This window comes from Epinephelus lanceolatus, chromosome 4 (genome assembly GCF_041903045.1).
Source record: "Epinephelus lanceolatus isolate andai-2023 chromosome 4, ASM4190304v1, whole genome shotgun sequence".
In the NCBI taxonomy this organism is placed as follows: domain Eukaryota; kingdom Metazoa; phylum Chordata; class Actinopteri; order Perciformes; family Serranidae; genus Epinephelus; species Epinephelus lanceolatus.
The window spans coordinates 10902715-11023131 of NC_135737.1; the positions used below are offsets into that span (position 1 = coordinate 10902715).

The 120417-nt window shown below is 41.2% G+C and overlaps 4 protein-coding genes across 9 annotated transcripts in view; all 4 read left to right on the top strand.

Annotated features, from left to right (window-relative positions):
• The window catches only part of pld3 (phospholipase D family member 3), an 11321-nt gene extending 4657 nt beyond the window's left edge, over window positions 1-6664 (top strand). For both annotated transcript variants that reach the window (XM_033630364.2, XM_078166898.1), the window contains exons 7-12: window positions 70-197; window positions 1115-1312; window positions 2601-2740; window positions 4743-4908; window positions 5060-5159; window positions 5318-6664. In XM_033630364.2, the coding sequence (XP_033486255.2) occupies window positions 70-197; window positions 1115-1312; window positions 2601-2740; window positions 4743-4908; window positions 5060-5159; window positions 5318-5505 (920 nt within the window). In that variant the 3' untranslated portion in view covers window positions 5506-6664. The remainder of the gene's footprint in view (window positions 1-69; window positions 198-1114; window positions 1313-2600; window positions 2741-4742; window positions 4909-5059; window positions 5160-5317) is intronic.
• Window positions 6665-7842: 1178 nt separating this feature from the next.
• Window positions 7843-16780, top strand: LOC144462814 (uncharacterized). The gene is made up of 5 exons (XM_078167483.1): window positions 7843-7920; window positions 8613-8921; window positions 9379-9429; window positions 13248-13293; window positions 16306-16780. Exons 1-5 carry the CDS (start codon window positions 7843-7845, stop codon window positions 16350-16352), a joined length of 531 nt encoding a protein of 176 aa, XP_078023609.1. The 3' UTR covers window positions 16353-16780.
• Window positions 16781-33951: 17171 nt separating this feature from the next.
• On the top strand, window positions 33952-77221 carry prx (periaxin). 5 transcript variants are annotated; one of them, XM_078166895.1, is made up of 10 exons: window positions 33952-34090; window positions 47253-47308; window positions 49839-49946; window positions 52724-52849; window positions 54201-54360; window positions 58079-58272; window positions 58483-58724; window positions 59008-71216; window positions 71319-74183; window positions 74902-77221. In XM_078166895.1, the coding sequence occupies exons 4-10, from the start codon at window positions 52820-52822 to the stop codon at window positions 75186-75188; spliced, it is 15987 nt and encodes a 5328-aa protein (XP_078023021.1). In that variant the 5' UTR covers window positions 33952-34090; window positions 47253-47308; window positions 49839-49946; window positions 52724-52819; the 3' UTR covers window positions 75189-77221. The 5 variants fall into 5 exon arrangements, with proteins under 5 accessions (XP_078023021.1, XP_078023023.1, XP_078023020.1 ...); XM_078166897.1 differs by having other exon boundaries at window positions 59008-69200; XM_078166894.1 differs by having other exon boundaries at window positions 59008-68135; window positions 68238-74183.
• Window positions 77222-81182: 3961 nt separating this feature from the next.
• LOC117260038 (uncharacterized) lies at window positions 81183-104146 on the top strand. Its single transcript, XM_033631906.2, has 6 exons — window positions 81183-81485; window positions 82221-85474; window positions 91449-91648; window positions 96430-96551; window positions 98942-99056; window positions 103861-104146. Exons 2-6 carry the CDS (start codon window positions 82777-82779, stop codon window positions 103990-103992), a joined length of 3267 nt encoding a protein of 1088 aa, XP_033487797.2. The 5' UTR covers window positions 81183-81485; window positions 82221-82776; the 3' UTR covers window positions 103993-104146.
• The last annotated feature ends 16271 nt before the right edge of the window (window positions 104147-120417 follow it).

Consider the following 120417-nt stretch of genomic DNA (forward strand, 5'->3'; position numbering starts at 1 on the left):
TTTTGTAGCTTTCATGTAATAATTAGTACTTGGTGTGTGTGTGTGTGTGTGTGTGTGTGTGTGTTTCAGGAGCTAATATCAGGACAGTTAACATGAGAGAGCTCACCTCAGGCGTCCTCCACACAAAGTTCTGGGTTGTGGACAAGAAACACATTTACATTGGTAGTGCCAACATGGACTGGAGGTCCCTCACACAGGTACACACAGACACACACACATAACATTCACTCACAAATATCAGTCAGTATTTCCTTATCGTGTATGTGTCAAGTAGAATTTCTTATATGATTTACCAGAATATTTTCATTACTTTGTGGACAGTATCAGTGTTTTGCACTGTAATCATGGGAGGAAGTGAGTATTCCAGTCTGATGAAGGACCCTGGGCAATATCTGTGAAATTGGATGAAGGAATTTGTTTCTTCTGCTTTTAAGAGGAAGTTCTTGTGTTGGCTCAACCCTTGGTCACATGCCATGGTGAAAGAATAGTTTAGATTTGCTTTAAAACTGTGATGGTTTCAAGCCACATCTTAATTTTAGCTTTGCTAATCAGATATTTAGTATTCATTTTGCTGAGTTGTCAGTGCTATAAAGATCCTGTTCTTAGGAGATTGCACCAACATCCCACAGGTTTGTGTTTGTCTGAGACCAACATAGAGACATTTCTTTCCTGTAGAATTTAAGATCTCAGTAATTACCATTTATTCCAAGATTAGTGTAGAAACGTATGGAAAATATTGTCCTGATGTAATACACTAATTCTGTAGTTTTAGACATCTGTCACCTCTTACATTCTGACTGGTTTGAGCAAAGAAAAATAATTTGCACACTGATGTGATCAGTAGTCATTAGAGGCATTAAATTACAATCTTAAAAAGAAGTTAAAGAGTTGTTGCCTGTTCAAACGATGGAAAAGGGAATTGAACTCTTTCGGAGTCATGCAGTATCCTAGTGAGAGCAAAATGTACAAAATAGTTTTTTTCCACGTTGCTTCTGCTGTTTTTTGTTTTTGTTTTTGTTTTGTTTTTCCATTTATTGCCACAGTTTTAAAATCTAGAACCTGTAAAATGTGTGATTGAGTTGATGTAAGTTGATATTCTGCTGTTTGACTGTAGGTGAAGGAGCTGGGTGCAGTGGTCTACAACTGCAGCTGCTTGGCTGCAGACTTGGGTAAGATCTTTGAAGCCTATTGGTTCCTGGGGGAGAGTCAGTCAATCCCATCACCTTGGCCCACCAGCTTTTCCACCCTCTACAACAAGGACACACCCCTCCAGCTTCCACTCAACAACACGCCGTCCAACGTCTACCTGTCGGTGAGATATATATACAGGGAGAGTTTGTTTGTTTTTGTTTTTTCAGTATGTTAATTGGAAAAACCTTGTCTGTTTGTAATGCTGCTTCTTAAAGGAACAGTGTGTAAGATTGGAGAGATTTAGAGGCATCTAGTGGTGAGGACTGCAGATTACAACCAGCTGAAACTTCTCCCAATTGTAAGTCCTTGAGTGTTCATTGTTCAGCAGGTTTTTACTGGGAGCCAAATTATCCGCAGAGGTCTCCTTCTCTCCAAATCAAAAGAAAAAGTTGTTTCTTTGACACTGTTTGGCACGCTACAGACAGGCCACTCGCCCAGTGCCTGCTAGGTGTGCTCCCCTTTTTTCTAATCCAGATGTTCAGGAGGTTTTTACTGTGAGTCAGATTATCTGCAGATCATTCCCCCTCCAGAACAAACGGACTTGATGATTTAACCCAGTGAAAATACTGAATAAAGTTTCAAGTTACGAATCAGTGTTTCTTTGACACTGTTTGGCATTTTCAAATGGGCCATAAGCCTAGCCCCTGTGTGTGCTCACCTTTTTTTCTCTGATAACTTGAGATCCAGTTGTTTAGGAGGTTTTTAATGGGAGCTGAATTGTCCACAAAGGATTCCTCCTCTCCAAAATAAGCAGACCAGTTGCTTTATACTGGTAAATACACAGAATAAAGAAGTTTCACTTAAAAAAAAAAAATCTGTTTTTCCTGATGCTGCTTCTAACTACAGTGGCTGACACAAAAACATGAATGGGCCGATCTAGAGCCAATGTTTGGTTTGTCTGTTCTGGGCTACTGTAGAAACATGGCAGTGCAACATGGCAATCTCTATAGGCGAGGACTTGCTCCCTGTGTAGATATAAACAGCTCATTCTAAGATAACAGAAACACAATTCTTATTTTTAGGTGATTGTACACTGAAGAAAACACATTTATTATGTTTTATTCCATTTCTGCCAATACATCCCTCAAAATCCTACACACTGGACCTTTAAAACTGAAACTCAACTCTTTTGACTCACTTATTTGAGTGGTGAGTTGACAGTAACCCCTGAAATGTATTACAGACCATTTCCTTTAATAACAATGTCTATGAACAAAAGTCTTTCTGTACCCAAGTTTGAAACCAAAAATACCCCACAGCCCAGTGCTGTTCTTCTACCCTAAATGTACTTATAATGACCACTGGTCCTTCGTGGTTTATCATTTGGTTCGGCTCCCATACTGTTTCAAATGTTGCTAAAATGAACAAGTAATTTACGAGATGTCTTCTCTCTCCTCGCTCTCTCTCAGAGTTCCCCTCCGTCTTTCTGTGCAGCCGGCAGGACTCCAGACCTTCAATCCATCCTCAGTGTGATGGAGGATGCCCAGAGCTTCATCTACATCGCTGTCATGAACTACCTACCCACCATGGAATTCTCACATCCTAAAAGGTACAGCTGTCTTGTGAATCAGAACCACGGTGAGGATAGTTTTTAGAAGAGTCAGAGTTACATTTTGCTGTGAAATCTTGTACAGATGTCTGTGGTATCTGGATGATGCTAACATTGGCATTTAGCGTCCTGCCACCATTCAGCTTTTATGATTCATGTATGAATGAGTGTAAACACATGCAGAAATCTGGAACAAAAAGTCATGATTTAAAATGTTATTACGCTACAATTTATCAAAACTGTATCTAACATGTGGAATTTTTAAGCCAGTTGCAGCTATAGACACCGCTAACTACTACTGAACTACTAAAAGCGCTATCCTCTTCGATTTTTGGTTGCACATTGTTTGAAGCATTTCCTTTGAGCCGTAAATCAAGCCTTTATTTTCCTGGAAGATTGTACCCAGTGGCAGACAGAGTTACATATTGAAAGTGAAGCTTATAGGGAACCAGTCTAAACTCCAATGGCGTCTCTTTTTCATAGCCATTACATTGTGCAATCAACATTTATTTCATAATGATAAGTTAAAGCAGAAAACGTTCCACTGTTTCCTCTTAAAGGGAAATTTCAGTTTATTTCAACCCGTCTCCTATCGTCCTAAATTTGTTTCAAGTGACTAGTGACATAGAAATAATAGTTAGCATGTTAGCCATTAGCCTAGATACAGCTGTAGCATCAGACCTGTTAAAACGTAAGTGAACGGGCATCCTTTCAGTGCAAAGTTAGTCCACTAAACAAGCTTTTTCTCCACAAAGACCGCCTCATATCGTTAGGATAAATGTCAGAGAACATATAGAAAACGACATGTAAACGTGTTGTCTTACCTTACCGGTGTGCTGCCATGTTTGTTTACCATTTAGCTAAGGCTGCAACTGGTCCCATTCCTTGCAACAGAGGCATTCCTCTTCTGTGGGCACTGGGGCACAGCATTCACAGGTAACGTTACACCACCAATCTCCAGAGCTACGCAGCCTTGCAGCAGCCATTCCTCCTCTCTCGTCCTCTACCTGTTGCGCCTCTCTCTCTCTCCTCCGTTCTTCAGTTTCACAAAGCTCTTCGTCAGTGTATTCTGGCTCAAAAAAAATAAGGGCGGCCATCAAACTCTGCAAAATCAAATTCCTCCTCCACAAAGTCGAAGTCTGGCAAAAAGTCAGCCATTATTCTATAAATCTTTCATAAAATAAATGAATGAACTTTTCAGGCTACTGTCCGGTTCTGCCTTCCAGCTGTTGCTGCTTGTTCTCGTGAGATTTCAGGCACGGTATGAGATCGCTGCCTGTTCTCGCGATATTTCGGCCGCGCTTTGGGAAGCAGAGGTAAATGGTAAACACACCGTAAGGTAAGACAGCAACTCTGAAGACCACCTAAATGTGGAATGTTAGTATATAGGCTTTCCACATCGAGAGTCGATGGCCGCCCTTATTTATTTGAGCCAGAATACACTGACGAAGAGCTTTGTGAAACTGAAGAACGGAGGAGGAGAGAGAGAGAGGCACAACAGGTAGAGGACAAGAGAGGAGGAATGGCTGCTGCAAGGCTGCGTAGCTCTGGAGATTGGTGGTGTAACGTTACCTGTGAATGCTGTGCCCCAGTGCCCACAGAAGAGGAATGCCTCTGTTGCAAGGAATGGGACCGGTTGCAGCCTTAGCTAAATGGTAAACAAACATGGCAGCACACTGGTAAGGTAAGACAACACGTTTACATGTCGTTTTCTATATGTTCTCTGACATTTATCCTAACGATACGAGGCGGTCTTTGTGGAGAAAAAGCTTGTTTAGTGGACTAACTTTGCACTTGAAAGGATGCCCGTTCACTTACGTTTTAACAGGTCTGACGCTACGGCTGTATCTAGGCTAACGGCTAACATGCTAACTATTATTTCTATGTCACTAGTGACTTGAAACAAATTTAGGACGATAGGAGACGGGTTGAAATAAACCAAAATTTCCCTTTAAATTTGACGTCTCATGTATTAATGCTTTTTGCATGGCGCCCTCTGCAGGTACTGGGCAGACATCGACACCCAGCTGAGGCGAGTCGGGTACGAGAAGCGGGTCAAAGTGCGCCTGCTGATCAGCTGCTGGGCTAGCACCCAGCCAGTTATGTTTCCCTTCCTGAAATCTCTGGCCTCAGTTTATGACCCCAAGAGCAAACTGGACATTCAGGTGGTACGTACAGCTTCTGTATCTATTTATAATAAAAAAAACAAAGACCTGGTCATGGTCATGTGCCATTGAGAAAGGAGGTTGTACATATTAAAATGATGCATATTGCATAGTAAAAACAATAACCTGATGACCTCTTGTTTTCTTTATGCAGAGGCTGTTTGTGGTGCCTGCCAGCCCCAAACAGAAGGACATTCCCTTTGCCAGAGTCAACCACAACAAATACATGGTGACTGACAAGATAGCCTACATAGGTAAAGCTGTGTACACACTGCATGGTTATATAATAATATAATATATAATAACCACATCTGATTGTACACCTTAAGATGTGTCACCTGTCTAATCAGCAGCATCTCCAAGAAAAAGTGAAAAATGGGCTAAAATATAGTCTGTGTTTTTCTCACCTCAGGTACATCCAACTGGTCAGGTGACTACTTCGTAAGCACAGCCGGCTCAGCATTGGTTATCAACCAGACTGCATCACAGTCATCGGAGCAAACTGTCCAATCACAGCTGAAGGCTGTGTTTGAGAGGGACTGGGACTCTGCCTACAGCACTCCTCTTACCCAGCACTCAAACCTCAAAGACTTTTGTTAGTTTCACCAGCCAATATTAGAAATACCATCTCAGTATGGACACATATTACAGTGCTGTAGTTTCACTGTTATTTTAGAATTTAAACTTTCAGGCATTTTGCACAAGCCAGCTATCACAGTGAACACGGAAACTCTTGAGCTGAAAAATCAGCCACAGACGACCCCTCAGCAGAGCAGAGTTTCCCTGTTTGCTAAGGTCCAAAGGTACTTGATCTCCAGTGAACCTGGACTATCACAGCTTTAGTGCCAAACTCCTATTTGACCGGAGTAATGTGCCATGACACCAGTAAATGGCCCAGTTCTGTCAGTCTTAACACTTTCAAGGGTTGTGCAAGAGTGCCTCTGTTATTTTAAGGCAAGAAGTACTTTGAATCTCTTTGCTGAGTCTATCAAGGCTGGTCTGGGATTCAAACTACACATGTGGACAATAAGCCAGATCCAATGTGAGTTACCTCGCATCGTACCAGAATGTACTGTGACATATGGTCAACATTGACAAACCATGAACAGGAAGTTCAAATCTCCAACAGACTTGGAGAATCAAACTAGAATTAATCATGGTTTCCGTCATGTAGCAGAAGGGGGCATGTCTATTTCAGGATGAGGCACAATTATGTTTTCAGCTGGCTCCCATATTCACCATGTTACAGGATCTATTTATTGATCACTCTCTAGTTTTAAAGATTAATCACAATGCATTAACTTTTTTAAACAACAGTCTCAGTGGGAGTTTTTTTAATCCCAGCTCACCTCAGGGAGTAAAGTCTTTTCTAAATTGATTGTTCTATTTGCTGCAATAATTAACATCCAACTGGTGTGCTGTGTTTGTACTGTAAATAAGATGCAGGCTTTTTAAATTCTACTCTCAGTCTTCAGGATTGTTTTTAAAATAAATTAATTTTGAGACAGCAGTGTATACAGTAGATTGAAAGTTATCAGCAGCAGTAGTTAAGGGTGAACTAATTTAATTTCCACTGTGTGGAGTGATTGAAACTACCAATTAATGAAGAGGTGGTTGTTATGGCAACTGTCCAAAGAGATGTGTTTACTTGTAGCAACATGCTTATAAGAAAGCTCAGGGGCAGTTATTGTATACGCATCCTTATCTTCCTCCTCTTTATAAAGAAATTACTCTCAATAAATGTATTTGAATCAACCCAGTTCCAGGCTGTTAAACATTCTTTGTGTGCGTCCTGATACACACGTATTCTGTTATTTTTCAAAGTGCCTGTTCGAGGCCATGCGAAATATGAATTTTTTAAATGACACAATGGACTTCATACCACTTTTCTTTGTTAGCTAAATGCTTCTGCATAACTTGATAAACTGCTAGATCAGAGCCTTGGACATCCTCACATGGTGGTATGATGTTAAAAAGATGGTTCAATTCACTGGATGCTCTCCTCCCTTTGTAAATAGACAAATTCTGAACATTTGGTTCTTGGAAGAAATAGAATATTTGCACACCTGACATGTGACAGTGCACTGGCGGGCAGCAGACATTCATCTGTCAAATCTCTATGTTTAAGTCATGCTATGTTTCAGATTGAACGACTTATTAAAGTCAAAGAGCTGCAGGATCAAAGCCAGGGTTTTAGAAATACTGAGGCCATGACTCCAAACTCCAAACTGTTTTTGATTAATCACAAATTCAACACATTCGCATACTTCAAAAGTACATTTTATCTCCCTGCATGATTGTCTAAGTGCTGCTTCTAATCAGTCAACACAATGTGAGAAATGTAGTTTACTAAATTCAACAAGAATACTGAGGTCATGGTCCTTAAACTTCCAAATCCCATCATGACAGATCCTTTAAAAAAGAACTGACTTTGACCCAAGGATGGTGCATGGTAACCATTCCAAGTGTCTAGTTTGGGGACCTCAGAATTACATCTCTGCTCTTTGCAGACGATGTGGTTCTGTTTGCCTCATTAGATACTGACTTACAGCACACACTAGGGCGATTCACAACAAAGAATCAAAATGGTCAGGATGAGAGTCAGTACCTACAAGTCTGAGGCCATGGTTTTTAGTCGGAAAAAAAGTGGTTTGCCCCCTCTGGCTATGAAGAGAGTTACTGCCCAAAGTGAAGGAGTTCAAATATCTTGGGGTCTTGTTCACAAGTGAGGGTAAAATGAAGCATGAGATGGACAGGCGATTTGGTGTGGTGTGAGCAGTGATGCAGGCGTTGCACTGGAATGTCATTTTGAAGAGGGCGCTGAGCCAGAAGGCAAAGCTGTCGATTTACACATCCATCTACGTTCCGACCTTCAGCTATGATCACGAGGTTTGGGTAGTGACTGAAAGAATAAGATTGCAGATACAAGTGGCCGAAATGAGTTTCCTCCATAGGGTTACTGGGGTTGGCCTTAAAGATAGGGGGAGAAGCTCAGACATCCTGAGGGAGCTCAGAGTAGAGCCCCTGCTCCTTCCTGTTTAAAGCAGCCAGTTGAGGTGGTTCAGGCATCTGGGCATCTCTCGTCAGAGGTTTTCCAAGCACATCCAACTGGTAGGAAGACCCAGGGTAGACCCAGAACATGCTGGAGAGATTATATCTCTGGCCTGAGAACACATGAGGATCTTTAATTTTGTCAAGATAAAAGTCCTCCGCAACTTCAATGTTTTTACTGGGGGGAGACAAATGCACATTATAACTTTTGAGGGGCATCCCTCCTGAAATCTGCACCTATGACGCTGTAGTATTCAGTATAATATCTGTACAGAGAAACATCACTTAAGTTCAGCTGCAGTTCTGAGCTAGCAGCAACAATTAAAGAGCTCTGGTTCACCCACTGAATGGAAATCAAAATGATGATGTGACCTTTCAAGTTGTCTGTCAGTAAGAGCTTCTTCACCTGAAGTTTATCTAATGATGAGTCAAGAACTGAGGCCAACAGATAAATATAAGACCGACAGTGAAATGTAAGCAGAGAAGAGCCATCATCAGGGATACTTAATTGAATATGCTGCATATAACCAGTATTATTCTTATGGCAATAACCGGGGCAGCTGCACTGCCCTCTGGCCGCCTGCTGTGATTGTTTCACAGTACAATAGACGTGCTGGGCCTTTCTGTCTCCATACATTCCTTTAATCCTTCATCAGCGTGCAGCAGCGCGGAGGAGGAGCGTTAACGGTGCCGGCCGGGACCGGTCAGCAGGGCGGACATGGCGGCACACAGCTCTGTGTATCACTGCTAGACTGGAAAGGCTTTTAGTTAGCATTTACAGTAAATATGATTTGATAAAAGTATGTCACAAGGAGTCATGGACGAGCGATGTTTGTTTTTATTACTTCCTGCGCGGAGATGCTGCTGGCGTTTTGGTGCGCAAAGCTGTGACTCTGTCTGTGGGTGAGGCTGCAAACTTTCCAGGCAGAGCTCCAAACCAGGGCGGCTATTTCACGGGAATTGAGGTATGAGGATACAAGACAAAACCCATTTCAAGTCCTAAACAGATTTATTGATTTGTTTTTCCTTATAAGAACATTGGTTTCTGCGACTTTGCGTCTTTGTCCAACTGCATACTTACTGCTTATTGTGGATTAACGCACCAAGCCCTACTACCATATAGGGTGGGTGTGTAACTTACAGCTGACCTTGCACCCATCCAACTCGAGTAGACTATTATTAGACATACAGCATATGGCTCGGGATGAGAGACATATAGGTGCCCGGGGCGCACGTGTTGCATCAAGTTGCATCAAGTTAGTTGAAAATCAAGTTCCTGTCTCAGTCTGATACAGTCGTCCTGTAGCCTGCTGCCTTAGCATAAGGAGAAAATGCAAAGTAGTTAGTCACAGCTTGTTACTGTGACAGGATCGGTCATTATTGTTCAGTTGTTGGTCATCTCTCAAACTGCTGTCTCCACAGTTTCAGCGCCTCCGCCCAGATAGAGCCCTGCTGGTGTCCTCAGTGTCCGCTGTAAGGTAGCCTACATTACACCTTCATGTTGCAGCTTTAGACTGTACACTTTGATTGTATGTTGACTTTTACATTGCTGTATAAATTTGTTTGTTCACCCTCCTCTCTGTGCTCAGATTCATACATTTATGACATGACATCTTTAAAGGGTTTAAAAGAAATTTTGAGTTTCGAAGATCAACTAACTCTGCTAAAGTCAAATTAGATTTTTAACTTTATTCTTAGTTACCTGTTATAGCCTACTCTAAAAAATATTCACTGGTTCAACATATTTGTAGTTTTAGTCATTTAGTTTCGTACAACCAACATGATTAGCTTTGAACTCAAACACCTTAAGCTGAACCAAATTAATATTTCTACAAAAGTTGTGTTGATATTTAGTAGTCAAACTATTTTATGCAAGATATTCTACCTTATTTATTTTAATCCATCCTTCTAAAAAAATGTATTTTTTGACCAACTATGTAAAATAAGCTGTCAACTGACTAAAATGCATTAATGAAACAGATTTTTTTATGCTGAAGAATTTATTTATTCTAAGCACTATCCACTGACCTCACAAATCTTTTTTGGAGTGTATCCTTAAAGTAGGCAACAGTAGGCCAAATCCACCATTTTGTCAGGGTTAACTGACACATCTCAATTTTTAAAAGAAAGATATCTGATTTAAGAATTCAGTGTACAGTTTTTCACATATAATGAAACTTTTGGAATAATAATGATTATTATAACCATCATCATCATCATCATCATAATAATACCTTTATTTATAAAGCAATTTTCAAGAAAGTTACAAAGTGCTTTACATACAATTAGAGACAGAGATAAGACAATAGACAGATAGTCAATGAAATATTACAAAAACACAACAAAAGATCATAAACAAAAGTCAATTAAAAAAGTAGGTCTAAAATAGTCAGTTTTTAAAGTGAATTAAAAGAAGACAATGCTTTTCTAAAGTCCTCTGGCAGGTCATTCCACAACTGAAAAGACTTAGTCACCTTAAGTTTTAAGGGTTGACTAAGGAATGGCCAGTAACTTTTTTAATTCTACTCTAAGATGGACCGGGTGCCAAAGAAGTGATTTTAAAATCAGTGTGATGTGTTGTCTCCTGTTGTGCCTAGGTATGAGTCTGACTGCAGTATTTTGAATCAGCTCAAAATAAAGCAATTTCACACTGAGTGCAACTGAGTAAATCCACACAGTGCCATTTAAGGGAACATTTTAAGAATGGGAATTTGAGCCTGTAGAATAATTATTGCAATATTGCAGTTTAGCCATAAACTGATGGTAACATCTGATTATTGTATCATGTCATGTTTATGTTTTCCATTATATGCAAATTAGTTTCACTGTGCACTTTTGTCTCAATAAGTCAGAATTAATAAACCAATATACCAATCAATCACACTTTTTTTAATCTCCCACGCATTTTAAATAAGTCAGTTACAAGCCCCGCAAAATCAGACTGTGCAAACTTTGATTCTGTTTAATTTATAGGTCTAAGTGACACAGAAATAAACCCAACAGAAAGACATATGCCTCCACCATCCACCACTTGAATCATTCCCAGTGGGAGGTTATTTGGCGTGTGTCGTGTTGCAGTGGCAGATTTCTAACACTTGTGTGCAGTATTTGTGCAGCTTTAAACTAACAGTCTCTTCTGACTGTCATTCAGTGTTAAAGCTTTGCTCTTGCCCCACTTCAGTGTTGCTCAGGTGCTCAACAACAATTTGAATAGAAATTAGAGTCCACTGGAATCAGGCTCAAACTGAAATGGGACCAGTTTCTCCGTACAGGCTCTTGTGTATTACTAAATTCTGTCCTGTAATAGATTACATTTTTTACTGAATCACAGTCCGTAACCAGTGTTTGGGCAAAACTTTAGCTCAGTCCAGTTGTGGTCCACTGGATCTGGCTGTTTATGGGTGTGTCTAAATGAGAGAATAAAACACACCCAGTCTCTGCTGACTGCAGACCAGACTGAGACGTGCTGTTTGATGAATATGCGCCTGACCCAGAGCGAGCTGTGATGTTGTTACCCAAATATACAGAATCTATGATAAGACTGTGGTACATCCCTTATATGTCACACTCTCTCTTCATTCTTCTGTCTCCAACTCTCATAACTTCTCATAACCCAGTTTTCAGCATTTTTTAGTGTGAGGAACGGCCAAAACTAACAAGGATAGTTGGCTGCCAAGTGCTGTCCCTCACAAACATATAGCTAAATGAGGACACACACACACACACACACACACACACACACACACACACACACACGTCCTCTGAGGTATCTCCAACATGTCACTTCCCAGTATGTTAACTATTCAGTGTCACCAGGGGCCGCAGAACGCGGCAGAGCCCAACCCTGGAGGTTATTTCTGTCTTGTAGTTAACCATGCAGCCCCCACCTGTCCACTGACCCATGTGTGTGTGTGTGTGTGTGTGTGTGTGTGTGTGTGTGGTGGGAGGGGCAGGTTGTGGGTTTATACCCAAGCCTCATTGAACCTGGCAGCATTTGATTTGGATCCTTTTCCAAAAACAAAAATAATAATAATTAGTAGTGTTCAGAAGCAGACTTTAGCGTGATTTAGATGACACTTGCAGGGCAAATATTAAATGTTTGTTTTGCCAGCAATCAGAAATGGCCAAAAATATGTTGAAATTGGTGTGGCCTGTAACAAGAGATTTGTTTTGAATTAGGAGTCAAGGAAAAAATAAGAGATATGATTCATTTACTCCATGAGCAACAAAATGAAGTGGCCACATAGTGGCGCTGTTGGATCCACTTTCAAAGTGACTTGTTTTTTTGGGCCACTGTAAAACTTTCCACAAAGTTTCTATTTAGTAGGTTTTTAGAAATCATTCTATCTAATAGTAATAAATAATTAGACTAAGACTATTAGCTAATAATAAAGTGAGACAATAACTGTGCAAAACATAATGATACAGTTTTAACAGTGATTCTTGAAGCACTATCATGGAAACCATAAACACTTGTGGCCAATGTACTTACCATGTGGACCATACTGAATGCACCCTCTCTGCTTCACCCGATTATGTAACTTGATAACACACCTCGAGCAAAACCATGAACACTGGTCTCTTGTCAGTTGTCTCTTCACTGTGACACATGTAAAAACACTTTAAGATAATGAGTTCACTTACAAATCAGAGCTCGAGCCAATAGGCCACAGGTAAACATCTGGACAACAGTGGAAGCCAATTTTGGACAGAGAGAGATGTGGATGATGTCCTGTGGCTACAGCCACAAAAAAGGGGAGATTTAGCAAGGCGAATATTTTAGTTTTCTTGTGCTCCACTTTTTTTGAGCAGTGTTGGAACATTTTGAAAAAAAAGTTTTGCTAAATAACCCCCATAGTTTCAAAGATAGTGCTTCAGCAATTAGATAAAAACTGCAAGGAATACTGATAGTTCTTTCTTTCTTTCTATAGAAAGAATAAGAAAAACAAACACATGTATTGATGTGATATTAGTGCTCACTGTTCAACAAAACCAAAAGAATACTTCTTCTCTGTTGCCGAGACACTGAAGTAACATTTAGTTTATTCATATCTGCACTTATCACTGCAGCATCAAGCTGCACCACGCAGCTAATGCTGTAATGGAAAGAGTCTCTGCTGCCAGGGGACGACTTCAGTGTGTGTGTGTGTGTGTGTGTGTGTGTGTGTGTGTGTGTGTGTGCTCGTGTGTGCTCGTGTGTCGCCCTGCGGACCACCCAGTAAAATTTACCAGGTTACTAAGCAGTGTTGTAACAGATCATATCTTTTGTGTTTGTGTTACTCTTCTTGCAGATGTTTCAGCTCCACAACGCAGGAAGGACCAAAGTACCTACAGCAGGTACTGTGTGTGTGTGTGTGTGTGTGTGTGGGTGTGTGTGTGTGCGTGCGTGTGAGACAGAAGAAAAGTAGAACTTGCAGTGAAGAAACATTCATACACTAAGTATTCAGTGGCAGTGTTTTGATGGAATGTTGCTCTTCCTCGGATCAAAATGTTTTCTGCTTGTGTAATCAAGTGAATCTGTGAAGACATGAAGTTGATTTCCACAGTGATGAAAAAAAGATAGAGGGAGGAAAACATGATGAAATAGTTTCAAAAACAAAGTAAGTGGAAATGCAATCAGTGAACAAGCAACAAAACAAGCAGCTTATTGAAATATCACACTTCAACGCAAAGCAAACAAACAATCAGGATGAAGGAACTCAGAAAGTGTTTGATAATAACAAAAGAGGTAAGGTGCAAAATAACAGAGCATTAAATAAAAGAAAACATAATGAAGCAGGGGAATTTACAGGGAAGGCTTCAAACAGTAATTTTGCTGCCTTTGTCTATAAGATTGTTTCTTTTGTGGTCTTCTTGAAAGAAAGAAAATCTGACTTTCAATAATACAATGACTCAGTCTTTCATTAGAAAATTGAACAAGAGGTGAATGTGGTAATGAACAAGATGGTGTTGGGATGTATAGCTGTGTGTCAGTGTGTTGAGGGGGTGAAAACATTTGCACTTTAATTACCATAGTGTCCTCCCAGTGGACAGATGTGGTGACGAGGGTGCAGACAGTAAATGGTGGAGTCCCGTTCATTAACATTGCTGGTTCCAATCATACCTACCTGATGTCTGCGGGGCTCCACTACATTGCCAGAACTGGTTGAATGTTACGTTACAATGGATGGATGATGTGTGACTTTGCTACAACTACAAGGCAAACTTTAGTCATATCGTTTTAGGTTTTATATTGTGTAGCTGTAGTAATGAGAAAACAGTTTGGTTTGACAGGTTATGTAAATGTCTTAATGGCTCATTGATGAATCCAGGACACTTTATTGATAGCTTATTATTATCATGACAGGGTGATTAAAAAGTGAGCAAGTCCTTTATTAAAGACCACAAATTTCTCACCTTAAGTCATCAGACCCGGAGTTATAAATAGCTTTAATCATTAAAAAGGGTTTTTTCATAACAATCCATCAGTTGACAATAATTAAAAAAAAGTGTTTTTAACAAGTCATAGAAATGTAAGTAATGCTACTACTAATATTCAAAGTAATTATACGATTAATTTAAATAAAGTTGTCCCATGAAGGGAGAGGTGTTACATATACATAGAATATTAATCTGCAGGTGTTTATGTTTGATGTTAGTGTTGGACTTTGGTATGAATGCCCTGCAGCCTTTGCATAAAAAAAAGACAGCGTAAGTGAACACTTCACCCACAAAATGTCCATTTGTAAATCAGTTAGACATGCTTTGTTACCTTGAATTTATGGAGAGAACTTTGTTTTTCTCACATAGTACCTCCACGGAAAATGGCAAACATATTGATTTATTGACTGGTTCCTTGGTTTAACAACTGGTTCCATTGGTTTAACAACAGCAAAACTATCTCAGAACATCTGTTCTCAAACTCTCACACAAATTATGCAGTATAATCCAAGTCTCATTAATCTAGTCATATGCTCAGTACTTCCCAAATACATACATTTTTACTAAAAAACCTTTAGTAATGGAGTTTGGCTTTGAAGAGAGCATAGATAAGCTTCAGTACAGTTTTAGATAGTAACGTTTTTGCAACAAAAAAAAAATGTGTTTGGGAAGTACTGAGCATATGACTGAGACATGAGACTTTGAATATACTGCGCAACTTTTGTTGTTATTTAACAGCAACAAATCAATATGTTCGCCATTTTCCACAGAGGCATGCAAGAAAAGTTGTCTTCATAAATTCAAGGTAACATGATATGATTTAATGATAAACAAATGGTCACTTTGTGGGTGAAGTATTTCTTTAATGCCAAAGAGCATACAGTTTACAGTTAAGTCTTTAAAGCATTTAACACTTTTTTAGAATGAATAAAGCCTTTAGGAACTTAACGTTTACAGTCTACCTTCTTGGAAAGGTTAGGGTTTTGTTGTAGTTTGTTTCCTGTTCTGTTTTGCAGGTCACACTCCTCATGTATCATGTCTTGTTTTACTTCCTACTTTTGTCTGTTTCCTGCCTTTTTTTACATTCCGTATCAGTCTCATTAGTCCCTCAGAGTTTTCCCTGCTCACCTGTCTTTTATTGTCTGCTCCACCCCAGAGTCACCTATCGCCAATCTTTGTGTTTCCCTCCTTTTGCCAGTGCCCGTCTACTCCAGCTGTGTCTTGTTCTTGTGATTCGTTGTCTGTTTATACATACCTGTGTGTTTCCCTTTGTTCCTTGTCAGTTTGTGGTCTCTGTATCTCAGTGTTTGCAGCTCTTGTTTCATTCCTCACATTTTCCAGCCAGCCAGTTCTGTTTTCCTTGTTCTGTTGTAACCTGAGTTTAGTAAATTAATAATAATAATAATAATAAATTAATACTTAATTTCTTCAAGTTTCTGTTGCCTTGTTGTTGCTACTGCACTTATATTCACCTGCCTGCAAAACCTTGACAGTGACACATGTTTTGAAAGTTGAAGTCATTCTCACATCTGAGGTAAATGTGATCCTGCAACAGTTTAAGGTACAAACCTGTATCAGTCTGGGTGATTTAAACAAAACTTGTAAATGTCATGAACTGATCTGGCACAAACAGTGACAGAAGTGAATAAACTGCAGTCTGAAAGAGGAATAAGAGAGTAGACAGGAAGTTTTTGGTTAAGGTACTCTAAAGTTGTCTCTAATTATGTATGTCCTGTGACTTGAGGACTATTAGAAAGTCTTGTTTCTCATTATGGTGAATGTGAGGATAAATGTTGTCTGTATGTGTGAGGTAGAAAGACTGTCTGCCTGTCCAGGTTTGACCGTAAAATAACTCTGTAAACTGTCACCATGATACTGTTTGTTTTAGTATTGATATTAACTGAAGGGCTCTCCATCTTCTTCCCACAGGCATGATCAGCACCAGACGAACACCACAGCAGCCAGAGATGAACTAACTGCACATTAAACTGGATTCACTGCAATGTTTAGTGGAAGATTTTGTAGATACAGTATCAAGATAGAGCAGGCTCCTTCAAGTTTATATTGTGGGTTTCCATTATGATCTTTAAACTTTTGATAATTTAGCACTCTTTAAAGACAAATTATCACAAGCAATTGAATTATCAAAGAAATTAATTAATTGCTTGAGTCCTATTGTAATTTTGTATCATTTTCTGTATAATTTAGCACGTTGGCTCAACACTATTTGGACAACTGTTTTAGAAATAGTGGACGCACAACGTTCCAAAACAATCCAAGTATAAGCTGTAACTGTCTTGATGTCTCATGTTGTTTTCCTCCTGAGCTGTTCAGGTTCTACAGCAGGACTTAAAACCTGACTTCACCAATGAAGGAAATAAAACCTACTGTTTCTAAGTGTTCATCCCTTCGTGACTCTGAATGTTATCACCCAGTTTAGATCATTTCTCAATTCTTACATGTGACTAGATCAATTTGATAGGCCAGTAATGGCTCTAAAGGGCTGACGCCAACCTGTTCACTCCAGTGTGACTCATATTAGGTCTTTAATTCCTGCAAGATAATTTTCTGAAGCACCAAAAAGAATTGCCAAAACTTGTTTTCCAAGATGGCCTCTCTAAGAACGCCTCTTCATAAAACCTGCCACAAATCCCACATGGTGATGATGGCAAAATCACAGTGTAAAAATATTCTTTTTGCTTAAGTAAAAGACATATTAACATTTAGTTCCAGAAAACCTTGTGTGATGAAGAAAAGGTAAGAAAGAAACAAATTTAAAAAAGTGGTACGGATAGAAGGAGGGAGCAAAAGAGAGAAGGAAGAAGCAAAAAAGGAAGTAGCAAGACCAAAGGCCTCTGCACACCCAGTCCATATTTTTCATATGCGCATGTTTCTTCCATCATCCGATAAATTTGCAGAACAAGACAAAATGTAAAGACACATTTCCTCCCTTGCATCTCTCCAACAGAGGTACTGTACCTCTTGTGACTATTGTCACTTCACCGTGGCTAACTGAAGGGGCTGAGCTGTCCTCCCTTTCTGTCTCCATGCTGTCTCTCTGTCTGCATGTGGTCCTCATCCTCTATTACATCCTCTTCTTTGTCAGCTAAGTTGTGAAATTATTCTGTGCACCCTGTTTCTCCCTCTTGTTGCAGATGTATGTTTTTTGCAGGCTATGCCATATTTTCTTCACTGCTTCAGATGCAAAAAAAAACAACGCAGAAAATCGAACCGGTTCTGTTAACCATGTTCGCCATCTTAGTCTAGCATGTTAGCATGCTAACATTTGCAAATTGGCAGTAAACATAAAGAACAGCTGAGGCTGAAGGGAATGTCATCAGTAGTTCAGTAGGTATTGAGTCATCAACCAAAGTATTGGACAAATTGACATTTTGACCTGATGATGGTGCTAGAGTCAAGGGATGACCTAAGCTAATTTATCCTGTGGGGGACATGAATGTGTGTGCCAGATTTCACAGAACTCCATTCAATAGTTGTTGACATTTCAATCACAACCACAAATGTGAACCACCTGCTAGTGCTGAAGGAAAAGTAAGATGATCACCAAACTCAGAGGGATTCATCCTCTAGGGACCATGAATTTAAAAAAAAATTATGGCAATCCATAGCTATTGAGATATTTGAGTTTGGATCAGTTGTGAAAACACAGACAGACCAACATTTACATCCCTAGAGCCATGCATGGCTGTAGAGGAAAGGCACCCAGAGATGTGTCCAAACAACAACAACCTGTCGGTGTCTTTCATAAATGTGCTCTGGTTTGTTTGCTCCCCCTCTGGTGGCCTTTCTGACAGCAGCAGTTGTGTCTTCAGAGAAATGACAATTCATGGCTCGAAACAAATTATACATCTGTCTGAACGGTGGGAAAGTAAGAGGAGTGCTGTGGACTACATTTTTAAGCTTGAACGTCTGAGCTGTGAGTGGGCATCAGGAGAAGAAAACCTGTGTGATCCTTCTGAGTCACTTTCTGTTAAACCCACAGGATTCTCAGGGCTTTAGCTGTGTGTGAAGTGAGTGTATGTATCTGCGTGGGTGTGTGTGTGAGCATGTGTGTGTGTGTGTGTGTGTGTGTGTTTGAGAGAGCACGCACACTGACTCTATCCTCGATGACTCAGCTCTCAACTACTCTGCACTTTGTAGGGATTAACTGAAGCATGTGGCAGACAAACACAGCTTCTAATGAGTACAGAAACTACATTTATCACCTTGAGAAGCATCACACCTTCTCTCTGTTAGACTCTGTGGGGTAGAAATCACAAATTTGTTAGATTAGATAGAGGTCAACCTTTTTCAAAAGTAATTCTCACTCTTTAAAAATAATTAAGGGCACAAGATAAATTCAGATTTTGGTGCTTTAAAAGCGAAGGGAAGGCATTTGAATAATTTAGAAAATGAATGTTGTTACAAACTTTTGGAGATATTGAATGATTTTCTTTGACAACAGGTTGGCAGCACTGAATATGGCAGTGTGTCTGTCAGTCCAACTCTGGTCTTGTGAAATATCTCAACAACTATTGGATTGTGGGTGGGATTAAATTTGGTCTCCCGCAGATGAATCCAAACAAAATTTGAGACAATCCTCCAAAGAAAAATGAGAGCATCTGTCGTTTCGGCAAATGCTCCAAAATGTCATCTGTTCAGATTTAAGTGACAAAGCCCTCTAGCAGCCGTAGGAATTATGACTCTCGTCCACTGGGAGCAAAGAAAGAAGAAGCGTAACATTATTATAGAGCACCAAAGTCCACAGAGGGAGGAGGTCAGAGCGGATGGTTTGTTTTTGAAACAGTGATTTGAAACAGTTCAAAAGACAATGTCAAAAGATGGTATTCTGTCAGTAGTGGCAGAAAATATTCAGGTGTTGGACAAGCGATGAATTTAGGCATTTAATTAGGAGGACTTTTTACATGTGCAACAGTTTAGTTCATGACAGCATATCAATTTATGTCCAATGCTGATTCTCAGAGCCATGAAGGAGGTAATGTGCCTTCTATGTCCCATTCTGCCTCCAGCCACATTCCCACTTCCACAAATCTGCCGTTTTCCTCCTGTCCACCCAGCCTGTTCTCATTTCCAGATCATCAAATATCAACACTTTGTCAAGCCCCTCTGTGTGTGATACTGATGCTGAAGGCACCCTTTGATGTCTTTAAGAGACACACCAAACTTTAAAGAACTCTATGAAAATCAATCCACAGCAATATTTGATGCTCAGAACAGCTGACATTAAAAAAAAAAAAGCAAAAGTCCATGTAGGGTGGTGGATGGGTCAAATGAAGTCAGACCTTCACCGAGGACACCACTGTTTGTGTACGGGTGGCACCAAAAGTCAGTGCTGTTTTACATTGTATAATTGACATTCATCTGTCACATACTGACGTCGGCCACGTATTCACATTACGTACTTACTTTAACCCAAATGTTTTTTCTAAACCTAACCAAGTAGTTTTGTAGCCTAAACTTAACTGTGACCATTTGACAACTTTAAACACTTGTTGTAATGAGTTTCACCCAGGAGACAGCTGTGTGTCACATGCAGATGTTAAAGGGTGCATCTCATAGAGACACCAAAGAGTGCCGTCAGTGTCTGTACCACAGACCGAAGGAACAAGAAAGTGTCAGTGTTTGATGACCTGGGATGAGAATGCATTGGGCCACCAAATGTCTCCAACTCCTTCGTCCACCTGATCATCTGTTTCCACTTTCCCTCATCAGCCTGACAATATAAATGGCCCATTTCCACTCGTTCCAAAGCCTAGTTTGTTTTTTGCTTTGGTTGAGGGAAAGAACGCGTCATGGTCATAACTTAAAAAACATTAATTGTAGATCATCTGAACCCTAACTTTAGTTTCTTGCATAACAGTTGGATGCACCTAATGTCCATCACAATCTCCACACCCTTTGCCTAACTGGACTTAAAATGTGTTTTGCACAGTTGTCCAAATGAATGAACAAGCAGCTCAAGGGTCAGTAGCCTGATAAACTTCACCTGCAAAATATACAAACAGCTTGGTCTTTGCGTGAAATGCAACTGTGCAACACATTTAATGTAGAAATGAATCTGATCATACAGGTAACAAATGACTCCCTGGTTCTTGAACCCTTGAGCTCATGATGTAGCATCAACATGACATATCCTTTAACAGGATGAGCCAGGCTGTGTGACCAAGCTGCAGCTGGAGAGAAGAGGGTTCCGGCTGAGGACTATTCTTCCTCTGATTAGACAGAGGCAGAGGGAAGGACTGTGACATAAGCAGGAGACAGGACAGAGGATGGAGACAGAATTAATGACTTGGCCTAGAAACAGTATTGGACTAACAGGCTCCAAAGATGGGCAGCTGTCACAGACAAACCCACAGCTTCATGTGCCTCGCAAGAGCGACATCATCACCATCAGCTTCACAGGTCAAATTATCGCTTCTATTGTGGTGAGAGATGGTCGCCATGGAAGCACACAAAGGTCCTGTCACTTTTCACCATAAAAAAACAGCAAACATGACATTAACATCTTCGTTTGTTGGCTTTACAAAGGCCTCAGTGGGTGGCCTGCACTCCACTCAGTGTGGCACAAATGATTTCCCAAGTTCCAACCTTTAATGTCTTTTGACATGTTAAAAAAAATGTGTGAAATAAATCAGAATAGAATAAAATTACTATGAATTTGCAGCAACTTGCTTGTTGTTGTTTTTTTGTTGTTTTTTTTTATTTGTTTTGTTCCTGGGCAGCACGGTGGTGTTGCCTCACAGTTCCTGGTTCAAACCCAGAAGGAAGCCCTTCTGTGCGGAGTTTGCAAGTTCTGCCAGTATCAGCGTGGGTTTTCTCCGGGTACTACGGCTTCCTCCCACAGTCCAAAGACATGCAGGTTAATTGGTGACTCTAAATTGTCCGTAGGTGTGAATGTAAGCGTGAATGGTTGTCTGTCTCTATGTGTTAACCCTGCGATAGTCTGGCAACCTGTCCAGGGTGTAACCCACCTCTCGCCCAGGCTCCAGCCGCCCTGCGACCCTCAAGAGGATAAGCGGTTACGAAAATGGATGGATGGATTTTTTTTTTCTTCCTGTGAATGACCTCTACGAACAAAGATATAGCATCTGAACCTCTCTGAAAAACTTGCAGCTGATTGGCTGGTGGGGCCGCCCACCTCACCAATTATCATCCCAGCGTGATACTTCAAGTATCATAGACTTGTATTTCCCAAAGCCAACTAAAGCATGGTATGTTTTAAACTCTAATTAGGAAAAGTCAACAACACAAGCCAGCTGGATGCCTTTATGTAAAATAAGATAATAAGAAGAAAAATGAATTGTTTCAACAACATTTCCAGTATTTGAAGAGTAGATTGTGTCAGTGTTTTAAAGTGTTAGTGTTACACTGGTTGCAGGATAACACTGTTTATATTCTATATTTTTCTTTTTGTCATAAAATCCCATGAAAACACCAAAAGGTACATTATTATCTATTATCTGTGTCTCCAAAGCCTGATACATCTTATTACTCTTTGCAGTAGAGCTCCATTACAATCCAGAACTTTATTTTGACTCAGTGCCACACTGTCCTGCTGCCAGTGCTGGAGCACTGGAAAAAATATTCCCAAACAAATGCACCATTGACTATCAACTCACTGCTCTGCAGAGGAGCACATTAGATTCATACTCTTTACACAGCTAAGCCCTTTTGGTCTTAAAGATGAACTGAATTTGTCATGTTTCTTTTCATTTGTTTTGTAACGTGATGAATGCTGTACTTGTACCTTTTGTATTTTATCTTTGTAACTTTAAGAGACATCTGTTTATTTGTTCCTGATGTGACTGTGGTGCACAGGTTATGGCACTTTGACACTGACTATAACAACTCCCACCTTTGGATTCATTAACCAGTGGACTGGAAATTCTGTTCAACCAATTATCCAATGAGAATTGCTCACCTGTTCTACATTGACTGTATGTGTTTGCCTTTTGTCTTCCTCCATTTTTGACTCCGATGAAGGCACAGTAGTGTTGAAATGTTGCTGTCCTTGAGCTGAGAGCTACCTGATGGTTGTCTGCTGCTGGGAGATGGAACCCCGATTCCATTGGCACTATTTACTCCTGTTTGTTTGTTTTTTTGTGCTCTACAGCAGGGACCTACGGACTTAAGGCTGAGAGCCACAGACAGTGAAGGGAAGTTATATGTAGTATTGAGGGACAGAGTAACTGTTGTTTTTTCCCTTTTCATGAGAGTTGAAAAAATATATTCACGGTAGCCTAATTATTAAATTAGTTTTCTGATCTTTTCTGTGATGAACTGCCATAGACAGAGGTTGTGTTGCCCCAATCGAGGTGTGTTGGCTGTGGTTGTGTCTGACTGGTATCCAGTGTCCAGCCCCTCTAAGCCCAGTAACAAGGCCCTGCTGGGCCACAGCTAAAGCCTCCAGCACCACAAACAATGGAGCAGGGCTTTACAGAGGGCTGGAGCAAACTGCTGACTGTCCACTAGTGCTAATACACCCCTATTCTGTCCTGTCTCGCTGCTGTCGCCTCTCCCTCATACACACTCACACATACATACCCAGTGTCTATCTCTCACTCTATGGTGGTTTGCAGAAGAAAAAGAAAGTTCAGTGGTCCATATGTTGATATCCACACACTGATGAGACAGTCCCTCTCTTCTTCTGTCTTTCTGTCTCTCTCTCTCTCTGTTGACAACCCCTCCTCCCTGTGCTCTCCATCCCTCCATCCATCCATCCATCCATCCATCCCTCTCTCTCCCAATCCTGGGACCCCTCCACCCTTTCTCTCTCTCTCTTGCTTTCTTTCTGTTTGTGATTCACACTGACAGTGTAGCTTGGTCTCCTGTGGGCCCAAACAGTCAAATCGATCCCTGGATCGCCTTCGACACCCACCTGCCTCCCCCAGCTCTCCTAGCCCCACAGCCTGTGTGTGGGCTGCTCCATCGCTGTGTTTCCTCCATCGGCTTTCTGCTGTGGACCATGTGTGAGTGTCTGCGTGGAATATTCAGAGTCACCTGGACGCCTTCCTCCAATGCAGGTCAGGATGAATAACTGCCTTACTCTCATGTATGGAGCAACACAATCTCCATGGAAGTACCACAACATTTTTGTAAAACAACAATAGCACATTTTTAGTGGATACAAAAAAAACAGTCATATAATGATTAAATGATTATATATATGACAAAAACATTTCCATTTTCTCATACTTTTCACATAGAAAGATTATCTGCTGTGGTGGTTGAGTTTTGAGAGCTACTAAATTTAAGCAAAACTTTGGTAAGATTTATGTAGTTTAAACTGTTCGTCAATCTGATCATGTATGGATTAGTGTGGGATCATCCACCATCATCCACCTTGATCACAACACCTTTTCTTTTCACTATTTCAGCCTCAAACTCCTGTTGCATTGTTTTTGTTGTTGTTTTTGTTTCTGATCATGGCTCATTCATCTGATTTGTTTGTGTGGTGGGAAAATACTATTTCCCATATGTTTACTTATTTCAGAATATGCTCACTGCTAAAAGTTTGACTGGATTTGTTTGGAAGTAGAGTAGCTTTCACATACAAGGTCTTTAGCTGATAATACCTGGAGTGGCCTAACAATGAGCAAGCAGGTGGAAACTCAAGGACATGAGGAGAGATGTGTCACATGTTGCTTTACTCTTGGTACAAGCCATACCTACTGCATTGAGTGGCTGCTCTTATGATACCATTGCTTTGAGGTTTGATGATCAGTTACTGAAGCTTAATCTCTTATGAGACATTATAAACACAGAACAATTTTAGCCTTGTCTGATGTTCATTTGGTGATGCCCACCTCGTACAACTTTCCCTTTTTTTTCCTTCTTTTTTGGATTGGGGTGGACCAGATGGACATTTGATCATTTTTTTGTCCGCGTATATGTTCAGTGAAATCAAAGTCTGATGAGAGGTTTGGTGTCATCTTGACTACTAGCAGCTACGCTAGGTAGCTACAGTCACTTGCAAATGTGTCCTGCTCAGCTCAGTCGCCAGAAGAAAATAGTGACTTTGTACATTTCTGCAAACCACGAATACGTTGCATTTGCACATTTCATTCATATTATATCAATGTTTCTAAAGTAACATAGTAGGCTATATGAGCTGACTTAGTCATTGGGAGTTGGAGGGGATGTTGGGCCATATAACACCTATGCAAAATGCCTGCCAGGCTGCAGAGCATTGTTTCAGACCAACAAACAACAAAACTGGAAGTGATTTAGAAAATCATTGCTGTTTTTCCAGAGGTTTTTTTCAGCACCAAACTAAGTGTTTTGTAGTGACTTGTTGGTGTGTTTCCAATAGCTTTGTAGGGCCTCATGTAGTCTCGCTCACCAGACCTTTCTCAAGAAAAGAAAGACTCTCACTTTAAAAAGCAGCCCCTGCTGCTTGTATTTCTTTCAACCAATCACAATCGTTCTGGGCGGTGCCACAGCAACGGTGTGCTTGCAAAAATATTGCTGGGGGGAAACAGGTTTTGGTGTAACACGCCCACAAAAATATTGCCTACAGGACGCGAACCATGGCAGAAAAATGGCTACATCCCCGCAAGATCAAACACCGCAAAAGTTAGTAAAGGACGTGTTGAAAATGGTTGAAAACTGCTACAAACTGGAGGTGGTAGTGCGGGACTTCAGCGGGTGGCTCGTTCCGCCCAATGAGAGGCTGATCTATGCAGCGAACTTCCGCCCACTCAGACTAGGCCTCATGCAAGGCTATTCAAGAGAAGGCTGAGACACAGGGTCAAACATGGGGGGATTGCACATGCGCAGTGTAACTTGAGCTGCGATGCTGGAGGGTGACAGCAGGGGCGCTAGATAAAAAGCGCAGGAGTGCGCTTGGTGTGGTCTGCTTGGACTTTTGGACGGCGGCTGCCTGAAGTTGTCCGAATTGCATCCCTGTCATTCTCACCCACAACGCAGGCCACCAGCGACAGTCCAATAATAAGCTGTGAAAATGACATGCATGCACATCCCCTTTATTCCGCGGTCTCACGCCATCTACTGAGCCTTTGAGGAAGTGCAGACCAGATTTTACTGTGCATGTGCAAATCCCCCCATGTTTGACCCCGTGTCTCAGCCTTCTCTTGAATAGCCTTGGCCTCATGCAGGAAGCAATATATTAACAAATTTTCCATTATTTTTGTTTGTATCAACAATTAGTTATTATTTTGCTAGTATTCATCGATATGTGGGATTCACCAATGTTTTTTTATTTTTGCTTTTCTGTTAGGTGAGAGAAATGTGGTCCAAAGTTTAAGTTTTTGGATTTAATTTGTCAGTAAGTTGCTAACTTTGTCTGCTGTTTGACACTGGGCACGTAGGGTAGCCTACAATCAGTTTGTCTTAGTTTGTTTTGTGAAAGTGGCTGCCTATAGTTGTATATGGAGGGGTTAATAAGTCTAGATGTAGCAATGAAATCAAAATACAGAACTAAAAGAAGCTAAAGGCTGCAGAGTTTGTTCTTAATTAGACCATTAAACTTTTATACTTTTTGCACCAAAATGAACACATCAGGGGTCACGTTAACCGGATATTCTCGGTCATTGACCGGTTTTTTACAACAATGACCGGAAAATCTGAAGGCCGTCGGTCATTTTGACCGGTTGCAATTACAACCCCTGTCCACTTGGCGACGGAGTGCACAGTACTGCAGAGAAAAAGTCATTCATCTGCTTCATGTAGCGTTGTTGACATAACGCCCTGGACACACCGGACGCAGAACTGAAGCGCAGCGCCCAGCAGCGGAGGCAGTTTTCAGTCAGCGCCCATGTTATCCTATCTGACTGTCCACACAGGCCGCTGAGCAGAGCGGAGCGCCCGCGGAGGCTCGCGCACTGCAGCGCTTCAGTTCGGCGTCTGATCTATTTTCACGCGAGCCGCGAGCGCTTCTGTCAAGCTGGATAGAGCGGATCGTACCAAACAGGAAGTCGGACACAGAAAAGACGAGAGAATCCGGCCAATTTTCAAAATAAAATAACAACAGCACGCACTGAGGAACGTGAGGAGAAAATACCGTGTTTATAATTTAAAATACCACAACAGTGCATAACCAAACACATTTTTCAATACCATAATCACTTCATTACAATTTTAATTTTGTGTCACCGAGCCTACAGACATAACTACATAACGCCCTGGACACACCGGACGCGTTAGTGACGCGTTAGTGCCGCGTTAGTGCCGTCCGGTGTGTCCAGGGCGAAGCCTAATGGCACGGGTGTGTGGATGTCTGTTCATCTTTTCGTTCATGTCCTTATGAGTGCACACTTTCTAACTTGCTTGTTGGATTTATTAAAAACGAACGAATGAAAACTAAATGTCTTTTAATATCTTTATTATCATTTAAAAACGAAAAATAAAATGACCGGTAAAAATAGATTATGACCGGATTTTTATGACCCTGTCGGTCAAAATGACTGGCGACGAAAAAGTCTAGCGCACCGTCTGCAACACATGTATGCAGATTTCTAAATGCAGGAAAACTCACTATAAATAAGAGAGAAACTGCTTTCCCACTGCCAGTAGACAAGAGCAATGTGCAGGGCTCTTCAGCAGATGAGTATGCCTTTCTTTGCTTTTCTGGTGTGTCACAGTTGATGCACACACAGGCAGGAAAAGTGGTTGGTAAACAGCAGAAAGCAGTATGAAGGCCAGTGAAAATGTTATGTGGTTACCTCTTTTTCATATCTCTTACTTACTCAGTCTCTCTCTTAAACTTGGTGCAGACAGTTTTGAGTGATGTTCAAGCGCTGCTTGAATGCAAATGGACGATATTGTGTGGCGGTGCATCACTGCATCATGCTCATAAAGGTGCTGAAATTTGCACATCCAGGTGTTGTATTTTCATTAGTGCCAATAGGAGTTGATCATAGTTGGAGTCGATAAATACCCGTGACTACTGCAGAGTCATTTGACCCATGAGTGAATGCGTATAACCTTTCCCATTAAATACAAAAGCCAGATGTTGGTGGGGTTTGGTGGGTTTTTTGTCCAGTGGGAGAGGGGTCTTATTTATAGATTAAATATTAATATTCAGATAACATCCCTGAACCCTTTTCTTTAGTGTTAGACAAGTCAGGAGATGAGGACTCTTAGCAAAACATTCAATCATAGTTGATGATCTCATTTTTCTTTGGGCAGCGGTAATAACTGCTATTTAATGTGAAATGTTCATACTTTGTTCTTAATTCACTCCCTCTCAACTGAAAATGTACTTCCAGAAACTATGGCAGACACTTGAAGCTTGACAGAGGAGAAATCTACAAGTTGTGCTGATAAATCTGTTCTTTGTTACAGCCTCTCTATTTTAATATTTTGTAAGAAATTGTACACTGAACCACAGGTATCAAAATGAACCATAGGTGTATGCTGTAGCATTGGGGGAAGTGAATTCTTCACATTCATAGCTATTAATACCCAGATATCAGGTCAGCACACGGAAAGGTCGTTCAGCTGCAGGTCAAAGAGAAGCCAAGGGAGGAAGTGAGCATTGTGTCACCGAAAACTGTTTTTAGTTACTGTTTAGTTTATCTGTTCCAGCTGATGAGTTTGAGCTCAACAGAGACAATCTCCTTCCTGTGCGTGTGTGTGAGTGTATCTGTGTGTGTGCCCGTATGCTTATTAAACATCCAGTGTGTAGGATTTAGGGGGATGTATTGGCAGATATGGAATATAATATATTAATATGTTTTCTTCTGTGTATAAACACCTGTTTTTGTTAACTTAGAATGAGCCGCTTATATCTACACATGGAGCAGGTCCTTGTCCATGGAGTCTGCCATGTTGCACTGGCATGTTTCTACAGTAGCCCAGAATGGACAAACCAAACACTGGCTCTAGATAGGGCCATTCACATGTTCGAGTCAGCTACCATCGTTAGCATCCCCTCCATGATGAGCCAAACAGAGCCGGAAAAATGCTGATTTGTAACATGAAACTACTTTATTCAGTGTTTTTACCTGGTTTTAATCCCCTGGTCTGTTTTGGAGAGGAGGAGAATTCTGCAGATACTTCAGTTCCTGTTAAAAACCTCCTGAACAAAGACCACTGAAGGAATCCTAACCGGGAGTTCATGCTTGGCACATGGGAGAAACGTCAGCTGGTTGCAATCTGCAATCCTTATCACTAGATGCCACTAAATCCTACACACTGCTCCTTTAAGATGTGCTCGTTGGATGATCGAATGGCTTTGGAAACCCACTACCCCCACACTTATGTATCATTTTTGTACCTTTCCGATGCCTCACAATGTGCTTGGTCAGTTGTGCAGAGGTAATAAAGGAGCTGATATTTGTCACACTTCTAGTGTGAACAACCAGTGTAAAACCACGAAAGATGTCTGAAAATGTGCATTGTTATCCTCATATCTTGTCTCCCCTCTCTCTACACGACGGCCAGTTTTCACTCCGTCTTCCAGAGTGACCGTTCAGAACGACTATGAACTCTATGAACTATCAGCATCATTATCCTGCTGATGCGATGGTTGCTTACCACTGGCAAGAAGACAAACTGAGTTCAGACTCTAAGACCAGGCATGTTTTTCATCGTAACACACACACACACACACACACACACACACACACAAACACACGCACACACGCTCACACAAGCTGCTCCAGTTTCTTGGCCCATTTAAGCGCTGACGAGGGCATAGCTGTGGTCTGGTGGGACCTCATGCCCCATGCCAACTGAGCTGCCCATCCACCCTCACCCCTCCTCACCCATCGACACGCCCCACTCCTTCCTCACCACTCCTCAGTCCTCTTGTTGCTCTCCCCTGTTTGTCTCATCTGACCAGCCTCACTCTCACCTATTCATTCACAGATCCCTGTTTGTCTGCCAAGCATATCATATGAGCAAGCTTTTGCTTCTGTCACAGCTATCTTTGCAGCAGAGCCTCAGTTTTAACTGATGATGATACTTCTTGTTCTGTAACTCTTCAGTTCAAAGGACAACATGAAAACCACTGTAAGCAATGAGTTGCCACAACAGTGATATGCATACAGATCCCTTCCCCTCTGTCTCTGTCTCTCTATCTCTGTCACCCTCCATCCCTCCCCTGTCCAGCTCAGCCCTTGTTTCAGGGTCCCAGGCCTCCCTAATATCTAAATCCTGACTTTGTGTGAGAGCTGGAGTGCAACAATGACCATGTTAGCTGACACAGTGCTGGCTGCCTGATCTGCGCTGACAGCATCTTCCCCCTACCACCCCATCTCTGCATGGCTCACTGGCAACAGACACATCCGTCGCTCAACTGTAGCATTGTGGGCTGGGTACAGGGCTGGATAGTGCTTCACTGGGTCCATGGGGGGAGTGTTGGGTTGGGTGGTAGGGGCAGTAGTCCACAGTTTACTGTGTATATAAAGCCCTGGAGTCTGGATGGAGGCTTGGCCAGGTTGTAGTTTGGTGAAGCTATGATGATGGGAATTATGTGATTACATCAAACTTCATGATCTAATAAGAATGACAAAGTTGGAGGTTGTCCAGCACTAACAGAAAGAAAACAAAGGAATGAGGGAGATATCAGTGAAATGCAGTTTGTACACAGCCACAGTCAGAGAAGATGCAGGATATGTGCAAACCCCTTAACAGGTTTGCAGGAGCAATATTTTAAATTGCATAAACTTTGTTGACTTTATAAAATTTATATTTGTGATTTTTATTCCTATCAGTGACATCAGATTGCCTCCTTTGTCTGAATAGCACATGGAAATGAAATGAGGATTGAAATTCTGTGTTACTGCACCTTTAGAAAAAATGAAACCAATCAGAATTAGGATGTTGTGATGTTACGATCACAACAATTAATGCAAATTCAATCAATCCCCATGAATACTGTATGGCCTTGCAATTTTGTCCAATCACTGCAACTTCCTGGGAGTTTCACCAGTCATGCCAGTCCCCTGCATAATGTCACCAAACTTAATTTCTTTCTGGTTGTGAAGATGCAGACATATGCAACACAAATGTGTTATATTTACCAGCAAAAATTACTGCTAAAAACTGTGCAAGGCAATTCCCTGATGTTTGCATGAAAATGGAGATTAACTGTTTTGGACTGTGTTCACTGTTGTGGTTAAACACAAAAGACATCGACTAAAAAAATACTTTTCTCTAACACACATCCAGAGAATGGCTGAAATGTGTAGACAAGAGACAAGACAACCATGACAAATGCTGTTGCATCCAGATCTATTGTATGTGCTAAAAGAATCAAGGTGTGATTTAATATGTATGGTTAGCGGTAACGTTATAGGGGTTTGTTTTTTGGGTTTTTTTTTTTTTTTTTTGCAATTCCGCCTTGCTCCTGCGATTTGTATCACATTTTTTTCAGAAAAGCTGCTGTGCAATCAGACTCTTTTGGCAGCAACAATCCCAAAACAGCCTGTGAAATACAGGAGTAACTGATTAGCCACTAATTCAGCAGTCTTCATCACTATGTAATATTGACATTTTTCCCACTGTTAACAGTCATGTAGGGGTAAAACCTTCAGGCAGCTCTGCTTGATACAGTTGTGTTTGGGATTCACTTGACAATGTAAGTAAAACTCCTTTTATCCAGCTGAATTATTTCCACTGGAGTGAACACCTCTCCACGTCATTTCACCTCAGTGAGCATGAAATTGTGTCCGTCTCACTTTGTACGCATTAGTGCCACCTTGAATTTTTTTCCCTGGGTGGCAGGTGCTGAATATGAGCTGAGATACAGTGTGAGCTTAGCACCTGTGGCTAAAGCCCTCGTGTTGTCCAGCATACACCATGCCAAAGTGTCCTTGAGCAAGATATTGAACCCCACCCAGTTCACTGGGTCCCCTCACTGTGGAGGAAAAGAGTTTAGCTGCAGGGATCAACAAACGCTACGTTGTGTTAGTAGTTCCACTTTCTCACATTCCCTTATCCTCAGCCCTTGGTATTACTTTAACAGCTAATGTCACACAAAGGCCACTGGGAAAGCAGGCGGGGCATTCAAATGCAACACACGTGCAGCCGAACCTATCGTGGATTGACTGCCAGTTGCAGGGTTAGCAATATATTGTTTTTTACAAATCATTAGGAATACCCAGACTTATTTTAATTAGGCAAAGGCATCTTCTGTGAATAACTGCAATATGACACCACTTGGTTATTAACTACATCAGTTTCTGATTTAAAGATGTGTGTTTGTGATCTGTATTCTGATATTCATGACTATTATTGCTACAGGGTTATGATATCTTGCAAAACAGCAGTGTTTACATGCATTAAAAGATCATGTTGGGAATAAAGAAATCACATAAGCTGAACTGGACAACAATCTAAGTAAATATTTACTGCATTTTTTTTTTTTTATAAAATATCAAGTTATCAGTGAGATTTTCTCAGGAAACCAATCTGCCAATTAGGGAACCTATACAGATGTAAGTCTACCTACACAGACCTATGACAAATATTTCAAAAAGTGAAACGGAAACGCATTTCAGATAGTAAATTTATTTAGTTTCATTTATTATTTTATTCTTTTCATTTTCAATTTATTAATCTTCTCCTTCTTCGGAGGTTTGCATAACTGCCACCTCACCATAGATGTATTTTCTTGCATCAAATGCATAGCTGCAATGCATTGTGGGCAATATACACCTCTGGAGTGACCATTGTTGCTGACTCGTCCCCTTAGCCCTCTGAGCATCGATCTCACCAAGTTCACTTCAGTTTTCCAGACAAATGGAGCGACATTTATGATGGCGGCAGGGATTTCCCCGAGGGCAAGTGCCGAGGGGAAGTTGACGAGGGCGTGTTGAACAACTAATGAAATGCAGCAAAAATATCATAAAACCTTTCCCTAGGCTTCAACTGCAAAATGTCAGTAAAAAGAGACACATTACGACTACAACGAGATTCAGATTTACTATAAGGAGATGCAAAAACTTTATCAAGAGATGTGGAACAAGTAGAAAGACAAAATTATCAAAAAGAGATGCAAAATAACTATAAAAACAGGCAAAATGTCCATGGGGAGCAAGATGACTACAAAGAGACACAAACTCACTACAAAACAATACAAAATAATCACGACACACATCAATTTGTAGTCATTTAGTGTCTCTTTCAGTCTGGGTGTCTTGATCCTGTGTGAGAGGGGTGGTACATGTCCCTGCCCAGCGCTTTGGCTTGCTGGGCTTCTCATACTGACCTCAGCTTTGCAGCCAGTTAGTTCACAGCAAATCATCTGTAAGTACAGCAAGGCAAACAAATATAGACATGCACAAATAAACAGACAGATAAGCACTGACACGCTGAAATGCAGACAGGAATACATAGAGACAAGCAGACAAATACAAACACACAAACTTCTCAGCACACAACAGCGCTCCCCTGAAAGGAAGTGTCACACTTTCTCTAAAATGAGATCCAAGGCCTGCTGTTCCTATTTTAAACCATTTGGGATAAAAATAACTTCCCAACAACATCACTTGTTGGAAAGTTCATCCAGGCATCTAAAGACAGTTGGGATTTTATTAGAGCCTGTCTTCTGGTTTATTTTGGCTTCCAGGTTTGAAGTTGGAGTGCTCAGCTGGGACATTGAGATCTAAACCACAGACAAACAGCTTGCTGGGAAAAAAAAACCCCTATGTCTCTAATGTAACAAATCAGCTAGTTTTTTATCCAACAATCCTTCATCCCCATAAACAGAGTACATCACATTTTTGGAAGCTGTCCCATTGGTCAGTTTGCATATTAAGTGATCAGAACTTAATGGCAGATCAATCACTCTGGCCCTCTCATATATGCAACCTCAGCAGTATACAGATAAGGAGGAGCATTATCCAAAGTAGAAAGACTGACCTTTGGACTTTTATTTTATAGCCTGTAGTCTATGTTTTAAAATTGATATATCATTAACTACAATGTTCATCACTATATCACTTTAAATTCCTCCTCGGAATAGGGAATGCAGTCCCTGTAGTTATTTCCCTTGTACTTGTGCTGATCTCTTGCAAAAGAAAGACAGAAAAAACATTGCCTCAAATAATTCAAAGTCAATGTAGCAATTTGTTTTAGAGCTGCAAAAGTTTTGCTTTTTATCATTTTAGAGATAATTCAGATACCCACAAGCACAGCTCTTTTTTGTGCCTGAATTGTCAAACTGACCATCTCCTCTGGACACAGCTAATGATGAATTTCTTAAAACAAGTTTGCTGGTGTTTGTGTGGAGACATGCTGCAGTCATCTGAGCAGCAGAAAGAGAAACAGTCAGTACTCTCACTATTCAGACAGACAGTCTACTATGTCACAAACTTTGTTATCTTCTTCTCCTCCCTCCTTCCCGTGGTTGTGCAGCCCCGCCCCTTGCTGCCCTAATACGGGGGCATCTCTCTGCCCTCTGGCCAATCAGGAGGCTGGATGCGTCCCTCCTAGAGATGCCATGGGCCTGGGCCAGGCCTGAGGTTTCAGTGAGGGGAGCAACAGGCTGGCTGGTGACAAGGGGCAAAGGCTTGAGAAATAGAGAGAGGGGGAAAAGATTAAAAATACCAACAACAACACGACCAAGTGAAGAAGGGCAGCTGAGGACAGCAGGAAGTCAATGTTAGATAAAGGGAGTCATAGGGAGATAAGGAAAGAGAGCGAGGCTGAGATTAAAGATCTGCAGGTGGAAGTCTGTCACCTTTGAACCACTGGAGGAGGCACGCTGAGGCTGAGAATTAAGGTAGGCTGGATGGATGTGGTTTAATAAAGTCTCTGTGCTGATGATACAGTGCAGTCCGCTGATAGCTGAGGGCTCTCTGTTGTTGCTCTGTGCAAAGAGGAAAGCAGGTGTTAGAAGTCATGGTTGAAGGGGACTGATAACTCACTGTCTGGAGTAGAAGCAGTATAAATGCATCTTCAATAGCCATGCCTTTGTTGCTCTGGGTCTGTACTCTGTGTCTGTATAATTTAGTTTTAAATCAGCCCCAGGACTTGTTTAGTTCTCTAAAATATTGCTTCAACATTTGGCAGCTCAGGAGCAGCTGAGAGCTACACAGAATGGTTTATTTAGCAGTCTGCAGACTCCACATTGCTCACTTCAGGGAGCATAACAATAGCGCGCTGTTTAAATGCAAAGACAGTTTTAGTAAGACAGCTGCCGCTTGTGTTTATTCCAACATGCCAGTTGCTGGTTACAAACACTTGAGCATTCACTGAGGTTTATGGTAACTATTTGCAGTGCGGCATGTCACTATGACTCCAAGTTTATAAGAGTGTTTTGTAATATGACCTGGGTCAAATAACACTTTCAAATTATTCGTAGGATTTATTTAACCTTTAGGTGTGGCAGATGGGTGGGGACCCAAACACTGGGAGTACCACAACATTTCGAAAAAGGAACCTTAATTCTAATTTACTGTAATAATAGAGCGCTCCAGTCAAAAATAAGTTCAAATGGCCTCATGCAGAGCAGAGCTGACAGAGCTGCTGGTGGCGGTCATTTCAAATAGCCCCTGTCTGAATGTTACACACCAACGACAGCTGCAGTGTGAAGGTCATAAGATCTGTTTGCCCCCCAGGTCCAGCTCCACCAGCCTGGTATGCCTGTTGGCCCAAAGTGGGTACAGAGACTGCTGAGGCCAAAACACACCCTTTCTGTGATGGAGGACCACAAACACATTTGTGGCACTGGGTGACATAATGCATGCACTGGGCAATTTTTGGGCCACAGATATTGGTGGTAAAAGGGCAATTTTTACTGTCCAGCAGCTATTAAACAAGGGCGGTGCTGGCCAGGTGTTTTTCTTGCCTTCATTGCCGAAGTATATTCTCATTTAGAACCTTGAAACAGAAAACTCCACTAGTTTAGAAGGTCAAGTTTTCTATTTTCTGATGATTTATTGTTTTCAGACAACTTTTTAGAGTCCATCTGTATCAAGGAGACAATATAGACAGATTCATTTTACTTTTCTTAAAGTACTAAGCCTAAATTCAATATTAAGTTAAATCTTTTGCAATGTCAGCTAAGCAGTAGTGAAATTCCACACATGACAGCAATAGCGGTGACAGTTGAAATGCGAGCAGTGAGCTACACAGTCAAGATGGCAACAAAATGGGATAAATACTACGAAGCTGAGCAGTGATAGGCTATACAATTCTGGCTTAAAGGGACAGTTCACCTCCAAATCACAATTTCTTTTCCTCTTACCTGTCATGCTGTTTAACAATCTACATTGTTTTGGAGTGAGTTGCCAAATGTTGAAGATATTGGCTGTAGAGATGTCTGCCTTGTCTCCAATATAATGGAACTAAGTGGCACTCAGCTTGTGGTGCTCAAAGCACCACAGAAAAAAAAATTGAAAATCTCAGCAGCAATGTTTCTTTCCATAAATCATGACCTGGTTATTTAGGATAATCCACAGACCTTGTTGTGAGCAGTTTCATGTAAGAACTACTTTTTCTCTCATGGACCAGAGACTCGTGCTTGTGACAGCTCAAAATGGCTTGTTCAGTTAAATGGGAAACAAGGCAGACATCTCTAAGGCCGATATCGCCAACACTCGACAACTCACAATAAACATAGATTGATAAGTAGCACTACAGGTAAGAGGAAAAATATGCATTTATTTTTATTTATATTTTTTGCTGCTTAATTGTAATGTACAAATGTTTGGCTCCGGATTTTAGGGTTGTATTTTTAGAGAGAATGTTTTGTGGTTGAAAGCTGATATTCCAGCATGTTTTGATACGTTTATCCATATGGTAGTTAGAGTTGTTGATGTCTCCGATCCTAGTGATGGCGGCTGCCAAACTTCTCTTTACTCCAGCTTGTTTAAAAGGAGGCCAGTAACTGAACTCTCCTCTATATCTGTCGGTACACACTGTTACAGGGATCACAGGTCTGAGTCTGATGCTTCAAATAAAGTCTTATGTGTCAAACACTTGTGGACAATGCAAGAAATCATTATCTGTTATTCTGAGGTAACGTGTTGCTGGAAGATGTACAAAAGCAGCAGGTATGATTTGTGTGTGTATCCATGAGGCTAGAGTAACTGACGTCAGAACTGAAATGATGGATGATGATAGCAGCTTCCTGGCGACAGACTTTGGGTGGTGGTGGTTGCGGTTGTGGGTGGGGTTAATTTTAGCCCAGGAAGTAGGGTCAAGAGTTGATTGGGCAGTTCAGGAGAGAGACCTCATGAGGAAACACTGCTTGACGTACAGACAAGGGTGAACTTCCCTCGGTGTATACACAGAGCCGAGAGGACTTATCAGGAAGGAAGACTCATGGAAACAAGTAACTCAAGAGCACGAATCAGTTCATATTTGAGCTATAATTTATTTTTGAAACTGAGAAATACAGTGGATAATCTGTGGCAGATTTTTATCCTTAAATGACTGCAGGGTGTCTCTCACCATGTGCTAAGTGTACCTTATCTCTGTTTCCTGTTTACATGAAGGCATTTCCTGTCCAGAGGCTTTCGCCAGCGGGTGTGTCTTGTTTTGTCCATCTTGTGTTTCAGATGATCAGCAGACATGCTGGGATCTATCTCACTAATCTTGAACAGTTTGGACATTATGCTGTTAGGTGGATGCTTTTATCTAAAGCGGTTCACAGCAGTAATGCTTCCTAAATTTTCAGCTGGTATGGCTTGAGTGTGAGATAGAGCTGTGGCAGGATCAGTGCCCTGCTGTAGCCACTGAACTCTACAAGCTTCAAGCACAACATCACAACAAAAACTGATAAACTATCTATTTTAAGGATCTTTTGGCAGCCGCACTGCCTAAATATGATAAACAGACCTTTTGAAAATGTTCTTAAATTCATCATTGATGATGGATCTGCAATTGCTTTGCTAACAGCAGCTAAATCAGAAACATGATATCATGTTGTTATTGGCTCTTGTGAGTGATTATTACTTCAGAAATCTCAAACTAAACTTTTCTCCTGTGTGGTTCCTCAGCAGTGGAACGAGTTACCTAACTCAACTGTGTTAGCAGAATCCCTCGCTGTGTTCACAAATCGCTTGAAGACCTACATCTTCCAGGAGTAGTTTCTTATTACACTCTTCTTTCTCTCAAAAAAAGAAAAGAAAAGTGTCCTTTGCTTTGCACTTATGTGTAACTGCATGCACCTGCAGCATTGTGTAAGTGTTGAACATGAGTGCTTCTCCTTGATCCAGTGGCTTGGATTGTACCTCATTTGTATATTGCTTTGTAAATGTCTTGTCCTAATCACAATGACCTTAGTCTGCTGTGCAGTAGTTTTGCCTGAAAATGACACAATGCTATAGACCCTCATAAAGCATAATATTACTCAATGATAAAATGATTAAATGTCACTTACATCACATGCTAATGACAGACTGCAGCTCATAGACACAACAACAAATGGAAACAGGAAATTTAGTTTGAGATGCCCTCAGTGTAGGAAAATTCCATTTAAACAGGTACTCCAGTGACTTAATACTTAACCTCCATAAAGTTGTTGGGTGCACAAGAAACATATTAAGCACAAAATGGGCAAAATTGAAGCAGCTCCACCTGAGACATCCTGACTTTTGAGCCTCTAGTTTGGGTCAAACTCCAAAAACACTTTATTAAATCTTACATTTCAAAAACAGAAAGCATCTTTTCATTGTCCAGCAAACACACACATCTTTCAAACTTCACCTTAAGAGTGTAATGTTAGGGGCATGTAAGACTTTCCATTAAAACATTCAAGACATGTGATAATGACATGATGATTACTGGACGGTACTTGATTCGTCGCTGTAAAATCAAAGAAAATCAGTGACAGACTTGCTTGTACTCTACTCATGTACACGTCTCCAGTATATGTCCTTTATTCCACTTTCATTTACAGTTTGACTCTTTGATGTCCCTTCACTTTTCAGATTCTTTTTTTGTCACATTTTGACTTTATTCTGCTGATGGAGAATTTTCACTGTTTCTTCTCCTTCCCTGTCATCTCTAATGCCCCATGCTGTCCCATGTGTTCATCTTACATCATCATATCTTATCCAATCATCTTTGTGCCCATATTCCTTAAACCAGTGGTTCTCAAACTGTAGGATGCACCCAACCCCCTTGGGAGTCCATAGAGCCACTGCAGGTGGGGCCTGTATGACCAGCGGAAAAATATGTAGTAAAACAAAGTTGAATAAGGGTTAGGATTAATAATAATAAACATGATTTATGTAGAGAAAACTAACAAGTGTCATGACAGAGACATGACATCAAAAGTTTTAGATTGAATTGATGGTTGCTCTTCTTTTAAGATCATCATGGTGATGTCATTATGTCTGTCATACAGACAGTAAATATTGTCATCCATTTCCAGCCAGTCTTTTCTTATTGTTTTTAGACTCTATGTATTTTTGACTCCATAAATGTCAGTTCATGTACACGTATTGTGCTCCATACAATACACCAGCAGATACAATTCTGGGAAAGTAGAGAAAAAAAGATTAACAATAAATAAATTTAGAAACGGCAATATACTGCTGCTTTATTCACGCATGTGTGGCCCGCCTCCGCAACATCTTCACTGTTCCTGCTCTCAAAATAAACTAATGCTGCTGATTTCTAAATTTCAGTGTTATTTTTAAGAACTGATGTTATTTGTTAAGATATTGGCAGTCAGTCTGGTGTCTGAAATAGAAGCAGTTTCCCTCCTCTAGTCTTGTGATTGTCCTAAAATTAGATCCAATAAGATTTTTGTTATGTACTCAGGCTGCCACCAATTGTGAAAAAGTGTTGCGGTATTTCCTCTGTGTGTGTACTCTTATGTAAGTACGTGAGGAGAAATCCTATTTTTATCGATAGCTGGCCTCAGCTGATAATACCTCAGTCCACAAATAAATCACAAACCTACATCCTCAGCTGTCTCTCATGTGCTGCATCACCGTCGCAGTGTGTTGTGTCAAAGAAATGTTATCAACTTTATTCAAGGGCAGATGGGTGGTTGTTTTCTTTGAGCGGACACCTGATGCTGGATTCCTGCCATGACTGAGCCAACTATAACATCATTAACTTGTCTATCTCTAGTAGGCTTAGAGGAGCCTCTGAACAGGATTAGAGAAGCAGGTTAAGTGTCATCAGGCTGCTGCTGTAAGTCAGAGCAGGACAGTGCAGGATAACAAAAACTATTCAGCTCACATCATACCATCACATTCCCTGGAGCGGTCTGAGGGGTCGCAGCTCTCAGCCGTGCTTTTGACTGTCACCACCTGAAAAACCACATTTGTTTGGACTCTTAGATTCAACTAAGGTTATAATATGAAGTTGCACGTGTTACTCTCTCTCTCTAGTCTGTTTTACTCACACCTGTCCCTTGCAAAAAAAAAAAAAAAAAGATAGGTAGGAACTAAAACTACTCTTTGGCTAAGGGCAAGTGCGGATTATGATGAGGCCCCTGAGCACAGATATGCAAAGGGTCCTACCACCTCTCTTACATAGGAGCACACAGATGGTTTTGTGTCTCTTTATAGTCATTCTGTGTCTTCTTGTAGTTGTTTTGTGTTTTTATGTCGTCCTTTGTCTTCCTTTGAGATAACTTTCCGTCTAATTTAGGTCATTTTGTGTCTCTTTTGGTCATTTTGTGTTTCCTTGTGGTTGTTTTGTGTCTCTTTGTAGTCTATCCCTGGTCAGTACATATTCATCTGACTGACATTCTGCAGGTGAAGGCCAGGGGGCCCCTGACACTTTGGGCCCAATAGGCCTGTGCCCAGTATGCCCAGTAATAGGAGTGGCCAAACAAGACTTGCCCAAGATTTAAAAGAAAGACTGGTAATGAGCCAAAGGAGAGCTGGTGAACTGCTCATGCCACCTGGCTAAAAGGCACAATACGTGGATGCATTTGTATAGGTGGTTGCAGCTATTACGAATTTGTGCCAGTTTCTGTGAGGTGACTTAACCCACCAGTGGGCACGCTTGAAGGCATGGAAGGTATAAACATCGTGGGTGGATGGTTGGTGGTGTCCATAAAGTTAGAGCAGACACCTAGCAAGGCATTTAGCTCCAGATGGCTGGACTGGTCCTTCTCACTAAGAGAGAAATGTTGCAGCCATGAAGCATCTTCCTGTGAATATATACATATACTTGTTCCAGCACATTTTCATTAAAAATCACAGAATGATGGCATGAAAATCAGACACAGAAAGTAAAAAGGCCATTACTCATTTTGTCGTGGCTAAGCCTTATGCACAAACCCTGTGTTGCGAGGTTGAAAGGTGCTGTCAGACCGTGTTTAAGCTGTCTTTTCCACTCTATGGCCTCACTAACAAACCCGCCCGCATTATCAAATCTGCGCACGACAACTTAATCCAGCTCCTGTTAGACAGACTGCAGAGTGGATGACGGAACCAACAAGCTCTTCAGCTTTCTGGTTCTCTGATCTTCAAATTCAGAGTCCATCGTGAGAGCCGTGAGAACTGAGGCTCTATAGCAGCATCAGTAGCTGCCTCATTGGATCATATCAGCAGGCTGCCCTGAATCTTAGCCACTATATTATTAGAATGTCAAACTTATTTCAGCAATTGGACAGATGATTATTCATTTTAATGTATGAATATAATCTCTAGAAAACAATCTGACGTTTAATTAGTTTCTCTAGGAGTGTGGAGCAACCTTGCTTTCCCTTGTTTGTGTTTTTTTGGATTTAGCTTCCTGGATATTTTTTGTGGCTCTTGTCATTTGACTAATCTGTTGCTTTTTGTGCATGGTACAAAGCACTTTGATCAGATTTGCAGCCAGAGTGTGTGTGCATCGATGCAGTCTGCGGATGTGACTGTCAAATGCAAACACCCAGACTGGATGTGCGAGCATATGTGTCTTTCATGCTGAGCTGTGCCACTGCAATAATACAAACAACTTCACAGCCTCAGCAAGCACTTGTTTACTTGTTAGTCTTTCATTTATTTTTCCTTTGGGATGTAGTCTGCTTTTTATACGCCTTTCTTTTATGGCATAGCTATGTTGGTAAGCCCTCTGATGGCTGATGCTTTGAACAGCTTAGACTAACACAAGCCCTCTTTGGCTAAGTTGAGTCAGACACATGGAAGAGGGGTGTGATCAATAGTAGTAAATACTGGGACAGAGATATATGTATCTGCTCTTTCAAATAGAGTTAAAGTGCCAGTTGTCTAAGCAAAGATGTATTAAAGGAGCAGTGTGTGTGGGATTTCGTGGCAGCAGTGAGGATTACAGAATGCAACAACCTAAAATTTCAGAATAAAGCAGTTTCACTTTACAAATCAGTGTTTCTCCAATGCTGTATGGCTCATCACAGACGGACCGCTAGCCCAGCACATGCTAATGTGTGTTCATGTGTTGTTGTTGTTTTTTTTTTTTTGTTTTTTTTTTGATAACTGAAGATCCAGATGTCCATGGAGGTTTTTACAGAGAGTTGAATTATCCACAGAGGTCTCTTCCGCTTTAAAACCCATGGACCGGGTGATTTAAACCGGTAAAAATACTGAATAAAAGAGTTTAAAAAAAATGACGCTGTTCTGCTCATTGCAGTGGGGCTGCCAACTACTGAGGCCGACCCAAAAATGTGAAAAAGCAAATGGCCCTACCTGTTTCGTTTATTCATTCTGGGTTACTGTAGAAACATGATGGTGCAACATGGTGGACTCTGTGGATGAGGACCCACTCCCAATGTAGATAGAAAATGGCTTCTTATTTTCTGGTAACTCTACATTAAAGAAAACATAGTTCCTGCCCACACGTCTGGCCCATTTATTATCTCTCCACATTTTCTATTGTAAATCTTTCTGTTTTATATGTCTTTACTTTTGCGCTGCTTTTAGTGTCGTGTACCACATCCCAAGACATACTCCTTGTGTGTGCAAACCTACTTAACATAAAAGATTTCTGATTCTGGCAGCTGTGATACATTCAGCAGTTGTTTATGAATTTTGGATTTTGGCTCCTCCCACTTCGCTGCTCTGTACCTACATATGCAGACGGGTGAGGATCCAAACTCACGGGGTCAGTGATCAGGCGTGTGGAGGCCTGCAGATGTGTGAGTCTGATCTATAATAAGACTGGGCTGTGAGGCATTTCAAATCTTCACCTCCTCCTCCTCCTCCTCCTCCTCCTCCTCTGCCATCCCTTCATTCCTCCCCTCCGTCCAGGGTGTGCCACCTCCTCCACCTGCTGCTGTCTATCTCTCTGTCAGTCACACAGGGCTGCAGTTTAAAGTTGCTGTCAGGTGCACAAGTCTAACTGTTGCTGATAATCATATATTTACTTAAAATGAAATATTATGACCACAGTTTATAAACTCAGAGTTCAGGAAACTTTCCATTTTGATTAAAAAACATGTTTTTAACTAAAAAATTACCACTTTGATAACCAACAAGATTGCCTTTTGCAGACACAAAATTTACAGATGACATTAGTGTCATCCTGCATATTACTGTCACTGTTGTGTCTGTTGTGTGGTTATAAAACACAGCAGGGATGACTGCGCATTTGGGCTCTGGCTGCCACTTTCAGACCATTAGTACGACAGTGTTGACACTGCTGCACCTGATACAATACCAGTCACTCAGTGCAAAAATAATAGCTTGAAAGCCTGGATCTCAACACGTCGTGCTGAACATCTCTGTTTGACATGTGTGTGAGCAGTATGTGTGCTAGTCAAACACAATTTGTCAGGTAGGATATCTAAACTATGTAAGATTTAGTGTTTAAAATGAGATGAAATAATCACACTTTTCTTAAAATGCAACACATCTGATTTTTATTCACATAGCACATAGACCATTAGCCATAGCATTTTTGAAGATGTTTGATTATAAACTGATAAAGGAAGAGTAACAACATATAGCTCTGAATCTGATCAGTATCCAAAAGTACATGGTTATTGCATAGCATTTTTTCGAACAATAACATCAAATAAGAAAATAATCACAGTCTCAACGTGGGGCCCACTATGTTATGTGCTATTATATGTCATTATCCCTGTCGGAGCAGCAGAGTCAGTGATCAACCTGGGCCTCAGGGAGGGTTTGATATCTCCGTTCTCGTCACTTACTGTAAGAGTGTATCACTTTATGTGTCAAGGGTCTATCTCTCCAAAACTTGTTCTACTCTGTGAATGTCTGTCCCTGCCCCACTGTGACTGATACACTGATGGCTTGGCAGCAGTGAATGTTTGTTATGTGTTCCTGTGACCCTGCTGGATACCTGATACCTCCAACCCACCCAAACAGGCACGACATCCATGCTGGCACTCTTCATGTCCAAACACACACACACGCACAAATTTAAACACACAGATGGGCTTTCTCCCTTTGCATAGACACAGATACACACACACACAGTTAAGCTCGGGCTGCTATAAAAGCGATCACATGAAGGCAGGACAGTGAGGAATGAGATTGCTGGGGGCCACAGTGATTCCCAAGCTAGCAAAGATAAAGTGACCAGGGAGGAGCTTCTACACATTCAGCAAACTCTTCAGTTAAATCAATCAATTCTTTATGTAATGAAATATACTGCTACAGTCTAGGCTCTACCCAGTTTCTACTGTTTAAGTAGCAGCCAACCAGGTTACTGCAGATATAACTCTCAAAGTTGGTATTTAATTCGCACCACATCAGTTTCACACAGCTCCATGCTCAGAGGAGCACCAGAGGAGCTTTTGATCTTTAATACACCACAACTATTCAAGCATTCTTCCAAGGTCTGTGAATTACACATTGTTGTTTTTCCATTGGTGCTACAAAAACAACTTAATTGGTTCCTGCTGGCATCATTTTTACTTTTATAGCTCACGTCATCTCTTAGTGGTGAGTGGTGGATGAATATCAAATGTGTTTGAAACCAGCCTGGTAACCCTGTGTCTGTGTGGACATCAAAATCAGGCCAGCAGTCTTGTCTTGGTCTAGGCCACTTAACTGTATTTGACTGCACCAATTATATCCCCACTTGCCTTGTATCAGTGTAAAATTACTCATTTTGTTAAAGGATTTGCCAACAACATGACTATTTGTATATCAATGAGTCATGCCATGTTACCTTGAATCCATGAAGAAAACGTTTTCTCGCATTCCTCGATGGAAAACAGCAAACGTATTGATTTTCGTTTTGTGTTGGCCACCGTAATCAGAAGCCAATCTGCTGTGGGCAGCTGCAAAATCACTGATTCATAACGTGAATTTTTTTTTACCAGTTTTAATCACCTGGTCCATTTGTTTTTTGGAAGAGACCTCTGCAGATAATAGTGTCCCGGGGGAAAATCTCCTGAGCAATGAATACTGAAGGAATTCTAGCTGGGTTTCAGCTGGTTGCAATCTGCACCCTTTTTGCCTTTTTGGGTTCTTCGTTCACTGTGGCAGCATGTGAGAAAAACAAAGTTTTCTTCACAAATTCAAAGTTACAAGGCATGACTAACTGATATACAACTGGTCATTTTGTGGGTGAAGTATTCCTTTAATATGACTGTTATACAGTGGTTACTAATGCATTCACATTGTCTGAAAAGTTAAGAAAGAAAAGTTAAAACTACGATAAGATATTTCAGTGCCACAGTAAATCAACTGACTGTGACTCCTGTAACTTACAGTATGTTTTAAGACAGTAAGAAACTTAACTTGAACATCTCTGCAGTAGCTTCCTGGATATCTCACTTTGCTGTCTCACTTTTACTGATACAGTTCACTATTTGTCTCCTGGCATCACTTTACCCAAATGACTCATATTTAGTTTCAAGACATGGTGGACTGGTTAATGCTGCTGCTGAAGTTGTTACCTTTGGAATTTTCTACTGGTTTGCGATCTCAGTACCTAAATATCCTCTGTATATAAACCAATGCTGCTCCTTCTCCTACTTCTTCCCCTTCCATCATTATTTCAGAGAACTTTCTGTATTGATAACTGCACTTCAACCTTTGCAAGCATAGTTGGTAGATATTTTTGATGCTTACAAAATTTGATAACCCACCACATTCTTTACTTTGCAATGGTATGTGTATAGTTTTTTGTTGTTGTTGTTGTCATTATGACAATGTAAAAACTAACATGGATGCTTTGGGGCAGTTTGAGTAGTACCGTATGTCTTAAAAGTGTCTCAGTGGCGCATTTAGATGGTTTGGATGGTTTAGGCTCGGGTAGCTGGTGCAGGGGCATGACCACGACTACGGAAAGAATCTCAAGAGCGCCGTCCCAGAAGCTTCAGACTGACGGCCATGTCACTTAAGCAGAAGTTTAAACTCCACAAGCCTGCCATGAACACATGATGCTACACCTTCTTAAGAATGCTACTGGAGCTAATTTACTGTTATATGATACAGTCCTGTTTTAATGGCATGTCACTGGTGACTGGAGTATCCTGCAGATAGACTGTATGTTTTAAATGTACACAGAAACCATATTGAAATTATTTCTGATTTAATTCAACTTTTACGTTTGTAGGACAGAATGTGAGAAACGGGCTTGGCACAAATGACCCCGGCTCAAGCCCCAGTGGGGGCCATGCAAAGTTCTGTGGTTGACACTTAAATGGGATCAAGTACAATGATTTACTTAATACTAATACTTACTAAATTTAAGGTTATCACAACACATTTCAACTTGTCATCTGAAACCCCACCACTCACAGTTATTGTGAAAATGGTGCAGTCCAATTCCAACCGCACCAGGAATGACAGGCTACACTGAATGTGGCAGACCAGCAACTAAAACCCACTGTAATGGGCTCAGTTTAAAGCTAGAGTGAAGATACTAGCACAAAATGAAACTAGACAACCTTAGACATCCACTGGTACCAACCATGTCATGCTGTGTGGTTGGAGGGGGTCTTAACAATCTTCCAAAAGAGGAAAAAGTGGCATTGCCATTTTTCTAAATGTTGTATTTGAATATTTCTACATATCCATAAACAGGCTTGGAACTGCATAAAGTAGCACATTTTAAACACCGGAGTCCACTTCTGATTTGATCTTATGATTTAATGCCTTGTAGTAAGGAGGGTAACTGTCACAGTCTTATATGAGAGACATTTTTTCTCTGTGTTTTAAAATAACTGACTTGACCTTTCTTGCTTGGTAATCATATGAGTATGCAGAGCAGAACGTAGCCTGGATGGGTCACTTACACCAGATTTGGTAATGGTTGTTAGACATAGGTCAAGAGCATATTTAAAATTACTCAGTTGGTATTAGAGCTAAGGATGAGTAGGTGGTGGTGCAGTGGGTGTGGATGAGGGGCCCAATTTGGAACATTTCATCCCCCTGTTCATAATTCCTAATGTCTGGCCTGTCAGTGATAAAAACAGATGGTAATATCTTTTAATATTCTACAGTATGTATACACATGCAGTGAGAGCTCAAGAACATGAGTACAATGCATTCAGTATTTTTAATCACTTTTAGGTCAATCATTCTATATTTAAAAAAAATGGAAAAAGCAGAGGTCAGGTACTGTGCATTATTTCAGAAATGAATCACTGAGATACAGAATCACAGATAATACAGTGACAGACTAAGAAAATAAAATGATAAATCAGCAAAGAAATTACAGTGCACCTTGAGAACAAAGTCTCTGTTGCCTTTACTCATCATAGGACAAAATTAGAGGAGCTCAATCAACTATTCCATTTTCAGTGTACCTCATTTCTGTCTTGTTCAAAAGAGTTTGAGGTTATTGTACAGTGTTCAATGGAACCCATTTATCTACAGGACAGTCCATTAAATTAATTCAGCCACTTCAGGAAATGGCTTTCCATTCCTATTTTTATGTTGCTAGTCAAGACCCTTATATGCAATATAATGAAAAACATAAAAGTAAATGCTCTTCATTGCGGTCTCCTCTTAATTGAACTAGATAAGCTCTGAGTTACTGCAGACACCAGAATAACCAGAGTTGTTGTTTTTTTTTGTCTGTTTCAGACTCTGACAGAGACCAAGAAGACAGCCATGTTTTCAGCCAGACCAGAGATCCAGCCGTAAGTAAACACACACCTCCTTCTGCTCATACAAATCCATAAACCAGAAGCTGAAGGAAGGAGGACGCACAAGTCTAATATTTCCAGTCGTGATTGGTGCAAGTTGCAGAGGGATTCCAAAGAAACTAGTAGGCAACAGCACTCACAATAGACTAGAGTCAAAATCTATGTTTTAATAGGGCAACACACGGCCAAACAAAATGACAGATGCATTTCGACCTAAGCCTTCTTCAGTGTATCCATCAAATCCATAAACCAACCATACTGACGTAGTTCTTTAATCGAGAGTCACAACATCAAAGTGAGCAGGTGAAATGTTAAATATGAAAGACTTGAGTCTTGAATAAAATAAATAATAAAGAGATGATCGACATAACAAACTACAACAACAGTGTACATCTGTATTCACTGTGAAGGAGATGGTACGTGTTTTATTGCGGTCATCTCAATCCCTTTTAAAAGCACCATCTGTCCTCCACACATTAATTACACTCTGCACTTCACATCTGATACACAGACAACACTTTAAGTGTGTCAGTGGAGCGATTCCTTTACAGGATTGCAGTTTGATGACTGAAATGAGTGTCGGCAGATGTTACCGTTTGTTTTCCTACACAATAATTGACTTTACAGGAGATGTTGTTGTCCTCTAATCCAATATGTTTGAAATTCATTGCAATATTACACTTATTATACTTTATGGAGAGAGTTGTGCATTATTTTTGATTGCAAACAATCATTTTAGCTCCATGCTAGCTGCTGAATATGTGTGTGTGTGTGTGTGTGTGTGTGTGTGTGTGTGTGTATTGTGAACAAGCAGGGCAGATTATTTAAGTGAGTACGTTTTCATTGATTTTCACAATGTTACTGATTCAACCACTATGTGTCACAAAAGATTTAAAAGAAGAGGACAAATTTGGTTGCCAAAAATGAAATGTAACTATATTTTTTGAAAAATATTACAGAAAGTACTGTTGGTCCTTCAGGGATTTAGCTCACAAACTGCACTGGAAATTTGTGGTTGTTAAGTGTCAGAGATCACAGTAGCCTGTCAACAGGTGAAGTGCTAAAACAGGATGTTTTTACAAGATTAACTATGTGAGAGTTTATGCAGCAAGTATAGAGGAAGGAGATGTGGGAGGCTGGGACATGACATGTTTCCTCAGGAACGGAGGTAAGAGGCAAAGGAACCAACATCCATCTCAGTTTAATTCACTCCAACCAAAAAACATTCCACGGGAGAAACTCTATTGAGAAACACACACATTACAAATAAAAACACATGATGATCATGATAGTTGTAGTGGTGGAGGATCTATATTTATATTAAAAGAAATAAACAGGAGAAAAATATAAATTTCCCCCTCCAGCCTTCCCCTGGGCTAGTGAGAGAAGTGTATCCCAGTTCATTAAACTTAATATAAATTCAGTCATAGAAGAAGATCATCCCAACCACCAGAAAAAATGTTGCCATTGGATATTTTTGCAAACCATGGATACATTACTATGTAGCAGATACACTGAAACTTTACAGTTCAACAACGCTGTGGTTCATGTGGTTAGGTTTCAGCACATTTACTACTTGGTTATGGTTAAGAAAAGTTTATGTTTTGGCTTGAAATACCCTGTTTTGGGGGCACAATCCCAACTGGAAACACAGTGATATTTTAGTAAAACACAGCCTCTGTTTTTAGGGTACTATCCCGGCTAAAACAAACAGTGACAGGTTGCTGCAAAACCCTCATGTTTGGGGCCTAAAAAGCCATTGGAAACACAGCAATGACTCTGTAAATCGGTTATGTTGTGCAGTGGTCTGCAGCTTGGCAGGCTTCTCGCCAAGGTGACACGCCATCAACCATCCCCTCCACCTCCAGATGACAAAATCAGCTCATACACTAAGCCACGTTGTATTAATACAAACCCTATGAGACATGCAAATGTGATGTATTTGTGGTTTAGAGAAAATTTAAAAGCCAACATTTTCTTCTGGTGACAGGGCTGAAGAACAAAAAGCCATCAGTCATCTGCAGATGATGATGATGAGTTTAACGTCTTCATGTCATGTTGTCATTTTTTACTGCCTCTGTGCCCTGACTGAAGTTTGATTTTGTGGGTTTTCACGGCCACATCCTCAAGTTAAGTGGATTGGTAGTAGCAATGCATGGTCAGCATACAGAGTACCTCTGTGTACAACAAACCCACAGCTTGTATTTCCTTTTTAAGCTGACGGAGCTTCACACACACACACTGTAACATATATTCAAACCTGGGAGCCTGGAGCTTTCTCAGTACAGCCCTTTTTGTCAGTTGAGTAGCTTCATTGGAGCCAAGAATGTCAGTGGTTGTTGAAATAAATTCACATTCTCAGTCCCCATGTGCTGTAGATTTCTCCAGGAAAGCTGCAGTGCAAAGCTGCTGTGGAGGCACAGATAATCTTGTTAGCTGAGTTACAGGGTAAAACCCCACTGAAAACTGCTGCTGCATGAATATTTTGAAGTGACTTAACCCTATCTTCTACTGTGTGTGGCAGGTAAAAGACAAGAGGCGGTCGCCCCCCTCCAACAGATCCCCCTCTGCCCCACAACGAAACCCTCACCACAGCGGCTCCACAGAGGAACAGGAGAGCCCTGAGAGAGTGGTGAGACACACACACACAGACCTACCTGCAATAAAACACTACTAGGATTAACAAACAGTGATACACACATGAGGAAACGCATGTATACATACATGCACCTGCAAGGATGTTAGAGTGTGTCTATAAAGATGTACATGGGTTCCTAGGAAGGAAGTCGTATGATGCCAGTAGGACTTTCAAGTTTTGTACTTACTGTAACTGGAAGAATTGCATGGTTGTGTATAAGACAATGAATGTGCAGTACAATGTGGGCAAATCTAAAAGAACATGTGGTCAAGTTATTTTTGTTAAAAAAAAACAAACTTTTTATTGCCAAGACTTAGATGAGGAGATTGATACCACTTTCATATCTGTCCCCTAAATATGAAGCTACAGCCAGTTAGCTTTGCGTAGCTTCATGTCCAGGATGTTACCTCTTGGAGTCTCCACTTATGTCTGAAAACCTCACGGTGATGACAAGACTCCAGGAAGTCAGAGCTCACGACCAAGAAATAATTCACCAAATAACCTCCTGTACCACAGCAGCATGACAATTTTAGACTTCATTTTTTCTGCATATGAAACAAGCAATATGTAACATGTTAACAGGTCTACATGTTTACCTGTAGACAAAGCCAGGCTAGCCTTTCCCTCCAGTTTCTGGTCTTTATGCAAAGCTAAAGCTCGGCATACACTGTATGACTTGAGCCTGTTTTAGAAATGTTGTTTAATTCCAACTGCAACCGTATGGGTACATTTTTTTAGTTTAATTTTTTAATTTTATATACTTTATTAATCCCCGGGGGGAAATACAATTTTTCACTCTGTTTGTCAGTTACACACAGGTCCGAACACACACATGCACAAACAGGACCTATACATGCACTAAGTGGAGAGATGTCAGAGTGGGCTGCCCATGACAGGCGCTCCGAGCGGTTGGGGGGTTCGGTGCCTTGCTCAGGGGCACCTCGGCAGTGCCCAGGAGGTGAACTGGCACCTCTCCAGCTACCAGTCCACGCTCCATATTTTGGTCCGGACGGGGACTTGAACAGGCGACCCTCCGGTTCCCAACCCAAGTCCCTATGGACTGAGCTACTGCCGCCCCAAATTTTTATATGTTCGCACTGTGCAGTCCAAACGTCAAGCCATGACCTGAGTGCTGTAAAAAAAGACAATAAAACCGTTCTTTGGCTCTTGCAGACTGTTCTGGCTATTGACAACGGTCAAAAAAGATTTGTTTGAAAGCTCAAGGGCTGCAGGCAGGTAGAAGTTTGTTTGCTAGCAGAGGTACAGTTCACAATAATGCAGACATCCCAAAAAAGAGCTTAAAAGTCCATCTCTGCAAAAATGGTTCAGTCCAAGTTTTGTACCATGTCTATCTCTGTCTCTCTGTCTCTCTGTCTCTCTCTTTCTCTCTCACACACACACACACACACACGCACACACAAGTCAGCAATTAGTAGCAGCAACAAACTTTCTGTGTATTGGCTACACTGTTTGATTGATGAGTGAGAAAAAAGCACTGAATTTAATCATGTCGTGGCTCTGCTTTAACTTGACTTAAGTCTGAAAATGTCAGAAATTCACTCAAATGTCTGACAGACAGTCAGGAGCAGCTGATCAGGCTATGCTTGATCCTCGCTTCCCCCTGTACACTGTACAGCAAACAACGCCCAACAAAGCTGAAAAGTCAGCCCAACTCTAAAATGAGTCATGCAGCTCAGAAATTGGCTCAGAAACAGGCTCAAATCATACAGTGTATGCCCCACGGCTGCTGGCTGTAGCTTTATATTTACCATATAGATATGGGAGTGTTATCACTCTTTCACTCTCAGAAAGAAAGTGAATAAGCAAATTTCCCAAAATGCCAAACTATTCTTTTAATTTTGACAAACAAAGCAATAAAAGCTATGTTTTTACTGCTGTCATCACTATAAAATTTTAAAACTATTACATGTACCTGGATGCTGTTGGTGTATGCTGCCACTGTGATTCACTTTCTTTGGACTTTAGACATTGACCTCAGGACCCTCAAAGCTCCAGTCACATACAGAAAATGTTGAAATGTTTATGAACTGTTATTCTGATATATTTGGAAAGTGGAACGCAGCATTGTGACTGACCTCGTGGCCCCAACAACCACCAGGCCCATACAAACTGGATCACAATGGTCCAGGCCTGAACTGCTGAGGTCATTGTCCAGCACATAAACAACCTTTCATTTCTCCCAGCTCAGCACAGATGCCAGTCACAGCCTTTTCACACTGCAGCAGGTGACCGCCAGCAGCTGGACACAAAGTCAACAACAAAAAACATTTGAATATGGCAGATCTGAAACCAGCTGCAGGTGTCAGAGTAAACACTCTGACCCATATTCATAGACTGAATTGTAGCACGTTAGCACTTTAAGAGTTTTTGTGAAACAAAGTGGTGCTGCTGCTTGTCACGAGAGAATGATGCCTGCTGGTTTCCAACAGAAATGTCAGTGTAGCTAACTGGCACATTAAACTTTTTTTTTCCACACAGGAAAGATGCCACAGTTACACAGAAATACTAATATATACTCTACATTTCCTGTTTTTTTCACCCTCATCTAATAATTGAAGATAATGAGATAATAATGAGAATGGAGACATAACAACAGATTCTGGATAAAAGCAATAAACCAAAAATAATAACGGACAATAACATTTAAATAGCACATTTTTAACCATAGATTGGTTAATTTTGAGTTGTTCATTATGACCTTTATCCACATTGCAGGTGATCTCACCTTTTGCTGTCTGTGTTGTCTGCAGGTGCAGAAGGAGAAACTTCATGCAGAGCTGAAACAGGTGTTGAGTCAGAAGAGAAGTCATCTGAGAGAGTCGACCTGCCAACTGGCCGAACCAGAGATGGACTCAGAGCCCACAGACGAACAGACAGTAAGAAGCAGTTTGATAAACATGGTCACAGTAAAGCTGAAATTTTACTTTTGTTTGTTTCAGTGGTTGAACAGTAAACAGAAATCATAGTTTACCCTCTATTTTTTATGACCATCCCCAGTGTTAAAGGAAATGGAAGACAATGCACACAAAGTCACTCCAATAGTTGATAAAGCACGCGATTTACTTTTCCCTTTAAGAGTCAAGTTACTTTCCTCAGTCAGCTACTGTAAAAGTGGATGTAAACCAAGAATAGAGTGACCTTTCCTCTGTGACAGCTTAATGGATAAAATGGATTCCGAGGTAAAGTGTGAAGTGACAAATAACTGTACAGTAAACTCTGCACTCACTCAAGCAAGTGAAAAAAGATATAAAACAGAGTTGAAGCCCTTGTGCACCAAACACAATTTAAAGGAAAGTTAAAGACAAGACAGAAGACATTTCAATTTCTTCTGTGATGAAGGTCTTTAAAGTTGGAGAATGCAACAAATGCACCCACAGTTGTATTTTTCTCATATGTTTTAAATACAGCGCTTGTTATACAGATACATTTAGAGTGTTACTGTTGAATGGGATCAGCATCACTTTGTGATGCAAATCAATAAGACCCGTGAGTTTATAAACAAATTATATATTCTGCTACTGAGAAATGTTGACAGAGTTGTCTAGTTGTTCTAGTCCTTGGTTTATGAAACCATTGAATTAAAGGTATTTTTAAAAACTTAAAGGTCCAGTGTATAGGATTTAGGGGAATATATTGGCAGAAATGGAATATAATATAATAAGTATGTTTTTGTTAGTGTATAATCACCTGAAAAGAAGAATTGTGGTGTTTTCATTATCTTAGAATGCCGCATTTATATCTGCATAGGTAGCAGATCCCATAGGGAATAGAGTCCGCCATGTTGCTGCACCATGTTTCTAGCTCAGAATGGACAGATCAAACACTGGCTCCAGATAAGGCATTTTGTGTTTTCGCTTTTCCATATTGTCCACCATAGTTAGCAACCCTTTTGCAACATGAGCAGGAAAAACACTCTTTTTTAACATAAAACTGCTTAATTCAGTGTTTTTACCAGTTTAAATCATTGTTTTGGAGAGGGTTTGACCTCTGCAGATAATTCAGCTCCTGGGAAAAGCCTTTTAACAAAGAACACCAAAGGAATTCTATTCAGGAGTGGTGTCAGCTGGTTGCAATCTGCAGTCCTCACTGCTAGATGCCACCAGCTCCCGCTAAATCTTGCACACTAGACCTTTATGTTATCCTGATCAATTGATATCATGTCACTTTGCTTCAACATGTGGAAAATCAAGTTTTTCATCTGTATGTATGAATCTTTGTTTATGCTAGTGGGTGGAGGAAGCCAGTAAGTCCATGGAAATAGTGGTGGAGACGGAGGCAGAAGCTGGAGCCAGCGGCTACAGTGTGACTGGTGGAGGACAGCAAGGGATCTTTGTTAAAGACGTGCTCAGAGACTCACCAGCTGCTAAACATCTCAGTCTACAGGAAGGTACCTGGGGTCACACCTGATTCGTTTAGGGAGCACTTACAATAAACATTCTCAGTGCTTTGAACATAATCCAAACAAGAAATAAAAACATTTACGCTGCAAAGTCCGAGCCATGTTGAGTATGTGTCCTGGGTTTGTGCACCATTCAGTACCATATTCAATCTTGAAAATTATGTATAGGGTTAGTTTGTCCATTTAAACTGTCTACGCTTATTGATATCTCTCAAGAAAAAAAGAACAATAATGAGAATTAATGTTTGTATTATTCGCACTGAGGAATATGGGACAACTAGAGAACAATTCAAAATTATAATTTTGTCATTAATTCTGCTACATGTTATTCATCTTATATTAATGTGGTCAATTAGGTTTATTTTGAATGTACTGACAGCAAGAGTTTGTGTTATCATTTCTAACTTGATGTTTTGCCTTGAGGGAAGCTTCTGCTTTTGGCCACTGGAGAGCAGTAAACAGTCAGCAGTCAGACCACCAGCATCAAAACAAAGATGATAGCGTGATCCCAGACCAGAAAACTATTAATACAGCTTTTAAGATACTGTTATAATATTGATGGCACTGTTGTCATTGGTAATAAATACACTCATAATGACTTGTACATATTTGCATTACAGTTTTTCTTGATTACTTACACACTATAACTGGGAGTATTAGCTAAACATGCCAAGACATGACACCATCTACAAAAAAACAGACCCATTTCCCAAAACTACTCATACTATTCACCTGCTTCCACACATAATTCAATATTCAAAACTCTCTCTGCAAAACCTTACCTTGCAATGTGTTTATTCAGCAAACACATGCTCTTACTGTAATTAACTTGAGTCATCACAACCTTAACTCAAGAACCATACCAATACAAACACTAAAGCTGAAAACACAGCTGCACTATTGCAGCAAGGGCAATATCTTTTTGGCCATTGTCTTTATAATGACGGAACTGTGGGTTATTAAGCTAAGGATATTTCTCAACTTCACCAATGAGTTTCTCCTCATTCATTTTTTATCACACACGAGACTCAGCAACAGGCACAGGGTTCTTTTTATGCATACAGTACAGGCCAAAAGTTTGGACACACCTTCTCATTCAATGCGTTTTCTTTATTTTCATGACTATTTACATTGTAGATTCTCACTGAAGGCATCAAAACTATGAATGAACACATGTGGAGTTATGTACTTAACAAAAAAAGGTGAAATAACTGAAAACATGTTTTATATTCTAGTTTCTTCAAAATAGCCACCCTTTGCTCTGATTACTGCTTTGCACACTCTTGGCATTCTCTCCATGAGCTTCAAGAGGTAGTCACCTGAAATGGTTTCCACTTCACAGGTGTGCCTTATCAGGGTTAATTAGTGGAATTTCTTGCTTTATCAATGGGGCTGGGACCATCAGTTGTGTTGTGCAGAAGTCAGGTTAATACACAGCCGACAGCCCTATTGGACAACTGTTAAAATTCATATTATGGCAAGAACCAATCAGCTAACTAAAGAAAAACCAGCGGCCATCATTACTTTAAGAAATGAAGGTCAGTCAGTCCGGAAAATTACAAAAACTTTAAACGTGTCCCCAAGTGGAGTCGCAAAAACCATCAAGCGCTACAACGAAACTGGCACACATGAGGACCGACCCAGGAAAGGAAGACCAAGAGTCACCTCTGCTTCTGAGGATAAGTTCATCCGAGTCACCAGCCTCAGAAATCACAAGTTAACAGCAGCTCAGATCAGAGACCAGATGAATGCCACACAGAGTTCTAGCAGCAGACCCATCTCTAGAACAACTGTTAAGAGGAGACTGCGCCAATCAGGCCTTCATGGTCAAATAGCTGCTAGGAAACCACTGCTAAGGAGAGGCAACAAGCAGAAGAGATTTGTTTGGGCCAAGAAACACAAGGAATGGACATTAGACCAGTGGAAATCTGTGCTTTGGTCTGATGAGTCCAAATTTGAGATCTTTGGTTCCAACCGCCGTGTCTTTGTGAGACGCAGAAAAGGTGAACGGATGGATTCCACATGCCTGGTTCCCACTGTGAAGCATGGAGGAGGAGGTGTGATGGTGTGGGGGTGTTTTGCTGGTGACACTGTTGGGGATTTATTCAAAATTGAAGGCACACTGAACCAGCATGGCTACCACAGCATCCTGCAGCGACATGCCATCCCATCCGGTTTGCGTTTAGTTGGACGATCATTTATTTTTCAACAGGACAATGACCCCAAACACACCTCCAGGCTGTGTAAGGGCTATTTGACCAAGAAGGAGAGTGATGGAGTGCTGCGGCAGATGACCTGGCCTCCACAGTCACCGGACCTGAACCCAATCCAGATGGTTTGGGGTGAGCTGGACCGCAGAGTGAAGGCAAAGGGGCCAACAAGTGCTAAACACCTCTGGGAACTCCTTCAAGACTGTTGGAAAACCATTTCAGGTGACTACCTCTTGAAGCTCATGGAGAGAATGCCAAGAGTGTGCAAAGCAGTAATCAGAGCAAAGGGTGGCTATTTTGAAGAAACTAGAATATAAAACATGTTTTCAGTTATTTCACCTTTTTTTGTTAAGTACATAACTCCACATGTGTTCATTCATAGTTTTGATGCCTTCAGTGAGAATCTACAATGTAAATAGTCATGAAAATAAAGAAAACGCATTGAATGAGAAGGTGTGTCCAAACTTTTGGCCTGTACTGTACATGGTGAGGAGAGGAGTCGAGCTGCCATAGGAGCAGAGAAAAAGAGCTGCTACAAGAGCTGGTATGTACAAGCAGAGAGTGAGTAGGGAAAAATGCATTTCACTCCAGAGGCAGTGGGGCTGGAAATAGGACAATGGCATAAAGTGTGTCAGGGCGGTGCATCCAGGAGAATTGATGCGCGTCCAGCAGCCACCAGTGTGGGGTTGTATATTGAAAAACTTTCTAACGCATGGCGTTAGCCGTCACTGTGTTTTGGCCTTAAGCCTCAAAGCAGTTAACACAACAATCAGAGTTGCACAAATCAATAAAAAGGACCTAGAGGTATGTCCATGTGCTTTGGAACAACAGAGAGTAAGAGGTAGACGACAAGAATAAAAAAGACAAGTAATCTCAGATTACTGTAATTGCTGCCATCCTAGTTAAGTTCATAATGTGCTCATACAGTTGGGAGGACAATGACAGTAGCTAGACAGCCAGTGCAACCCGACCTAAGCTGTACCATGGTTGCATCCATTGTGTGTATACTTCCAGAAAGGAAGCAGGTCAATTGCCTTGTTGTTACTGAGATAGATTTAATGTTGTAGTGCATATAGACTGAATGTCTACTCTCAGTTGCCACAGTGATGGATGACCAAAGGTCAGTAACTGAGAGACAGCCATCTGTTGGAGATAGGAGGAAACTTCTCACAGCTAAGCAGGAGACTGTCCTGGTGAATGTGATGATTGCCAGTAATGCCATAAGGGAAATCCAAAGCAGAATAGCTGAAGAACAAGTAGTCTTCCAATGAACTGACAGCATTAGCATTTTCACTAATGGTGGACGCCTGTAGTGGGTTGGATAAGACATAAAGGGGGCATTTTTCCTATGTTGCCTTGCAAGACCAAACATAATACGTAATGTTGATGAGCCATTATGGCCTGACCCAAACCTGAGACAAAATGATGAGAACGCAAATGTTGATACTTAGTGACCTGTACATTTGCCAAGTTTCATGTAAATGTCTCTCGTAAAGGTGACCAGCTGCTGAGTGCCAAGGTCTACTTCGACAATGTGAAGTATGAAGATGCTCTGAAGATCCTTCAATGTGCAGAGCCATATAAGGTCAGCTTCCAGCTGAAGAGGACCATCCCCGGAGCAGAGGTCTGTGTGCGGCCTCGAGTTCCCAGCGTTGAGGTCAAAGGTCCCAAGGCCAAGATGGCCAAAATGGTAATCTCTTAATAAAGTCTGTGTCCATTGATTGTTAGTAACATATTAATTTATTACAAAATAGATTTAAAACTCTTTCATATTTTCCAAATGCTTTCAGTTGTTAAATCAATCTACACAAAGTCAGTACCTCAACAGATAGCACGGTACTTAATTTGCACGCCTTCAACTGACACTCTTGTCATCCATGTGTGTTTGTGTGTGTCTCAGAGTGTGAAGGGCAGCAAGCCGTTCAAGGCCAAGAAGAAGAGAGGTGGTCGTTTTGGTCTGAAGAGGCTGAAGGAGAAGCGCAGAGAGGAGCTTGTGATAGAGGGAACACCCCCCAGGCTGGAGATGAGTGATGTAGATGTGGAGTTTTCTCTCCCCAAATTCAAACAGAGGAGGAGTGCGAAGGTTGAAGCAGAAGGAGCCGGAGGCACTGCAATCGTGGGAAAGGCAAAGAGGAGGATCAGGTTGGCCTTTTTTTCTGTACTTTCTGTGTTTGCTTCATGGAAATGGTTACAATTGCCTGCTGTGCTGACTGAACATGTGAAGAGATTTGTCGAGGAACATTGTGAGGGTAAAGAATTGTGTAATACAACACTATTACTGACTGTATTTTGAAGACAGAAATAGTTATCTAAAAAGCAAGTTTTTTCTTTCATAAAGCATTCTTCATGAGGCATTTTGGAATATTTCCAATGTTTTTTGGCTATATTATATGTTTTTTTCTTCTTCTTTATTTGGTTGTCCCAGGTTTCCCCACATAAAAACAAAGGGGTACACTGGAGAGGACACAGGAGGAAAAGTGGTTGGAGGACAACTCGAGGGACAGGTGAATATCTCACCACCGGAGATACCTGAGGCTAAACTGAAAACCAAAGGAAAAGGACACAAGTTTGGAATCACCTTTCCTAAGACCAAACATACAAAGTCAGGGTCAGCTTTGGAAACTGGATCTGTGGAGCTGAAGCCTCCAGGTGTGAACATCCAGCCACCATCAGTGGAGTTCAGTTTGTGTGGTGATAAAAACGTAGACGTGGAGAAGGGAGGCGTTAAGCTTAATGCACCTGATGTGGAGTTTGCACTCCCCTCAGGAAAATCTGAGGCATCTTTGCCCCATGGAAAGACAGAAATCAAAGCTCCTAAACTCAACATCAAAGCAGGAGCTGATGCAGAGGCGGCTGTTGAAAAAGGTGACGTAGACGTAGGCAAAGGAGATGCAAGGTTAAGAATGCCAAAGTTGAAACTGCCCAAAGTTAGACTTTCTCGTCATTCTGATGAGATAGATGGTGACATCAAAGTGAAAGCACCTCCAAAAGTAGAAATTAAAGATGCTGATAAGATTAGTCTCCCTGAGGCAAATATCACCAAACCAAAGATGGATGTTGATCTCTCAGGAAAAGCTGCATCTATACAAAAGCCTTCTGTTGATATTTCTTTACCAAAAGTGAAGGGAAAGTCCGACATCAACGTCTCACTCCCAGAGTGCGAAGGAACTGGAAAGACAGTGATCAAAATGTCTGCTGTTGACATCTCTGTGCCTGATGTTGATTTGGAGTTGGACACCAGACACAGAATTCCTGATGAGATAGAGGGCACTTTTAAAGGGCCAAAAATCTCCATGCCAAAGGTCGACATCTCGTTGCCAAAGATGGGATCTTCCAGTGTGGACATTAAAGGTCCAGAAGGTGGAGGGAATATCAGTCTACCTTCTCTTGATATCACTCTTCCGGAGGGGAAAACAGACAGTGGAGATGTTGATATGGACTACTATGTTGGTGGAGATGGGAAGTTCAAAATGCCTGAGTTTGACATTTCTCCTCCAAAAATTAAGCCACAAGTAGGAGAAGTAAATATAAAAGGAGAAGGCATCAAGTTACCCAAAGTAGACCTAACACTTCCCACAGGCAAAGCAGGAACGACTGAAATTGAAGGAGGTGGAAAATTTCAATTACCATCATTTGACATCTCTCTCCCTAAAATGAAGACAGGTGAGATGAAGGCTGACACTGAAGGCCCCGAGGTGAAAGGTGGTAAATTTGAAATGCCCACACTCGACATTTCTCTGCCCAAAGGAAAAATAGAAGGAGACACTGACGTAGAAGGGCCTGCTGGGAGGGGAGGAACTGTCAAAATGCCTACCTTTGATGTTTCTCTACCAAAGTTGAAACAACCAGAGGGTCACATGAAAATAGAGACACCCAAGCTTGAGGGTGGAGGTGAGATCCAGATGCCCTCTCTTGATATATTGATGCCAAAAGGAAAGATGGAGAGTAACATTGAAATAGAGGGTCCATCTGCAAAAGGAGGGAAGTTAAAAATGCCCTCATTCGATGTCAGACTCCCTAAGATGGAGACATCTGGGGCTAAGGTTGACTTACATGGACCTGAGATGAAAGGAGGAAAAATTGAGATGCCATCAGCAGACATTTCTCTACAAAAAGGTAAATGCAAGGGTGAAGTTGACTTCAAGGGAGAAGGAAGCACGTTTAAAATGCCATCATACAATATAACTCTTCCAAAAATGAAGTCACCTGAGGGAGAGGTTGTTTTGGAAGGACCTGAAGTAAAGGGCGGAAAGATCAAGATGCCTAGTGTCGATTTCTGTGTTCCCCAAGGAAATGTTGAGGGAAATTTGAACATTGGTGGCAGTGACTTAAAAGGAGACAAATTCAACATGCCCTCTTTAGACATTTCTCTCCCAAACATGAGGACACCTGAAGGAGACATGAAGCTAGAATGCCCCAAACTTCCAACTGTTGAGTTTTCACTCCCAAAGGCAAACATAGAGGGCAACATGGAGCTTGACGGTAGTGGTGGTAGTGGGACCAAGTTCAAGAAGCCAACTTTTGACATCTCACTCCCAAGGATGAAAACCAAGGAGGGACAGCTTGATATTGAAGGACCTGAAGTGAAAGGGGAAGCAAAGTTCAGCATGCCCTCTTTAGATGTGTCACTACCAAAGATCAAATCACAGGGAGGTGAAATCGACATTGAAGGTCCTGATTTTAAGGTTAATACACCAGAGGCAGATTTAGATCTAAAGGGAAGTGAGATAAAAGGAGGGAAAATAAAGATGCCTACATTTGATGTGTCACTACCAAAGACAAAGATGCCTGAGGGAAATATTGGCCTTCAGGGACCCTCAGTTGCTCTCCCAAAAATAAAATCAAAGCGAGGTGATATCAACATTAAGGGGCCAGAAATTAAATTGCCAACTATTGACATATCACCCCCCCAAGGAAAATTAGAGGGGGAAATCACTGTCGAGCGTGAAGGAAAAGGAGGCGAATTTAGCCTTCCATCTGTAGACATTGACCTCCCTACAGTTAAATTCCCTGAAGGAGATGTGAATTTTCAAGGGCCAAAAGTTAAAGGTTCAAAATTTGAAATGCCAAAAGTCGACCTCTCACTTCCTAAAGGAAAAGTACAGGGAGACATTGATATTGACATTCACTCTGGAAAAGATGGGAATATAGAAATATCATCCTATGATATTGGACTTCCTAAAGGAAAATTCACAGGCCCTGAACTTAAGGGAGAAAAAATCAACATGCCAGACGCTGACCTGTCACTTCCAAAAGGACAGGCTGATGCTGACATCAGTATTGAGGGTCCTGAGATAAAAGGAGGTAAATTCAAAATGCCCAAATTTGACGTTTCACTTCCAAAGATGAACCTGCCAGAGGGCAATGCCAAAGTGGAAGGACCAGAAATAAAAGGAAAAATGGAAATGCCGACAGTTGATATTTCACTTCCAAAAGGAAAAATAAAGGGAGATGTTGATATTCAAGGACCTAAAGTCAAAGCTGACATGTCACTCCCTAAAATTAAGTCTCCAGAGGTAGATATCAGCCTCAAGGATACTGATGTTAAAGGAGGACAGTTTAACTTGCCAACTGTTGACATTTCACTACCCAAAGGAAAAATTAGGGGTGACCTTGATCTTGAGGGTCCTGAGTTGAAAGGGGGTACATTTGAAATGCCAAAATTTGATGTGTCTTTACCGCAAGTGAGTCTACCAGAAGGTGATGTCAAAATAAAAGGCCCAGAAATCAAGGGAGGGAAGACTGAAATGCCAGACATTGATATCTCACTCCCCAAAGGAAAAGCAAGAGGAGAATTTAAAACTGAAGGACATGCTGGCAAAGGAGGAAAGTTCCATATGCCCTCTGTTGATATCTCTCTTCCTAAAATGAAAGCTAAGGGACCAGAGATCAATATAAAAGGCCCTGAACTTAAGGGAGGAAGAATCAACATGCCAGACATTGACCTGTCGCTCCCCAAAGGAAAGGCTGATGCTGACGTAAATATTGAGGGTCCTGATATTAAAGGAGGCAAATTCAAAATGCCCACATTTGATGTTTCACTTCCAAAGATGAACCTGCCAGAGGGCAATGTAGAAATGCCAAAAGTAGATATTTCACTCCCAAAAGAAAAGGTAAAGGGAGATTTTAACATTGAGGGACATGTGGGTAAGGGAGGCAAGTTTAACATGCCCTCGGTTGATATTTCTCTTCCTAAAATAAAAGCAAAGGGAATTGATGTTAATACTGAAGGACCTGAACTTGGAGGTGACATTTCACTCCCAAAAGGAAAAGTTGAGGGTGACCTCAATGTCGAGGGTCCAGAGGTGCAAGGAGGGGAATTTAAAATGCCAAAATTTGATGTCTCATTGCCAAAAGTGAATCTCCCAGAGGGCAATGTCAAAATAAAAGGTCCAGACATCAAGGGAGGAAAAATTGATATGCCAGACATTGATATTTCACTCCCCAAAGGAAAAGCAAAAGGTGAAATTGCAATTGAAGGACATTCTGGCAAAGGAGGCAAGTTTCATTTGCCCTCTCTTGATATATCTCTTCCTAAAATAAAAACAAAGGGACCAGAGATAAATCTTGAAGGCCCTGAAGTTACAGGAGGAAAACTAAACATGCCTTCACTTGATGCTTCTCTTCCCAAAATAAAATCTCCAAATGTAGATATCAGCCTTGAGGGTCCTGATGTTAAAGGAGGACAGGTCAAAATCCCAGCTGCTGATGTTTCACTTCCTAAAGGAAAAGTCGAGGGTGACATAAATGTTGAAGGCCCAGAGATGAAAGGAGGCAAATTCAAAATGCCCAAATTTAATGTTTCACTTCCAAAGATGAACCTACCGGAAGGCAATGTGGAAATGCCAACAGCTGATATTTCACTCCCAGAAGGAAAGGTGAAGGGGGATGTTGACACTGAGGGACATGTGGGTAAAGGAGGCAGGTTTCACATGCCCTCGGTTGATATTTCTCTTCCTAAAATTAAAGCAAAAGGAGTTGATGTTGATATTGAAGGACCTGAACTTGAAGGTGACATTTCACTCCCCAAAGGAAAAGTTGAGGGTGACATTGATGTCGAGAGTCCTGAGGTGAAGGAAGGTAAATTTAAAATGCCAAAATTTGATGTCTCATTGCCAAGAGTGAATCTCTCGGAGGGTGATGTCACAATAAAAGGCCCAGATATCAAGGCAGGGAAAATTGAAATGCCAGACATTGATACTTCACTCCCTAAAGGAAAAGCAGGAGGAGAAATTGAAATTGGGGGACATGCTGACAAGGAAGGCAAGTTCAGTATGCCATCTGTTGATATCTCTCTTCCTAAAATGAAAGCTGGGGAACCTGAGATAAATCTTGAGGGACCTGAAGTTACAGGAGGAAAACTAAACATGCCATCACTTGATGTTTCTTTGACTAAAATAAAATCTCCCGACATAGATATCAGCCTCAAGGGCCCTGATTTCAAAGGAGGAAAGGCCAACATCCCAACTGTTGATATTTCAATTCCTAAAGGAAATGTTGAGGGTGACATAAATGTTGAAGGCCCTGAGGTAAAAGGAGGAAAATTCAAGATGCCCAAATTTGATGTTTCTTTACCAAAAGTGAGTCTCCCAAAGGTTGATGCCAATGTGGAAGGACCACATATGAAAGGAAAACTTGAAATGCCAGCTGTTAATATTGCACTTCCAAAAGGAAAAGCAGATGTGGATATTGACATTGATGGGCATGGTAGTAAGGAAGGGAAGTTTCACATGCCCTCACTTGATATATCTCTTCCTAAAATCAAAGCAAAGGGGGCTGATGTTGATATTCAAGGACCTGAAGTAAAAGGTGACATGTCACTCCCTAAAATTAAGTCTCCAGAGGTAGATATCAACCTCGAGGGTCCTAACATTGACATTTCACTCCCCAAAGGAAAAGCAGGAGAAATTGAAATTGAAGGACATGCTGGCAAAGGAGGAAAGTTCCATATGCCATCTGTTGATATCTCTCTTCCTAAAATGAAAGCTAAGGGACCAGAGGTCAATATAAAAGGCCCTGAACTTAAGGGAGGAAGAATCAACATGCCAGACATTGACCTGTCACTCCCCAAAGGAAAGGCTGATGCTGACCTAAATACTGAGGGTCCTGAGGTGAAAGGAGGTAAATTCAAAATGCCAAAATTTGACGTTTCACTTCCAAAGATGAATCTGCCAGAGGGAAATGTCAAAGTGGAAGGAGCAGAGATGAAGGGAGGAAAAATTGCAATGCCAACTGTTGATGTTTCAGTGCCAGAGGGAAAAGTGGAGGGAGATATCAATATTGAAGGACTACCTGGAAAGGGAAAGTTTGCTGTGCCAAAGGTTGACTTAACAGGTAAAAAAGGTGGTCTCCACATGCCAACTCTTGACATAGATCTCCCCAAATTTGATCTTGATCTCAGCCTTCCTACTGGTCTGACAGACAAAAGCCTCAAGGTTGACACCAGTGCTCCTGAAGCATCAGGGGATTTGAAGATGCCTGGTCTTAAAGGAGATATTAATCCAGCCAAGTTGAAAGTTAGGGGTGCAGACATCGAGACAAGTGGGGTAGAAGGTCCAGGTGCATCCCTTAAACTTCCCACTGTCAAATTACCAACAGTTGACATCTCAGCTCCAAAGGTGGACCTAGACTTTGGCCTTGCCAAACCTAGAGGTGACGAAGTGGAAGTGGAGCTTCTGAAAGCAGAAGGAGGTAGGCCTTCTTCAGGGGGCAGCTTTGATCTTCCTGATGTCTCCCTCAAAGTCCCCAGTTTCTCTCTTCCAAGGTTTGGTGGAAAGTCCAAGAGTGGTGATCTGGCAATATCTGGCCCCAAGGGAGAGGTTTCCCTCAGTCCACCACATGTGGAAGGGGAGATAAGAGCACCATCAGTAGAGTTTGATGGGGATGGAAAAGTCAAGGTGAAAAAACCTAAACTCAAAATGCCTTCATTTGGTATATCCAAAAAGCATGCAGATGTATCCGTGTCTTGCCCTGATGTGGATGTTAAAGTGAAAAAGGAGAAAATTGACATTTCTAAGCCAGAGATCAATGTTGAGAGCCAGTATGACAAACCAAAATACAAAGTGAAATTTCCCAAGTTTAAAATGTCATCACCAAAAGGTCACCTCCCAGAAGGAGAGGTTAATGCTAAACTCGAGGCAGATGTGGAAGGGCAAGGGGGCTTCCACGCACCTGATGTCACTATCAAACTACCAAGATTCTCCATGCCAGGATTTGGCTCTAAGGAAAAAGATTTTGTAAAGCCAAGTGGTCATCTTGAATCTAAGGCCAAGGTCAAGATGCCCTCTGTTGAGCTGTCACTACCAACAGCTAAAACACCAGAGACTGAGGTTCTTCTTCCCAAAGCAGAAGTTGATGTCTCAGAGGCTGATATCAGAGGTTATGAGGGAAATCTCAAAATTCCCAAAATGCCAACAATTGATGTTTCCATTCCCAAAATAGACCTGGATGTGTCCCTGCCAAATGTAAAGCATGATGTAAAGGTTGATGGACAAGGAGGCAAATTCAAGATGCCAGACATCAAGATGCCTGACATTGACTTGTCCCTTCCTACAGGAAAAACAAGTGCAACTAGAGATGTTGACATCTCTATGCCCAAAGGAAAGACTGAGGGTCCAGAGGTGGAGCTCAAAGGAGAAGGTGGAAAATTCAAGATGCCACATCTCAGCATGCCCTCTGTTGATATTTCACTTCCAAAAGGAAAGATCGAAGGTCCAGACGTTGAAATGGAGGGAGGTACAGGAGGAAAATTCAAAATGCCTCACATGAAAATGCCAGATGTTGACATCTCTCTGCCCAAAGGAAAGATGGAAGGTCCAGATATTGAAATAGAGGGAGGTACAGGAGGAAAATTCAAAATGCCTCACATGAAAATGCCCAACATTGATATCTCTCTGCCCAAAGGAAAGACTGAAGGTCCAGATGTTGACATCTCTCTGCCCAAAGGAAAGATTGAGGGTCCAGAGGTGGAGCTCAAAGGAGAAGGTGGAAAATTCAAGATGCCACATCTCAGCATGCCCTCTGTTGATATCTCACTTCCAAAAGGAAAGATTGAAGGTCCAGCTGTTGAGATGGAGGGAAGTAGTGGAGGAAAATTCAAAATGCCTCACATGAAAATGCCCAACATTGACCTTTCTCTGCCCAAAGGAAAGATGGAAGGTCCAGATGTTGACATCTCTCTACCAAAAGGAAAGATTGAGGGTCCAGAGGTGGAGCTCAAAGGAGAAGGTGGAAAATTCAAGATGCCTCACATGAAAATGCCCAACATTGACATCTCTCTGCCCAAAGGTAAGATGGAAGGTCCAGATGTTGACATCTCTCTGCCCAAAGGAAAGATTGAGGGTCCAGAGGTGGAGCTCAAAGGAGAAGGTGGAAAATTCAAGATGCCACATCTCAGCATGCCTTCTGTTGATATTTCGCTTCCAAAAGGAAAGATTGAAGGTCCAGATGTTGAGAAGGAGGGAAGGAGTGGAGGAAAATTCAAAATGCCTCACATGAAAATGCCCAACATTGACCTTTCTCTGCCCAAAGGTAAGATGGAAGGTCCAGATGTTGACATCTCTCTACCAAAGGGAAAGATTGAGGGTCCAGAGGTGGAGCTCAAAGGAGAAGGTGGAAAATTCAAAATGCCTCACATGAAAATGCCCAACATTGACCTTTCTCTGCCCAAAGGTAAGATGGAAGGTCCAGATGTTGACATCTCTCTACCAAAGGGAAAGATTGAGGGTCCAGAGGTGGAGCTCAAAGGAGAAGGTGGAAAATTCAAAATGCCTCACATGAAAATGCCCAACATTGACCTTTCTCTGCCCAAAGGTAAGATGGAAGGTCCAGATGTTGACATCTCTCTACCAAAGGGAAAGATTGAGGGTCCAGAGGTGGAGCTCAAAGGAGAAGGTGGAAAATTCAAGATGCCACATCTCAGCATGCCCTCTGTTGATATTTCACTTCCAAAAGGAAAGATGGAAGGTCCAGATGTTGAGATGGAGGGAGGTACAGGAGGAAAATTCAAAATGCCTCACATGAAAATGCCCAACATTGACCTTTCTCTGCCCAAAAGTAAAGTGGAAGGTCCAGATGTTGACATCTCTCTACCAAAAGGAAAGATTGCAGGTCCAGAGGTGGAGCTCAAAGGAGAAGGTGGAAAATTCAAGATGCCACATCTCAGCATGCCTTCTGTTGATATTTCACTTCCAAAAGGAAAGATTGAAGGTCCAGATGTTGAGATGGAGGGAAGGAGTGGAGGAAAATTCAAAATGCCTCACATGAAAATGCCCAACATTGACCTTTCTCTGCCCAAAGGAAAGATGGAAGGTCCAGATGTTGAGATGGAGGGAAGTAGTGGAGGAAAATTCAAAATGCCTCACATGAAAATGCCCAACATTGACCTTTCCCTGCCCAAAGGTAAGATGGAAGGTCCAGATGTTGACATCTCTCTTCCAAAAGGAAAGATTGAGGGTCCAGAGGTGGAGCTCAAAGGAGAAGGTGGAAAATTCAAGATGCCACATCTCAGCATGCCTTCTGTTGATATTTCACTTCCAAAAGGAAAGATGGAAGGTCCAGATGTTGAGATGGAGGGAGGTACAGGAGGAAAATTCAAAATGCCTCACATGAAAATGCCAGATGTTGACATCTCTCTGCCCAAAGGAAAGATGGAAGGTCCAGATGTTGAGATGGAGGGAAGTAGTGGAGGAAAATTCAAAATGCCTCACATGAAAATGCCCAACATTGACCTTTCTCTGCCCAAAAGTAAAGTGGAAGGTCCAGATGTTGACATCTCTCTACCAAAAGGAAAGATTGAGGGTCCAGAGGTGGAGCTCAAAGGAGAAGGTGGAAAATTCAAGATGCCACATCTCAGCATGCCTTCTGTTGATATTTCACTTCCAAAAGGAAAGATGGAAGGTCCAGATGTTGAGATGGAGGGAGGTACAGGAGGAAAATTCAAAATGCCTCACATGAAAATGCCAGATGTTGACATCTCTCTGCCCAAAGGAAAGATGGAAGGTCCAGAAGCTGAAATAGGGGGAAGTAGTGGAGGAAAATTCAAAATGCCTCACATGAAAATGCCCAACATTGACCTTTCTCTGCCCAAAAGTAAAGTGGAAGGTCCAGATGTTGACATCTCTCTACCAAAAGGAAAGATTGAGGGTCCAGAGGTGGAGCTCAAAGGAGAAGGTGGAAAATTCAAGATGCCACATCTCAGCATGCCTTCTGTTGATATCTCACTTCCAAAAGTAAAGATTGAAGGTCCAGATGTTGAGATGGAGGGAAGTAGTGGAGGAAAATTCAAAATGCCTCACATGAAAATGCCCAACATTGACATCTCTCTGCCCAAAGGAAAGATCAAAGGTCCAGAAGTTGAAATAGAGGGTGGTACAGGAGGAAAGTTCAAAATGCCTCACATGAAAATGCCAGACGCTGACATCTCTCTGCCCAAAGGAAAGATTGAAGGTCCAGAAGCTGAAATAGGAGGAGGAACAGGAGGAAAATTCAAAATGCCTCACATGAAAATGCCCAACATTGACCTTTCTCTGCCCAAAGGTAAGATGGAAGGTCCAGATGTTGACATCTCTCTACCAAAGGGAAAGATTGAGGGTCCAGAGGTGGAGCTCAAAGGAGAAGGTGGAAAATTCAAGATGCCACATCTCAGCATGCCCTCTGTTGATATTTCACTTCCAAAAGGAAAGATTGAAGGTCCAGACATTGAGATGGAGGGAATTAGTGGAGGAAAATTCAAAATGCCTCATGTGAAAATGCCCAACATTGACCTTTCTCTGCCCAAAGGAAAGATGGAAGGTCCAGATGTCGACATCTCTCTACCTAAAGGTAACATTGAAGGTCCAGATGTTGAAATAGAGGGAGGCACAGGAGGAAAATTCAAAATGCCTCACATGAAAATGCCCAAAATTGACATCTCTCTACCAAAAGGAAAGATTGAGGGTCCAGAGGTGGACCTCAAAGGAGAAGATGGAAAATTCAAGATGCCACATCTCAGCATGCCCTCTGTTGATATTTCACTTCCAAAAGGAAAGATCGAAGGTCCAGACGTTGAAATGGAGGGAGGTGCAGGAGGAAAATTCAGAATGCCTCACATGAAAATGCCCAACATTGACCTTTCTCTGCCCAAAGGAAAGATGGAAAGTCCAGATGTCGACATCTCTCTGCCCAAAGGAAAAATTGAAGGTCCAGATGTTGAAATAGAGGGAGGCACAGGAGGAAAATTCAAAATGCCTCACATGAAAATGCCCAACATTGACCTTTCTCTGCCCAAAGGTAACATTGAAGGTCCAGATGTTGAAATAGAGGGAGGTACAGGAGGAAAATTCAAAATGCCTCAAATCAAAATGCCCGATTTTGACATCTCTCTACCCAAAGGAAAGATGGAAGGCCCAGAAGTTGAAATAGAGGGAGGTACAGGAGGAAAGTTCAAAATGCCTCACATGAAAATGCCCAACATTGATATCTCTCTGCCCAAAGGAAAGATGGAAGGTCCAGATGTTGACATCTCTCTGCCCAAAGGAAAAATTGAAGGTCCAGATGTTGAAATGGAGGGAGGTGCAGGAGGAAAATTCAAAATGCCTCAGATGAAAATGCCTAACATTGACCTTTCTCTGCCCAAAGGAAAGATGGGAGGTCCAGATGTCGACATCTCTCTGCCCAAAGGAAAAATTGAAGGTGCAGATGTTGAAATAGAGGGAGGCACAGGAGGAAAATTCAAAATGCCTCAAATCAAAATGCCCGATTTTGACATCTCTCTGCCGAAAGGAAAGATCGAAGGCCCAGAAGTTGAAATAGAGGGAGGTACAGGAGGAAAGTTCAAAATGCCTCACATGAAAATGCCCAACATTGACCTTTCTCTGCCCAAAGGAAAGATGGAAGGTCCAGATGTTGACATCTCTCTGCCCAAAGGAAAAATTGAAGGTCCAGAAGCTGAAATAGAGGGAGGCACAGGAGGAAAATTCAAAATGCCTCACATGAAAATGCCCAAAATTGACATCTCTCTACCGAAAGGAAAGATTGAGGGTCCAGAGGTGGAGCTCAAAGGCGAAGGTGGAAAATTCAAGATGCCACATCTCAGCATGCCCTCTGTTGATATTTCACTTCCAAAAGGAAAGATGGAAGGTCCAGATGTTGAGATGGAGGGAGGTACAGGAGGAAAATTCAAAATGCCTCACATGAAAATGCCCAACATTGACCTTTCTCTGCCCAAAAGTAAAGTGGAAGGTCCAGATGTTGACATCTCTCTACCAAAAGGAAAGATTGAAGGTCCAGAGGTGGAGCTCAAAGGAGAAGGTGGAAAATTCAAGATGCCACATCTCAGCATGCCCTCTGTTGATATTTCACTTCCAAAAGGAAAGATGGAAGGTCCAGATGTTGAGATGGAGGGAAGGAGTGGAGGAAAATTCAAAATGCCTCACATGAAAATGTCCAACATTGACCTTTCTCTGCCCAAAGGAAAGATGGAAGGTCCAGATGTTGAGATGGAGGGAAGTAGTGGAGGAAAATTCAAAATGCCTCACATGAAAATGCCCAACATTGACCTTTCTCTGCCCAAAGGTAAGATGGAAGGTCCAGATGTTGACATCTCTCTACCAAAAGGAAAGATTGCAGGTCCAGAGGTGGAGCTCAAAGGAGAAGGTGGAAAATTCACGATGCCACATCTCAGCATGCCCTCTGTTGATATTTCACTTCCAAAGGGAAAGATGGAAGGTCCAGATGTTGAGATGGAGGGAGGTACAGGAGGAAAATTCAAAATGCCTCACATGAAAATGCCCAACATTGACCTTTCTCTGCCCAAAAGAAAGATCGAAGGTCCAGAAGTTGAAATAGAGGGTGGTACAGGAGGAAAGTTCAAAATGCCTCACATGAAAATGCCAGATGTTGACATCTCTCTGCCCAAAGGAAAAACTGAAGGTCCAAATGTTGAAATAGAGGGAGGCACAGGAGGAAAATTCAAAATGCCTCACATGAAAATGCCAGACATCGACATCTCTCTGCCCAAAGGAAAGATTGAAAGTCCAGATGTTGACATCTCTCTATCAAAAGGAGAGATTGAAGGTCCAGAGGTGGAGCTCAAAGGAGAGGGTGGAAAATTCAAAATGCCTCAAATGAAAATGCCAGATGTTGACATCTCTCTGCCCAAAGGAAAGATTGAAGGTCCAGATGTTGACATTTCTCTGCCCAAAGGAAAGATCGGAGGTCCAGAAGCTGAAATAGAGGGAAGTAGGGGTGGAAAATTTAAAATGCCCCACATGAAAATACCAAATGTTGACATCTCTCTGCCAAAAGGAAAGATTGAAGGTCCAGAGGTGGAGCTCAAAGGAGAAGGTGGAAAATTTACGATGCCACATCTCAGCATGCCCTCTGTTGATATTTCACTGCCCAAACCAAAGTTTGAAGGTCCAGATGTTGAAATGGAGGGAGGTACTGAGGGAAAGCTCAAAATGCCTCATTGGAAAATGCCAGATTTTGACATCTCTCTGCCTAAAGGAAAACTTGAAGGCCCAGAGGTTGAAATAGAGGCAGGTTCGGGAGAGAAATACAAAATGCCTCATATTAAAATGCCACATGTTGATATATCTCTACCAGAAGGAAAATCTGGTATAATTGAAGGAGCAGAGTTCGAGATTGAGGGAAGCAAACCTAAAATACCACACATGACAATGCCCTCAATAGATATTTCACTGCCAAAAGGAAAGATTGAAGGTCCTGCAGTTGAAATTAAGGGTGAGAGAGGAAAGTTCAAGATGCCAAAAGTTGACATATCTCTTCCTAAAGGAAAACCTTCAATTGAAGGTCAAGAGGTAGAGATTAAGGGAGATCGGGGCCAGTTCAAGATGCCTAATGTGGGCATATCTATCCCTAAAGGAAAAACAAATACTGACATACCAGAGGAGAAAGTGGACGCAGAGGGAGGAACCATCAAGCTGCCACATATCAAGATGCCAAAAGTTGATATTTCACTTCCTACAGGTAAAATCAAAGATAGTGAATCACCTGCTATAGAGATGGAAGTCACAGGAGGAAAGTTCAAAGGTCCACATGTTAAACTTCCAAAGGGGGGTATATCAGTGTTGAAGAATAACTCAGGTGAAGCAGAGATCAACTTACCAACCGTTGAGGCGGGAGGGAAAATTAAAGTGCCACAAGAAGAAGCTGATGTGCATGTTGAGGGAGAGCGCAAAGGTCCCAAACTCAAGATGCCAACAATAGATATCAAAGGTCCAAAAGGAGACCTGGAGCTTGATATAGGACTTCATAGAGGAGATGGCAAGAAGAACAGGCAAAAAGTTGAGCTACCTGACTTGGATCTCAACACAGCAGGAACCAGCAGCAAAGTAAAGGGGCCTAAAGTCAAAGGAACAAAATTCAAGATTGGAATGCCAAAAAAGAAAACTGGCATAGATGTAACAGCAGAAGCAAAAATATGTAAAAACTGTGGCGATGAGGAGTTAGGTGGTCAGGACAAACACAGATGCAAGGGTAAAGAAAGATTTGAGTACAAGGTTGAAGTTGAAACCCATGACAGACATAGAGAGAACAAAGATCGTATTAATATCCCAGTGTCAGAGGTTACATTACCAAGTGTTGGTCTTAAAACCAAACAAAGCTCGGCTGAATTAGGAACAGGGGGTGAGTGTGGCCTCTCCTCATCTGGAGCAGAAATCAAAGTCCCCAAGATTCCAGACATAGAATTTGATATTGGTACATCACAGAACGAAGATGAGGACAGAACTGAAAAAGGCAAGAAAATCAAAATTCCTAAGTTTGGTGTCCCGTTACCCTCCATCTCCTCTCCAGAGGGAAGAGTAGATATCTATGGGCCAGAAATTCAGTATGAGGGCCCTAAAATGCCCAAAGTAAAGAAAGCTGTCTTTGTCTTGGTAAATCCACCTCAAACAGATGAGGCCACTGCATGCACGGGCCTCCCGGAAGAGGAGACAACATATAAGGCTGAAAAAGAGGATGTCAAAATGAAGATGCCCAAAATCAAAATGAAGCCAAGTTTTGGGAAGTCCAAAGATAAATCAGCTGCTGTAATCACAGAGAGTGAATTGGAGGGAGAACAGACAGGAGGGAAGACGAAAATGCCCAAAGTGTCATTTTCTCCTGGCAAATCAGGGTTGTTTGATGTCACTCTAAAGGGTGAAGGTTCAAGTTCAAGTCTCAATGGCGAAAAAGATGCAAGTCTTCACAAGGGCTCCAAGGATGATAAAGGGACATTCAGTGGCAAAATCAAGCTTCCAAAGGTGGAGTTAACATCTCCATATGGCAAAATGGAGGACAAAGGGTTGAGTGTGAAACTGGGAAAGGATTCATCACCAGGTGAAGCAGAGGGGGACACTAAAGGGTTTAAAAAATCAGGCAAGATGGCCGCCACTGGTGTTAGTGAGGAGCTCTCAAAGGATGTGGTGTCATCTCATGCCAGAACAGATATGCTGGACAGGGACAGCTCAGAGTCCCCCGCTAGTTTTACCATGGAGTGCAGTTCTGCAAAGGTCCAGGCTTGGAGAGAGGTCGACAGCCAAAGCAGGGAGTCTGAAGAAAGAGAATCTTCCTCCTGGTTCAAGGTCCCTAAGTTCTCCCTGAAGCCACACTCCACAGGTAAGGATAATGGAAACTTCAAATTGAGATGACAAGATATTTGAAAAATTAGACAATATAACTTCATATTAATAATAACTTTATCTATATAGCACGTTTAAAAACAGAGTTTACAAAGTGCTTTGACAAACAAAGCAAAGCAGAAGCAATAAACCCCAGAGGCAACATAAAATTACAAGCCAAACAGTAATGCCAAACTAAGGTAAAATTAAACAAGAGGTCAGACCCAAGAATCCAAGTCAAACAACTGTCAATTCCAAAACTGATATATGTATATATATATATATATATATATATGTATATATATATATATATATATATATGCTATATTTTTATGCAAATTTGTATAAAAATGTGAATTTTTATACAAATTCTCTCGAATGAACAATAGTGTCCATACAAGTTTGGTATGTGTGCTTTACACTTCATACCTGTATTCAATCATTATTTCATAGTATTAATGTTGACTTTATTAGAATATGCACCACATTATACATAATTTATCCTTGCTATTGCATGTGATGCGAGTTTTGTGTTTATTCCATAGATTATTAATATATAATCTCCTGTTCTGTCTCTGCTACATAAGACTAAGTTTCTTTTCCCTCTTGATTTCCTCACCTGTCCTCCTCTCCTCTCCTTCCTTTCCTCTACTTGTCTCTGCTTTTTTTTCCCTCTTCTCCTCCTCCTCCTCCTCCTCCTCCTCCTCCTCCCTCAGGTTTCCTCCAGATAACCCCAGAAGGTTCTCCTCAGGCCCAGCGGAAGGGGGAGGTAGGAGGTGAGGTTGACGTCTCGGGGTCTTTCTGCCTCCACACCTCAGGGCTTGATCTCTCTACCCAGGAAATGTCCGAAGAGCAACAAGTCTCCTCCACCCAGGAGAGAACTGTCACCACGGTGACCAAGACCACCAGAATTACCCGACACATAGTAACCACTGAAGCGCGAACAGGTGAATCTTCGCCAACCACGACAACAACTCACCAGGTGTCTGACTTCAATTACTGAAGATGCTGTAATGATATCTTAAATGTCTTTTAACCTTTTTGTTTTTCTTTGGTGAGGTTGCAGTGTTCTTGTATGCTAAGCTTGCAACATGGCAAACCTCAATTAAGTAAAAGTCTTTATTTTATATTTTAATAGATGAGGTATGAATGTGATGCAAAAGAATGACTTTTTATCTATTAGCATCATCGTCATTATAAAAGCAACAGAGTAATATATGCTGCCTTTTTTTTCCATTTTAAATGTGACTATTTTTGTTACTGTTATTTGAGTTTTGTTAGTTTAGTCCTAATTATTTATCAGATTTTGTTTGGTTTAAAAGTTTTCACTCTGAATGTAAACATGTCACATTACTTTATTATTTATTGTTTGTGTGTTCAAATTGCATTGGAAATGAGTCATTTAGTCGCATTAGCATCATGGATTTGACCATGATTAGTTCAAAATAATACATTTTGAACCGTTACAGTGCAGGCCAGAGTAATATTCATGTAAATACAACTATATCATTGCTTTTTTGAAGCAGTATCCCTTCAATCCGAAATGTAGTTATTTTCATATTCACCAGAGTCAGGAGTAGAAATGATATTTTTTGATCTGTGTTTGTCTTGAAGGAAAAGTGTGAGCTTTTTGAGATTATAGGTTATTCTCATTTTCTGCCATAGTTTTATACTTTAAGCATTTAGCTGGTGCTGTTACCCAGAGATAGTCACAGTGAGTGAGCAGGATACTCTGGACTCTTTTTTTTTGCTGTGGGGATCAAATCTGTGACCCTCTGGTTACAGGTTGCTCTCAAACATTTACTGTAGCCCACCCTGCTGCTAATCTATTTTATATTTGTTTTTACTGTACACTGCCAGAAAAAGACACCGCTGTATATTCTGTGATTGGGGCTTTAGCTTCAAGACACAACTCCTGACTGAATTTTTGAAACTCAGCTGTGAAGTATGTTGAGTTTCAAAACATCAGCAGAGTGCTGGGAGGAAATTTGTGGATTGAGGGGTATTGTTGGGCGCTTACATGAAATCAGGGAGAGGAGCTTTAAAGGTAAAACATTTTCTCTTGAAACATAGCCCTCTACAATATTACTATCAGGCTGCTACAATGACAGACTGGCTCAGGAGTGGTGAGCCTCAATATTGTACAAAAGCCAACATGTAACAAAATATGCACTCTGAAAACCGAAGAGAGGAGCTCAAAAACAAGAGGACAAAGGCACCTTCTGATTAAAATGTCTTTGATAATCTGACATTCTTGTGTTTATTGTATGAATATTACTGATGATGTTACAAAATAATGTTAGATGCCAAAATGTCAGATTGATAAAAGCATTTTTATTAAGTGCCTTTACCCCTTATTTTTCAAAAAGTGTGTCCTCCATTTAAAGTATAAACTGCTTTGAAATGGAGGGAGAAAAGCCTCTTGCTGTATTTCAGATATTTATTTTGTTGTCTCTATATTGAGACATTTAAGTTTCATTCCCAAATGCAGAACCTCTCATTTGAGAAAAAAACATTTCTGGTATTAAATGAAAACATACTTTTTAAAACTACTGAGGGTATACACTACTCTTAGCCATTACAATTACCATTTCACAGATTACAATCATCTACTTTTTCAAAATAACGAGCTACTTTTCAAGTGGAAGTAAAGCATTTAAGAATGGAGACTTTTAACTAAACTTGGTTTACTTTACTTGGTTGGTAGACAGAATGACAACGTGTGATAAAATGCATGAAGGAATCCTGACAAATCTTCTCCCACACTTTTTCCATTAACAACATTAACACTATGCCTGTTTTAAAGGAGCGATATAGACAATAGATTTCTAAAAAGCCGAGAAGAGATAGTGACACGTTATGGTAACACACGCTGAGTAGCATCTATGTGTATTGAGATTTTTACCTTTCTTTTAATCAAGTCTTCGAATTTCTTTTCGATTATAAGGGTTTCAGTGCCAAGTGTTTTTGTCAAAGCTGCAATGGAGAGAATGTTGGTTACAATGTTACATCAATAAAATAATATTCACACAAAAATCATGTAAGTGATAGTTTTCTGATGTTTTTGACCTGCACAGTTGCTGAATTAAGTGGACTTATGGGTGTTTTATGAGGGTTTTTAGAGCATGTCAACTCAAAATCTGCCAGCCTGAATCATTCAATCATTTATTTGTTGTCTACATACCCACTTATTCTTTGCGGGGACATGGGGAGCTGCAGCCTACATCAACTCACATTAGACAAAAATCAATTTACCCACTCACACATTCAAATTCCTTCTTTAGAAAACACACTGTGCTATGGAAGTCCATTTACAACAAGGAAAAATATGTCTGATTTTAATGAAAATACTCACGAGAAATTAAAATTACAAGTTAGTAAGTTAGAATGTTGACTTAATCAGCACAAAACAGACCTTAGTATCTTATAATTTTGATTATCTCATAATATTACTCTTGTATGTCAATATTTTGACTTATTAAGTCAAACCTTTGACTTCGGAAATGGACAACAAAAGATACTAAGTGTTAAAGGGAAATTTCGGTTTATTTCAACCTGTCTCCTATCATCCTAAATTTGTTTCAAGTGACTAGTGACATAGAAATAATAGTTAGCATGTTAGCCGTTAGCCTAGATACAGCCGGGGCGCATAGTAGCGTCAGACCTGTTAAAAGTAAGTGAACGGGCAACCTTCAAGTGCAAAGTTAGTCCACTAAACAAGCTTTTTTTCCACAAAGACCGCCTCATATTGTTAAGATAAATGTCAGAGAACATATAGAAAACAACATGTAAACGTGTTGTCTTACCTTACCGGTGTGCTGCCATGTTTGTTTACCATTTAGCTCTGCTTTCCAAAGCGCGGCCGAAATATATCTGGCGAGCTCTAGATAAAGCCCAGCTGGATACTACTCCAGGTGGAGGTGTCTCGTCCTCGGTCACATCCAGACCTTGAAAATAAGGCTGCAACCGGTCCCATTCCTTGCAACAGAGGCATTCCTCTTCTGTGGGCACTGGGGCACAGCATCCACAGGTACACCACCAATCTCCAGAGCTACGCAGCCTTGCAGCAGCCATTCCTCCTCTCTCGTCCTCTACCTGTTGCACCTCTCTCTCTCTCTCTCCTCCGTTCTTCAATTTCACAAAGCTCTTCGTCAGTGTATTCTGGCTCAAATAAATAAGGGCGGCCATCAAACTCTGCAAAATCAAATTCCTCCTCCACAAAGTCGAAGTCTGGCAAAAAGTCAGCCATTATTCTATAAATCTTTCATAAAATAAATGAATGAACTTTTCAGGCTACTGTCCGGTTCTGCCACACTTTGTAAAGCAGAGCTAAATGTAAACAAACATGGCAGCACACCGGTAAGGTAAGACAACACGTTTACATGTCGTTTTCTATATGTTCTCTGACATTTATCCTAATGATATGAGGCGGTCTTTGTGGAAAAAAAAGCTTGTTTAGTGGACTAACTTTGCACTTGAAAGTTGCCCGTTCACTTACGTTTTAACATGTCTGACGCTACTATGCGCCCTGGCTGTATCTAGGCTAACGGCTAACATGCTAACTATTATTTTTATGTCACTAGTCACTTGAAACAAATTTAGGACGATAGGAGACGGGTTGAAATAAACCGAAATTTCCCTTTAATGTTGACTTACTATATCACAATTTTCACTATGTGACTATAGTTTAATAATCTCATAATACCATGTTGCAGTGAGTATTATTTATGTATTTATCATGTTTATTTAATTTATCGTGTATAATGTTTTCTTTTCTTGGCATAATTGGGCTTCCATACAGTGGTCATTATACGATTTATCCACTCATCTTCTTTAAATTGTGATGTACACCATGAAAATTATTTATTTTATCATTAAATGAAACTTCAGAGAGAAACACGTATCCAGAGAAATGTTTATCTAAATTAATGAAAACCCATTTTTCGTTAGACATTACATAAATCATAACTGCTTTTTGTAAATAACTGATTATCTTTAAAGGTCAGCAGGCTGGTCACAGCTTAAACCTAAATGTTACACTGTATGTTAGCTTGAACCACTCAAGCTGCTACACACTGCAATTTCTACAGTAAAAAAAAATAATAATTTTCTGATACAAAAGTCTCTAACCGTTTAAAAGTTTTTCATCAACATCTCAGTTACTGGAATAAAATGAGAAAACATAAGCACATGGATACATGAGGACTGATCACTCTCACCTGCAGGCCTTCACATCCCATAGAAAATACTGCAAACCACTCACTGTTATGTCACAACAATGTAGGCATTAACTGCAGGAGCAGAAGAGCAGCGAAGCAAAAAGTATTCTGAGGAACATATTATTCTTACCTTTAAGAAAAGAAAAAGAAGAGATGAATCGGTTTTCTGCTGCGGATCAGAGACACCGAAGCACATGGATGAGACTTCTTGAAAAATTCCAGGAGAGGAGGGACTTTGGAAGAGAAAGTGATAAACTATGTACACTGGTGCATGACGTCTTCCCATTGTGTGTGTGTGTGTGTGTGTGTGTGTGTGTGTGTTCTCAATCTACTTATCTACTGCTGTGATGATGCTGTGCGACGTAGGCTACAAGGGTGAGTGTATGTGAGGGGAGGTTAATGCTGTATGAGGAGAGAACGATGCCACAGAGGGAGGGGAGGTAAGAGACTGCAGCGTCACCAGCTACGTTTTTATCTCACCATAGATGGAGCAGGATTTCCTTTTGGAGAGTGTAAGATGAGACATTACGTTATGCTTAACAAGTCAGACTGGTCAAATAAACAGCAGTGTCTTGTTTCATCATTCTAGTATCTCATTTCACATCCCTTAGGTCTAAAATGAAGTTTTGACACAACGCAGCATCCCAGTCAACACAAATGAATCCCAATGGTTAGTATTTGTTTTGTTGAAGAGTAAATTACCTGGAGATATTTAAAATGTCCATATGGACGAACAATTTTTGTGCACTGCTGTTTTTAATCCACATGGCAGGTGTGGTTCTTCGGTAATTTATTCTCTGATAGGAGGTGTGTCTTTAGCCGCAGGACCACGCATGTATTTAGTGGAGGTGGATCTACACTACTACACTCCGATTTCACATATAAATGAAAACTAGCAAAATGTGAATTGTTTAATTAGTGAGGTTTTGTCAAGTAACATGCTTTTAAGCTCCTGTACATGTTATTGAACTTTGTGTTATTCACTGCACTGAGGTGAGAGTACTGACCGAATATCCAAGGCAATCATATATTTTTCCTCGCAAAGAAAATGTTTTTTCTTCATGAAAATTTAATCATATTATATTTTACCAAAGAGACAATTCCTCAGCCATTCTATGTTGCCGTTTGAAAGTGAGATCATACATGTTAACCTTGGTGAAGATGGAGAGGCTTTTTCTTTTCCAACAAAAGTTATAAATAGTGGGATACACGTTCTTTCAGACTGCATTTTTAATCATGGATTCCCTCTCTGTGATGCACAGACGTTGCCCGTTGTCAACTCACTGTCAAACTTAGTGAACTTTTTATTGTGATAGCAAAAGTTGAAGTGGGACACGTATACTTTCAGACTGCATTTTCAGCCAGCACAGTGCATAGTATTTTGAAAAAGAAAGTAATAGAAAGTAACAGCAATTGAAACAAGTATTATTTTTATTTCACATTGTAAGGAAGTTAAGGAAAGGCATTTCCTCTCCATCTCTGTTTGGATTAAGAAACAGAGTTGTTGAGGAACAGATTTAAAAACCTTAATGTTTGTTTGTTTGTCCCAAAAAAGAAAAATAAGGCCTTAAAAAAAACTTTCTCCTCAAGTGTGGCATCAACAACCCTGCATACACTTCCGCTCTGCTCACCTCCCCCTGCCTCTGTGTGGCACGAATCCCCCCTCCTATGGGTGAGTGGGCTGCAAGTCAAATTAGCTCTCCGTCATCCTGTTCGCTGAGCGCACCGGAGGCTACTGCGGTAAGATGCGGCGACGCACGATGCCGAGCCGCGGTGGATGAGAGGATGCGCAATGGCCGAACGAGTGGGGGGAGAGACCGAAATAAGCTTTCACTGTGGTGTGCGGCTCTAATTCAGACGATGGGACAGAAGTGAACGCTTGTTTGACTGATTTGTAGTGCTGTAGCGCCAGTGATGCAGGCCGACTGGAAGGATGTGGTGGCGCTGATCCCACTGAAGGATGCTCCACAGCCCGAGGAGGGTTGAATAGGCTTCGTCTGTAAACAACAAGGAAGCAGAGAGACATTAAGTAAAGGACACTTCATTCAAAGCCCGGGCCGGAGACACAGGCATCGAATGAGGTGAGGAACGATAAAATCTTTCCTCTGGCGTCCCTTTCAGGACATGTTGGCTGGAGATACTGATTTTTCAGGTACAGTGAGTGGTTTGACGTGGTTCATCTTCATCATCGTGGTACACAGCCTGCTGATATGAGTAGGCTAAGTGTGATATGCGTGGCCCAAACCTATTTCTGCCGCTTATGTGGCGGCTCTTTGAGTCCCTTTGGGTAAATCCTCTAAGCTGTGTAGGCATGAGGAGTGGATTTATGGCTTTATGGCCACCTGTGTTTCATTTTTAGTCTATTTGATGATTCTGTATGGCTGATGCAACAACTAATCTAATTGGCACCGCGATGGACATGGTGTGAATGCACGTTTTTATATAAGAATGAGGCTTGATTGTGTGGGAGTAGTTTGAAAAGAAGCCACTTGGATTCAAATGTTTGACCTTTGACAGACTCACACCCCCACAGACATGATAGCTGTAATCCAGTCAGCCAAACCAAAGTGAAACAAAATCAGTTCTCTCGGTGGAAATATCAGAAATTAAACATTTTTAATTTATGTTTTTATCTTTCTTGAATCTGTTCTAAATGCTTTCTTGTTAATGAGACAAGTAAAATAAAAGATTAAAGTGTATCTCTTTCTGACATGATTCTTACTATCATGGAACAATTTACTGATACTGTGTCTTTATGATCACATTTCTTTACTTGCATGTCTTTAATTTCCTTGTTTTGTCCCACTTCCCTGCAGGTTGTTTTCTGACAGCTGAAAGAGAGACCGGCCGACAGGGAGGGCGGTGAAGCTCGTAAGACGGCGTCATTGAGCATCAGTCTGGAAGAAAACAAACTTCTCATTATCCTCTCTATCATTGGCGCTGACAGCTGGACGTCTGACCTGGGTGTTTCTTTTCTTTGCCAGGAGACTCTCAAAGTTAAGGAGCGATAAAGGGAAACAGAAGCACAACTCCATCTCCCTGTCAGGAAAACAACTGACTCTATTTTTGTCCAAAAACTCTGATGTTGTCAGAAAGAACTGTTAAAAGATGAGCGAGAGTCAGCTCTCTCTTGCAATGTCAATATTTTCTGCCTTGTCAGAATGAATCAGTAAGAAATTCTTGAGAGTATTTCAGCAATTTCATAATGTTTAGTGTATTTTTTTCCAAACTTTGTACCTTTGACCTGTCACGCTCTGAATCAAAAATAGGCCTTAAGAGTGCCAGCGTTCCCTCTCACAAATGAGAACTCAACTTGACCTGACAGGCTGCATTTTAATAAAGCATAAGCGAGGACAAACCAATAAAACATAGATGAGGCCAACAACAAGCAACATGCTCCAGCAGAATAACAACAACAACTACCCCTGCCTGAATGTGTCAGGCTCTACCCGGGAGATGCTCCAGAAGTGCTCCAGAGCCTCTCTGCCCTTCCCCAGCCGACTGGAGCTGGGCCTGGGAGACCTGCCTCTGATCCGGGGCCTTCGAGCCTGGGCCCTATGCTCCAAGAACCGCCGGAAGGCTGGTGGTATGCTGGGAGGAGGACAAGCCCCCACAGCTCCTCCTGCGGGCCATTGGGGTTCGACTTCCTGTCCCAGGCCTGCAGATGTGTACCTGAGTGGGGAGTGGGGTCGCATGGGGTATGGGCTTCCCTTGGGACTTGATGCCAGGCAGGCTGGGATTGGAGCTTTGGTAACAGTTGCCACTCTGAAGACCTCAGAGGGCAGCGGGAAGACACAGACTCAATGCCTCTTCCTGCGGACTGAGAAAGGGAGCTGTTTGTACTCCACAGCTAAGCCCAGTTCTGGTGTGACTACCAGTGGAGCCTCCAGCGTGGTTGGGGGATGGCTGAGAGGAAAGACAGGAGGAGGAGGCGGCAGAGATATCCCAGCCGGGAGGAGGGACAATGGGCAAACTCTCCCTACACATAACGGAGTAAACCGGGTCAGGGTGCGATCTGGCCGGAGATGGAGGAAGTCCAGTAATGCAGCAGCCCGTGAGAAAACAGGCGTGAGCAGAGAGAGGCAGCAGAGCAGCAGGGAGGATCCTGCTGAAGAAATCACTCTGGAAGAAAGGCAGGAAGAGCGAGACAAAGGAGGCCTGGCCACTAAACAGTTTTCCAGCCCGCAGCAGGACAGCAGGAGAGCCAGACAAGAGAAAGAGGGAGCATGCAGAAGTCCTCGATGTTGCCACAGTGCTTCTCACAAAACCTGTACTCAGTGTGGAAGGACAGCACAAAGGAGGGGAAGCCAGGATGAACATGAGGGAGGTGAAAGTCCAAGAAGAGGCGCCCAAAACAGGCTGAATAGTGAGGAAACAGGAATGAAGAAGGAGAGGCAAAAAAATGAAGAGGAGGAGAAGGGAGGCCTTTGTGCAGTAGAGTCATCTAACTCTGTTTTGGCTGTACCAAGCCCTGACCTAGAATCTAACCCCTTTCAGCCAGAATCCCACAGCAGCTGTGATGTTGAAGAGATTAAAGAGGCCGAGAGCAACGAGGAGCTGAAGACACAAATCTCTCACAGCAAGGAGAAGTATTCAAAGACAGAGCAGGATACAAATGAGGTTATGAAAATACATACTGGAAATAGTGGTTTAACTCATGGCCCCTTTGGGCAGATTACTGATGACGTAACATCAAGACATAATAGAGAATTTGAAACCCCCTGTGAAGAAGCAGAGGCATTTGTGAATGGATTATCTGATCATGTATCAGCAGATCAAGAATTGGAGAAAGAAATGGAGAGTGTGGAAGAGGAGAGAGGGAGCATCAATCAGACTCCTGCTAAATTCTCGGTTGTATCCGACTGCAATGAGGAAATCTCTGTCTCCACCTGCCCTGCCTCCGTCAGCGCTGCAGTCTCCCCCGAGCCCTCCGCTCCTGTAGAGGGCAGCACCTGTGATGCTGACCATGAGACTTGTGGTGTTCGAACAGAGCAAGAGAACAGCAGAGAGGATTGCCTTGAGGGGTATCATTGTGGGGTAGCAGACCCTGGAATCATTGGTAAAAAAGAACTGAATGTTAGCAGATTAGAGCAACAAGAACCAACCTGTGTGGCTGACGAGAACAAAAAGGAAAACTCAAAGTTTTTCTTTGAAAATGTAGAAAACAGCAGCGAGTTAGAGGCAAGACAGACTTCATCTTCACCTCTAAGACATGGAGATCCTTCTGTCTTTGAGACAGACAGGAGGATCGTAACAGAAAATGGTTGCAACTATGGTACAACTGAGCTTGAAGGAGCAGAGCAAAGAGATGAACTGGTGTGGGGAAATAGAGAAGAGGTGTCACATGAAGAGAATATAGAGGAGAGAGTAAATCCTGAGGAAGAGGATGAAGCTTTGAGGAGGGAGTGCAACTGCAACGAGCTGGACGATGGTGATGGTAAAGGAGATGACAACCAAAAACAGCACACTGAGGATGACATAAACAACAGTACTATACAGGAGGATAATGATGAAGCAATGAGAAACTGTGCACTAAAAGACAACTGGAGGTTAGAGGAGTCTACAGATGGATGCAGTGGAAGGGAGGAAGAGGATGGAGACACCTGTGGACAAACAAGCATCACCTATGTTGAGGCAAATGGAGAGACCAGCGCTAACATTGCCTGTGGTGATCCCTCCACCTTTCTTGCACTCTCCTTGGTTAATCCTGCCTCGTCTTTGCCCCCCCTGGGATCCATGGCAACCGGCCTGCCCTGGCTGGAGGCGGAGAAAGAGGAGGAGGAAGAGGAGGAGGAAGGGGTCAGAGTGCCGACAGGAGAGAGAAAAGAAGGCCAGCAAGGAAAGAGGAGGCTTGGAAGACAACTGAAGGAGCAGGGCGAGGAGGAGAGGGGCTCCACCGTGGCCACTGAGGAGGGGAGGAGAACGGATGGGGAGGAGGAGGAGGAGGAGGAGGAGGAGGAGGAGGAGGAAGATGAATTTGGAGTATTCATGCAGGCAGAGGGAGAGCCAGCCTGGAGCGAAGGATACACCATGTCTGCCTCAGTGCCTTGTGGGAGCAGAGAGAGTGTTGGTGAGTCTCACAACTGCTAGTTTGTCATTCTCTGTCTCTTTCCATGTCTGCTGGCTGGCCTTCCCCTCTCTTTCTCTCTTTAGTGTCTCTCTCACCCCTTTGGAAGCTTAAGCTAGTTTGCCTTTCTGTTTGACATAGACATGGGATAGAGGATCTTTTGGTTAAAGGCAACAAAGCTGACATTAAAAGGCTTCAGAAGTAGAGCAGAGTCTGTTAAAGATGTCAGAAATGTACAGATTTAGAGACATGAAAATAGCAGCACTTTCACGCTCGCTCAGAGTATTAGTGCATTTTCAACCTTTTGTACAGATTCAGGAATGCATATATACACACACACACTGTTTTAAAGGGCCATACCAAATCATACGGGGTCTAGGTCACAGGTAATGGCTCTGCAAACCATGCTGTGTGTCGGAAATCTGACTGTATATTTCCTGTTGTTACAGCATGAAGCCACAGTATCATTATGAGATAATTAAGTGGAGACTTTTTAAAAGCTATCTGCACTTAAACCACTTTATATGCAATTATGATGTAACATTGCAGTGCGTTCTCATATAGTAATTCACATGATATCTTACCAAAATGCACATACAATAGTTCATATGACATCTAATGATTTACCGTCCCTTGAATGGCATCATCAAACTGAATGCTTAACATTAACAAACTTGGTTCAGAGCCAAATTCAGATTCTAGTGGAGCCCATGCCGTAGACACTCTCATCAAGATGGAAAGTAAATTAACCTGGGGAAAACGTCCAGATAGTCGATAAAGGACTCAAAAATAAATGGCGTTGGGCGTGGGTAGAAGAGAGGCTTTTTTTTTTTTAACTACATACCTAAAAATAACTCAAAGTTCACTTGGTTTCACACGGGACATGAACACCAGTCTCCTGAGGGAAAGTCCTGTGTCTCTTTGACCCATTCATCACCCCCACCTATTACTTTACGTGGATGTTCGCTCTTTATACTATACTCTTTTACTCCCATCAGCGCAATGGTCATATCGCAGCCGTCCCGATTGCGCGGGTTATATACGAATTCTGGTGCAGTACTTCTTCTTAGGTATACGTACGAAGGGTGCATGAGAAAAGCCTGAAAGCTGGCAAACAGTACTGCAGAAGGCACTATTTTGGACGCTGCCAGCTCCGTAAGTAAAAGTCCCATTCATGTGTCCCACTGACAATGTGATGTTACTCATAGTTCAAATCATGAGCTCAAAAGATGCAAAGATGAAACAGCTGCATTAGAAAATATTTGGTGCTTTGATTAAAGTTGAAGCTTCGAGCCTGTGGATATAAAAACTTAGGTAGAGAAGTTAACTACAATTTCCAAAGTCCATTTCAACAATTTTAAAATTCTTTTACGTGTACCACTAATGGTGTTAGAAAGCTAAAGATTAGAGAAAGTCGAAACAAGCAGTTTACATTAATTAAGTTTTGGAATAATTCAGCAACTACAGTACAGTATTTTGTCCAAGAATTCAAAGACGAAGAGTGAATTCATAACAGCTCTGTGATTCTGACTTAAAACAGGTAAGAAAAGCCTATATGATCATTGAATTAATCATGAGAGTCGTGTGTTTCCGTATGAATTAACATTGATAACATTGTTAAAAGAAAATCTAATAATAGAAATACACAATGAGGGTAAACACTTCTGGCATGGAAACAAATGGTTTCCTTATTGGTAGGAAAAATAAATCAAAAAATGTAAAACAGTATCACAAATGGTCAGGAAAATGTAAAGTATACATGACTTGATGTGAAGGAGCTAAAACTAACAATCACACTAGTTTTTCCTCTCAAGCAAAAAGAGTGTACAAAAAAAATAATGATGTCATCCACAGCACTCTGAGCAAGAATGTCAAGTGAATGACAGAAATAATAATCTGGCAACATGAGTCGGCTCTTATATAGTCAACACACTCACGACGCAGACACACATGTAGCTGGGTATGTGACATTTTTGTGCCTTTTTGTTTTTCTGTGTTAATTAGTCCTTATGTTCCCTCATTATTCTCCTTTCAGCTAATCACCTAAACCCAGCTTACACTACGGGGTCAAATGAGGCTAAGCCGGGGTTTACTCATTAATTATTTCTCCTCAGTTTTTCAACCTAAAGACATTTCTGTGATTATTTCAACATATTGCTGAGGAGATATCAGCAGAAGGTGCTGTCTACATTTACAGGAAGCTCTTTGAGTGAATTCTCATGGGTTAAAAAAACTTTCCAATGTTTCTTTTTTTAAGTTTTAACTCTTAAAGGAGTACTGTGTAGGATTTACTGGCAACTAGCGGTGAGAATTGTAGATTGCAACAGGCTGAAACCTCTTCTGTGTGCAAGGCATGAACTTCTGGTTAGGATTCCTTCAGTGTTGTTCAGAGGGTTTTTATGGGGAGCAAATTTATCCACAGAGGTCTCTTCCTCTCCAAAACAAACGGACCAGGGAATTAAAACAGGTAAAAACACTGAATAAAGTACTCATCGCAGATGGGCCGCTAGCTCATCTAACTTAAGATCCAGATGTTCAGGATGTTTTTATTGGGAGCCAAATAATCCACAGAGTTCTCTTCCTCTCCAAACATAATGGACCCAGTGAGTTAAAGGGGTAAAAACATTGAATGAAGCCATTTCATACTAAAAAATCAGCGTTTTTCCAGTGCTGCTTGTCATGGACGGGCTGTTAACTACAGTGTGTAGAGCCAGTGTGTGGTTTATCCATTCTAGGCTACTGTAGAAACATGGCAATGCAACATACTAGACTCCATGGATGAGGACCCCGCTCCCTATCTAGATATAAATGGCTCATTCTACAGTAAAGAAACCACAATGACTTTTATTTTCAGGTGATTATACATTAAAAACATTATTGTATTATATTCCATTTCTGCCAATATACCCCCTAAATGCTACACACTAGAGCTTTAAAGGGTCACATTTTTTTTAACCTATAGTGACCATCAGTTCATATTGGTTGCATTTGCTCAGGCTTGGAGTTATTCCCTTTACTTTGGATAATCCACAAAGCACAATATCCAGTTTTTATTTGTGCTGTTTCTTTGGTTGAAAGTAGTTCCAGTAAAAACAGTGCAAAGTTTAGCTGCAAAGTAAAATATATGTGATATGTAGTAAACTGCCTGAAACATGTAAAACTATAGGTATGGTCCATAAGTAAGGTACTGAGCCCTACATTGATTTCTGACCGTGGAACTAAAACATAACTTCATTGCTTGAAACATGAAATTAGTCTACACTTTTAATCGTGTAATAAACATGGAGAGTTGTTTCTTGCCCTGTTAATCACCACTCAGCCCTGCAGTGAAAATGAGAGTCCAGTCTGTCCTGACCTGAATTCCTAACAAATCTCTCGTTCTCGCTACTCTGTATTAATCATTCAAAGTTGGGTTAAGGGAGGGAGGAGGTCGCAAACAGGGACTGGGACTCTGGGCTCCTGTTAGCCGGAGGTTATGGGGCAACGGGTGGAAGAGAAAGTCACACAAAGACGACTGAAGTGTCTGATAGATACATCATGCAACTTCGGAGCAATAGAGGGTAAGATATGAAGGCGTGAAGGCAGCAGACATCAAAGTGATACAAATAGTCACTGAAATGTGTCCTTGCAGGGAGACTCCTGATACAGCAAGCAACTTTTCAGCAACGGCAGGCAACATTCACAGCAACAGACGACACAATGAGAAACAAATGTTCACTGAGAACAAAAGGACACGCACATCCTAGAAAAGACTTAGCCTAGGTGCTGGACCACAAAGAGGCATCAATGTAGAAAAAGTTGAGTCCGCACACCAGATAGATCATCAGACAGGCCTGATGAAGGGCCTGGGCCCGAAACGACATGTGGTGATATTCACATTAAATCTTTGGAGCTGTATCTAGTGTGTGGACTCAACTTTTTCTAAACAAATGTTCACTCACTTCCTTGGAACAAGGTGATTAACATAATAGTTAATGCAACTCGTCATGCAGTGCTGCTGGAAAAGAAAAGAAAGAAAGAAAGCCCAGATTTAAGGGATGATACAATCCCACATTTTCCCTCCTGATATCAGGGTCTTGGCTTATAAAGATTCTATACCAGTTTAAAATCCATGTTGCTGTGTGGAACTGATCTGGGGGCGGCAGTAGCTCAGTCCATAGGGACTTGGGTTGGGAACCGGAGGGTCGCCTTTTCGAGTCCCCGTCCGGACCAAAATATGGAGCGTGGACTGGTGGCTGGAGAGGTGCCAGTTCACCTCCTGGGCACTGCCGAGGTTCCCTTGAGCAAGGCACCCCCCAATCGCTCGGGACGCCTGCCAAAGGGCAGCCCCCTCACCCTGACATCTCTCCACTTTGTGCATGTATAGGTCCTGTTTGTGCATGTGTGTGTCTTTCAGACCTTGTGACAAGCAAGAGTGAAAACATTGAATTTCCCCTCAGGGGGATTAATAAAGTAAATAAACTTAAACTTATCTCTCAGGTGTGAGATTACATCAGAGGTCCTCTGAAGTATTGGTGGAAATGTTCGTACCACAACATTCATCTTGGACTTGGGCAAATTTTAATAATATTCTTCTAAAAGGTTTTTTAAAGAGCATGTTTATACCTGGTATTAACACGGTTTGGGGTGACCCGATCACAAGCGGACAGCACCAAATACAAGGGTAAACAGTGATCAAGATGCATTGTGATCCTATCACTCAAACCTCTTGCAGAGATGGTCGGGATGCATTTGACCATATATCTTTTGTAATGTCAACACTAATGCATCTTTATGTGTCTCAGACAAGGACTACATCATCAGTGATAGAGTCGGTGGTGGTTTTTGTGACAGCATACTAATGATCTGTACTCACCATTTTACAAGTTTGATGAAGTGTTGCATAAACCTCCATTGCTTTGCCCTATCGAAGGAGATGTGTTGAATTCTGCTGACAGCAATATCTCCATCTCCAACTCACACAACTGCTTACGCGACTAGCGGGCATACCAGCAAGCAGCTAGCAATAGTGTGGACATAATAAATGTGCACATGCCCTTTGACTGTCTCACATAAGTCACATAAACAGTTGGAGAAGACTGGAGAAAGCATGATAGACACAGGTGTAAACGGCAATGTGTTTTAGCACTCCACTTATTTTTGGATCACTGACACTTACATAATCACCAGGTATTTACAGTGGCAGATGTCTCAAGATCTCAGTGAATAAAACTAAACTAAATACCATGGGGTGTCATTTGATTGAAATGAGCCTTTACATGGTAATTCTAATAATCTCATCTTTGATGGCATGGACAGAGTAATAATAATAAATGCCAGTTGTTGAAAATGGTTAGCTAACCCCTTCAATGCAATGTAGGTTTAGTCAAAGTATCCTCATGCAACAGTACGTATGATATTTTACAAAAATGCACTTACAGATATCTTATGATATATAACAAATTAGCACCCCAGGAATGATGTTGCATTTGAAGTTACATAGGTTAGGTTTAGAAAACAAAAAAATGGTGACAGTATACCTTAAAATAACTCAAAGGTCACTTGGTTTACAGGGTCCCAAACACCAGTCTCAAGGGGGAAAGTCCTGTGCTGATCGACCCATGCTCTGCTCAAACCTGCCTCTTTACAAGTACCATCAGTCTCTTTATTACTTCGTTATTTACTACCATCAGCACTTTGATCGCATGAGCGTAGCCTTCCTGATTACGTAGGTTACACACAAATTACTGGCTCACGATTACTCAAATTGTGGTGCATTATTTTTAGTACTATACAAACTGTACAACTATACTGTACAAAGAGTGCATGAGAAAATCCTGGTTTAGGTGGTTGTCCATCCAGGTCATCTAAATGAGGGCAAAACCCCACCACAACACTACAGGGACATCTACAACAAACACTGTAATATTAACTTTGTATGTGTGTGTGTGTGTGTGTGTGTGTGTGTGTGTTTGTGTGTGTGTGTGTCTGACAATAGCACCTGGAAACCACGCCAGCACCGGGGAGTCGACCCACTGGACCCCAGGCTGGATGGACAGCTCATTCCACCAATCAGACGACACCTGGACAGCCTTTCCTCAGAATTCGTCAGATGAAGGTCGGGACATGGTGGGACGGTGGTGGCCAACCAGCGCTGTAGAGGAGAGCAGAGACAGGCTCTCAACTAACCAGAATCTGGTATAGTTGTACTTCTGTGCTCAGCCCCTTTAAGATGGTTTAAGTAGTAATTCACCGTCAGATCATCTTCCTGTTTCAACTGCATCCATTTCACTGGCAGCTTTCTATGACTGGTTTATTTGAGTCATCAGCATCATGTCATTTTAGTCAAACTACTATTGGGCATTAATGGCTGTGAGTGCCTGGTTATGACCGCTGCATTGTAACGTGGGAGGTGAAGGTGAAGAGAGCTAGCAGCATGAGATAATTAGCAGAAGCGCCGGGATAACCAGTTTCAACAGTTACTGTATTCTACAGTACTTAACATCGACCATACATGCCAGGTCTCCATGGCACTATATTACATGAGCAGTAGAACATAGACAATATAACCTGCACCTAACTCGTTACTGTTGAGCATCCTCTCATGTGGATCACGGTCTGAGGAGTGTGGCGACAGTATGTGTTTGAATCTATATCACAACAAAACAAAAAAAAGGCACCACCTTGTGGCTCTATTTGGCATTGCAGTAATACCGCAAGTCTGGCTGTTGCAGTATCATCGACTGGATGTCGGATGTTGAGTGCAAGAGTTTTTTTATGTAGTTATTGAGCCTGCTGTGGATCATAAGGTAGAAGAAAATCCATGTGGAAATCCATGTGTGTGTACAGATTGTATGCACAGATTAAAACAGACTTTACCAATTCAGCATTGCACTCCTGTAACACTGTTGGACTCACTGTGGACAGTACAAAAAAACATTCTAAATTGATGTTGTGGACCGAAAGATATTTACTTTTTCATTCCATACATTCTTCTTCGTTGTCAGAGATTCATGTGTGTTACTCTAGTAGCAGCTAAAGCTCAAGCTGCCAGCCTCAAGCAGAGATGAGGAGTGAACCATTGAGCTCTGGTACCTCACTTCTGTCTTACTACACACCTCCAGATTTTTTTCATTTTCAGACTTGTAGTCTACAGCCCAAATCGACACTGAATAAAGTGACAAGTGAAAGTGAAACTGATCACTTGAGTCAGTTTATCAGAATTCGAGCTGCTCCCTCTGGAGCCAGAAAAAGCTTTAAACTTTTTTCATACATGCAGTAGTAATCCCCAACGCCTGTAAACACACTTTGAGTTGTAAAATCTGCCCACCTTTATAAACTACTGATATGCAAAAATAAAAACTACATTCAGGCTACAAATATTTGCCTTCCACGTCACTTAATTTGTCTACTATGTGACTCATTTAGTAAGACTGTATTTGGGATAAAGTCTTAGATTCACTTAAGTAGTGGATTAACTTTACCTCAACATGGCTCATCTCTGAAGGCTCAGACACACTAAACCAACATCAAAGAAGCAGTGGTGACAAAAGCTGATTGGTTCAGCGGCCCATGTCACCTGTGTCTCAGCCAAAAAGTTGCACTTGAGCAAACAAAGAGTACAGCCCATGGCCAACTATGTATGTTCTGCGCCTGGGTGAGAGGAAATTACTCTCCATACCAGCAGGCAGCAGTAGTATTCGTATTCGCATAGTATTGGATTCATCATTCAAAAAGGGAAACAGGAAGAACTACAGGAGAGATTCAAGATGCTATTTAGCCAGTTGGCACATGAACAGCACAACCTGATGGTAAAATAGCAAATGATATGTACTGTGAACAATAACTCAAACAATTATAGACTGCTTCTGCTAAAGAGCTTAATGGCTAAAGAAAAATAATCTTATTTTAATTTTTGATTTTATATTATGTATTTTATAACCACTTTGTTTTGATCTCACTCTCCTTTCTTCTATTTCTCATCTTGTGCACTTAGCTAAACTGTCAATCTGAGTGATTTAATTCACCAGCACGCTCTGACTCTGATTCAACATGCTGAATCAGCCAAAAAAAGCCAACAACAGCCGAATAGTGCCAACCTTGGGGACGCACCCCAAAACCTTCATTCACAAACAGCCTGACATTGGCCAACAGCCAACCGCTTGGTGTGTGAGTGCCCTTAAACACCAGCTATCTAATTTCTACAATTCCAGTTTATAATTTCTGCCTTCAACCAAAGATAGAAGTATGAGCAAACAGTAGCTAGTGTCGTTGTTTGCTCATGAACATCAGCTGTGTTGCATTGTTAAGTGGTCTTTTGATGCTATCATCACTGTCAGAATGTGTGTCTGTGGTGGATTTCTGCTGAAGGTCGGTGCAATATTGTCATTTTAGACAGGCCCTTGTGCTTTATCATGAAAAAGTGACAGAAATCTGGCCTTTACTGTCAATGTTTTAGATAGATCTAATATTCTCTCTGTTTAAAATCCTATCACTTGCCCAGATTTTGGCCAGCCTTTGGCTCAAACATAAATTCCACATAGATATCTATATGGACCATTTTTTGGTCTTAGCTGGCCTTGTGTTCATAAAAAGCTTCCCTCCTCAGGCTTAGTTTGTGTCTAGACTGAATTTTCTAAAGTGTGAGTCAGACGTAATAGTTTGCAATCATTAATATTTACACTCAGACAGAAAATCAAAGAGTGCCGGTGGTAACTGCAGATCTCGGGGGTAGGTAATACTGGAGGCAGATTGCTCCTGAACCTAGTCAAAGTGAGAAGTGTTAGAGTAAAATATTGCTTTAACATTGCTTTAATAAAATAGGTGTGTCTCAGACACAGTGGTGGTGCCATTCCACTGTATTTAATATGGTACGCAGAAAAAAGTAGAGCTTAAAAGTAAAATAAAACCTACAAACAGCAACTGTTTTTAGGTTTCTATTCCCACCAGCTCAGTCAAACCTTAAACCCATGCAGTCGTGGTGCTGTAAGAATATTGGAATTAAAGCATCAACATCCAAGAGGTTTTCCAGGTTAAGTTACTGAGGTTGCTTTGGAGTAATCTTTGTGCCACTAATTTGAGACAACACAGTACTCTCCTCACTTAACTTCCAGCTTAGGGCTAAATGTGTTGATAGAGATTGGCTGCTGGCTTGCAAAGCCCCTGAGGCTCCCAAAATATACCAGTAACAGCAATAAACGCACTGTATACATGGAATATTTTTCTGTTTGTTAAATAAACTGGTCATGAAATATTTTAGTTTAGTTTAGTTTAGTTTAGTTTATTTGTTTATTTGAAAAGGGACAATGTACATTAATCAACATTTTAACAAAAGTGTTTAATGCACCCGAAATAGCCGAGAGGCTAATGTTCATCGGTAGTCCCTTTGCTGTTGTTAAAGACATCAATAAAATAATACATCCGATATATATAAAAAATAACCTATTAAAGATAATACATTATATACAAGATAAACATTATGTACGGCACACACATACCGTTGAGTGACAATAACCCCCTTTAACTTTCAGTTAAAGCTCCAGTGCAGGATATAGGGGCATATATTGGCTGAAATGGAATATAATATACTATATATATAATACAATAAGTTCTAATAATAAGCGTCTTAATTACCTTAGAATGACTGTTACGGCCATTCATGTTTTTATTTTTTATGCATTGGCCACCATGGTGAGCAGCCCCTACGCAACAAGCAAAACAGCATTGGGAAAACACTGACTTTTTTAAGTGAAGCTCTTTATTCCCTGTTTTTACCAGTTTAAATAAACTGGTCAGTTTGGAGCGGAAGAGACCTATGCGGATAATTTGGCTCCCGCTAGAAACCTCCATAATGCCTAGACCTTAAGTTACCAAAGAAAGAAGGTGAGTATACATCAGTAGGTGCTGGGCTAGCAAACAGCATCGGAGAAACATGGATTTGTATCAGGAAACTGCTTTATTCAGTGTTTTACTGGTTTAAATCACCTGGTCCATTTGTTCTGGAGAGGAGGAGACCTCTGCAGATAATTTGGCTCCCGGTAAGAACCTCCTGAACAATGAACACTGAAGGAATCCTAACCAGGAGTTCACACTTGGCACACTACAGAAGTTTCAGCTGGTTGTAATCTGTGGTCCTCCCCACTCGATGCCACTAATCCTACACACTGTTTCTGTTAGAATTATTTAGTCAGTCTTTGGTGCACTGTTTAATCTGTGTATCCACTTGAAGCCCCGTCTTTGACGTTTGTGTTTATGATCAAAATGTCCATCAGCCTCAGCTATACTTTTATTTAGTGCTAATTAGTTGCTAGCATGACTTGATCGTTAATCAACACCTTGATCTGAACGTCTGAAAACATCATTGGTTCCAAAATGTGACAAAAATTTACAAACAAATAGACCCAAACTATAACCTCCTTATTCAGAGGTAATTATGAACTATGCCATTTCCAGTTTCCCACACAGTTACCATGGAAACATAGCTCGTCCTGACATAGCCCCGGGGGTTAGGTGACTGAGTTTTTAGACTTAAAATTAGTCCGTTTTTTTGTAACTCACATTAAACCCTTCTAAGTTCCCAGTGCCTTTTTTCTTTAAAAATGGAAAAAAGAGAAGCCGGCACTGCAGGAAGAATCTCCCAGTGGACATAACGCAGTAAAAAGATGCAGATGAAAAATGAGCTCTGCCCAAAGCTGCAGTGAAGAAGAGTGTTGGGAGAAAACTGCTTTCAAATTAGTAGTTTCATATGCTCATAGTGCCCAGAAGAGGCCTTTAAGAAAATCAAGTATTAACTTCATATGTGATGAACTGCAGAGGGCTGCAGAAGATCTTCCTGGATTATGGATGCAGTATATTTCCATGCTTTTATTTTCCCAGTCATCATATGAGATATTAAAATTGTCAGGATATAAAAAAAAAAACCACTCTTGAAATCTTCTGACTCTTTGATGTTGTAGTGACTGATGTTGTCTCTCCTGTAGGCGTCTGTCTTTGCTGAAGCCTTCCCGTCCTTGCCTGGTTTGTCCTCAAGTGACCCTTGTGACCTCGATACTGTTCCCACACTGACCCAGCTCCTCAGGGGCAAAGCCAGCCAGGACCAGGGGTAGGTAAACCGTCTCTGTGTGGCCGTTAAAACGACTGAATCATTTTGATTTACTGTTCATCAATTGAAATGCTGCAGTGTTTACTGGCTGTGTTGACACATTCCTCTGATTTGTAATAGGATATATCAGAGCTCACAGCAAAATCCTACATGATGTGCCCGTAATCAGCTTTAGGGAAATGACACCGAGGATTCTTTCCTGTCAGACGCTCATATTTTCTGCAAATCTGACAGGACCTGAACACAGCATCAGTACAGGAAGTTAATGTCACAGCTGAGCAGTTTAAAGGGAGGCTCCATTATCATTATTATTATTATTATTATTATTATTATCATCATTATTTAGCTTTTATATAGTTCTGTAGCTTTCCAGTAGTGTTCCTGGTGTATTTAAATCCAAACATTCAAATTTTGGTCGAGTTATGTATGTTTTAGTTTCAAAATGCTATTTTCCCAATCCCTTCTAAAAACAATTTCCCATGTAATGTGACGTCGATTTCTGCACAATGTTGTTGCCACATATAAAACCATGTACTGCTGTGGGCGCCATGTCAGTTTGGTTCTGAAAGTCACACAATAACACAAACAAACTAAACAGTGGTTGACGAACAAGTCCCATGTGCTTTGAGATAAAATTAACATTTCTGTGAATGGAGTCTGGTGGCTTTGAAAAGGGCGATAAAACAGCTTCAGCTCCCGATCAGAAACAGCTGTCTGACAGCAAGGTAACACGGTAAAATAATCTAAAAATAGCATGAACATAAAGTGGCGCTGATTTTTTTTAGGTGGCCATTTTTTCGAAGGCTAAATTATGTTTTGCTGCTGTCCCAGTCTACAGCCACCAGGCTCCTTTGACAGAAACAGTGATTTTACCTCATAGATCACAAGGAGTTGCTGGTCTCCCACTGCCTCTGATCGGTTAGTTAGTTTGTGTTTTTGTATGACTTTTAGAACCAATCTAACGTGCCGTCTACAGCAGTACACTGCTTGGCTTCTGTTCCCCCAGTGCTCCTGTCGGCTTCTTCACACTGAGAGCGTGCCAACCGCAATCTAACTGTAGGCATTGCACTGACTGTGGAGTTATAAATGTGTTTATACAGTACAAATGTACCTCACCTGGTTAAATAAATTTAATAGCACTATCTTCTAGGCTCAGATCTTTGAAGCCAACACTGTCCACACTCTCCATGCTCACACTGTCACTGAACAGTGTGTGTGGGGGTAATCAGTGCTGTAACCTACGTCATTGTTTTCTGATGAAGGACACAGAAAATAATGCAGGTGGACCTGCCCTTTAACAAAGATTAAACTAGAGGAAAATATATCCGATTTTTAATGTGGGATATTTTATCCTTATCAAAGGGGGAAATACCTGATGTATTCAGTCAAGAATACAACTTCTGATAATGTGGCATCTGAAAAGGGGATTGTTATTCACAAGTGGGTATTTTCTTCCCGATTGAAAATTAAATTAAAATTTCTTAATTGAAATTACCATGGCAAAGGCAAAAATACAATAAATGTAATGAACATTTTTACTTCCTCACTTCAGCTGTTCCATAAATTCACCCCTTTTTTTTATGAGCCTTTGTTTTTAAACTTTACTCTCATTTTCATAAATTTCTGCAGAATTACAGGTGCTGCCTTAAATTTGCCATGTTTACAAAAACTATAGCCTTTAATTCAATAAACCACCAAATTTATTTCACTGTAGTGCAATGGAGTGTAGTAAATAACTGAGCATAATTCAAACAAGCAGTTGTTCAATGATATATGATAATACTGTATATTATTAATATACAACATTGATCACTGCCTAAGTGCTTAGTAGAGATATCCTGTTGAAAGTTTACACTTGATCTGCTTGTTTTGTGAGTTTTCAATAGGTGTCAGTGCACATTGTCATGCTGCATTTATTATTTTTCCTTGCAAGTATTATAAACCACTGCATCTGCTTGAGCGCTCTTCATTTCTTAAAATGTAACAACTTGTGGCCACCAAGTGGTTAATGTGGTGAACTGCAATATGGAGGTAGACTGTCTCTGAGAACAAAGCAAAATTGATGTTTATGATTGATTATCACATGGCATTTTCACCCAGTGTGTCTTTGATGCACATTACAGTTTAACAAATGTGGGCTTTTGAAGTACTGACAATTGTTTTTTGGAACACAATATTCTTATTATTTAGTATCATTAATTTCCATAAACAAATCAATTAATAAACACAACAAAACTTGACCATTTCAAGTTTAAGTTATCCAGCTTTACAACATTTCCCTGTATATGAAGACTGTCTTTGACTTTTCTACACACCTGTCACTCTGTGAGAAAAACAACAACCACTGAACTAGTGCTTCCGCTGCGTGTTGTTCATGTTTGACCCTGCAGGCTGTTGGACAGTTTCCATGACTTGAACAAAATGATTTGCCAGCGATACAAGAGAGCGGATGGTGTGTCTCGTGACCTGCTGCTGAGGACTTTACACCTGGAGCAGCCGCACACTGTAAGTAAAGACTGACGTCATTCACACCCACAACCATGAGAACGGTACTGCAGCATTTATCCACATAGCTCTGTGTACGTATGCCAGTCAACAGGAAGTCAATTCAATCCAATGAGAACTTCAATGTTCTTCAGTGGTTTTTGTCAGGAATTTGCTGAGAGTATGTTGGAAAAACTGAACTGTCAGCATAGAAACAAGTTAGCTTACAGAATGTGGAATGTGATACAGCTGTATTTATATATTTTATTCTAAGTGTAAAGGTTCAACAGAATGTTTAGTTTGCTAACATCGGTAGCTTGCGTCTTCTAACAAATATTAAAGGTGCTGTATGTAAGAATGTGGCCAAAACGGCTACTGCACTCAAATTCAAAATACTGCCGCGAGTCGTGTCCGCCCCCCCTCCCCTACAGATTCAAGGTTGCTGGACAGCGACACATTGGAGACTGATTTGTTTGCCCACGGGTGGCTGGCGTGGCAGGGCTGCATTGCCGCGTCCTTGATCTTCGGTTTTCCAGCGGCCCGTTCGAGCAAGTCCGGCTTCTCTGCTGCTAACGCTGCTGCCGGGATACAGCTGAGGAGGAGCCGGCTGCTAATGCTATGTACCGGGACACTGCTAACGCTGCTGCCGGGATACAGCTGAGGAGGAGCCGGCTGCTAATGCTATGTACCAGGACACTGCTAACGCTGCTGCCGGAATACAGCTGAGGAGGAGCCGGCTGCTAATGCTATGTACCGGGACACTGCTAATGCTGCTGCCGGGATACAGCTGAGGAGACTGCTAATACTATGTACTGGGTCACTGCTAATGCTTCTTGCCGTGCTGCTGTAGCTCAGTCGTAACTGTAACTGATGCTGAGACTCTACTGACTGCGTGACTGGTAGACAGCGGTGGGTGGCGCAACAGGCCAAAACACAAATTCAAAACATAAACATGATTTGCGGACCGTAAATTTTTTTTTAAATGTGACTATTCTGGCTGTGCTATTGTTGTCGGTGAGATCAGTATGTTATATGAACATTATTCCTTAGTCTCTGTGACATATTAGGAGGATTTTACGACTATTTGCTTTAGATTTCTTACATATAGCTCCTTTAATGTTACTTATTTTGTTGACATGCATTATTGGTCTTGTTTTTGTCTCTGTGCTGCTCCATGCGCACATTTCACAAGATTGGACAGCGAAAAACACTCAAAATGAACTTTTCTGCCCTTTTAGCAGTGGCGTTTCTAGCCATCCTTGAAGAGATGCATTTCCTTGCGTTGAACACTGGGGGGTGTACTCCGTATACTATATATATACTATATGGAAATACGGACGGGCATTATGTTTTCGAGTTGTCTGTTTGTCCCATTCTGAATGTGGCCTTGAGGGAATTTCCTGAAACAAAAAACTCCACTTGGTCTCAAGGATGAGCTGATTAGATTTTAGTGGTCAAAGGTCAAGGTAACTGTGACTGTACAAAATGTGTTTTTGACAATGTCACATACAATATTATAGCGCACAAATGCCTCATAGAATAAAATGATAAAGTGAGCAGAAACATCCATATTTGAAGCACTGTCTACTGTCATGGCTACACACAGACTGGACAGACAGGGATGTAACCTATTACTGCAACCTGACTGGTTAGCAGAGACAGACAACCACAAGGCAGTAATTCTACTTTAAACAAAGTACGTCACCATCACTTGATTTACATCATGCTGATGTGTTTCAGTGTTCAGCATTGTTAGAAAACACTTCACAAAGCCAATGTTGCAGTAAATGATCTCCCTTTCTGCATACACATATGCTCTGTACACATAATTTCATGCAGAGGAATTAGCAAAGAGCACTTAGTGTTCGGTTTCCATTTGTTAAGCTTCAAGGTTGTTAAATTGAATTTGTCAGTGCAGCATGTAAAATGACCTGATAGTTCTGTTTGACTGATGAAAACTGCAGCTCCATTCAAATGAAGTGGCCGCTGTTCTATGCAAAACACTCCTCACACTTCACAGTTGCTGATAAATGAAGAGAGCAAGCAGGCTGGTCACAGTTGAACCAAACCATGTGAGAAAACTGCAGAGCACCTGATGTGTGATTTACTCCTCCAGGGTCTTTTCTACAGGGTAGCAGAGCAGGAAACACCACCCTCATTTTTATTGTTTTATTTCATACTAGTCTTTTTTCTGGAGTTATTCAGAAACGCCACATTAGCTAAACATTCATTAGCTGTTAGGTTCAGATTTGTTTCTTAGTGGAAACTACTGGATTGGATTTTGTCTACTTTATAATATGTTAGAATGTGGGATGTTGTAGAAATGGAGTATTAGAGAGGCCACTAGATCTTGACAGTATTCATGGAAATGGTTTTATTTGTGAAATTATACAAAGATTTTAATCGCCATGTAGTTGGGATTTATTGGTGATGAAATCCTCCACTGAGCAATGTAAATACATAAAATTATATATTCAATATGTTAGATAAATGTTCTACTTGTAAATGTACACTGAAATTAATGGATATATACCACTAGTTTATAGTATTTACAGTTTTGGAATAATATGGTGCTTATCTTCACTGTGTTGTGTTAGAACTAGAAGGCAGTACAGATTTACACAAGTATTTAGTCTGGCCTGGTCTACTCTGGTTTAGTCTAGTATATTGTATAGCTTTTATATTGTTTTATTTTTATTTTATTATCTCCACCAGGCATCAGCCCAGAGGATATCATGTGTTTGGTTTTGTGTGTGTGTGTGTGTGTGTGTGTGTGTGTGTATGTGCGTCTTATTGGTATTTTTGTCATGTTTTATCTTGTTTGATTTTTATTTATCACTCTTGCTTCACTTCTTTCTTTTTCTTTGCTTTTGTCTCCTTGCTTTGACTCTTGAGTGAATTTCCTTTCTGGGGGATTATTTAGGTTTATCTCTTTGTATCATAGGGTTTGTGTGTTTCTAGAATACACGCATAATTATCACTTTAAAGGGATTATAATATAATGCACCATATGCAACCAATTAGTTACACTGTAAGTTTTGTAAAATATTGTCCACAGGGAGTAAATACAGTACAGGCCAAAAGTTTGGACACACCTTCTCATTCAATGCGTTTTCTTTATTTTCATGACTATTTACATTGTAGATTCTCACTGAAGGCATCAAAACTCTGAATGAACACATGTGGAGTTATGTACTTAACAAAAAAAGGTGAAATAACTGAAAACATGTTTTATATTCTAGTTTTTTCAAAATAGCCACCCTTTGCTCTGATTACTGCTTTGCACACTCTTGGCATTCTCTCCATGAGCTTCAAGAGGTAGTCACCTGAAATGGTTTCCACTTCACAGGTGTGCCTTATCAGGGTTAATTAGTGGAATTTCTTGCTTTATCAATGGGGTTGGGACCATCAGTTGTGTTGTGCAGAAGTCAGGTTAATACACAGCCGACAGCCCTATTGGACAACTGTTAAAATTCATATTATGGCAAGAACCAATCAGCTAACTAAAGAAAAACCAGTGGCCATCATTACTTTAAGAAATGAAGGTCAGTCAGTCCGGAAAATTACAAAAACTTTAAACGTGTCCCCAAGTGGAGTCGCAAAAACCATCAAGCGCTACAACGAAACTGGCACACATGAGGACCGACCCAGGAAAGGAAGACCAAGAGTCACCTCTGCTTCTGAGGATAAGTTCATCCGAGTCACCAGCCTCAGAAATGGCAAGTTAACAGCAGCTCAGATCAGAGACCAGATGAATGCCACACAGAGTTCTAGCAGCAGACCCATCTCTAGAACAACTGTTAAGAGGAGACTGCGCCAATCAGGCCTTCATGGTCAAATAGCTGCTAGGAAACCACTGCTAAGGAGAGGCAACAAGCAGAAGAGATTTGTTTGGGCCAAGAAACACAAGGAATGGACATTAGACCAGTGGAAATCTGTGCTTTGGTCTGATGAGTCCAAATTTGAGATCTTTGGTTCCAACCGCCGTGTCTTTGTGAGACGCAGAAAAGGTGAACGGATGGATTCCACATGCCTGGTTCCCACTGTGAAGCATGGAGGAGGAGGTGTGATGGTGTGGGGGTGTTTTGCTGGTGACACTGTTGGGGATTTATTCAAAATTGAAGGCACACTGAACCAGCATGGCTACCACAGCATCCTGCAGCGACATGCCATCCCATCCGCTTTGCGTTTAGTTGGACCATCATTTATTTTTCAACAGGACAATGACCCCAAACACACCTCCAGGCTGTGTAAGGGCTATTTGACCAAGAAGGAGAGTGATGGAGTGCTGCGGCAGATGACCTGGCCTCCACAGTCACCGGACCTGAACCCAATCGAGATGGTTTGGGGTGAGCTGGACCGCAGAGTGAAGGCAAAGGGGCCAACAAGTGCTAAACACCTCTGGGAACTCCTTCAAGACTGTTGGAAAACCATTTCAGGTGACTACCTCTTGAAGCTCATGGAGAGAATGCCAAGAGTGTGCAAAGCAGTAATCAGAGCAAAGGGTGGCTATTTTGAAGAAACTAGAATATAAAACATGTTTTCAGTTATTTCACCTTTTTTTGTTAAGTACATAACTCCACATGTGTTCATTCATAGTTTTGATGCCTTCAGTGAGAATCTACAATGTAAATAGTCATGAAAATAAAGAAAACGCATTGAATGAGAAGGTGTGTCCAAACTTTTGGCCTGTACTGTACATTATCAGATGCACTGGTAGTAAAGTATTAAATTAAAGGACCCTACATGGAGTAAACCTCTGGGTTGTGTTGCTAATTTTAGCAGGTGTTCAGTAGTCTAATATCACATCTTCCTATCCTTGCAGGAAAGCAGACCTGCTCCCTGGACAGCCAATCGCCGTCTCTCCCCTGGCCTCCCATCAGCCAATCAGCATGCTCAGAACGCTGCCGCTAAGAGACGGCTGTCATATGACTACAACAGAAACATCATGGAGTAAGCGCACAGCTAAGCTCTGGTTGGACTGTGATTCATAAACATTTATCTGAGGAACTGCAGACCGGACTAACACAGGTTTCTCAAGACTCTGGATTGACAACGTGTATACTATCTGCTCGTCAAATACTGACAGACCTTTTGACTCTTTGCACACTTCCTGGTTATTTAAGCCTGAGCCGGTGAGAAGACGTAACCTGAATGAAAACGGAGCCACAGTTGTGTTTCAGAAGTTGTCTCCTCCAGCTCCTGTTGAATACTGGAGTGTTTCCATTACACATGTGCCACCTTGTTCACCACCACTACCCTCCGATTTTAATTTTCCTTTTCAACCCTGATAACAGGAAGGTGTCAAAGACTGTTTGGAGTGCAATGACCTGCAGTGAGAAGGTACTCATGATGAAAAAGGAGTCAGGAACATTGTCATGTCACCACATCAAGGAAGTTTTTCTTCCTGTTATTTTATTATCTCTGATTTCAGTGTGTAGGATTTAGGGGGATATACTGGCAGAAATGGTATACAATATAATAAGTATGTTTTCTTCAGAGTATAATCGCCTGAAAAGACGAATCATTGTGTTGTCGTTACCTTAAAATAAGCTGTTTACATCTACATATTAAGCAGAACGGACAAAAAACAAACAAACACTGGCTCTAGATAGGGCCATTTGTGTCAGCCATTATAGGTAAAAGACCCTCCACGTCAAGCAGCACAGGAGAGACAGATTTTTTTACATGCAGCTGTTTTACTCAGTGTTTTTACTGGTTTTAATCATCTGATCTGTTTGTTTTTGAGAGGAAGAGACCTCTGCAGATAATTTGACTCGCAATAAAAACCTCCTTAATGTCTGGATCTTAAGGTATTTGAGGAAATAGGTGAGCACACATTGGCAGGTTCTGCAATGAGCCAGACAGCGTCGGAGAAACTGATTAGTAACGTGAAACTGTTTCTTTCAGTGTTTTTACCAGTTTTAATCACCTGATCCGTTTGTTTTGGAGAGGAAGAGACCTCTGCGGATGATTGAGCTCCAGGTCAAAATCTCCTTAACACTGAACACTGAAGGAATCCTAACTGGGACTTGGCACTCAGGAGAAGTTTTAGCTGGTTGTGTTCTGCAATCCTCACTGCCAGATGCCACCGAATCCTACACACTGCTCCCTTAAAATGGACATAAATAGAAATTGTCTCATTGTTTGAATTCAATCTTAATGGGTTGAGCCAAACAAAAACACTGGCTTGCAAGGAATGAATGGTTAAAAATAAAAATTACATCATTTTGGAAGGTAAAAGGTATTTTGGCAAATAATTCGTCCCCACTCATATCTTTTTCTTTTGCAAAAGATGAGGTGGTTTTTTTTATCCAGAATATTGTCTTGGTAGCTCCACCAGGGTTGTCTAATTCAACCAATAAGATTTGTTCTTCTTTTAGAGTAGTGGTTCTCAGCCAGGGGTCTGGGGGCACCCAGGGGCTCTTGATGAGGTTCAAGGGGATCCCCAGAAAAATGGGGAATAGTTTATTTTCACTACTTTATTCACTATAGAAGTGAGCCCAGTGTGAGTACAAGTCAAAATTACTTGTGATCATTTGGTTTCACTTTTCTCACAGTTTTCTCCTATAGAATTCTGGTTTTAATCTTAATCTTAATCTCTAAATTGCCAGCTCATTACTCCGTCTCTATCTTCAGTCTGACATTGCATCCGCTCAAACAAATTTCTGTGGGAGAATCTATCTTGTCTACAGCGCTTGCAGTTGTTCCAGAGCTCTGCTTGACAACGGCGTTAGTCCTGCCCATGGTGCTGACTGGCTAATTAGAGTACCCCTGTGGTGCTCATTGGTTGTTTTTAATTTCAACAAAGGACCCACTGTTTCATGTCACAATGCCAGATAAATCAGTCAGCACGATGGAGAGGGCGGATTCAAAGGTCTTTTCCCAGGCAAGTCTTAATCATATCTACCAACCAAAATCTTTTCAGATGGAGGTCCTTTAAGCAAAATCTAATCAAATGTGGATATGTGACCTAATGATTATCAATTTAGAGGTCCTTGATACATAAAATGTTAAGAACCACAGGTCTAGAACAGCTCTGCCAGAAAGTTTGTAGAACTGATATTGTGTTCATGTCATATGGAAATGAAAGAAAGCAATAAGAGCAAAGATCTTTTGTTACAACTAGAAATCATTGAAATTATCAGACAGTTCAAGATGACAGTTGCCAACATTACTGATAATGAAGTTGCACACTGAAATAATAGTTATTTAGCACTGAATCATTTGGGGCTTCAAAAAAGAAAAGAAAATAATTGATATTTGCCACAATAGGGCTGAATTAGTCCTAGTGAAGGAGGAAATCATGTTTGCTTTTTGAGCTCCTCTGTGCCATTCAGTGCCAGGTTGGATATATTGGAGCATTCTGAAAAACTGCATTTAAAGCTACATTTACAAATACAGCAACATAAAGCTTCCGTCTGCCTCCAAAAAATGATGTTTTTGTTTTGTTGGAGAAAAAACAGGCAGTAATATAATGCTCTTTTTTGTCACTCCATTAACATGGTGGCTTGACCTTGTAACTGCAGGAAATCTTTATTCAAACATGTCATAACATCTCAACTCCTTACAACAAAAACCTGCGGTGTAGACGGCTGAATGGACGCCAGTATATCTCTATAGATCTTAGCATCAGCTGGATGCAGAAGTCGAAGCTCATTTTTCCCTATCTTGTTTTTGAACTATAAAACTACCAGGAAGTCATGTGATCCCACTGGAGAGCAAAATAAAGCATTGATTTTACTTGCAGAATGCTAAAAATGGGTCCAGATGGGAAGAGTCTTAAAATTTTCCATTACATTTTGCAAAGTGATGCATGTGCTTTCATTGTGTATATGCTACATAAAAAAGCCAATGTCAGGAATGAATCTTAAAGTTATTTTGGTTCCTGAGAGAAACAAGTTTGTCTTCCAGTCAGTGCCAACAGGAACACCAATGAAAGTGCCAATGTTTACGAGGTAACTGAAGCAAAGCAGACACATTCAGGAGGAAATGTCGCCTCTCGTTTCTCAGACATGCTGAAGTGGACTCAAACAAAAATTTTGGCATGTGATGTTTCTCTTTTTCCTTTGTCTTTCTGTCTGGCTTCCAGTCTGCCTCTCTCTCTTCAGTACACTCACAGCTGAGTCCACTTCACGGGCAAAACTTGAATCTAGCTGCCAATCAAAACTATGTTTTTCATGAGACTATTGTTCACATTATGACCATGTCAATGATGCACTGGACATTTTTAATTTAGACATACTATTACATATTATCACCTCAGAGGGTTTATTTCGCTCTATGTTGTATATTTCACTTGTCAGCTCAATCATTTGTGATGATATTCAGAAACAATCGTATGTGTCTGTGTGTGTCTGCCATTTGTACAAACTACAAATTGCTGAAAAAGATTAATATTTTCTGATCTGTTTAAATGAGGGAGAAGGAGTTGTCGCCTTGTTAACTGATGTAATAAAATGATACTGTGTGATGGCTGACTACTTCCTTGTGACGGTCACAAGTATGTCAAGTGTTTAAATTGACATTTACACCAATTGACAAGGAAGACAAGCTATAATCACTACAGAAAGAATAATCAGAACAGCTCAGTATCACAGTGAGAGAATCAGGGACTAACTGTTTGCTATATATGTTACTATACAATTGAAAAATGTCCACCGAGAAATTCCTGAGTTTGGGGCAAGGCCAAAAAAAAGGTGACCTAAGGTCCCCATACCTGATTTACACTTGTCACATGTAGCGGACAAAGAAAGGAATATTCTGTTCAATTTGGCCTTGGACAAATGCAAGTGATGAATGACTTTAAACTGAATAAGTTGAAGTCTAGGGCGGCACGGTAGTGTGGTGGTTAGCACTGTCGCCTCACAGCAAGACGGTGGCACGGTGGTGTGGTGGTTAGCACTGTCGCCTCACAGCAAGACGGTGGCACGGTGGTGTGGTGGTTAGCACTGTCGCCTCACAGCAAGAGGGTTGCCGGTTCGATCCTGGGCATGGGAGCCCTTGTGTGCGGAGTATGCATGTTCTCCCCGTGTCAGCGTGGGTTCTCTCCGGGCACTCCGGCTTCCTCCCACAGTCCAAAGACATGCAGATTGGGGACTAGGTTAATTGATAACTCTAAATTGTCCGTAGGTGTGAATGGTTGTTTGTCTCTATGTGTCAGCCCTGCGATAGTCTGGCGACCTGTCCAGGGTGAACCCTGCCTCTCACCCAGTGTCAGCTGGAGAGGATGAAGCAGTTAGAAGATGAATGAAGTTGAAGTCTAGCATTAATGGAACATGTTTTCATCGTTTGTAACCCTTTCGCCCATAATTAATCTGAAATCGCCTCACCTGTATCCTTAGACAAAGCCTCTTTAATACTGAGAGAAGGGGCTGCCAAAATAAAGAGACGGACAAAATGTGAGATCAAACACTTGGATGTGGGAGCTCGCGTCATTAGGTCATGTTGTGTGGGCAGTGTATCAAAATAAGGTAGTAGCTGTCTCGCCAGATGTCTGATTTGGAGGTAACGAAAAAAGTGACTAGGAAGGAGACAGAATTTTGCCTGGAGTTGGGCAAATGATATAAAAATATAAATATAAATAAATAGTCCAGAGAGACCCAACATGCTCTTGATTTCCCCTAAAATTCTAAGCGCATTGTACAACATAGAATTATTCTTAAATTGTTCAATAGTTTCGTTTCGGCGTCTGGTCTATTTTCTGCGCGAGCCGCGAGAGAATGTGTCAAGCCAGGCAGGAAGTCAAACAAAGGAACAACAACAGCATCCGGTCAAATTTCAAAATAAAACACCCCGTTTGACAAATGCGATGTATTTGTGTGTGTTTATATACATATTAGTCAGTGGTACCGAAACAGAGCGCGAGAGAGATGAACACACACACACACACACACACACACACACACAAGAAAAAGAGAGCGAGAGAGAGAGAGAAACAGAAGAGAGAGAGAGAGACAGACAGACAGAGTGGGCCGGTGTTGCACCGAAATCTGTGACCGTCGGAATCTGTGACGGCTGTACAGCCATCAGAATATGTGACCTCTGTGTTTCTATCTCTGTGATGATCCCAAATACAAATATATGTGTCCATATTAATGTGAGAGGATGACAGAAGGATTGAAAACAGTTATTTTGAGGTTTAAACTCATTATTATGCAGATTCAGTGAGGTCCCATATTCTGATGTGCATCTAGCTCTTTACAGTTGAAGTTTGAAATGAAAATACATCTGTCCAAATATTGAGGCAATAACAGAGCACCTGTGTCGATGTTTACTCATTTATTAAACAGTGCATACATTATCACACAAAACGTTGTTATAATAAAAGTAATTTACAACATCTATCTACTTTCCATTGCCATTGTTGATGGCCACACACACGCAGACAATGTGCAACATCGCCGCCTGCAGTCACAGATTCCAACGGTCACAGATTTTGGTGTAACACCGGCTATAGGGGGTGGGGGTTGGGGCACACAGACGCAAACAGAGAGAGATACCCTTGATGGAAAAACAGCCCAAAATGTGATGGAGACAACAGCTGGGAGCAGAAGCGCTTGTCGACCGGCGTGGAGAAATGCGCCTCTGATGCGAACGGGCTCACGCGAGAATTTCGGTGCGCTGCGCTTCGCAGTTGTTGGCAGCGTGGCCCAGATGCAAGGAGGCTTGTTGGCCCAGTGCCTTAATGATAGAGTCTAGAGTCTTAAAAAGGAAGATGTAAGGTAAATAGGGATATTCTGAAACAAGTAAAGAAATTTGGGAAGAGCCACCATCCTAACAATATTCACACATCCTGTTAAAGAGAGAGGAAGAAGTTTCCATTTATTTATCATCATTTTCAGCTTGTCAGTCATGTCCAAAAAGTTGTACTTAAAGCCGCTACAAGGAACTTTTAACTGGATACGCAAAAGTCTCTTGTTTCTGCTGATGTCTGTGCGTGACCTACAACAGCAAATGAGACCATCGGTGTGAAGATAAGCTATTTCTATATAGTGTATATCCATACCTTTGGGAAACTGTCTCCGGGTCCGCCCCAGGTCGCTTCCAGGACGAAACGATTTACGGCACTCAGACGGCACACGTCATCTTACCTAGCTGCTTACATTTATAGTGACTCTTATAAATAGTCACTATTCCTCCTCCTCGACCAGATGTCCGCGGGGAGTTAAAATAGCAGCAATCATCGGGTAAAAGTTCTGTGGAAGCACTGGACTCACCAACAGTCAGCCACGTCTCAGTCACACAGAGAAAATCCAATCCTCGGGAAGTCAGGAAATCCTTCAGGATAAACGTTTTGTTCGCTAGCGATCTAGCATTTACCAGCCCAATCCTGGCAGGAGCTGGCGGGTCCACGGCGTTAGCTGTCCGGGGAGCCACACACAGAGGCTGCAGGTTGCGCAGATTCACCCCGCGCCAGCGGGGACAAGGAGAGCAGGGGCCGCGGGGCTGGAACACCTCATCTGGGCAGACGACAGGTACCAGCCAGGCGTCGACAGGGTCCAGCGAGTGCCGAGAAATAAAGAGGCGAGGCACCGCTCCATTCTCAGTCCAAGAACCCGTGGAAGTGCTCACCAAACAGGCCTTCAGCCTTACCGCTGCGTTTACCCCGGCGGCGGTGGCGCTTACGCCGGAGAGGTGGAGCTGGGGCGCGGCAGAGGTGAGCTGGGATCCCCGATAGGAGCGAGGGCAAAGTTTTCCCGTCTTGTTGTTTCATTCATCCCCAAAACAAACACATGCGCGAGCCAGGTAAGCGTCTTTACGACAATACACACTAGAGCTCATGGGAAATGTAGGCTTCATTCTGGCAAAACACTACCGCTTTGTACACAGGGTCGCCAAAATCAACTCAAAATGAAAGTTCCTTGTAGGGGCTTTAAATAGGCAATTTGGGTGTCTGGTGATATTGATCCCTAGATAAACAAAATAATTGATGGTAGGTTATCAAGAAAGCAGGAATGGAGGCCGTCAGAGAGAGGCATGAACAAACTCTTTTCCCAATTGATAGTAAACCCAGAAAACTGACCAAAGCTGTTTATGAGATCAAAGAGGGGAAGTAACGTCCTTGCGTCTGACAGAGTCAGAATTACATCATCTGCATATAAGCCTATGGTACAGACAGATGTCCCACACCTTATTCCATCAATTTGGGAACTGGATCTAATTGAAATGGCAAAAGGCTCAAGTGCCACAGCAAAGAGCATAGGGGAAAGACAACAGCCCTATCTAGTACCGCTGCGCAGCAGGAATGCAGGGGATTTATCTTTGTTTGTCAGAATGGAAGACTTGGGAAAGACATAGAGCATTCTTAACATGGGCATAAATTTCTCGCCGAAGCCAAATTTTTTCAGTACTGCAAACACGTATCTTCACTCTCGATGGTCGATGGCTCGCTGTGCATCTAAAGAAATGACATCAGAGTACAGGAATTTAGTTGAATACATTATGTTTAATTGACGCTGAGTGTTGGAAAGGGGAAATCTGTCTGGAATAAAACCCGTTTGGTCAGGATGAATTAACGTATCAATGTGCTCCTTTATGTGGCTTGACAGAACTTTTGCAATGATCTTTTGATCAGAGTTTAAAAAACTTAGAGGGCGATTCAATGAAACATCAGTGTCTTCCTTATCCTTTTTTTTAAAAGAAGACAAATATAAGCATTATATAAAGTATTAGGGAACACTTTTTTTACAGAGCAATTTATAACTGATTGTAATATGTGAAAAATCTTGTCGTTAACAAGCTTTGTTATCAGTTGTCTAGTTGGCAAGGAAATTTTGTGTATTGCCATCTTGGCCTGTACTCCCCTTAGCTGCCTAACAAGTGATTTCTTAGCTTTGGCACATAACTCAAAGTGTGATTGCTTGAGCTTGTGAGTATGGTTTGTCACTTGCTCGCCAACAATCTTACTAGATAATGACGACTGTGGGTGTGTCTGTTCCACGTTTTTCTCCTCACTGACTTGGTCAATCCATGTGAAATTTGGCACAGTGGTAGAGGGTCATGGGAGGATGCCAATGAAGCAATATTACATCAACTGGCCAAAGGGGGGGCTACAGCAACCAATTGAAATTGCAAACTTTGAATGGGCATATCTCATGCCCCGTATGTCGTAGAGACATGAAACTTTGCACAGAGATGCCTCTCCTCATGAGGAACACATTTGCCTCAAGAACCCATAACTTCCGGTTATACAGATTTTCTGCCATTTTTTTTCTTCCTAGGAAGTTTGAGCGATCTGCATGAAACTGGGTGAACATAATCTAGGGACCAATATCTAAAGTTCCCTCTTGGCAAAAGTTGGAAAACTTACTAAAACTGAGCTTCTATAAGGCAATGAATATTGCGGAGGGCGTGGCTCATCACATAAAGGTGTAGAACATCTCAAGGGTTTCACCCATCACCACGCAACTTTGTAGGCATATGACCACACATAATCTGAGGGGACCCCTCCATTATTGACCCCATCAAACAAAATGGGGGCGCTAGAGAGCTCATTTCTTATCTAGGCCTAACAGTCGTATTGATTTTTACTAAACTTGGTAGATATGTAGAACAGGACGCCTCAAGGTGACTGGAGAAATTTAACTCTAATTGGCAACTGGGTGGCGCTATAACAACAGAAAAATGCTTCAAAATGGCTAAAATGCGACTGATCGCCGTGGCTCCCCCTGTGGACCAATGTTTTTTGTTTGTTTTTTTTTCCTCATTTTTGGTATGACTAAGTCATGGTATGGTATGCTGTACATAATCATGGAAACTGTCAGTGTGTCATTCTGTCAGTCAGTCATTCTGTCTGTCCCACGTTTTTCTACTCACTGACGTGGTCAATCTATGTGAAACTGCACAAAGGCATTGAGGATTGGCATAGGTAGAAAGTGACGAAGCTACCAATGGGTATATTATATATATATATATATATATATATGTATATAGTATGATTATATTCTTACTTTATTTTCAAAATTGCTTGTAATGTGTCTTCAGAGTTGGAGCTTCGACAGGAATGTTCTCACTTAGCTAGCTCAGCTTCTATATCAGAGAGTTGCCTCCGCCTATCTCTTTTAGGAGAAGCTTGGTACAAGATCATAGACATATATATGTAGACGCCGCATCGAGTGCTGAGCCGTACGTCAACGTCGCCGCCATATTGGATGTGGCAAGGCTGCGCTGTAAACTAATACAAGTGAATGGACTTAATTTCATAAAACGCCTTTCTCCAAAGAAATTTATGTTAATGCCTCTCGTTTATTCATTCACACACACACCAATATACTTGGGAAACAGTTAGGCACCAAAATGTATTTGATCTTCTCAGATGGCTAAGATAAGAACTTTATTGATCCCACACAGGAGCAATTCACCTTACATCAGCTATAGAAAACAAGGTAGTGCCGAAAAACAATACACAGTAGCCTATACACATCATATATATGTATATATATGTAGCGACCCTGCAGTAAATGTACTGTTATAATGTCAGTGTTCTGTGAGTTAATGGCATGTTTGGGATTGAATGAGTATAGGTAGGGGGCGGGGTGCGAGTGTGACGGGAATGAGGGCAATGTGTGAGGGGGCTGGTGTGTGTATGAGCGAGCTGGAGGAGAGAGCAGGAGTGCACAGTTGGAGTTACAGCTAAGTTCTTGTTTGTTGGTTGTTTTGGCGTGGTTAAGGCCAACAGTAACCTGTACTGTTCAGTAATAAACGGTGGTCTGCCGAATAACTGCGTCATACTTTCCACACGTCCTGGCGGACGCTACAATAGGCCTATATATATATTTATGTGTTTTCACTATCATTATTAGGTTATATATGCCTTCACCATGGAGACACTGTGGTGCATTTATTACCTCCGCCAAGGAGGTTATGTTTTCGTTTTTATTTTGTACCAACACAAAATATAATGTTTTTTGTATTTTTCACTTTCTTTTTCAACTTCAGACTTACAACATTTAGCAAGTAGAACAAGACGTGCTTTCCGGCCACCAGATGGCGTTATTTTCACCGTCTTTAGAAATTGCTATTGCTGCTGAGGCTGTCAGACGATAGACTTTATTTATTATTTTATCCACTTTGCTTCAACCGATCCCCACCAAAATTTTATCATCTGTTCCTTGTCCTATTATCCACCTTTCCTGAAAGGGGGGGGGGGGGGGGGCAGGGCACCAGTTAGGCTGGAACCGCCACTGTATCCAGTTATAGGGTCGTGCATGAAGACTAAAATTAATTTCCATTGGGAGAGGGGAATGATCAGAAATTAAAATGCTGTGATATGTCGAACTAATAGCACCAGTGAAAATCATGAGGCAGAACATTTCTCTAAATGTGTTGTTTAAAATTTAAATCAATTTAATTTTATTGTATCTGACAGCAAGGATTTGTTGTCAAGCGTAGTAATTACAATCATGCTGATTTTTGGAGAACATTTCTGTCCAGAAGTATTCTGACTTTGAATACAGTTTTTTTTTGCAAAATTCCATTAGGGTCAAGCTCATGAGCAAAGAATCATGAGCATTTAAAATTCAGCATACTGTTGCTTTTTCCATCAAATTTTGCAGGATTACTCAGACTTGATGCTGCTACTGCAAAATGCATCTAGGAGACACCTGTTGTTGAAGTCATAGCAAAATAACACAAGACATTAAATAAATTATCCAAATACTGTATATGCTATGTACCAAACTGGATGCATTTTGTAAGAGAAGTGGGTCAAAAACATTATTTTGTTAAAAGTTCTAAACAGTTGATAAGCTGGTCACAAGCCTAAACTTTTAGCTTGAAGGCAAACCAGCACCTTTATTCTTAACTATCAATACACAGAGGCAGACAAACAGATTAAATAACACACATTGTGACATCTTTCACTGTTACTCAGAACAACATGTTATGTAAAGCATGCATTTTTGTGCAGACATTTAGAAGGTATATATTGAACTTGGCTAAAGTTCAGCGTGAGTGATATGAGTGATACTATAACCAATAGATTTGTATTGATATATATCATACGCTAACTACGTATACAGTGCCCAAGTTTAGCATTTTTTTAAATAAAAATATATATATATATATTCATTTGCAGGTTAGGCGGTTTGTCTGCAGAATTGCTCAGGAAATTTCACTTTATCAAAGGCTGAAGACATGGACTGGTACTGCTGAATGAAAAGCCCTGTCTCTCCTCAGGGAGATCATTTAAGGAACTCTGTGGTCTTGAGAGAGTTAAGCACTTTATTTGCTGAGTCAGAGCAGCTGCCTGCCTGCTGCACCGTGATAACAGTGCTTTGTACTGCATGGTAGAGAACAGGCCTATGGGCAGCAGACTGCCCTGGCCACACCATTTACACTGCATGAGTCAGACGGCCTTTTACATAAACACCACAAACAAGACAGCGATTACTTCCAGGAGAAACTAACGGAGCATGCTGAGGGTGTTTTATTGTGCCTAGCAACCTCTGTCTGTGAAAACAAGTGGCAGGCTACAGCCCGAACAGTCAGGTATTCAAATCCAAGCTTCCTGTGAACAGGAACTGAAGTTTCCTTAAGCTCAACCAAAAGGAAAAGTTCACATTTGGGAAAAAAGCTTGTTCCCTTTCTTGCTGAGAGCTGAATGAAAAGATCAATATTACTCTAATGTCTGCCGCTTAGGGTTGGGTCTCGAGGGCTAGGTTTTATGATTGAAGTTTCGACTGGTTTCCTCTTCACATTCCATGTATTAATTTGTCATATTGACTGTCTGCATTGTAATTTCATTATGTTGGTCTATTCTGTACACATGGCATTCATACACACTGTACACATTATATTTATTCCTGTATGTACATTCAGCAGGTGTATCTTTGTGGTATGTAGTATTACAGTTTGCTGTATTAGAGACAGAAAGGACTGTTGATTTCTTTTTTGTATAATAGGAGATGTGTTATATAATCCCATATGGGATGGGCCATAAGGATGGCATGACACGAAAATAAAAATTTCATTCATTCATTCATTCATTCATTCATATATGATGTGTGTGTGTGTCCTGGGAGACAGGTCCCTCCTCTGTTGCTCTTCCTGAGGTGTTTTGTTTGTTTGTTTATTTGGATCTCTTTTAGCCCACTTGGGCTATTCTCCCAAGAGTCCATAGCATGAAAACATTACAAAATATAATAGAAACACAATACAGTATAACTGAAACACAATACAATATAGAACAGACATAAACCAAAAAACATACATACAACACATGGATGGTATTATACACACACAACCAAGCCTATACAGATAATATTACATAGAAGGTGTCTTCCATTGAGTTTCACCTTAAAGGTTTTCTGGGGGAGTTTTTCCTTGCTGCAGGAGTGTAAGGACAGAGGGTGTCATACGCTGTACTAAATGTAAAGCCCCCTGAGGTTAAGTGTGAGTTTTGATATTGGGCTACTTAAATAAAATATACTTTACTTTAAGGGACAGTTCACCCCAAAATACATATTTTCCCTCTTACATGTACTGCCATTTATCAGTGTAAATTGTTTTGGTAGAGTTGCCAAGTGTTGGAGATATGGACCATCTCCAATATCCTGGAATTAGAAAGCATTCCACTGCTTGTGGAGCTCAAAGTGGCAAAAAAATGTACATTTGAAAAACTCTCCAAAAATTATGGCCTGGTTACTCAAGATAATCCATAGATCTTGCTGTGAGCATTTTCATGTAGGAGCTATTTTTGTTTCTACCAAACTACAGCAGTCAACCGTATCACAGTGAAGAAGGAAGCGTGCATCTACTGCTAGCTCACCTAGCACCACTGAGCTAGCTAACACTGTGGCTTAGCCGGGGAAGACGCCAGTAATGTTTACATCTACCGCTAGCTTGACATCCTGCGCTGTCACAAGCACAAGCCTCTGGATCATGAGTAGATGCGTGCTTCCTTCGGCACGCTGATACGGTTGGCAGGTGTAGATCGGTAGAAAGAAAATAGTCAATGAAACTGCTCACAACAGGGTCAGTGGATCATATAGTGTAACCCAGTCATAATTCCTGGAAAGAGACATTGCTGTTGAGGTTTACAAATGTGTTTTTTGTTGCTTTGAGCACCACAAGATGAATGCCATCTGATTGCATTATATCTGAGAGAAGGCAGACATCTCTACGGCCAATATAAAATCATCTAGACTAATAAATACACTATACGCACTACAGATATGAGGGAAAATATGTATTTTCCATTTGGGGCTGAACTGCCCCTTTAATCTCACTGTAACAACAATGAGAAATAGTGTGGCACATAACCACAACATGTTGTTTTTACATTTCTGTTTTTGTCAAGCTGAACAAACAAGCTATCATGTTTTCATGAGTGAGCTTTTGAGGTGCTAACAGGAAAATTTTGTTACTGTTGGACAGAGACAGGCTAGCTGTTTCCTGCTTTTTCCGAGTTTATTAGTAAACTAGGCAAACTAACGGTTTTACTGTATGAACAAGAAAATTTTCATGTGTTTTTCTTGGACTTTCTCATTTTACTCTTGGCAAGAAATTAATATTGATATTCAGTGTGCAACCACGGCACAGCACCCAGCAACTTACTCAGGCTCTGAGGTTAGTGACTTGCTCAAGATTATCAGCTGGAATATATTATAACTGACATTTCACTGTATGTTGGATTTTCATATTTGGAGGAAACCGATGCAAACACATAAGTCCATATTGAAAGAATAAGGACAGAGATCCAAACTCCAGACCTTATTTCCCTAATAACTCAAACTGATGCTGCTCAGTGGATAAAATGATGCTGCATTCTAACAGCTGATGTGAAAGCCCAGTCCATGTAAACATATTCATAATGAAGCTGCCCATACTTAATATTTTGTACTTAACATGCATGAATTTTGCCAATTTCACACCAATTTTGCAATGTCTCGGTGTCTGTGCTACAGAACTATATTTTTCTCAGTGGCATTAACAGCTGTGGAAAATCATTTAGGTCATCATGGACATCATGGGAACTCTCCACTGACCCACACCAGGGCTCTTTAAGGTCAATTTACAACTCAGTGACTGAAGAAACTCTGGAAGACACTTAACTTGCAAAAACACTAGTGAACAATTGCATAGATGAGTAAAATAATTCAGCAGGCTTCATCGACTGCTTTCATGTAGCTGAGTTTCAAGTAGATTTACAAGGAACACAGGCAGCATCTGACTGCAGCCCACATCTTTTACCTTCTCTAGGCCCAGATATCGTGCAGAGTGATGCTGATGACTCAATCTGGGTGTGGCTACTAGAACTCAGCCATGTCAGAGCCAGATGAGAACCACATCACAGAAAGGGTGTGGGCCGCATCTGGAAAAGAAAACATGAAGGTAAAAACCTAAAACTCCTGAAAGGGCTTAAAGCAGCCAACACTGTACAAACCTACCGGGCACATGCCCGGAGGCCAATACTGTCAGGGCCCCCCAAAATGTCAGTCAAAGTAACACATATCAATCAGGAAGAGTGTAAAAATTACCATAAAGAGATGCAAAGAAACTACAAAGCAACACAAAATGACCAAAGTAGCCACAAATATACCTCTAAGAAACACTAATTAACCTTTAAAGAAACACAAGATGACAACAAAGACATGCAAAGGAACTTCACAGAGATACAAAATGACAAAAAAATACAAATATACCTCAAACAGATGCAAAACAACAACAACAAAAGAGCCAACAAAGCCAGCACAAACTCTGTGTGTCTCGCTGCTATGTAGGAGAGGTGGTGTGGGCCTTTTGCATATCTGTGCCCAGGGGCCCATTTTCACATAATACATCCATGAAAACAGCAATTGTAGTGTTATAACAGACATCTTGGATGAAGCCAAGAAAATAAGAGCTTAATTGAAATATAAAATAATGTAAGATTAATAGAAAGATGAACAAACCTGATAATAAAACTCTAACTTTGCTAATGGTTCCTTACATGGGCAGATTATGAAATAATGGGTCCCTGGGCAAAGTTATGCAAAAGGCCCCACCACCTCTCCTACACGGGAGAAAGACACACAGAGTTTGTGGTGGTGTTGCCTCTTTTTTGGTTTGTTTTGTTTCATCTCTTTGTCATAGTTATGCATATTTTTGAGTTTTTGTGTCTCTTTGTGGTTGTTTTGTATCACTTTGGGGTAATTTTGTGTCTCTTCGTAGTTATTTTGTGTCTCTTTCTGGTTGTTTTGTCCATTTTGTAGTCATCGTGTGTCCCCTAACAGTTCCTTTGCATCCTTTTTCATCTTTTGTGTCTCATCTTGGTCATTTTATATTTCTTTGAGGTAATTTTGTGACTCTTTTGGTCATTTCCTCTCAATTTGTATTGAGCTAGTATCTTTTTGTAGTTGTTTAGCTCCTTTTTGTAGTCATTTTGTCTCTTTGCGAGCATTTTGAGTCCCTTCCTGATCAGTTTATGTTAATTTTAGCAACATTTTGCAGGTGAAGGCCTGGTGGACCCCTAACCCATTGGGCTCCTTGGCTGGTGCCTGTTAGGCATGATCAATAATCCATCCATGGGTCTTACAAGACAAGTAAGGAGATATGTTTCTTCCTGGTTATCTTCCACATACTTTGGGGAAATTTGTCATAAGTCTTTTTTAAATGTTTGTAATTTCAGAGGGAAAGATTTTATGTCTCTTTCTGGTTGTTTTGTCCCTTTTGTAGTCATTTTGTGTCTCCTTACAGTTCCTTTGCATCCTTTTTCATCTTTTGTGTCTCATCTTGGTCATTTTGTAACTCTCTAAGGTAATTTTGTGTATATTTTGGTCATTTCGTGTCAATTTGTAGTTATTTTGTATCTCTTTGTGCTTGTTTGGCCCCTTTTTGTAGTCATTTTGTCTCTTTGTAGTCATTTTGTGTCTCTTTGTGGTTGTTTTGTATCTCTTTGAGGTAAATTAGTTTCTCTTTGTGGTTGTTTTGTGTGTGTTGTCTCTTTCTTTGTGAGCATTTTGAGTCCCTTCCTGATCAGTTTGTGTTCATTTTAGCAATATTTTGCAGGTGAAGGCCTAATGGACCCCCCAACCGCCCCTCGGCTGGTGCCTGTTAGGCCCCATCAATATTTTTTTTCATTTATTTATTTATTTATTGAATTGGGACAATGCACATTAATCAACATCAATGCAATAAACATCAATGTAAATGCGTCAGACTTAGCATAAATGCTAAATTTCATCCGTAGTCCCAAGACAGGTACCTACACAACACAGACACAGTAAGACTTTTAAAAACCTCACAACTACAAATCATACAACAGACAAGTACAAAACAAGACACAGGCAGACAATATCAAAACAAACAAAACACATGCAGACAGATAATCCATCCATGGGTCTTCCAAGACAAGTAAGGAAATATGTTTCTTCATTGTTTTTTATTTCAGAGGGAAAGA

Coding starts and splice junctions, on each gene's coding strand:
- LOC144462814 (XM_078167483.1), top strand. CDS start 7,843: ATGAGTTTCCTCCATAGGGTTACTGGGGTTGGCCTTAAAGATAGGGGG. Junction 7,921..8,612: donor ACATCCTGAGGGAGCTCAGA/GTAGAGCCCCTG, acceptor ATCCTTCATCAG/CGTGCAGCAGCGCGGAGGAG. Junction 13,294..16,305: donor GACCAAAGTACCTACAGCAG/GTACTGTGTGTG, acceptor TTCTTCCCACAG/GCATGATCAGCACCAGACGA.
- prx (XM_033631523.2), top strand. CDS start 52,820: ATGGACTCAGAGCCCACAGACGAACAGACA. Junction 52,850..54,200: donor AGCCCACAGACGAACAGACA/GTAAGAAGCAGT, acceptor TGTTTATGCTAG/TGGGTGGAGGAAGCCAGTAA. Junction 58,725..59,007: donor AAGGCAAAGAGGAGGATCAG/GTTGGCCTTTTT, acceptor TGGTTGTCCCAG/GTTTCCCCACATAAAAACAA.
- LOC117260038 (XM_033631906.2), top strand. CDS start 82,777: ATGAGGCCAACAACAAGCAACATGCTCCAGCAGAATAACAACAACAAC. Junction 85,475..91,448: donor TGGGAGCAGAGAGAGTGTTG/GTGAGTCTCACA, acceptor GTCTGACAATAG/CACCTGGAAACCACGCCAGC. Junction 91,649..96,429: donor TCTCAACTAACCAGAATCTG/GTATAGTTGTAC, acceptor TCTCTCCTGTAG/GCGTCTGTCTTTGCTGAAGC.